Source organism: Adiantum capillus-veneris, chromosome 24, assembly GCF_014529385.1.
Source record: "Adiantum capillus-veneris isolate H3 chromosome 24, ASM1452938v2, whole genome shotgun sequence".
In the NCBI taxonomy this organism is placed as follows: Eukaryota; Viridiplantae; Streptophyta; class Polypodiopsida; order Polypodiales; family Pteridaceae; genus Adiantum; species Adiantum capillus-veneris.
The window spans coordinates 86668693-86812871 of NC_140954.1; the positions used below are offsets into that span (position 1 = coordinate 86668693).

The following is a 144179-nucleotide window of genomic DNA, read 5'->3' on the forward strand; positions in this document are numbered from 1 at the left end:
CATACCTAAAGTCTAGACAACATGGAATACATCCTAGAAGCACTTTGAATTGTCAGTATCCAATCAACATCGATGTTGCCATGCTGTTTTGCAAGCTGGGGTGAAAGACCAGTATTTGAATGCATTATAGAGTTTTGGTTGTCTTATTATTATGGCAAAATGTCACAGTAGGTATACATACCCAAGTACAGGGATTTGATACTTGCCTCTTAAACCATGCAAGGTAAGTTGGGTAGCTTGAGGCCATGTGGCCACAGATAGAGAGGAAATCAATTGAGAGACTAACTCTGTTGCATAAGGGAGGCCAAAAAAGTCCAATCTTGTAGTTTTTTTGTAAAACATGTTTTCTGTAAAAACAACCCATGTAGGACAAGGAAAAGGTTGTTTTGAATATTTTTTGCATCTCACATAGATTTCGCACCAATTTGGAGATTTGTAAGATTTTGTGCTTCGCTGTTTTTCGGAGGCTGCGGGTAAAATAGGGAGAGAGGAGAAGCTTAGGAGGCAGAAAAGCTTCAGTGGAGCTCGATGAGTAAAAGACAAGCACGAAGGAAGATTCAAAATGGTTTGTCCTAGATAGGGCATGTAATCCAAGCTGACCTCTCTTACAAAAAGTATCTCCCTCACATAATGAAAATGCACCTCAATGTGCTTTATGCAAACATGTAACATTGTGTTCCTCACAAGTGCCAAAGCATTCTCATTCAATGTAGATTGTGGTGGCAAACCACACCTAAGTCAAAAGGAGTCTAAGGCAAACGTGCTTAATGTAGTTGTGAAAGTTGCCCTATACTTAGCTTCACAACTATAAGTGGCCATTGTAGGCTGCTTCTTGTTCAACCATGAGCTGCTATCGAGCATGAAACAAAAACCACTTTGTGAGACCGGAGGGACTATCGCATGCTCATCTCTACCCTACCATATTCCTATATCGATCGGAGTCATGGAGAACATCTGGAAGCCAAGGTGGCCTCAGTATATGAAGGTATTTCTGTGGAAAGTGATGTGGGGTGCTCTATTGACGGGCTTAAAGATACAAGAAAGAGGAATCGGGTCCGATCGCTGCTCGGGGTGCTGAAGACCTAGCCCACCTTTTCATGGGATGCCAGGCTATCAATGGCATGGCTGGGAAAATATGCAAGTGGATTCAAAGGACATGGAAAATTAAGTTCTCCAAGACTGATCTGCTCTTTGGTAGTAACAGGATGGGAAGTCGTGCTCTTCTTGTTTGCACTCAAATAATCAGATACTACTTCTTTCACCGTATTTGGCAAAGCAAGGAACCAATGCGTGTTTGAGGGGGCTCTGGCTGTGGCAAGATTTTGTGAAATCATACAAGAGAGCAGAGTGACGATCCACATGATCGGAGGCAAACAAGCCTCAAAGGACTGGTCTAGAATCATACATGTCATGGTAATAAGTAAAGCCTAGGAGTAGCTGTGGTCTCTATGTCAAGCAAAAAACTTGTAATCTTTTGACCCTCAAGGCTCAGTCTGAGCTTGAGGTTGGTGTGTATTTCTGATGTTCTTAATACTATCCACTCACCATTGTGAGTTTTGCAAAAAAAAAAAAAAGACATGTTACTGTTTCTTTGAGTGAAGTTGTTCTCAGATAAGATCACCACCTTAGTACTTGCCAATGTTCGATTCTCTCATTAAGATAATTGCCTTAGTACTTGCAACTCAGAAGATTAGAAATTGCATATGGCCTTTTCAAGAGCAACAACACGGGAAGGCTAAGTAAAAAAACAAAATTTTCCTAGCACTTGGCTGCCTAAGCGTCAAAGAAGTGTAGTTATTATGAGGAGAAGTATTTTTTACTTGTGTGTCATATCATCTAAAGGAAATAAAGAAGATTTGAACTTGATTGAGTAATCTTTAGGAAAGACTAGATAGTTGTGAGGAGGTACGTTGCTACTCTGTGTATGCATTATTCATTGCAAAAGAGGCAATGCCGTAAGACTCATCAAAGAGCATTGCTTGTTAGGTCATTAACAATCGACATACAAGCATATGTGGCCTAGGTAGAAGCCATGTTTCTAGTAGCTTCAACTTTCAAGTATAAAGGTTTGGGGTGTGTTTGATTTAGTTCAAACGCTCTAGACCAAGAGTGTAAGTACGTTTCAAAAAAAGGGCAATCCCTTTGACGATTTAAACTACCCTTTTGTCTACTAAGTATAAAGTTTTGCAACGTGGTCATTGGTTACTTGGTGAGCCAATGGTCCTCTTTCTCAAATAAAATAGTACGCTCGTCCACGTAGAGCAACTGCTTGCCGTTTGATTACTGCCATCATCGCACGAACATCCCAGAGTTTAAAAGCTACATTCATGACCTTGGCTATGGTGGGCATTTCTAGTGAACACTACCTTGGCTATATTGTGTGTGTGCCACTATTGATCGCTCCTGCATTAGAGGAAGTCACATTGTCTATTTTACAGAGATTAATATCGATGAACAAGAGCTACTAGATTTTCTCAGGGAGGCAAGCCCTTGCGCAACCTTCGTTCACAGACATCATCAAGGCTATAACAACTAAGGCACACATCGAAGCTGCATCACCCTCTTTTGTCTACCTTATTGCAGGTTCTAACCAGGCTTGTTGAAAAGCACACACCAGAAGCTTTAACTAAATGTGTATGCCGCCTCCTAGTCTACATGCACACATTAATATTTCATGCGGATTGCATCAATGCTTGGTTTGTTCAGGTCTCGTCTAGTTCCATCTGTCACACTTCCGTCTCCATCCTCAAGCTTGACCTACATGTTATGAAGCTCATGCCAGTTGCAGCAGCGCCCCCCCTGAAGACATAAATTCCTCTGAAGCAGCACGCACCAATGCTGCATCAGTGCTTGGTTTGCCTGTGAATGAGGCCGGTGCCAATGTCATCAAAACTACATATTAATAAAAATCATGGAACTAGTCAGCTCTACTGGCTTGTCATCGTTGGATTTTTTTCATATGCCCCATGTCGCAAACCCGCCATACCACATCAGGGACATCCCAAACACCTTTTCTCCGTGGAAATCCTTGCAAATTGAATGTACAACAGCTGAAACCTCTATAGTCAATTTGCAGTTGGCCATGGTGTGACTCCCATAGAGGTCTACTATGTTGAGCCGTGTTGTTGCGGATGCTGACGAGAAAGCAACCTCCTAAGAACATCGCGACACAAGGCATCTCTTTCAAGAGCATTGGAAGATTCATATTTCAGCACCTGATCACAACACGACGCCATCCTCAAGGAGGCAAATTGTCACTAGACCAAAACACATGAATTGGGCTATGCACTTGGATGAAGTGGATCTGTGTGGTGCAAGCTTGAACCTCTCACTTGGGTCAAGTGATCTGTGCTAGAGGCTGCAGTAGATAGAGACAGAGGCAAAGGCTTGCCTACTATTGTGGGGCGTGGGTTTGCTAAATCTATTTCTGACACAATGTGGGCAAAGCCGTGCACTTATTTGCATCTGCTTTATTCAGGAAACCTCTACTAGGTGAAGGTGGAGATGATATGTTTACTTGGTAAGCCTAATAAGATTTTCACTTTTCTCGAGCCTTGAGGTGGCTGCTTGGCACAATCTATTCCATTGCCCTCGATCCAAATTGCCTTCACTATATGGGTGTCACTAAGCATGATTTTGAGCATAGAAAGGTGGACCATTTGCAATGCTTAATTCTCAAATGTCTGCTCGTCCGGTGGTTGAAGCTAGTTGGAGCACAATGAGGTTTCCATGTGCACTTTATTCTTGAATGCCCGCTCTTCTGGTGACTGAAGTTGTTTACAGCACAATGAGGTTTCCATGTGCACTTCAAGATATTTAGATGAAGTACGGAGCTATCTGAGAGAGAAGTATCGAACATGAACATTCCTTGTAGACTGCTTTGAGATTGAAAGTCCGCTTTTTTGGTGGCTGAAGCTGGTTGCATTACGCAATGAAAATGAATCGTTAGGTCAAGAATTAATGGGCATAGAAACGACATCGAGGGCTCTTGTGGTAGTTGAATAAGGGGTGGCTTGGGCTCACAAAGGAGGGGCTTTAATTTGGTTGGGGCTACGTCCAATGGGAGCAATTGGGACAGGATGGGTGAACAAAAGGCATGTGGAACATGCTGAGCCTAGACCATCCCAAATGGAGAGATATGGTTATGATAAAGCAATGTCAGAGAGCAGTAAAGTGCTTGAAGGCCTTCTAAAGATAAGAAAACAGAGTTCAGTGCCATTGAGGGGCCGAAGAGGCAGCTTATGTTGCAGGTGATCGAGAGCGGGAGGAATCATCTTTGAGGAGGCTTGGGCACAAAGGCACTAGATTGAATATACAGAACAGGGCCTACATGAGAGGTGGCACATACTAATTAGTTCTATCATTATCAGAGTGCTCTTTTGATATGTATGGTATTGGCCATGTTGTGCAGATGGTACGCATGCTTTTTGGGACGTAGAAGCATGTGACGATAGGTTGAAATCTTTCAATCTCAATCTACAGCTGGTGAGAACGAGACAATATTGAGTGTGGTGGAGGTGTTGCCAGAGCGCTCAAAACCACTACACTCACCAGCCTAATTTGGACAAGTCTGACACCCATCACCTCTTCAACAGAAGCTACATTCCTAAAAGAAGACGATAGTGCAAATGATCAAGATATGTAAACTTTGCAATTTTTAAGATGGCTCATGGCATCAACATGCTTCACTAAATTACAATGGCACTTTTGAATTGAGGACTCATCTCTACAAAAAACTCTACACCGTTTATGACATACAACATAAAGTTACCTCTGCTTCTCTTTAAGCTTAATCAATATCTTGTATATTTTGCATTTGTCTTTACTTCTGTTTTGTGTCTGACAGAGAGGACATATATTCACAAGTATGGACATTTCGATTGCACCAGCACGACTCCAACTCGGCAACATTGCAAGGTTCGTTATCTGTATCCAATTTTGAATGCGTATATGTTTGCTTGGTGCAACACATTAATGCTACAGGACAGGGCACGACTTCCATTTCTTATAATTTTTGGAGAGACCAAAGTGCCAACTCTCCACCATACTTTTATATGGCACGTTTGCACTGTATATTTAGCATTTTCACTTTGTGCCTGACTGCAAAATAAAAAGTTTTACTATTCACACTGCTTTTATGTAGCTTGATTCAAACATTGTCCTCCCGCTTGCACAATTGGACGACAATTGTACACGATTACCAGGTGGTCGGTAGTGCATTACAATTTTTAGTATGTTGATGTTTTTTGTATTTTTTGAGTTTGTCAATATTGATTTAATTTTAGTTTAGCCACATGTTTTTCTCACAAGTGCATGCTCAATCTGGATCATTGAATCTATATATCAAATAGACATGCAGTCCTTTTCTCGCAGTTCGGCTATTCAAGCTATGTATTATAGTTCTATGAGAAATATGACTATGCTTGATTTGGAGTAATAAATATACATGCAATTCATCTTAAAGAGTTCGTCAATGTCGTGAAATTGGACGAGTTTATGGATAGCGATAAAGAAAATTACTCATCATATATGCAATTCCTTTTTAAAAATTCGTCAATGTCCTTTGTACTTCATTTACTTCAGTGCTAGATGCTTGATGTCCATCTGCTTATGTCCTGTTAGGTTTTGTACCAACGCCCACCATGCAAGACCAATTTGCCATTTAAGGAGAGAGTTTTTTGTGCACATTGTTTTGCCGGTGCTCAATGCCCACTTTTGAGCCTTTAGCACATGCAAACTTAGAGCCAAGCCCCCCTTGAGACTAGTGGCATTGGTAAGCTTAAGCTACTCTCTAAGTTAAGCAAGAAGAAAAGGCTTGATACACTTTTTTCACAATACTCGTAATGCTCTTAATACTCACAAAAGAGAGAGTATTAAGACGGCTAAAAGAAGTATCTCTCTACCCCTTTCAAGGTGGTAGCAATGCCGCGATGACCCGAAAAAGGCGGACAATGGCATTCGGTTAGAACCTTTTCCCTCAACATCTGTGTAACGCACAACATGGTTTTCTTCATCAAGTAGCCATCCCGAACGGAATAGTCCACTACTATCTCCCCTTTTTGTATTCAACTGGATACATCTGCAAAAATCTATTATGTGGCGTACTGACCGACCATATCCTTGAAGTTCCTATGATGTATCGCAGAAATAGCCAGAACCAACGGCTTTCGAGACAAAGTATTTGCCACCAATTTCTTCTGTCCTTGCACATGGACAGTTCGTGACAAGATGTTTGCCCATCGCATCTGATTTTTTCAATAGCTGCTTCCTTGACAAGAAGTAGTGTAAACTCGCATCATCTGTGAAAACCGTAAAATCGGCTCCGAGTAGGTAATGTCGCCACTGAATAAGAGCATGGATAGCCGCCAAAAGCTCTTTCTCACATATCTCTACTGTCAATTCCGGCCTTGAAAACAATCGGATCTCATAGGCAATGACATTGGCCTTCTTGCATTAAGACCGCATCCAGATTACGTGTCACAAGACGGGCACCACGTGCCCATAGAAAAGAACAAACTGAACGGAAGATTTTCCTACTTTGATTGGATCACCTTGTTTACAGACATTTACTTTTTTAAAATTAGATAATCGAAAAGTCAAAAAGTGCTTTTATATTCTAGCAAGTATACTTTTTACACTCTCTAACGACCCACGGGACTAAGTAACACGGGGTGTTAATGATGGTCGAGCGATGGGATCAACAGACGATGTTGAAGGGGGGGAATCTCGAGGGTGACGGATGGTAGGCAAAAGGTCAACGTTGGGTGCACGGAATGGGTTTCGAACACAAGGGGCCACGTTGAGAGGCTGGTGCCCTAACCACGAGTGCGCTGCATTTGGTTATCCAAGTATGGACTCTTTATTTTCCATGAGATTATGGAGGTGATTAACATTTGGACGAATAGATACATGCCATGTATGCAAGAATGGTGGGTGTGCAAGAGATGTGTAAGAGTGGTCAAAGGATGCACTTTACCCCCAAAAAAGGAGGAGGAGAAATTATGATTTTTGGCCTTTCATAACCCTCACATATGATCTTTGATTTGAGCGAAGATTATAGATCTAGAATCTACACGCCGAGCTCTTTCCATAGATATGTTATATGATATACTTTTGCCTATTAGATTTTAATTTTCATTTTGGGGGGGAAATTTGAATTCTAATAAACTAGCCGTTTTACCTATTTGATTTGGAAAGTTGTCCTTTGATTGCTTTCTTAATACTAAAGGTTTGACTCCCTTAAACTGCCAAATAAAGAGGCCCTCCTAGACTCCATTCTCTTCCTAATGTGCTAATGATGAAGATATGTAAACTTTGCAATTTGTAAGATGGCTCATTGCATCAACATGCCTTACTAGATTACAGTGGGGCTTTTGAATTGAGAACTCATCACTACAACAAACTCTACACCGTTTATGACATACAATATAAAGTTACCTTTGCTTCTCTTTAAGCTTAATCAATATCTTGTATATTCTGCATTTGTCTTTACTTCTGTTTTGTGTCTGACAGGGAGGACATATATTCACTAGTATGGACGTTTCGATTGCACAAGCACGACTCCAACTCGACAACATTGCAATGTTCGTTATCTATATCCAATTCTATATGCCTATATGTTTGCTTAGCGCAACACATTAATGCTACAGGACAGGGCACGACTTCCATTTCTTATAATTTTTGGAGAGACCAGAGTGCCAACTCAAAACCGTACTTTTATATGGCACGTTTGCAATGTATATTTAGCATTTTCACTTTGTGCATGACTAGAAAACGAAATGTTTAACTATTCACACTGCTTTTATGTAGCTTGATTCAAAAATCGTCCTTCGGCATGCACAATTGGAAGACAATCGTACACGATTACTAGGTAGGTAGTGCATTTCAACTTTTAGTATGTTGATGTTTTGTGTATTTTTTGAGTTTGTCAATGCTGATTCATGTCTAGTTTAGCCACATGGTTTTCTTATTAGTGCATGCTCAATCTAGATCATTGAATCCATATATCAAACAGACATGTAGTTCTTTTCTCACAGTTCAGCGATTCAAGCTAGGTATTACAGTATCATGAGAAATATGACTATGCTTGATTTGGAGTAATAAATATACATGCATTTCATTTTTAAAAGTTCGTCAATGCCGTGAAATTGGACGATATTATGGATAGCGATAGAGATAATTAGTCATCATGTATGCAATTCCTTTTTAAAAAATTCGTCAATGTGCTTTGTACTTTGTTTACTTCAGTGCTAGATGCTTGATGTCCTTTTGCGTATGTCCTGGTAGATTTTGTAGCAATGCCTACCAAGCAAGACAAGTTTTCCATTAAAGGAGAGAGTTTTTTGTGTACATTGTTTTGCTGGTGCTCACTGCCCGCTTTTGAGCCTTTAGCACATGCAAACTTAGAGCCGAGTCCCCCTTGAGACTAGCTACTGGCATTAGTGAGATTAAGCTACTCTCTAAGTTAAGCAAGAAGAAAAGGCTTGATGCACTTTTTTCACAATACTCGTAATGCTCTTAATACAAACAAAAGAGAGAGTATTAAGAAAATTTGCCAACTTTGATTGGATCGCCTTGTTTATAGACATTCACTTTTTAAAATCAGATTATTGAAAAGTCAAAAAGTGCTCCTATATTCTACCAAGTTTACTTTTTACACTCTCTAACGACCCACATGACTAAGTAACACGGGGTCTTAATGATGGCCGAGAGATGGGATCAATAGACGACGTTGAAGGGGGAATCTCGAGGGTAATGGACGGTAGGCGAAAGGTCATCGCCCAGTGCACGGAATGGGTTTCGAACCTAAACGGCCACGTTGAGAGGCTAGTGCCCTAACCATGAGCACGCATGCATTTGGTTGTCCAAGTAGGGCCTATTTATTTGCCATAAGATTATGGAGGCGATTAACATTCGGACCAATAGATACATGCCATGTATGCAAGAATGGTGGGTGTGCAAGAGATGTGTAAGAGTGGTCAAAGGATGCACTTTTCTCCACACAAAGGGGGAGGAAAAAATTATGATTTTCGGCCTTTCATAACTCCTACATATGATCTCCAATTTGAGCGGAGAATACAGATCTAGAATCTACACGTCGAGCTCTTTACAGAGTTATGTTACATGAAATACTTTTGCCCGTTAAATTTTAAATTTCATTTTTGGGGGGAAATTTGAATTCGAATAAACTAGCCATTTTACCTATTTGAATTCGAATGTTGTCCTTTGATTGCTTTCTTAGTACTAAAGGTTTGACTCCCTTAAATTTCCAAATAAAGAGGCCCTCCTAGACTCCATTCTCTTCCTAATGTGCTAATGATCAAGATATGTAAACTTCGCAATTTTTAAGATGGCTAATGGCATCAACATGCTTCACTATATTACAGTGGGGCTTTTGTATTGAGAACTCATTGCTACAACAAACTCTATACCATTTATGACATACAATATAAAGTTACCTCTGCTTCTCTTTAAGATTAATCAATATCTTGTATATTTTGCATTTGTCTTTACTTCTGTTTTGTGTCTGACAGAGACGACATATATTCACAAGTATGGACGTTTTCAATGCACAAGCACAACTTGAACTCGACAACATTGCAAGGTTCATTATCTGTATCCAATTCTGAATGCCTATATGTTTCCTTGGCACAACACATTAATGCTACAGGATAGGGCACACTTCCATTTCTTATAAATTTTGGAGAGACCAGAGTGCTAATGTGCTAATGATCAAGATATGTAAACTTCGCAATTTTTAAGATGGCTAATGGCATCAACATGCTTCACTATATTACAGTGGGGCTTTTGTATTGAGAACTCATTGCTACAACAAACTCTATACCATTTATGACATACAATATAAAGTTACCTCTGCTTCTCTTTAAGATTAATCAATATCTTGTATATTTTGCATTTGTCTTTACTTCTGTTTTGTGTCTGACAGAGACGACATATATTCACAAGTATGGACGTTTTGAATGCACAAGCACAACTTGAACTCGACAACATTGCAAGGTTCATTATCTGTATCCAATTCTGAATGCCTATATGTTTCCTTGGCACAACACATTAATGCTACAGGATAGGGCACACTTCCATTTCTTATAAATTTTGGAGAGACCAGAGTGCAAGCTCTCCACCATACTTTTATATGGCACGTTTGCACTGTATATTTAGCATTTTCACTTTGTGTCTGACTGCAAAATGAAATGCTTAACTATTCACACTGCTTTATGTAGCTTGATTCAAACATTGTGCAGCGGCTTGCACAATTGGACGACAATCATACACGCTTACTAGGTCTATAGTGCATTTGCATTTTTAATATGTTGATGTTTTTTGTATTTTTTGAGTTTGTCAATGCTGATTTAAGTCTAGTTTAGCCACATGTTTTCCTCACCAGTGCATGCTCAATCTGGATCATTGAAGCCATATATCAAATAGACACGCAGTTCTTTTCTCACAGTTCGGTGATTCAAGCTATGTATTACAGTTCTATGAGAAATATGGCTATGCTTGATTTAGAGTAATAAATATACATGCATTTCATTTTTAGAAGTTCGTCAATGACGTGAAATAGGACCATTTTATAGATAGCGATAGAGATAATTAGTCATCATATATGCAATTCCTTTTTAAAAATTCGTCAATGCGCTTTGTACTTCGTTTACTTCAGTGCTAGATGTTGGGGTATAAAGCCCAATGTGGTTGCCCAGGTAAGTGGGCGGGCCGCCAGGTATGTACACATATTCTTTTGTAAAAACCTAATAAGAACTCACTATGCTCTACACATTACAACAGAGCTAGTTCACCATATCGTCGTGCTCTTCTTCTCGCACTCTCTCTCGCGTCACACTTCCGCTCGTACTCCTTCAACTGGTATCAGAGCTCAGATCGAGGCTCGGGGCCGCATTGCACGAAGCTAGAGTCACTTGCTCAAATTGGAGTGAGATTCGACAGGCGAAGACACGGATCCAAATCCTGTGGGTAAGCCCGAAGGGCTTGGTGTTCTCAAAATTTCATTCTGAGGTCATCCCGACCACCGTTCGGCTTCGAGAAAGTTCGGCGCATGCCATTTTTGACTACGTGGTCTCGGCGGGTGTAGATCCGACTCTGCAAATTTGGGGTTTTGGCCTACGACTACAGGTGCTGAGGATATCGGCACTCCCAGAGTGTTGATTTGTGGATATCTACACATCGAAGGACGGCTCACAGTTCTTGGAGGCGTGTCACATACGATACGGGCGCATCTACACACAGACTGTAGGCGACATCCACTAGTTCATCAGGTAGCTTGTGTTTGCTGCTTGATATTCCAGATTTCATCCTCACATTGCAGGTACTTCCACATGGGATGTATTGTCAGAGATGATGTATGTCTGTTGAGGGTTTGCTGGCTGTGAGTCACGCAGCAAACAACCGCCGCAGCGGTTATAGCATACAGTGGGAAATTTGTGGATGTACGACTTTGTGGCAAGTTTATGTATTGTCAGATTTACTGCAGCCTTTGTTGAGGGTCGAGTGAGGTTTTATTGAGCTGGGGGATTCTCGAATGTTGACATCCTTTCGGTGATACAGGTCTTGGAGCGATCCCTCGAGCACCCTTAGATAGGAAGCTAGGATGTATTGACTATGAGTTAGACAGTTGGGATTGCATCTTTGCTTTACTGCCGTTGAGGCATTGTCGCAGTCTATGCTTACAAGACAGTGAAAGGACAGTGAGAGACAGTACAGGTGCAGGACAGGTTTACCCACAGCTTACAGTGTTAGAAAGATAGTGGTTTTTTGAGCTGTTTTTGGTCTGTTTTTGAGTACACCAGAGCCATTTTACAAAGGAGACTCTGCCAAAATTTCTGCAAAATCTGAAGCTTTCTTGGTTCATTTGACAGGTTGATATTGGTTCAGAGGTCAGTTTACAGGGGAAACTCTATTGAATTTTTCCCAGGAAAGTAAACTACTGTGAAGCGTAGCTATGGCTGGATCACAGGACACTGCTCTTTACAATATCAAGAAGCTGGATGGAACCAATTTCCCATTGTGGAAGAAGCAGATTTGGCACGTGTTGGTACAAAAGAAGCAGATAAAACCTATAAAGCTCAAGGGGATAAAACCACAAGATATGGACGAAGATGAATGGAGCGAAACGGATGAATTGGCACTTTCTACCATTATGCTGACTTTGGAAGAAAGCGTTTACTTCAATGTAGCAGACAAGATGTCAGCTTATGAAGCATGGACAAAGCTGAGTGATCTTTATGAGAAGCAGAGTGCAGCTTCACAGGTATACTGGCTTAAGAAGTTTGTTGACTCGAAGATGAAAGAAGGGACACCTATGTCCAATCATCTGAATGAATTCAACACCATCTACAATCAGTTGTCAGCTCAAGGTGTCAAGTTTGATGAACCTGTTAGAGCTATGTTCCTGTTGATCACATTGCCGGAAAGTTGGGACACTTTTCGCACAGCTTTGCGTAATTCTGCACCTCCAGATGGTTTGATCATAGCAGCTGTAGAAGGCAGTCTGCTTACTGAAGAAACCAACAGAAAGACAATGGACAAAGGCAAAGGAACAGCCTTAGTTGTCAGGGGAAGGACCAAAGAAAAGTACAAAGGTGGAAAGAGGAATCAGTCTCGTAGCAAGTCCCGCAGTGCTAAAGGCAAGAGTGACATAGAATGCTACCATTGTGGCAAGAAGGGTCACATGAAAAGAGATTGCAGAGAATGGAAAGCAGAAAAAGGCAAAGAGAAAGCTGAAGACCATGGTGAGAAGAACAAGTCCTCAGTGAAGATTCAAGAAATAAATGTGACAAACACTGTTGCAGAGGATGACAGTCTAGTGTCAGGAGACATCTACTTCTTGAAGAATACAATGGACTCAGCTCTTCTTACAGCATCTGATGGAAATGCACTGAGTGACTGGATTATAGACTCAGGGGCATCACTTCATGTGTCTCCAAACAAGGAGTGGTTTACCTCTTATATGACCACTAACGATCATGTTCGGCTAGGCAATGGGCAGACATGTGAGACCTTAGGTGTTGGAGATGTTCAATTGAAGTTTTAGAATGGCTCTTCTTTCACGTTGAAGAATGTGAGACACGTTCCCGCAATTACAAAGAGCTTGATCAACACAGGTTTACTTGATGATGTTGGCTACGTCACCACTTTTGGATAGAACATGTGGAAGATATCGAAGGGTTCTATAACAGTAGCACATGGAGTAAAGTCTCGAGGACTTTACATGATTTATGTATCAAATGTCTCTAAAAATGTAATCAATGTAACCGAGCAGCCGAACGTTTCTTTGTGGCATAGCCGGTTAGGACATATGTCCAAGAAGGGAATGGAAATCTTGTCTCGTTCTGGTTATTTGCCTCGATTTTCATTTAATGATTTTGAACTCTGTGAACATTGTCTGTATGGTAAGCAAACATAGCAGCCACATAAGCATAGAAGTAGTAGAAGAGATACACAGTTGGCACTTGTTCATAGTGATTTGTGTGGACCTATGCCTAGCCTATCTCTAGGGGGAGCTTCTTACTGTATGACATTTATAAATGATTACTTGAGGAAAGTATGGGTTTACTTTCTCAAGCACAAGGATGAAGCATTAAGTGTTTTCAAAACGTTTCTGAAACTTGTGGAGAATCAGAGTGGCAAGAAGCTTAAATGCTTACGCACTGACAATGGTGGAGAGTATGTTTCAAAGGCCTCTCAGGACTTTTGTGAGTCAAAAGGTATAAAACGTGAACTTACTACTCCTTACAATCCTCCTCAAAATGGTGTTGCTGAGAGGATGAATAGGACCATACAAGAGAAGGTCAGAAGTATGTTGTCTAATGCATAGCTGCCAATGGGTTTTGGGCTGCAGCTGTATCAACAGCTGTTCATCTTATAAATAGATCTCATAGTAAGGTTTTGCAGAAGGATTCAGTGGCAGAGATGGTATGGTCAGGCAAGGTGTCCTCATACAAGCATCTCAGAGTCTTTAGTTGTGAGGCATATACTCACGTTCCAAAGGAATTTAGGAACAAACTTGAGCCAAAGAGTAGAAAGTGCATCATTCTAGGCTATGGTAATTCTGGTGAGATGGGGTACAAACTTTGGGATCCCGAATCCAGAAAGGTTATCCGCAGTAATGATGTTCACTTTAATGAAGCGAAATATCATTCTAAACTAGAGAGGGTTGAGGAGATTAGAAGAGTTGTCTTCCTAGAAGATGGACCTGCACGTGCAAGACAAAATGTCAGGGCTCAAGAGGAGCAAGGACTGGATAGAGTGGAACCACAGGTTGTGGCTGAGCCTGAGCCACCTATTTTGCGTAAATCGAGACGTATCACGCGACCTCCTGATCGGTTTGTTCCATCTATGAACTATGTCATGTTGACTGATTGCAATGAGCCTTCATGTTACAAGGAAGCAGTGCAAATGAAGGACTCTGGGAATTGGCAATTGGCCATGCAGTCAGAGATGACAGCTCTGCATAAAAACCAGACATGGAAGCTAGTTAAATTACCATAGGGCAAAAAGGCTCTACCTTGTTAATGGGTTTACAGGTATAAGATCACCGCTCATGATAGTCATCCAAAGTACAAAGCAAGGCTTGTTGCCAAGGGCTTTAAGCAAGAACAAGGCATTGACTTTGATGAAGTCTTCTCTCCGGTGGTCAAGATGACTACATTGAGATGCTTTCTTGCATTGGTTGCCATATTAGATTGGGTGTTGCACCAAATGGATGTCAAGACAGCGTTCTTGCATGGTGATTTAGATGTGGAAATTTACATGCAGCAGCCAGAAGGGTTTGTTGAAAAAGGCAAGGAAGATTTGGTATGCCAGTTGTTAAAGAGTCTTTATGGCTTAAAACAATCACCGAGGGCATGGTACCATAAGTTCCACAATTTTATGCTTTCTCAAGGCTACAAACATAGTGAGTTCGATCACTGTCTATATACAAAGAAGGCTAAGGATGGCAATTGGCTGATCCTTATTTTGTATGTGGATGACATGTTGATTGCTGGCAAGCACTTGGAAGAAATTTCAGCTTTGAAGTCAAAGATGGCAAAATCGTTTGACATGAAAGACATGGGTGAGGCAAGTCATATACTTGGTATGCGCATTGAGAGAGACAGATCAAAGAAGTTGATTTGGTTATTCAAACAGAGTATATTGACAAGGTTTTGCAACGTTTCAATATGGAGAAGGGAAAGGCATTGAGTGTTCCATTGCCACCATATGTGAAACTTAGCAAACAAGATTGTCCTGTGTCTGAGGAAGAACAGACTGAAATGGATAAGATTCCATATGCTTCTGCAGTGGGTAGTTTGATGTATGCAATGATTGCTACTCGCCCAAACATTGCATTTGCAGTGGGAGTAGTAAGTCGATACATGTCAAACCCAGGCAAGAAACATTGGGAGGCAGTGAAAGGAATATTGAGATACCTGAAAGCTACAAAGAGTATGCGGATATGCTATGGGAGTCAGGAGCTAAGTGTAAAGGGTTTTACAGACTCAGATTATGCAAGGTGACTTAGACAACCGAAGGTCTACGTCAGGGTATGTCTTTACATTGGCTGGTGGAGCAGTATCATGGCGTTCTAGATTACAAGATTGTGTTACTCAATCTACTACAGAGGCTGAATATGTTGCAGCATCAGAGGCATGCAAAGAATCAATTTGGCTTAATCGACTAGTAACTTTAACAGATTTGGGAATCAAAGAAGAGATGCCGTGTTATATTGTGATAGTCAAAGTGCTATACAACTGGCTCGCAATCCAGTTTATCACTCAAAGACAAAGCATGTGGATGTGAAGTATCATTTCATCAGGGAAATGCTCGAGGATAAGCAAATTCAGCTTGTCAAAGTTCACACCACAGAAAATCCTGCTGATCTACTTACAAAAGGACTTCCCTTGGAGAGCTTTGCGCATTTTCGCAAGCAGTTAGGTGTAGGGTAGTACATCACTTCTCTACATCTCTTGTATATTAGCTTGTATAGTAGCTTCTCTCACACTTACAGTACCACATTGGACTTTAAGTGGGAGGTTGTTGGGGTATAAATCCCAATGTGGTCGCCCAGGTAAGTGGGCGGGCCGCCAGGTATGTACACATATTCTTTTGTAAAAACCTAATAAGAACTCACTATGCTCTACACATTACAGTAGAGCGAGTTCACCATATCATCGTGCTCTTCTTCTTGCACTCTCTCTTGCGTCGCACTTCCGCTCGTACTCCTTCACTAGATGCTTGATGTCCATCCCTGTATTGTCCTATTAGGTTTTGTAGCAACGCCCACCAAGCAAGACCAGTTTGCCATTGAAGGAGAGAGTTTTTTGTGTACATTGTTTTGCCGGTGCTCAATGCCCGCTTTTGAGCCTTTAGCACATGCAAACTTAGAGCCGAGTCCCCCTTGAGGCTAGTGGCATTGGTGAGCTTAAGCTACTTTCTAAGTTAAGCAAGAAGAAAAGGCTTGATACACTTTTTTCACAATACTCGTAATTCTCTTCATATTCACAAAAGAGAGAGTATTAAGAAGATTTGCCTACTTTGATTGGATTGCCTTGTTTATAGACATTTACTTTTTAAAATTACATTATTGAAAAGTCAAAAAGTGCTCCTATATTTTAGCAATTGTACTTTTTACACTCTCTAACGACCCACGGTACTAAGTAACACGGGGTCTTAATGACGCCCGAGCGGTGGGATCAACAGACGACGTTGAAGGGGGGAATCTTGAGGGTGACGGACGGTAGGCGAAAGGTCAACGCCCAATGCACGGAATGGGTTTTGAACCCAAACGGCCACGTTGAGAGGCTAGTGCCCTAACCATGAGCGTGCATGCATTTCGTTGTCGAAGTAGGTCCTATTTATTTGCCATGAGATTATGGAGGTGATTAACTTTTGGACGAATAGATACATGCCATGTATGCAAGAATGGTGGGTGTGCAAGAGATGTGTAAGAGTGGTCAAAGGATTCACTTTTCCCCCAAAAAGGGGGAGAAAAAGTTTATGATTTTCAGCCTTTCATAACTCCTACATATGATCTCCAAGTTGAGCAGAGATTATGTATCTAGAATCTACGCGCCGAGCTCTTTCCAGAGATATGTTACATGATATACTTTTGCCCGTTAGATTTTAAATTTCATTTTGGGGGGGAAATTTGAATTCGAATAAACTAGCCGTTTTACCTGTTTGAATTCGAATGTTGTCCTTTGATTGGTTTCTTAGTACTAAAGGTTTGACTCCCTTAAACTTCCAACTAAAGAGGCCCTCCTAGACTCCATTCTCTTCCTAATGTGCTAATGATCAAGATATGTAGTCTTTGCAATTTTTATGATGGCTAATGGCATCAACATGCTTCACTATATTACAATGGGGCTTTTGTATTGAGAACTCATTGCTACAAAAAACTCTACACCGTTAATGACATACAATATAAAGTTACCTCTGCTTCTCTTTAAGCTTAATCAATATCTTGTATATTTTGCATTTGTCTTTACTTCTGTTTTGTGTCTAATAGAGACGACATATATTCACAAGTATGGACATTTCGACTGTACAAGCACGACTCAAACTCGACAACATTGCAAGGTCCGTTATCTGTATCCAGTTCTATACGCCTTTATGTTTCCTTGGCGCAACACATTAATGCTACAGGACAGGGCATGCTTCCGTTTCTTATAACTTTTGGAGAGACCAGAGTGCCAACTCTCTATCAATATACTTTTATATGGCACATTTGCATTGTATGTTTAGCATTTTCACTTTGTTCACACTGCTTTTATGTAGCTTGATTCAAACATTGTCCACCGGCTTGCACAATTGGACGACAATCGTACACGCTTACCAGGTCGGTAGTGCATTTCAATCTTTAGTATGCTGATGTTTTTCGTATTTTTTGAGTTTGTCAATGCTGATTTAAGTCTAGTTTAGCCACATGTTTTTCTCACCAGTGCATGCTCAATCTAGATCATTGAATCCATATATCAAATAGACATGTAGTTCTTTTCTCACAGTTCGGCGATTCAAGCTATGTATTATAGTTCTATGAGAAATATGACTATGCTTGATTTGGAGTAATAAATATACATGCATTTCATTTTTAAGAGTTCGTCAATGCCGTGAAATTGGACCATTTTATGGATAGCGATAGAGATAATTAGTCATTATATATGCAATTCCTTTTTAAAAATTTGTCAATGCGCTTGTACTTCGTTTAATTTAGTGCTAGATGCTTGATGTCCATCTCCGTATTGTCCTGTTAGGTTTTGTAGCAACGCCCACCAAGCAAGACCAATTTGCCATTGAAGGAGAGAGTTTTTTGTGCACATTGTTTTGCCGGTGCTCAGTGCCCGCTTTTGAGCCTTTAGCACATGCAAACTTATAGCCGAGTCCCCCTTGATACTAGTGGGATTAGTGAGATTAAGCTACTCTCTAAGTTAAGAAAGAAGAAAAGGCTTGCTGCACTTTCTTCACAATACTCGTAATGCTCTTAATACTCACAAAAGAGAGAGTATAAGAAGATTTGCCTACTTTGATTGGATCGCCTTATTTATAGACATTTACTTTTTTAAAATTAGATTATTGAAAAGTCAAAAAGTGCTCCTATATTCTAGAAAGTGTACTTTTTACACTCTCTAACGACCCAAGGGACGAAGTAACAAGGGGTCTTAATGACGGCCGAGGGTGGGATCAAGAGAAGACCTTGAAGGGGGGGGGGGGGGGGGGGGGGGGGGGGAATCTCGAGGGTGACGGACGGTAGGAAAAAGGTCAACGTCGGGTGCACGAAATGGGTTTCGAACCCAAGCGGCCACGTTGAGAGGCTAGTGCCCTAACCATGAGCGTGCGTGCATTTTGTTGTCCAAGTATAGTGCCTCTTCATTTGCATGAGATTATGGAGGTCATTAACATTTGGGCGAATAGATACATGCCATGTATGCAAGAATGGTGGGTGTGCAAGAGATGTGTATGAGTGGTCAAAGGATGCACTTTCCCCCCTAAAAAGGGGGAGGAAAAATTTATGATTTTCGGCATTTCATAACTCCTACATATGACCTCCGATTTGAGCGGAGATTACAAATCTAGAAATTACATGCCGAGCTCTTTCCATAGATATGTTAGATGATATACTTTTGCCCTTTAGATTTTAAATTTCATTTTGGGGGGAAATTTGAATTCAAATAAACTAGCCGTTTTACCTATCTAAATTCAAAAGTTGTCCTTTGATTGCTTTCTTAATACTAAAGGTTTGACTCCCTTAAACTGCCAAATAAAGAGGCCCTCCTAGACTCCATTCTCTTCCTAATGGGCTCATGATGAAGATATGTAAACTTTGCAATTTTTAAGATGGCTCATGGCATCAACATGCTTCACTAGATTACAGTGGGGCTTTTGAATTGAGAACTCCTCTACACCGTTTATAACATATAATATAAAGTTACCTCTGCTTCTCTTTAAGCTTAATCAATTCTGCTTCTCTCTAAGCTTAATCAATTCTTGTATATTTTGCATTTGTCTTTACTTTTTGCTTTGTGTCTGTCAGAGAGGACATATATTGACTAGTATGGACGTTTCGACTCCACAAGCACGACTCCAACTCGACAACATTGCAAGGTCCGTTATCTGTATCTAATTCTGTATGCCTATATGTTTCCTTGGCGCAACACATTAATGCTACAGGACAGGGTACGACTTCAGTTTCTTATAATTTTTGGAGAGACCAGAGTGCCAACTCTCCACCATACTTTTATATGGCACGTTTGCACTGTATATTTAGCATTTTCATTTTGTGCCTGACTGCAAAACAAAATGTTTAACTATTCACACTGCTTTTATGTAGCTTGACTCAAAAACTGTCCTCCGGCTTGCACAATTGGACAACAATCGTACACGATTACCAGGTCGGTAGTGCATTTCAATTTTTAGTATGTTGATGTTTTCTGTATTTTTTGAGTTTGTCAATGTTGATTTAAGTCTAGTTTAGCCACATGTATTTCTCACTATTGCATGCTTAATCTGGATCATTAAATCTATATATCAAATAGACATGCAGTTCTTTTCTCACAATTTAGCGATTCAAGCTATGTATTACAGTTCTATGAGAAATATGACTATGCTTGATTTGGAGTAATAAATATACATGCATTTGATTTTTTAAAGTTCGTCAATGCCGTGAAATTGGACGATTTTATGGATAGCGATAGAGATAATCAGTCATTATATATGCAATTCCTTTTTAAAAATTCGTCAATGTGCTTTGTACTTCGTTTACTTTAGTGCTAGATGCTTGATGTCCATCTCCGTAGTGTCCTGTTAGGTTTTGTAGCAACGCCCACCAAGCAAGACGAGTTTGCCATTGAAGGAGAGAGTTTTTTGTGCACATTGTTTTGCCGGTGCTCAGTGCCCGCTTTTGAGCCTTTAGCACATGCAAACTTATAGCCGAGTCCCCCTTGAGACTAGTGGCATTAGTGAGATTAAGCTACTCTCTAGGTTGAGCAAGAAGAAAAGGCTTGATGCACTTTTTCCACAATACTCGTAATGCTCTTAATACTCACAAAAAAGAGAGTATTAAGAAGATTTTCCTACTTTGATTGGATCGCCTTGTTTATAAACATTTACTTTTTTAAAATTATATTATTGAAAAGTCAAAAAGTGCTCCTATATTCTAGCAAGTGTACTTTTTACAGTCTCTAATGACCCACGGGACTAAGTAACACGGGGTCTTAAATGAAGACCGAGCGTTGGGATCAACTGACGACGTTGAAGGGGTGGATTTCGAGGGTGACGGACGGTAGGCAAAAGGTCGACGTTGAGTGCACAGAATGGGTTTTAAACCTTGTTACCATATACATGTGGTAGTGATGTGTGTGAACACACTAGGACCGCCGGGGTATTTTTTCCCTCTTTAGGAGGTTTTTTCCCCCGTGCATTGTATATACGCCCATCACTCTAGGGCTATCTATCTTTCCATTGCACACTAAGTAACACACTCTCTATTGTGTGCCTTGAGCTTCCTTCGTCTTCTCCAAGCTGTGTGTGTTTCTCTGCAACCCTAATTCCAACAATTGGTATCAGAGCAGGTCACGTCCTCTCGGGCTTAGTCGCCAGCTGCTCCAGCACACGCCTGCTCACTTACTCCGATTTCAGTGAGCTTTGGCGAGGGTTCGTAGGTCGACAAAAATTTTGGGTAAGCTCGAAGAGCTTGGTCTGCTCAGAATTTTGATTTGGGCTCATTTCGGCCTCCGTTTCCACTACAGGCAGTACTGCACAGGCTATTTCGTCATTTTGTGTAGAATTTTTGTCAGTGCTGTTTTCTGCATAACAGGTGCCTTACAGTCTTCTACGGTTTGTGCTATATAGCACAGGTTGTTCCCGCTCGGTTTCTCCTATTTTCAGGCAGTTTTCACATCAGGTGCATCATTTACCATGGCTGACAACAACAACACACATGTGTTCAAGATGTTTGCTGTTGAGGACAGGTTGGATGGGGACAACTACCCTATGTGGGCTTATATGATGCAACATGTTCTTGTGTCAAAGGGTGTCTGGAACATTGTGCAGGGCATTGATGTACGTCCTGGTTCTAAGGATGTAGGCGATGTTGAGGATGTTGCAGGTCTTGCTGCAAGGATTGTAGCTGTTAGAGTTGTTTTGCCTACGACAGAACAAGCTCGTTGGGATGTTAAGGATGCGCAGGCTCATGCATTGATTGCGTTGTCTGTGAAGCGCACCATTGTTCCTCACATCCGTTCAGCAAAATCTGCAAAACAGGCTTGGGATATTCTAGCAGGTCTTTATGCAAGCCGCAATGAGGCTAAAATTGCTTTGCTGCGTAAAGAGCAGGAGTCGAAGATTATGCATGAGGAAGATGATATGGACACTTTCCTTGCTAGTGACAAGGATATCAATGAGCAGCTTATTTCTGCAGGTGAAGTCATTTCAGACAGTTCCCTTGTGCAGACTGTTCTTGATGCCTTACCAGATTCCTACGAGACTTTTGCTAGTACTTGGAGACCGATGACCCAAGGAAATCCTGAAGTTGTCAAGTTTGATGCATTATGCACATTGCTGTTGCAAGAGTCACTTCCTAGAAAAAACAGGACTAGGTAGCGTGCAGTTGAACAGGCTTTTATTGCTTCTCAAAGAAAGGGTGGTAACAGTAATGCAGCCACTTCTTATGGTTTTGCTGCGAGTGGCAAAAATTATGTTCCTAATGCTTCTGCTGGCAGTACTTCGTCTGGTAATTCTGGTGATAAGGGCAAAAAGAAGATGCGTTGCCATTATTGTAAAGCCAATGATCACTTGATCAAGTCGTGTCCTAAGTTGAAGGCCAAAGAGGCTAAGAAGAAAGAGGGTGGTTCCACTGCAAATGCTGGTTCCACTACAAATTCAGCCATTGTTGAGTCTTTTGTGAAAGGAGACTGTAATGCTAATGTTGATGCAGAATGGGCTTTTAGCGCAGAGTGCACTTACAATCCTGTTGTGCATGATGCATGCTTGTCAGTTGCTGCAGATTCACATGTGTGGTATTTTGACAGTGGTGCTACAAAGCACATTACCTCACATCGTGAATTGTTTACCTCTCTCGAGTCTGTCCCTCATGGGAATTCAGTCACTTGTGCCAACAACACCTCTTATCCAGTTCAGGGAGTTGGAAAGATTGTGCTGACTGCTGCTAATGGCAGTTCCTGATGCACTTTATGTACCTGGGATCAAGGAGAATCTCTTGTCTGTATCCGCACTTTCTAGACTTGGACTTGTAGTCAAATTTGTGGATGACAGATGTACAATTCATGATCTCAGTTTTGGTGATGAAATTGTTGCATCTGGCCTTTTGTGCCATGGGCTGTATAAGCTCACTTTTTATGACAAGTGTGGAAAAAATTTTGCAAATGCTGTTGCAGATTCAAGGGCTATTTCAGATGCAAAACTTTGGCATGCACGTTTTGGTCATCTGAATTTTGCCGGTTTGCTGCGGTTGCAGAAATCTGATATGGTTGCTTCTTTGCCACCTCTTGAAGCACCTGTCAAACATGTTTGTGAAGGCTGTATTTTGGGTAAGATGCAGCGTTCTAAGTTTCCAAAGGATGGTTCAGTTCGGGCCACATGCAAGTTGCAGCTTGTGCATAGTGATGTTTGTGGGCCCATGCAAACTCCGTCCTTGGGCAATTACCCGTACTTCGTGACTTTCATTGATGATTACTCCAGGCATGCATGGGTATTTCCGCTTAAAGCGAAGTTCGAAGTTTTTATGTGCTTCAAACAATTTCTGGCTATGGCTGAAAATGTCTCGAAATGTACTATGGGCACCCTCTGTTCCGATCGAGGGGGGGAGTATATGTCTCATGAATTTAATGCATTTCTGGCTAGTCGTGGGATAAAACACCAATGTACAGTGCCTTATACACCTCAGTAAAATGGTGTTGCTAAGAGGAAAAACATGCCACTTACGGAAATGGCACGATGTATGGTCAACAGTCAAGCTTTGCCGCATTCTTTTTGGCTTGAGGCCATCATGTGTGCCACTTATGTACTTAACAGGTGTCCTACGAAAGCTTTGCAGTCTATTACTCCATATGAAGCATGGCATGATAGAAAGCCTTCTATTGAGCACATGCGTGTTTTTGGCTGTTTGGCATATGCTTTGGTGCCACAAGTGCAGCGCAGAAAATTGGATGATAAGGCTGTCAAATGTATTTTTGTTGGTTATAGTGCTGAAAGCAAAGGTTACATGTTGTATCATCCACAAACAAAACGTATTCTGGTTTCTCGGGATGTAGTGTTGATGGAAGATTCTGTTCAGCCCTTGCTGTCATGTACTAGAGACAGTAATGTAAGCTCACAAGACATTTATGACACTTTGTTGCCTCTTTTCAGTGGTGGAAATACGAATGTAAGTTCCAATGAGGCAAATGTACAGCCTATGGGGGTTTCTGAAAATGTTTTAGATCAGCCTATTACTGATGCAGATGTACATGATGTACTTGATGAGGAAAGGGCTGAAAATGAGCAAGCTAGAGGTATGCCAAAATGGCTGGTGCACACTTTGCGTGACAGTAAATTGGATGCACCTTTGTCTAGTCGTGCTCGTTCAGGCTCTCGCCATGCATCTTATGCATCAGATTGTTATGCTTTGGCGGTGTTTAGTTTACATGATGTTGAGGAGCCTCTGACTTTTGATGAAGCACAAAATTCAGAAAATTGGATGGCTGCCATGGAATCAGAATATGATGCACTTATAGAAAATGACACATGGACTTTATGTGATTTGCCTCCTGGCAAAAAGGCCATTGGTACGAAGTGGGTTTACAAGTTGAAACGCAAGCCGGATGGTGAGATCGATCGCCATAAGGCTCGACTTGTTGCAAAAGGTTATGCACAGCAAAAAGGCATAGATTATGAAGAGACTTTTGATCCCACTTTGTCGTATGACTACTGTGCGTTTTCTATGTGCATTGGCAGCTCATTTTGGTTGGGATGTACATCAATTAGACATTGTTACTGCTTTCTTGAATGGTGACATATTTGAGGAAGTTTATGTAACGCAGCCTCGCGGTTTTGTCATAAAAGGACAAGAGGACAAAGTGTGCAAATGTAACAAGGCTTTGTATGGGTTGAAGCAATCTCCTCGTGCTTGGTATGAGAAAGCTGACACTCATTTGGTCAAACAAGGCTTTCGTAACAGTCCAACATAAAGCACATTGTATGTAAAGCGTGAGGGTGATGTATTTCTCATCGTGGTTCTTTATGTTGATGATTTGCTGATCACTGGACCAAATGAGAGACATATTGCTGAATTTAAGGCTGATTTGAATGCTACTTTCAAGATGAAAGATTTGGGGCTGTTGCATCATTACTTGGGTATACAGTTTAAGCAGTGTGATGGTGGTATTGCCTTGTGTCAGAAAAGTTACATAGAGGCATTGCTATGTAAGTTTGGACTTGAGGATTGCAAACCTATTGCCACTCCCATGGAAACAGGTTTGAAGTTGAGTCTACATGATGCTGGCGATCCTGCTGATGTCACTCTTTACCAAACTGCTGTTGGCTGCCTCATTTATGTATGCAACACGAGGCCGGATATTCAGTTTGCAGTCTCACAGGTTAGCAGATTTATGCATAGCCCAGGGTCTAAGCATTGGCAGGCTGTCAAGAGGATTTTCCGCTACCTTAGTGGCACTTTACATCTTGGCTTGTTTTATCCCAAGGGGGGATCATTGCCGCTAGACTTACATGCTTTTTCGAACTCAGATTGGGTTGGTTGTTTTGACACGAGAGTGTCCACAAGTGGTTTTTGTTTCAGGCTTGGCAATTCATGTATATCATGGTTGAGCAAGAAGCAACCTACTGTGGCCACTTCGAGTTGTGAGGCTGAGTACAGGGCAGTCTTCACAGCTACGGTTGAGTGTGTATGGCTCAGACGCCTTATGACTGATTTGGGTGTTGGACAGGACACTGCCAACACTATCTACACTGACAGTCAGAGCGCATTGGCAGTTGCGAGGAACCCAGTTTTTCATGCTCGCACAAAGCACATTGAGGTGCATTACCACTATGTCAGGGAGAGGCTCTCAGCAAGAGAGATCAGCTTGGCTTATGTGCCAACATAGGACAACCTTGCAGATCTTTTCACAAAGGCATTGTCTCGTGAGAAGCTTGAAGCTTTCCGCAAAGCTTTGGGCTTACTCCCCTTTGTGGACTGATCCTGTCCTCAGGGCATGGCACTTCCCTTTACTCATGTGCCAGCTCTCGTTCACCGGATCACTCCAGGGGGGATTTGTTACCATATACATGTGGTAGTGATGTGTGTGAACACACTAGGACCGTCGGGGCATTTTTTCCCTCTTTAGGAGGTTTTTTCCCCCGTGCATTGTATATACGCCCATCACTCTAGGGCTATCTATCTTTCCATTGCACACTAAGTAACACACTCTCTATTGTGTGCCTTGAGCTTCCTTTGTCTTCTCCAAGCTGTGTGTGTTTCTCTACAACCCTAATTCCAACAAACCTAAGCGGCGAGAGGTTGGTGCCCTAACCACGAGCGTGCGTGCATTTGGTTGTCCAAGTATGGCCTCTTTATTTGCCATAAGATTATGGAGGCGATTAACATTTGGACGAATAGATACATGCCATGTCTGCAAGAATGGTGGGTGTGCTAGAGATGTGTTAGAGTGGTCAAAGGATGCACTTTTCCCCCCAAAAAGGGGGAGGAATAAATTATGATTTCTGGCCTTTTATAACTCCTACATATGATCTCCGATTTGAGCGGAGATTATAGATCTAGAATCTACACGCCGAGCTCTTTCCATAGATATGTTACATGATACTTTTGCCTGATAGATTTTAAATTTCATTTTGGGAGGAAAAATTGAATTCAAATAAACTAGCCGTTTTACCTATATAAATCCAAAAGTTGTCCTTTGATTGTTTTCTTAATACTAAAGGTTTGACTCCCTTAAATTGACTCCATTCTCTTCCTGAAGTGCTAATGATCAATATAAAGTTTGCAATTTTTCCTCTCCACCATACTTTTATATGGCACGTTTGCACTATATATTTACTATTTTCACTTTGTGCTTGACTGCAAAACTAAATGTTCAATTATTCATACTGCTTTTATGTAGCTTGATTCAAACATTCTCCTCCGGCTTGCACAATTGGACGACATTTGTTCATGCTTACCAGGTCGGTAGTGCATTTCAATTTTTAATATGTTGATTCTTTGTGTATTTCTTGAGTTTGTCAATGCTGATTTAAGTATAAATTAGCCACATGTTTTTCTCACTAGTACATGCTCAATCTGGATCATTGTATCTATATATCAAATAGACACGCAGTTCTTTTCTCATAGTTCGGCGATTCAAGCTATGTATTACAATTCTATGAGAAATATGACTATGCTTGATTTGGAGTAATAAATATACATGCATTTCATTTTTAAATGTTCGTCAATGCCGTGAAATTGGACGATTTTATGGATAGCGATAGAGATGATTAGTCATCATAAATGCAATTCCTTTTTAAAAATTCGTCAATGTGCTTTGTACTTCGTTTACTTTAGTGCTAGATGCTTGATGTCCTATTAGGTTTTGTAGCAACACCCATCGAGCAAGACAAGTTTGCCATTGAAGGAGAGACTTTTTTGTGCACATTGTTTTGCCGGTGCTCAATGCCCGCTTTTGAGCCTTTAGCACATGCAAACTTAGAGCCGAGTCCCCCTTGAGACTAGTGGCATTAGTGAGATTAAGCTACTCTCTAAGTTAAGCAAGAAGAAAAGGCTTGATGCACTTTTTCCACAGTACTCGTAATGCTCTTAATACTCACAAAAGAGAGAGTATTAAGAAGATTTGCCTACTTTGATTGGATCGCCTTGTTTATAAACATTTCGTTTTCTGAAATTAGATGATTGAGAAGTCATAAAGTGCTCCTATATTCTAGAAAGTTTACATTTTACACTCTCTAACGACCCATGGGACTAAGTAACACGGGGTCTTAATGACGGACGAGCTCAACAGACGATGTTGAAGGGGGGGGGATCTCGAGGGTGACGGACGGTAGGCAAAAGGTCAACGTCGAGCGCTTGGAATGGGTTTCAAACCCAAGTGGCCACGTTGAGAGACTGTTGCTCTAACCACGAGCACGTTGCATTTGGTTGTCCAAGTAGGCAAAACAAAAATATATGAAGTAAACAAAAATGCTGTAAAGTAAACTCGGACACAAAAACTAAACTCGGATACATCGAACAGTTGAGCGCCTTTTTGATGTGCGTGTCTCACTTCTCGCCCGTCGATCCCACGGCTCCCACATCATTCAATACTCTCAGAGAAGTCAAAGGCGGGTGAGATTGGCACGGCTCGGGGCCGACACGGTGGAGATCCAACACGGCTTGGTGGCTCAAGGTTCGGACTATCGGGCAGGATATGGGAGCCATTGAAAGGATGCCCATGTTACTTAGTCCTGAGGTCTAACGAGTCACGACCCTTGAATTGAGACTAATGCACAATGTAAATACCACTAATAAACTGGGGGACTCGGCTCTTATGCACGAACTCCCATGGCATGCACTTGCAATAGTGCGACAGCGACTCCGTCTTTTCGACCTTTCACTTCCTAAAACATACTACCACAGACTACCACAGACTCCTGGTCCACAGTTCGCGCTAGACAGAAAGAAACTCCCGGGCTCCCCCTATCATTGGGATCCTTCTCCACAGTAAACAATCACTGTTATTTTGATCTTCCACAGTCAGAAAATCCGCCATGGAAGCTCACTCCGAGGAGTTTGCTGTGGCCAAGGTTGAACAAGCTCTCGCGGGACATGACTTCCACTAAGCTCCATGCTCTCTCTCTCTCTCTCTCACACACACACACACACAGACACACACACGCACGCACGCACACACACGAAGAGCTGTACCCCGCTCTCTGCATACGATCACTCCAAGCCTCACGAGAATTTAGCTATGGGGAATGGTACTGTTTTGCCTTTGTGCTTGTTATGGCAGCCAGAGTTTTGTTAAAAAGCCTATCGACAACATTGCGTCATCCAAAGGTGTCCTTCAGCTATCATGATAACGGTTCTGCCTGCCAGCGGCCGCAACGTTGTTGCGACAACTGAGTATTGAGAGCTCGCTATGGCTAAGGAAAAGCTTCAATCGACGGGCAATCGACACACCTGAGAGTGAAATGGTAGAAGAAAAGCTCATGCATGCTACAGTGAACACAGCTTTTTTGCCCGTGCGAGCCTTCATCGATCACAGAACTGAGAGAGAGACACAAAGCAATCAACAAGTTTTCCCTTGAAAGTGCTTATCTTTAACAGCATTTATTGCATCTGCGCCGCAGGCTCATAATTGCAGATAATCAAATAAAATCTCTTCTTTTTGCGGCTCAGCTCTAGCCAGGTGATTGAGGTGAACTCTAGTCCCGAAGCTTGGCAGCTTTTCATCATCACACGTTCTCAACGAGCTGGTCTAATTTGTGCATGACTGAAAGCTTAGCGCAACCAGCTTCTCCGCCTGTTTTATCCGAAGCTTCAACCATCGCTTGCTTCGCGTCACTGCTGAGTCTTCTGCCATCCGGATGAATTTACATATAAAGGCTATGCAGATGCTCTACGTTCCACAACAACGAGCTTTTTCAACTGCAAAGGAGAAAGCTCGTCAACAAAGGTATAGCCTACAAACGGACTCAAACTAGGCAGGAGAGTTTTGCAAGGAGACGGTTACAAAAACCTGTTTACAGCCTGAGCCGTAATAGTCATGGCTCCTAAGAGTGCTGCTGTTATCTGTGGAACTAGGACGCTGCCTCAGCTTCGAAGGCAGTCCTTGAAGCAAAATCAGAGCCAACCTCAATCGCAGGACCAAGATGGCCAGAATCACTGTCTTGCATTTAGCAAGCAACACATGGTACAAGATTGTTCTATTCCCGCTCAAAGCTTGAAATATTGGCTAGCAGCTTCATTCTGCCTCAATGCTCTCTGCCTGTCAATTCTTTTGGGCTTCAGTAGACCAGGCAGACCGAGTAATTGGAATAGGCACGGTGCTATTGAGGACAGAGGACATCTATTTGCAAATGGAGCAGGACAAGGACATTTGGGATTGCATAATCCCCATTGTTCTGGTCAAGGCCACTTTGAAGGCGGAGTTGTGAATGGAGGACAGTGTCGATGCTACTCTTGCTTTACTGGTAGCACTTGCTCTGAACTTGCAAGTGACTGCACTGTGAACTTCGATCAGTAAGTTTGTCTGCTGTCTAGTCTGCAAGGTTTTGTCCACATTTTGAGAAAGAACACACCTTTTTATTTGATCTGTGTTAGCTTGATGGATTATGCTAGAGGCTTCATGATTTTTTTTCATAGGGATTTCTATGTTCCTGCAGTGGAGATCCAAAGATGTTTGAGACATATTGGTCATCAAATCAAGATGCAGTGTCTACTGTAATACTCGGAGGTGATAGAATGAGCTATTTCTCTTTCACAGACGGGATTTGCTGGTTTTTAGAGCCATCTTTAGCTTCTGAAGTAAAGCTGATGCACAAAATGGTGGGCAATGCTGTGACTGATGGGTACCATATAGTTGTGGGCACTGGATCCTCACAGCTCATAAGTGCAGCATTATATGCACTTTCTTCATCTGCTCATCAAACACCAGTGGACGTTGTTTCTGCTGCACCATTCTATTCAGTAAGCTCTATTTTGTATGATTGTTTTAAGTGTGGCTCTACCTTCTCCTTCTGACTGTGTTCTTCTACTGGAGTTCTGCCGTTTTTGTAATGCATATTAGCATACATCAAACTTTCCTGCATGCAGTGATGCTAGTAGCAGCACAACTAAAAGTCATAAAGTGTTCTAATGGATATATTGAATGTTTTACATAAGAGTACATAAGCACAAATAGATTGATACTTATTTTTTGTGAGGAAAAATCATCTTTTCAAAAAATTATGCAAGTGTCAGCAGACCAGAGTGGGAAAGACTTTGTCACAGTTCCAAAAGACTACTCAATAAATTAGAACCTTTTGTCTTGTTTAGCAACTTGTCTTGAAATTGAAGTTAAGGACATGAGGTTTACTTTCTATGTGAACATTAAGATTTTAGTGGTTTGAGAACTGTTCAATTTGAAAGGCTTGATTAGGGTCAAACACATAGTTCAGTTTGGTGCAATGCTAAAACAGTCTACTTCACCAAATTGAGAGGTATTGGTTGCGAATGAAATTGCTTATGGTTATGGATCAAGCAAGATTAAAGTGTGCTACCTCAAAATGTATTTTCTACTTAAGTGCAACCTGAACATGCTTTTGAGTGGAGGACCAGCATTTAAACACAAAGTATGTCCACATTGTGGGACATCGTGATGGCTCATGCCTTGACAAATCTGTTTTGACCCTTATCTGTGGCATGGAGATACCCTGGTTCACTCATCAAGAAAGCTTGAGATATTCTAGCTGATTGTATGGAGGTTGTAACAAGGCAAAACTTGCTAGACATTCAAAGTCAAATGTTATGCAAAACTTTTGTTTTCACTTGGAGGAGTTTCAGACCCATAGCTATCAAGTTTAAACTGTTTAATGCATTAGTCTCTGTGCTATTTTGATGCTCAGTCCGAGGCAAAATTTAGGCGGAGCATGCTGTTGATGAAGCCTTTGTAGCTCCTCAATGGAAAAGTTATAATGCTACCCACTTCAAATGTTCCTGTTTTTGGTAGCACACTTGCTATGGATCTTTTGCAATTGTTGTAAGGCAACTATATCATCATGCATTGACCTATGTTAAGGCAGAAGATGCTTTAGTTGATCTCTTAAGAGGTGATGTAATTGTGCAAAATACTTTAAGAGGGTTTATTTGCTATGCGATGAGTGTGCACATGGCAGGTGGGACAAGGGTAAGTCAATGTAAATCAAAGTTGAAAGTACAATTTAAAGATTAGGAGGTGATCAAAGAGAAACAATGCACCATGGGTGTTGCAAACCCCAAACATGTTTCACATTATGAGTCCTTTGGTGGTGTTTACAACAAACGGGACCGTTGGAGATGCTTCTTCCGATTTTGCAAATGTTGCTGAATTACAGAATGGGTCATCATTACAGATGATTATCATGACCCTTTGGTCATGATGCATGTATGTCAATGGGTGCAGGTATATGTGTATGGTACTTGGAGAGTCGTGCTTCACTAGCTCGTTGTGTCTTTGAATTCTTTGGTTTCTAGATCAAAGACCATCATATTTAGCCATGGAAATGATTTGTAGATGATTTTTCATGACTGCAAACGCTTCCGCATGCATTTTCCTGTTGGCCAATCCTTGGTGTCACGTGACACATCCAACCCTATGTGTCCGTGGACAAGCTACAGCATGACAAGGGTTCCGTTAGTCCAGTGACGTCTAGATTAGCAAGTGTTCTGGCACTTTTGTGAGTCTGTTCGCAGACCGTGCATGCCCAAGCACTTAGTGTTGATGCATATCCTCTAGTTGCACACAACGTGATCATAAACATTCCCATCAGAATCCTTCAGGGGAATTTTCTAGTGCATTTAACCTATTTTTCCTATATTTGACATTTTTCACTTATTAATTTAAGTGACTTTTGTTGGGAACTGAGTAGGGCAAATTGGGTAAGATAATATATGTTGCTAAATGGACTATTTTCTTATTTTCTCGAGTAATTTCTTTTTAGGATATTTAAAGATGTGCACTTGAATCGTAAGGTTAGGAACTGTAGATCTACTGGAATTATTAAAAGCCACCAGGAACGGAAAACTTTGATGCGTCATATGATGGGTGACATTAAGCATCGCGAAGGGGCTTTACTGTTAGTTCGGTGGGAGAGACCGGGAAACGAATATTCCGGATGCGTCACGTGATGGGGTGACTGGAGAATCGGAAAGGGAATATCTCGTTGGGTTGGCAGGAACCCGAACTGGAAAGAGGAATACGCGTAAAGACGGAAGCACAAGAATAAAAATGGGTTATGAGAAGCTTTTCTTAAAAAGCGGAATATTTTAACGAGTTTTTTGGAAAGAGCAGACGCTTTTCCGCGAGGAATCTATGTTTGCATTGCATTCGTGCATGTGGTTGCATCCAGGGACGCCGAGAAGTGTTGTGAAAGGCATTGTTTTTAACTTAAAGGTTGCAGGTTCAGACCAATTTTAAAATATGCCGGCCGCCCACTTAATAAGTGGGTAGCCACTTAGAAAATAAAGCAACAAAACCAGCCAGCGAATTCTCTCTCCCTATTTTGGGCAGAACAGGAAAAAAAAAAAAAAACCGGCCGCGATCTCTACGCGAGCAGCTATTCGTGCCGTGGCCAAGGAGCTATAAAAGCACCACATGTCCTCACTGAAGGAAGAGTACCAACGCCAGCAAGAGAAGACTCTGCCGCTAGATAACGCAAGAGATCGCGAGACTACGAAGCACGGAAGTCGCTTTTCCCACGCAAGAGCGACAGGTATCTATTGTGGATTCGCCATACAAATTGTTGTTGTGTGTTTGTGTGTGTGTTTGCAGGTACTTCATCGCGAAGGAGAAGCGAGAAGGCTTCGGCCTACGCATTGGAATTTTGGGAACGGATTCGGCAATTGTCTGCAGAGTCTCGACTCCGAGTACAGACGGAAAAAGGATTGAGAGCTTGTCTCTCGGATTTCCCTTATGGGAAGGAATGACCATTGAGTCAGAGATTTAGAATGGAGGGGTATTCTCCGGTTCTTGTGCTTGTAAAAAGATTCTCCCTAATAAAGGATTCTCTGTAGGGGGGGGGACCAGCCCATCTTCTGATCCCAAATACTGTGTCGAACTTCTCCCTCAACTTTGTTTAGCTGAAAGATTATTTATTTTCATCTTGTTGATTATTCGTGTGCGCTCCCATTTGTGATAGTGGTATCAGAGCTCGGATTCCTCTCTTTCTCTGCAAAGAAGGACGATTCCGGGAAGGAACGGGAAGAACCATGACAAGCCACAGAAGAACCGCTGAAGACGAACTTCAGCAAGTGCGAGCCAAACTCGCGGAATTGCAACAACTCATTTCGTTGCCGGCTGTCCAAAAGGCTTTGGACGGAATCAAGAAGCTGCAAGGAACGGATGCCGATGGGCGTCAGGAAAATCCTGTTAATGGAAGCAACTTGCAGGTGGATGGTGCGGAAAAAGGTGCCGAAATGCACAAGGGATCTGCGGATCAGGACAAACGGCCTTCCAAGAGCAAGGGCCAGGAAAAAGAACTTTCTCTGCTTAATGAAAGCAAGGATGTCTCTATCTCTTCTCCATCATACTCTCCTGATTATACTACTACATCTACTTCTCATACAGTATCTAAATCTTCTCCCAAGAAGAAAACTCCTACTACTTCCCTACATGCTACTAATGAGAAGCCCTAGTTCAAGAGGGATAACCGCACACGTCACCGCAAGATGCGGATTTTCAAATCCGGTGACAAGGATGTGAGTTTGATAACTACACAGGACGGAGAGATATCTCCAAGGCACTGTCTTTCATCAGGCAGTTTGAAGTTGCTTTTGCCAATGGAAACTTCACTGAAAAATCCAAGTTGCGTCATGTTGGGATGCATCTCAAGGAGACTGCAAGCAGTTGGTGGCTAGCCAAAATTCTGGAAGGTACTCAAGCCAGAACTTGGACTCAATTCAAAGTTGAATTCTATGAACATTTTCTTCTACCTGATTTCGAGAAGGACATTTGGAAGCAATGGGACTGGCTCGCCTAGAAGGAACAAGAGAAAGTCACGGCTTATGTTGACAAGTTTTGGTCGGTTCTTCTAAAAGTTACGCCTTTTATGAAGATTTCCGACGAAGAAAAGATGCGAAAGTTTAAAGCAAGTCTTCAACCATGGCTTCTGAAGAGCATGAAGGTGTACCCACATGACACCCTTCAGCGGATGATGGAGTCTGCAATCATTGTGGAGGATTTACATTCCATTGGTACCCCCAAACGGATGGAACATAGCACATACCGTGCAAGGCAAAGAGCGGTCTATGATGACTATGGCAAACAAGGCAAAAAGCGTTCCCCAGAAGATCCGGATAAGCCTAAGAAGCCAGAGGGTACCGGAAAGCGGCTTAAGTATCTCACACCGAACCAAGTACAAACCTTCAAAGAGCAAGGAAGGTGCTTCTACTGTGGTGAAAAAGGACATATGAAGCCCGACTGCTGTGTTCGGCAGCAACAGCAGGAAGAAGCATCTCCGAAGAAGGAACAATCGAAGAAGGAACCTGCTCCACCGAGCTTGAATTCCATTCCTGATGTGAAAGGGAATACAGAAACCGAGAAAGGGAAGCGCCAGCTCCTTAAAGGCTGGGGATCTGTGAATAACCAGCGGGTGTTGATCCTCTACGACCCTGGATTGACGGACAACTTCATCTCACTGGAAACTGCAGAACGTTTGTGTCACGTGACACATCCCAACCCTATGTGTCCGTGGACAACCTACACCACAGCAGGATTCAGTCAGTCCAGTCAGTCTAGTTAGTAGTGATCTGGCACTTTTGTGAGTCTATTCGTAGACCGTGCATGTGTCACCAGCGTGTGACTACTATCTATCCTTTTTGTTGATTTCTTTCTTATTATCTATTTACTTTCACTTTTTGGAAACACCCCTCGGGAAATCTAACTGCCCTGCATTGCATAGCTAGTGTGGAACTGTCCAGAGGGAGTCCAGGCCTGAGGGCAAGAGAGCACTAAGGTTGGACAAAGACTATGGTTAGCCAAAGTGGGATCATTGACTAGCCAAAGTGGAATCCTTTGCTACAGAGGCTACATTTCAGTTTTGGGTGTGGCTGCAGTGTACAAAGGGGGTCGGATGACCTAGAAAAATACAATGGCAGCATCTCCTAAAATTTAGGGAACTGTTATTTTGGGACCTGAAAATGTGTTTGCGTCATTAGCTCTGGAATGACAAGAGGAACATTTTATTGCTCTGCTGTCAAGTCAACTGACGCACCAGTTGAGATATTTTTAGCCCAGTTGGCCAAAATCGGAAACTGGGCGAGGTGTCACTTTGTGAGCCTTCTGCTACTTCTGGCCAGAGGAGGGGGCGCCTAAAATGAGAGAGGAGGCTGATTTTCAGTTTTGGCACAGGTTAAGAGCTATGGAGTGCTTGCTTTCCCTCTTATGCACAGTGCAGTGCCAAGAGTGATGCCCTGCACGCTACGCACTGGCCTCTCGCTCCCCTTTGGCAGTATGTTATGCCCCACTAGTGGGCTCTTCATTTGACCAATGTACAGTTGTGTTGGTTCATGCGCGATTGCCGAGGCAAGAGCCTCTTGCACAGGTACTGGATTAGCTAGCGGCTAATCCCCCGCAGGTACAGGTGATTCGGAGAGGTTTCACGCTCAAAATCTCGTCCGATTCAAAGGGCAAGTAGCCCTACATGTGCGGGAGCTCGAGGACTTGCTACGGATGCGACTGGCACGCGAAACGGAGCCCGAAACAGTAAATCACAGCCTGCTGTGTATTTTTGCAGGTTTAGGGTTTTGGCCCTAAACGGACCCTAATACCCCCAGGAGGTTCGGGGACGTAAGGGGACCGCTGTACACGTAAGGGGACCGCTGTACAGGTGATCTGGCGCATTTTCAGGGCTGAAAACAGAGAATTCAGCGTGCTGCAGATTCTCGCCAGGTTTTGCAAAGTGCCCGTATGCGTCGGGAAGGTCGGCCAATGCGTGGGAATACTGACTGTGAAGGGTTCTAGTACAGTTTTGCTACCGAAATCGGGCTGGAACAGTGGAAATTCAGCCGAGTTTGTGCGGGGCAGCTTGTAGGGATCCACAACGTTTATTCCCTCTTTTGAACAATAAAGAAATACCGAAAGGGGCGCCTAAGTTAGGGGCCAATCTGGTGTCGGTCTTCTCATACAGGTGCATTCTAGCATCTGTATCCCATTCCCCTCTCTTGTGTCACTATAGCGCAGGTAAAATAGACGACTAATAATGGGTGAAAGCTAAATCAAGGTTTGAAGTAAAGTCTACCGCCCTTTTTGGATTGAACAGGCCGGTTTCATGGTTCCATCGACGGGATTAAATCACTTTTTCCCATAGAAGTGAGCCTTGGTCGGTTTTGTTCTTGAAGACACAGGGGATCATAGACCAGACACAGGGAATTGCAATTATGGGTGACAGACCAGATGATGTGACTGAAGAGGTTTCCTCTTCACAGGGTCAACAGACACATGAAGTGGGTGAGTCCTCAAGACCACCACAAACAGATGACGATATATTCAGGACCCAGTTGGCTACTGCTGTGGCGATGTTCACACAAGTAATGCAGAACCCGAGGTTTTTAGCCTTTCTGCAACCTCCTGTTCCGTCTCAGCAAGTTGGGTCACTGGATCATATTCAAAAGCCTGTTAAGGCTCGAGCACAGGTGATTCATACTGCACAGTCAATGGAAACACCTGTACACTTGACGGAGAACATGCAGTCTTCACAACCTGTGCCTAAGGTGCAAGAACAGGTGGCTGAGATGCCAGTCTTTCAAGCTGTACCAGTTCAGCCCGCCACCTTTCAACAGCCTATAGCTGGTTCTAATGGGCAGGGAAGCAACCTACAGGCTATGCAACAGGTCTTTCCACCACCTTCAGTGCACCCTGGCTATTTTGGAGGTGGATCGGTATTCCAGAGCATGGCTGGTCATGCACCTGGAAATCAGTTTTATACGCCAGGAACAGTGTTTGGGGGTGCTCAAACGATGATGCCTAACCCCATGTATGGTGTCACGGGCATGCTACCAGGGTTTCAAAGCACTCAAGGCCAATTTGGGATGCCACATGCAAATTTTGGTATGGCTGGAATTACAAATCAGCAGCCAAATATGGCATTTCCAGGTCAACTTAACTGCGGTCAAGGAACACAAATGAACCCTAACAGTGTTCCCATGTTTCAGTCACTTCCATATGACAACTTAACGCCGTTGGAGAGGCCAACTCCATACAAAGAAGGTGGCAAAGGTGTGACATTCACGACCTTTACAGGGTTTGATGACAAGAAGAAGGCTCTCTCATTCCTCCAGCAGTTTGACAAGGTCTATGCAGGGGGAAACTTTACAGAGGCTTCAAAGGTCCGCAAGGCAGCCACTTTCTTGACAGGGATTGCGGGACAATGGTGGACAACCTTATTGCTTCAAGGGCAAGCTCTGTCCACATGGATTTACTTCAAGCAGATTTTTGCAGCAGCATGGTTGTCTGATGATTTTGAAGCAGATGTCATGACAGAATGGCACCAGCTTAATGCTGCCACTTGCAAGAATCTGGATGATTACAATCGGAAGTTTTGGAAAGCTCTACTTCCAGTAACTTCCTATAGGTTTGTGCCATTGACAGAACAGATTGAAAAATACTATTGTGGCCTACCTAAAGGATTGAGAAAGTACTGTACGAAGACAAAAGTCACTACTTTGACGCAGCTCATCGAGGTAGCAAACACTGGCAATGGTTTGCTCAAGGGAGAAGATTGTGAATTTAACACTGGCGTCAAGGCAGGACTAGGCAAGAAAAATTCAGCCAAGAAGCACGTTCCCAATGAGGCTCCTGACTCAGGAGTCAGCCAACGCAGGGAAAGATAAAGCTACGGCTGAATCAGAAAAGGGACCAACAAAGAAATGGAAAAGACGTTTTCCTCGCAAGTCAGAAGAGCAAAAGAAGGTCCCGAGGACAGAGAACAAATGCTTTATATGTGAGCAGCTTGGCCACATTGCTTACAATTGTCCTACAAAGAAAAGGCCAGCTGATTCTGAAGACAAGGAGGACAAGAAAGGAAAGAAGCCCATGGTTGGTCTAGTGCGAGATATGGTGGGCGACGAGCCAAATTCAGATGCAACTGAGCTTTGCAGAGCATGGGGAAAGGTCAGGGATCAAACAGTGCTTATCTTCTTTGATCCAGGTGCCAAAGCCAACTTCATTTCCCCAGAATTGGCTTCAAAGTTGGGAATCAGACCTGAAGAGATGGGGTATATAGCAGAGGCAGGTTTGGCATGTCCTGGCCATACAGAGGCTGTGACACCCATCATCGGAAAGTTGCGTCTACATATCCAGTCCTATGTAGATGCTGAAGAATTTTACATCATGCCACTGGACGGATGTGATGTGTTGCTAGGTATTCCTTGGTTGTTTCGTGTACAGGGAATCATGGATGCCTACAACAAAAAGATCACTGTACAGAGCAGGGGAAAGACTCACATTCTGGATGTAAAGCTTAAAGGGGAGTCTATTCCCACTGTGTCAGCTTCTGCTATTACTTCTGTAATGAAAAAGCATCTTTTTGCGTACTTGGTTTTTGCACGTGAAGTGTCAGATTGTGATGAATCAAATTTATCTGTGCTAGATAAAGAAAGGTCAATGTTTTTACAACAGTATAGTGACTGTTTTTCTGATTCATTACCGTCTCAATTACCGCCAGAGAGACCAGAGGACCATGCGATAGATTTGGTGCTAGGCAGTAGCTTACCAAATAAGCCTCCGTATAGGGTTAGTGCGGCTCAGCAGAAAGAGATAATGGGCCAAGTACAGGAGCTGTTAGAAAAGGGGCTGATTCAGCCCAGTTCATCTCCATTCTGTTCTCCAGTGTTGTTGGTGCAGAAAAAGGATGGCTCATGGCGTATGTGCATCGACTACCGTGCACTGAACAAGAATACCATCAAGAATAGGTTCCCTATACCTAGAATTGATGATATTATGGACAAATTAGAAGGAGCAGCTATGTTTAGCAGGATAGATCTAAAGAGTGGGTACCATAAGATCCGCATTAGATCAGAGGATGTGCACAAGACTGCTTTTAGAACAACGTTTGGCCTTTACGAATTTTTAGTGATGCCTTTTGGTCTCACAAATGCTCCTGCTACGTTCAATAGGATGATGGACAGAATTTTCCGTCCACACCAGCAGTTTGTTGGTACATTCTTTGATGACATGATAGTCTACTCAAAGAATGAAGAGGAGCATAGGCATCACTTGGCCATTGTGTTCAAAGAGCTACGCAGTCATAGGTTGCTCATCAATGCAAAGAAAAGTGAATTTTTTCTGGAAGAGATCCACTTTCTGGGACACATTGTCTCAAAGGATTGTGTCAGAATGGTTCTTGCAAAAGTTGAAGCGATCAAGTCATGGCCAGATTTGAAGACGGTGCATGATGTCTGAAGCTTTTTGGGACTATGCTCCTATCAGGGTAGTTTTCGTACGTCGAACGGAACCTCTCGTTCCGTCCGGCCGGACCCGTCCCATCCCGTGCGTTCCGTTTGTTCCGTCCGGCCTATTTTTTTCGGCAGTTTATGACCGTTGGCAGCATTTTGACCGTTTTGCAACGTCCAGTTTATAGGCCTTTTGGAGCTGTTTGCGGGCAGTTTTGAAGCCAAATGCCATGCTTATTGCCCATGGGCCATTGGCACATTGCAATGCTTATTGCCCAAGGGCCAATGCCCATTGCTCAAATGTCAAGCCTCACATGCTCTTCCTCTCCTATTTAAGCAACCCTTCCCCTTTGTTATCCAACACAACCTACAACTACAAGCTACAAGCTTTAGCCCTAAGCCTCTCAATGCTCTACCCTCTCATCTCCATGTGCTTCCATTGAAGCTTCAAGCTCTCAAGCTCTCGAGTCTCCATTGGGTCTACCATCTCTCTCCTTCAAGGTCCCTTGGGTGACACCGTGACGGGTCTCTCCTTCAAGCTTCCTTGGGTCTCTCTCTCTCTCTCCCTCCCTCCCTCTCTCTCTCTCTCTCTCTCTCTCTCTCTCTCTAATCTATTGATACATCGTACATCATACTAGTAGCTACTAGCTACATACTACATAATGCCGCCTCCTCTTCATGAAGCCTTTGAGAAGCATTGCCGATATTTTGAGCGTGTGGGGGGCAAGCAAAACTCTTGCAAGTGGTGGTGCAAATATTGCCCAAAAGCTATGACCTCTTCCGTCACCCGTCTCATCATCCACTTGACAAAGATAGGAGGACAAGCGGGGCCATGTCCTAATATCCCCGAAGATATCCTTGCGGAATGCAAGAGAAAGTATCTTCCATTGAAGACACGCAAGGGTAGAGTCACCTCGGATGAGTTCGTGTCGCCGGATGTTGATAGCTCCGATTCGGAGGAAGAGGCCTCTCCAACTATGTCCATGGCTACCGGTGCCACCGCGGCCTCATGTGATGGTAGTGCCTTCTCCAAGAAGTCCAAGAAGTCCAAGGGGTCTTCAAGTGATGGTGGCCGGCCTCCGAAGACGGCAAAGCAAACTTCTCTTGCGAAATCGGTGGGTGGATGCTCCGGCCCCTTGTCTTTCCTCAAGGAGAGACAAAGAATAGCGGAAATAGAGATTGCCCGCACGGTGATTGAATGCAATCTCTCCTTCAACATTCTTCAGTTGGAGCGATGGAAGAGGATGATCATAGCAATTGCGGCGGTTGGTCCATGCGAAGGGTGGACGGGTGTGTCATACCATGACATGAGAACAAAGAAGCTTGATGAAGAGAGGGCAAGGATTGACAAGTCACTTGAGCCCGTATGTGCGGGTTGGGCAAAGTATGGATGCTCTATCCTCTCCGACGGATGGAGCGACCGCAAGAAGAGGGGCATCATCAACATTCTTGTTTCTTGTCCTCTTGGCACGTACTTCTTACGGGTGGTGGATGCGGGTTCGAGAGGGAAGAAAGTGACCGGGGCATTCATTTGGAAGCACATTCGCCAAGCCATTCTTGAGGTAAAACCGTAAATCGAGCCTTTATGTCTTGAGCAATTGCCAATGAGTCCTATGTTTTAATTTTTAAGTTTTAACTCTTCTTGTCACAAATGCCTCTTGCGTAGGTTGGTGCGGAGCATGTCGTGCAAGTGATTACCGACAATGCTTCAAATTGCAAGGCAATGAGTAAGAGGCTAGAGAAGGAATTTCCATCCATAGTATGGACTCCATGTGCCTCTCATTGCCTTGACCTTCTCTTTGAAGACATAGGGGAGCTAGGTTGGGTGAAAGATATCCTCAACCAAGCACTCTCCATCATCAATTTCATCAATGGCAAAGTGAGGGTGCTTGCCATTTACCGCACCTACTCCGACCTTGAGTTGAAGAAGCCATCGGCCACTCGCTTTGCCGCCATGTGGCTACTTTTAGAGCGGCTCTATGATGTGCAAAACAAAATACAAAAGACCATGGTCTCCGATGAGTTTAAGGAGTGGATGAATGGAGAGTCCGCCGCTTCCCAACAAGATGCAAAAGCCATCCAACGGCTTTGCTTGCGGGAGGAGTTTTGGCAAGAAATTAAGGGTCTTGTCGTTGCGATCTTGCCCTTGTACAAGGCTCTCCGCATGACCGACATGGAAGGGGCAACTATTGGGCTTCTATGGCACTTCATGGAGGAAGCTTACAAGGAGATTGAGAAGTCTACAATCCTAGATGGGGCTCCCGATGGAACACGGTATAACTACATATTTATTATTACATATGTCATTCTCTACAATCCTAGATGGGGCTCCCGATGGAACACGGTATAACTACATATTTATTATTACATATGTCATTCTCTATATATTTAAATTCTACATGCTTGTTTCTCTACTTAGGACATTTCCTCTCTCTTCTTGTAGTGATTACCTCGAGGACTCTCCCAAGAGAGACGACATTCTCCTCCTAATCACAAAGCGGTGGGATTGGATGAAGAGACCTATCCATTACTTTGTGGCTCTCTTGCATCCGGCTTACAAGAAGCCCGAACTCTTTGCAAATCAAGAGCTTATTGAGGAGCGCAACAATTACCTCTTTAAGGTGCTAAAAGAAGAGGACATTGGAGCATTTCTCCAAGAGGTAATCAACTATAGCGACCAACGAGGCACCGCATTTACTTCCAACTTGTGTTGGAAGCGGCAATCCTTGGTGAAGCCTTTATTTTGGTGGGAGAGCTTTGGCTATCAATTGCCTACTCTCAAACGACTTGCTTTGAGGGTTCTTGGCCAAGTAAGCGACAAGCCTCAACCTTTTACATTTTATGCTTAATCTCTTCAACTATTGTCTCTTATAGCTTATGCCTCTCTTGATGTGTTTTAGGATTGCTCATCGGGAGCATGTGAGCGTAATTGGTCCGCATACTCCCTCATCCACACCAAAATCCGAAACAAGCTCTCAACGAAGCAATTAGAGCGACTTATCTATTGTCGCTCCAATTTACGCATGTTGCGCTCTATGCATGAGATGCCTATGGCTTGACAGGTATAAATTATAAATTATAATCACTACTCACTCCATTTTCTATACTCTAGAGTCTAGTCTTTAATTAGTTTGAATATACTAATTATGTTTTCATTGTCCAATGTTGTAAATGTCAAATAGGTCAACGTGGATGAGCTCACACTTACCATTGACACTCTAAAGAGTGTCAATAAAGAGCAAGACCCTGAGGAGCAAATGATTTTTCGTGAGCTCTACTTGGAGCTTGAGGAGATTGATCGCCGGGTTTCTCGCACAAGATCACGCAAGAAGGTCGTCAACCATGGAGTTACATCGGCTACAAGAGACAGAGGTGCCAGGGCTACAAGAGGTAGAGGCAAAGCATCAACAACACCCACGGAGGCTCCTAGGACCTATGTGCGGCGAGGCTCCGGAAGCGGCTCTTGTGCGGCGGCCATCACTATGGAGGATAGAGAGCCTCGAGAGCCAGAGTATGATGATGAAGGCAACCTCATTAGTGATGGAGATTATGAGCCGTCATCCTTCGACTCTTGTGAGGAAGAGGATGATGTTGATGAGCAAGGCTCAGAAGAGGAAGATGAGGAAGATGATGAGAGCACTAGTGACTAGTGACTTTACTATTTAGTCTCTCTATTATGGTGTGTCACTTTTTGAGTACTTTGTAGCCCTTGCCACTTGGTCCCCCCACTTTTTTGTATCCCTTGCCACTTTTTGAGTACTTTGTAGCCTTGCCACTTGGTCTCTACTTATCAAATTTCAATGATCATTTTGGTTTATGTAATGCTCATTCTCTTTAGTCTTTGAGTCTTAACTCTTTACATTGTACTATGTACTATGTAGTATTGTAACTACTAACTTGTAATCTATACAAATGTCAAGTTTCTATAAGTAAGTATTAAGGCCTAAGCCTTAGGTCCTTAGACTTGAGAATTATTTGTTTTTTTAAATTTGAACGTACATAACGTCATCGTACATCATAATTTTTTTTAGTTCGTTTAGTACCGCACATCATCGTACGCGTACAAAACGTACGGGACCGTACGAGACTACTATGGCTCCTATTACAGAAGGTTTATCCGAAATTTCGCTGAGATTGCTTCACCTTTACATGCCCTTCAAAAGAAGGCAGTCACCTTTAGATGGACACAGATAGAGATTTCAGCTTTTAATCTCTTAAAGGAAAAGATGACTTCAGATCGAGTCATTGTGTTGCCAAATCTTAGGAAGTCATTTGTGGTCCAGTGTGATGCCTGCGGTAGTAGCATTGGTGCAGTGCTAATGCAAGATGACAGGGTAGTAGCCTATGAGAGCAGAATTTTGCAAGGGCCAGAGATGACCATGCAGGTCTATGAGAAAGAGTTACTGGCTGTGATTCATGCGCTCTTAAGTTGGAAACACTACCTGCTAGGTGCAAACTTTGTTGTCCAAATTGACCATCAGACCTTGCGATACTTCTTGACACAGACAAAGTTATCTGAGAAGCATATGCGATGGGCAAATATCTTGTCAATGTTCCATTTTCAGATTGTGCATGTGGAAGGCAAGAAGAACGTTGTGGCTGATGCCTTGTCAAGGAAGCCACAAATTTCAGCTGTGTCAATTCCTTATCATCATGAACTTGATGATATGAGAGAACAGTATGCAAATGATGAAGATTTTGCAAGGGTCTTCGAGCAGCTAATGGATGGACAATGTCATGAACACTATCTTCTCAAAGATGGGTTCATGATGATGCATGGAAGATTGTGTGTCACAAAGCCATTGCGACGCAAAGTTATGGAAGAGAGTCATGTCCCACCGTATGCAGGGCATCGTGGTATCGATGCTACAATTAAAGCGGTTCAGACATTCTTCTACTGGCCTACATTGAGAAGAGATGTGGATGCCTTTGTGCGAGAATGCCTAATTTGCCAGAAGGTCAAGTTTGACAGGCAAAAGGCACCAGGGTTATTGCAACCACTACCTATTCCAGATAAACCATGGGAAAGTATTGCTATGGATTTTATCTTTGATCTTTCGAGAACGCAGACAGGAAACGATGGTATTTGGACCATCATTTGCAGATTCAGCAAACAGGCTCATTTTATTCCTATCAGGAAGAAGATAAAGCCAGATCAGATGGCACGCTTGTTTATGAGCAATATTTTCAAGTATCATGGCATGCCACAGTCGATTGTTAGCGACCGTGATCCACGCATGACAAGTTTGTTCTGGAGAGGCTTGTTTGAGAATATGGGCACCACGCTCAAATTCTCTTCGTCATTTCATCCTCAAACAGATGGGCAGTCAGAAGAGGCAAATTCTACTGTCCTAGATCTGCTGAAGTGCTATTTGTCAGAGCATAAAGGAAAGTGGGAGCAGTATTTGCCATTGGTGGAGTATGCATACAATAATACAGTGCATTCATCAACTGGCAAGGCACCTTTTGAGATAGTTGAAGGTGGCAAGAAAGTTCCTCCCATACTGCATACAAAGGACAAGATATTTGAAGCAGATAAGTATGTTCAAGACATGGATGAAATGTACAAGAAGGTCAAAGTGGCCTTAGAAAAGACTCAGGCAAAGCAAAAGAAAGCAGCTGATCGTCACCGTCGTGAAGTGGTATATTCACTTGGTGATTGGGTGCTTTTACGCTTTGAAAAGGCAAGGTTAAAGAAGATGAAGGGCAAGGAAAGACTGTTTCCAAAGCTCAGCATGCGTTACTATGGGCCTTTTCAAGTATGCGACATAATCAGTGATGTTGCATATAGGCTAAAATTGCCTGACAGTTGGAAGATTCACAATGCGTTTCATGTGAGTCTTCTCTGACCCTATGTGGGTGATGTGCCAGAAGATATACCAGCTGAAGATCAGTCGGAAGTCGAGGAACTTAACGAGATCTTGGTCCCCGAACAGATTTTGGCACACAAAGAAAGGAAAGTGAAAGGCAAGGTTGCTAGGCGTTACTTGGTAAAGTTCAGAAACTATCCACCAATGGATGCTAAGTGGATGGAAGAAGGTGATTTTGCAGAATCACCAACTGTGTTATCACTTTACCTGGAAGCCTTCGATTTGCAACCTACCTTGACCCCTTGAGTTTCAAAGCTACATGGATTGTCAGTGTGACAATGGCTTCTGAAACAAATGATGTACATGGTATTTAAAGTGAGCTCAAATGAAATACATGTTACATGAATGTTAGAGCTGTACAGATTGTCAGTTTGGCAATTGCTCTTATGGAATGTCCAAAAGTTTGGTTAGTGCTATAGAAGTGAGTATTTCTTGTCAGTTTGTCAAGGATACAGTAATTGCTTCTATTAAAGAGTACATGTGTAACTGCATTCTTAAACTGTCGGTTTGGGTATGCTTGAAAGTGTTACGGGATCCAACGTGTACTATAAGACAGTGGCAAAATGTGTAGCTACCATTTTGTCATTGGAAAGTTATTGACTCAAAGCAATGGCAGAGTGCGAAGCTACCACTATGTCATTAGGACAGGGTTCACACGCAAGCAATACATGTGTCGACAAGGTGTTGAATACACTAGGGTTGACAATGAGCATGTATGTGTCGTACATGTGTCGATAGGTGTTGAATACATCAGTGTTGACTGTAAGCATGTATGACATAGATGCAAACGAGGACGTTTGAGATTTCAAGAGGGGGGTATGTCACCAGCGTGTGACTACTATCTATCCTTTTTGTTGATTTCTTTCTTATTATCTATTTACTTTCACTTTTTGGAAACACCCCTCGGGAAATCTAACTGCCCTGCACTGCATAGCTAGTGTGGAACTGTCCAAAGGGAGTCCAGGCCTGAGGGCAAGAGAGCACTAAGGTTGGACAAAGACTATGGTTAGCCAAAGTGGGGTCATTGACTAGCCAAAGTGGAATCCTTTGCTACAGAGGCTACATTTCAGTTTTGGGTGTGGCTGCAGTGTACAAAGGGGGTCGGATGACCTAGAAAGATACAATAGCAGCATCTCCTAAAATTTAGGGAACTGCTATTTTGGGACCTGAAAATGTGTTTGCGTCATTAGCTCTGGAATGACAAGAGGAACATTTTATTGCTCTGCTGTCAAGTCAACTGACGCACCTGTCGAGATATTTTTAGCCCAGTTGGCCAAAATCGAAAACTGGGCGAGGTGTCACTTTGTGAGCCTTCTGCTACTTCTGGCCAGAGGAGGGGGCGCCTAAAATGAGAGAGGAGGCTGATTTTCAGTTTTGTCACAGGTTAAGAGCTATGGAGTGCTTGCTTTCCCTCTTATGCACAGTGCAGTGCCAGGAGTGATGCCCTGCACGCTACGCACTGCCCTCTCTCTCTCTCTCTCTCTCTCTCTCCCCTTTGACAGTATGTTATGCCCCACTAGTGGGCTCTTCATTTGACCAATGTACAGTTGTGTGGGTTCATGCGCGATTGCCGAGGCAAGAGCCTCTTGCACAGGTACTGGATTAGCTAGCGGCTAATCCCCCGCAGGTACAGGTGATTCGGAGAGGTTTCACGCTCGAAATCTCGTCCGATTCAAAGGGCAAGTAGCCCTACAGGTGCGGGAGCTCGAGGACTTGCTATGGATGCGACTGGCACGCAACGGAGCCCGAAACAGTAAATCACAGCCTGCTGTGTATGTTTGCAGGTTTAGGGTTTTGGCCCTAAATGGACCCTAATACCCCCAGGAGGTTCGGGGACGCAAGGGGACCGCTGTACAGGCGATCTGGCGCATTTTTAGGGCTGAAAACAGAGAATTCAGCGTGCTGCAGATTCTCGCCAGGTTTTGCAAAGTGCCCGTTTGCGTCGGGAAGGTCAGTCAATGCGTGGGAATATTGACTGTGAAGGGTTCTAGTACAGTTATGTTGCCGAAATCAGGCCAGAACAGTCAAAATTCAGCCAAGCTTGTGCGGGGCAGCTTGGAAAGAACCACAGCGTTTATTCCCTCTTTTAAATAATAAAGAAATACCGAAAGGGGCGCCTAAGTTAGGGGCCAATCTGGTGTTGGTCTTCTCATACAGGTGCATTCTAGCATCCGTATCCCATTCCCCTCTCTTGTGTCATTATAGCACAGGTAGAATAGACGACTAATATTGGGTGAAAGCTAAATCAAGGTTTGAAGTAAAGACTACCGCCCTTTTTGGATTGAACATGCCGGTTTTAGCATGCCCAGTCACTGAGTGTAGATGCATATCCTCTTGTTGCACACATCATGATCATTAGTATTCCCTTCAGAATCCATCGATTCAATTAGGGGAATTTTCCAGTGCATTTAGCCTATTTTCCCTATTTTTGGTATTTTCACTTGTTATTTTTAAGTGACTTTCCAACAAAAGTACGTAGGGCAATTTTGCTAAGTTAATATATAAGCAAACCCAAGTTAGCACTTTCTGGCAGAAGAGGCAGCAGGAGCTTCCCGCTCAACACGCAACTTCTCAGTAGTACCCCCTCAACAGCCCCCAACGTTTTCTAGCGCTAGACCAACTCCCCCTTTCCTGGCGTTTTTTCCCAGTCTTGCATGATCGTCAACATCATCAGCATCCCAGTTGTTTGCAGATTCCTCCCATCGCCAGAAGCATTAGCACTAGCGTTTGCTAGCATCAGCCATCATTGGCGTTTTTCCCTAGGACCGGCAACCTGACACCCCTCACAAGCCCTTGCGTTTTTCAGCCAAAAACGCTGCAGCTCATTGGCGTTTTTCAGCCCAGCACATAGCAACAAAAACGCAGATTTTCAGCAGGAACAAAAACGCAGATTTCAGCAGATAGAAACGCAGCAGATTCAGCCTAAGTGGTTGTAGCAGTTCCCCCAATTTCAGCCCATGAAAACGCAGCCAAAACAGTCATTTTCAGCCACCGAAACAGTCCCGAAATTCAGCAGATAGAAGAGCACAGATTTCAGCCCTAAAGTCGTCGTCGTCATCGGCATAGTCCCAAGTTGCATCAGTCCATTGCATACGCATTGTACCACTTTGTGCAATCAAAAGTAGACCACTCTCGCCGACGAGAGTCGTGCCTTCGGAGGAGGGTTTTACAACATCTTTGGTGTGGTATCTCTCTTCTCTCTCTATCTCTCAGTCTCAGCATGCACAGTGTCCATTCACTTGTTTGTGATCATAGCATTCTCTCATTAAGAACGGAAGGCTCTACCTTCCATAAGAACAAAAGGAACCTTGAGCACAGTTCGGAGCACTCATCTTGAGCAAAGCGCAAACAATCATTCCGTTGCACCTAACAGTTTGGGCCTTACACTGGCTCAGCTTGGAACTCCAGTCACTTCTGGATCAGCATTTGAGGGGTTGACCACCAATGCAACTCCCATGCAAGGACAACTCAATCTCCGGATTGGTGAATACAAGGACCGCGAATGCTTTTTGATGGCACCTATCGAGGGATGTGATATCATCTTGGGTATGCCATGGCATTACTATATGCAAGCGGTCCCAGATTATGTAGAAAAGACCCTCGCTTTTGAGCATGAGGGCAAGAACATTAAAATTTTTGCTGATGCAGGGGATTGGCTATTCCCTATTGTAAGCCAATATCTCCATTAAGAAGGAAATAAAGAAGTGCGTTTCTGCTTACTTGATTTTCGCACGTGAAAGAGATAAAACTAATGAGGGTTCGCTCTCTAGTTTGGAAATTAAACGTTTTCAATTTCTTGAAAAGTATAAAGATTGTTTCACGGATACTCTACCATACAAGCTACCTCTGGAACGTCCGGAAGATCATCGCATTGATCTCGTACCAGGTAGCTCTCCCCCAAACCTACCCCCTTATCGGGTTAGTCTTGCTCAGTAAGATGAAATTTTGAAGCAAGTCAACGAGCTTCTGGAAAAAGGTCTAGTACGACCAAGTACTTCGCCTTACTGCTCTCCAGCTCTACTGGTGCAGAAGAAAGACGGCACGTTTTGAACGTGCATAGATTATCAATCTCTAAACAAGATCACTATCAAGAATCGCTTTCCGATACCCCGGATTGATGATATTCTCGATAAGCTGCAGGGAGCAAGCATCTTTAGTCGCATTGACTTAAAAAGCGGGTATCATCAGATACGCATAGCCCCTGAAGATGTCCATAAGATTGCCTTTCGCACAACTTTTGGACTTTATGACTTTTTGGTAATGCCGTTTGGCTTGACCAATGCTCCTGCCACATTCAATCGAATGATGGACCGCATTTTTAGCCCACACCGAGCTTTCACAGGAGTGTTCTTTGATGACATACTCGTCTTTTCAAAGACCAAGGAGGAACATCGGAAGCACTCGGATATAGTGTTTCAGGAATTGCGAAAGCATGAGTTGCATGTGAATGCAAAGAAGAGTGAGTTCTTTCTCACTGAGATACACTATCTCGGCCATATAGTCTCACACAACCAAGTGAAAATGGATCCCGCAAAGATCCAAGTTGTGCAAGATTGGCCAACTCCCACTACGGTACATGATGTACGAAGTTTTCTGGGATTGTGTTCTTACTATCGGAGGTTTATCCGAGGCTTTGCTCAAGTAGTTGGACCACTTCATGACCTAACAAAGAAAAAGATCCCTTTCAGGTGGGGATCGAGACAACAAGGTGCCTTTGGTAGGCTAAAGTACCTATTAAGCCATGGACCTATTTTGATAGTGCCAGACTTAAAGAAACCATTCGAGGTTCACTGCGATGCTTCAGGTGATTGCATCGGTGCAGTGCTTAACCAAGAAGCCCATGCAGTGGCTTATGAAAGTAGACGACTTAAGGATGCAGAATTGCATGCCTCGATCTACGAGAAGGAACTTATGGCTGTGATCCACGCCTTGTCTACCTGGAAGCATTATCTTCTAGGAGCGGATTTTGTGATCAAAACGGATCACCAGAGTTTGCGGTATTTTCTTACGCAACGAAAATGTCACGTGACACATCCAGCCCTATGTGTCCGTGGACAAGCTACAGCATGACAAGGGTTCAATCAGTCCAGTCAATCTAGATTAGAAGTGATCCGGCACTTTTGTGAGTCTATTCGTAGACTGTGCATGCCCAGTCACTTGGTATAGATGCATATCCTCCGGTTGCACACAACATGATCATCAGTATTCCCTTCAGAATCCATCAGATTCAGTCAGGGGAATTTTCTAGTGCATTTAGTCTATTTTCCCTAGTTTTGGTATTTTTCAATTATTATTTTTAAGTGACTTTCCAACAAAAGTAGACAGGGCAATTTTGCTAAGTTTGTATATACGCAAACCCAAGTTAGCACTCAATGGCAAAAGAGGCAACAGGAGCACCGCTCAACAGGCACCTTCTCAGCAGGACCCCAAAGGCTTCTAGCGTTTTTGCTCCACAGCATCTTGGCTAGCGTTTTTGGACAAGACACCGCAGATTAGCTAGCGTTTTGCATTTGTAGAGCCACGGCGACAAGACCACAGCAGATCAGCCTAGCGTTTTTGCATCTGCAGAATCTCGGCGACAGAAACTCCATTTTCAGCCCTAGCGTTTTTGCATCTGCCAGCAACCTCAGCGTTTTGCAGATCTATCGCGACAGATTCAGCCCTAGGACCAGCGTTTTCAGTTTTCAGCGCGTCGTCGTCGCATCGTCGCCATCGACATCGTCATCGACATAGAGTCAGAATTCAGCAGATACAAGATTTGCAGATTTCAGCCTTAGGTCACCGTCGTCATCACCGACATAGCCTAGACTTGCATCAGTCTCATGCATACCATTTGTACCAGATTGTGCAATCAATAAGTAGACCACTCTCGCCGATGAGAGTGGGGCCTTTGGAGGAGGGTTTTACAACGTCTTTGGTGTCGTATCTCTCTTCTCTCTCTATCTCTCAGTCTCATACACTTGCACGCACAGTGTCCATTCACTTTGTTTGTGATCATAGCACTTTCCATTAAGAACGGAAGGCTCTCTCTTCCATAAGAACAAAAGGAACCTTGAGCACAGTTCGGAGCACTCATCTTGAGCAAAGCGCAAACAATCATTCCGCTGCACCTAACATTGGTATCAGAGCTTTGGCAGTGTTCTGTATCACTCAAGGAAAGAACCACAAGAATCACAAGATTTTTTTTTTTTTTTTGCTTGTTGAGGTCGCACAAACCCAAGTTCGCTTGGGCGTGTCAATTCCTAATCGTGTTTTGTTGAAGAGTGACAGGAATCCCAAGAAAGAAGGGCTTGTCCAGCCTCCCCTTGTGTCTCTTTTCACTCATTGAGAGCAGACCGTGCACTTAGCGGCCGGCCAATCGACGTGAGGTGGGAAAAAGCAACCTTGGTGTGAGCGCAAGGCTGCCAAGGGGTGCGCCCGCAGAAAGGAGTAGAACTCGGGTGAAGAGAAGATTTTTCTCAAACACGGTTTGTAAGCGAAAGAAAACCTCAAGAACCCAAGAACCCAAGAACCCAAGACCCCCAAGAACCAAGTTTCTCGTGAACTTAGGAACCAAAGATCCTAGTGCATGGTCATCACCCGAAGCGGAATGGATACTTTGCATAAATACAGGTGATGAGCATGAGAGAGGCGATGAAGGATTCTCCCCACCAGGAGATTTTTCCAACCCTCCCCCTCCGCCATCTACACCACGAGTTGTTCTAACTCCTATGGAGATGATGGTCATGTCAATGATGGACATGATGCTAGCACAACAAGAAGCGACTCGCATTACGATGGAACGAAATGAAAGAAACGAACTACCACAACAAGAAGCGACTCGCCTTACTTTAGAAGCGAATCGAGTTGCGTTGGCACAACAAGAAACCAATCGGCTTGCTTTCGAAGGCGAGCGCGATGAACGAAAAGCAGAAAGGCAGGCCGAGCGTGAAGCTCAAAGGGAGCTACGTACTCAAGAATCGCTTTCCCAAGTACTTGCCTCGAAAACCGAACCACCCAAAGATCGTGGGAGTTCATCAAGTGGTGCAAGCCACGACGCGGATTCCAACCATCCAGTCACAGAGAAGTTGACTTTCAGTAAGTATGACGGTAAGATGGATGCTACGGTTATTCATTCTTGGTTGCATCAATTTAATGCTTATTTTGCGACAACTAAGAAGACAGGAAATAGCAAAGTTTTGACGGCAGCTATGTACCTTGCCGGTGATGCCATCAATTGGTACCACGCATGGCTAGAGGCACAGCTAGCCGCGCACCTAGAGGAAGCCGACGGATTCATGCCCCTTTCCTTCGATTGGGCTGATTTCCAAGACAAGCTCAAGGCGCGGTTTATGCCACCTCAGTACCTCGCACGATTGAAGACGATTGTCGCTCTCTCAAGCAAAATGGTATGCCAGTCATGTCTTTTTCTAATCGTGTTTTGCAGCTAGGCACTCAATTACGAAAATCGGATGATGAGCGCAAAGAGGCTTTTCTCTTTGGATTGGACGAGTATATCAAGTACGATGTCGAGGTACTCGATCCAATCGATCTCAACAAGGCGGTAGCGATTGCTCTCGCACAGGAGATGAAGCACAACAAGGGAAAGCCTAAGGAGAACAAGACTTCCACAAGTACCTCGCAGACTTCTCAGAACCCTCAGAACGGTAAGAATGATAACTCTTCTAACCAATCTTCCAACAGTCTCTCATCAGAGAATTCTTCCAATGAATCTAAGGGTAAGGCTAACACAATTGCTAAACCTAAGCTTACTCCATATGAAAAGGTAGCACAAGGAATTGTAGGAGGATAGATCACATCGGAATAGCAAAGCACTTATTCTAAGGAAGGTCGTTGTTTTCATTGTCACATTAAGGGTCACATAAAAAGAACATGTCCTAAGCTTGAATCGAATGAATCTAAAGAACCCACAGCACCCACTTCCTCTGTCAATGCAATGAATGATAACACGAGTGTGCCCCAAGGTTCTCAGGACCCTCTTATTAATGATTCTCTCATTAAATGTTATGGTCGTACGTCAGGGCATCGTTTTGTCATATTGTTTGACCCAGGTAGTATGCATGATGTGATTAGTTCCTCTCTTGTTGATAGAGACCGCCTCGAAGTTAGTCCGAGATCTCCTATCGAGGTCTCTGGCTTTCATCCCGGTATGGACGCTCTCATCACAGAGGAGTGCCTTGATGTGTTGTTTGCAATTCAACAGAGTGCCTTCACTAGAAGATTTGTTGTTTCTCCTCTCTCAAGATGTGATATGATTTTGGGCATTGGATGGTTTGGTGATACTAACGCTCTTATTGATTTTGAGGCCAACACTTTAACTCTCAATGCCAAAAGTGATTCTCCTGTTGTCATTCATGGAGAGGACATTGCTCATTCTCTATCTCTCATTGCTAATATGCAGAACATGATTGAAAGGGTTCAGGAGAAGGAGACTCTCTGAGTCTCTTTTTCTCCAGAACATGACACACAGGATTTGCATGATTGTGTGAAGCATGATGACGATTTGATTGACAATGATTTGCATGATGATTTGGATGACAAAGACAAGCATGATGTTTTGCATGATCAAGATGTGATTTCTCACAAGCATGATGAGTTGCATGAAGATGATGTGATTGTTCACAAGAATGAGGTGTTAGTGGATGCTTTTTCTAGTGAAGCTAACCTCGTTGTAGATTCGATCAATCACGAAGAAGCGATCTTGGCTCTCGAGCCTTGGTCCAAAGAACCCTCACAGGAAGTATTATGTGTTCGCATGATTGATTTGCACGCATTGTTCGAATGTTTCATTCGTGATCGTTTCTTGTATTTTAGTCAGCGTCTTTATTTTCCTAGGCATGACATATTGTATGTTGAACACGTTTCTCTCATGGATGAGCACAAATGTATGCGGATTTTTCATGAAAAGCTGAAAAGCATGTATGTCAGGAAGTCACATTCTATGTCTCTTCCTTAGCATGACACAGTTTCCGAACGAGCACATGAAAGTATGAGCACCAAGCGTGGGCATTTCCATTGTGTTTTGCCACAGTTGATTGCTCTAGATCATAAGAGAAAGATTCGATCTCATTGTTTGCATGTGTTTGATGAAGGGTTTGGCACTCCGTCTCTATGTTCATCTACATTGCATGCACAGTCTTTAGTGAAGACAATATTTTTTTCCTTCACTTTACATGGAATGGGTATGTTCATGGTTTGTGTTGGAAGTGGTTTCAAGAATTTTCAGCCTTGGAGATTCTTGAAGAAGGAAGCATGACTCTAGACGAAGTTGAAGCATCGAAGGAGCCCTATAAGACTTTGTGTCGCTTTCGGCGCGGCCCAAAGAAGCAAGCGTTGCAGACCTTTATGAAGTTCAAGTACCGCACGACCCACACATTAGAGTGGGCCGGCGAAGAGTCCCTTCCAGGATTCCGGATGCTATTGGCAATCTCCTTTGACGCCATACAGTTCGGTACCAGTACCTCATTTAGAAAAGGAGGGGATGTCACGTGACACATCCAGCCCTATGTGTCCGTGGACAAGCTACATCACGACAAGGGTTCAATCAGTCCAGTCAATCTAGATTAGAAGTGATCTGGCACTTTTGTGAGTCTATTCGTAGACCGTGCATGCCCCGTCACTTAGTATAGCTGCATGCCCAGTCCACTGGCACTTTTGTGAGTCTATTCGTAGACTGTGCATGCCCAGTCACTTGGTATAGGTGAATCTGGGCTATCTTGGATTCATCTAGGTATATTTTTTAGTCGTATAGCGGACATGTAGACTTCACATTGTGAAGTTTTCGTCCGAGTTACGACCAGTTGATATTGTGCTAATTCTTTCTATCTTTTGTGATGCGTATGCCCTATCAACTTCCTCATTTTTGTGCTAGTTTTTTCGATTTAATGCTTCTTTAGTGCTAGGCTTCATTATGGCTAAGTCTGCCCTTGATCTCCGGAGTCATGACAGAAACTCAGTACGTTGAACTTTGTGTTGATGTATTCTCATGTGTGTGTGTGTGTGTGTGTTGTTGTTGTGTTTGGGAGCATATGTTAGTACCTAGTTCAACACCCACTATTGGACACTGACGACGTTAGTGGGGATGTCGTGGTATTTAGTCAATACTATGCATGATGAAGCTGATGGTTATATTGTCTTATGGGTGACTACCATTGGTCTATACCTTGCACTTTCCTTTATGGGTGAATCTGGGCTATCCTGGATTCATCTAGGTATATTTTTTAGTCGTATAGTGGACATGCAGACTTCACATTGTGAAGTTTTCGTCCGAGTTACGACCAGTTGATATTGTGCTAATTCTTTCTATCTTTTGTGGTGCGTATGCCCTATCAACTTCCTCATTTTTGTGCTAATTTTTTCGATTTAATGCTTCTTTAGTGCTAGGCTTCATTATGGCTGAGTCTGCCCTTGATCTCCGGAGTCATGACAGAAACTCAGTACGTTAAACTTTGTGTTGATGTATGCTCATGTGTGTGTGTGTGGTGTTGTGTTTGGGAGCATATGTTAGTACCTAGTTCTACACCCACTATTGGGCACTGGCGACGTTAGTGGGGATGTCGTGGTATTTAATCAATACTATGCATGATGAAGCTCATGGTTATATTGTCTTATGGGTGACTACCATGGGTCTATACCTTGCACTTTCCTTTATGGGTGAATCTGGCTATCCTGGATTTATCTAGGTATATAGATGCATATCCTCTGGTTGCACACAACATGATCATCTGTATTCCCTTCAGAATCCATCAGATTCATTCAGTCAGGGGAATTTTCCAGTGCATTTAACCTATTTTCCCTATTTTTGGTATTTTTCACTTATTATTTTTAAGTGACTTTCCAACAAAAGTAGGTAGGGCAATTTTGCTAAGTTTGTATATAATCAAACCCAAGTTAGCACTCAATGGCAGAAGATGCAGCAGGAGCACCGCTCAACAGGCACCTTCTCAGCAGGACCCCAAAGACCTCTAGCGTTTTTGCTCCACAGCATCTTGGCTAGCGTTTTTGGACAAGACACCGCAGATTAGCCAACGTTTTGCATTTGCAGAGCCACGACGACAAGACCACAGTAGATGAGCCTAGCGTTTTTGCATCTGCAGAATCCAGGCGACAGAAACTCCATTTTCAGCCCTAGCGTTTTTGCATCTGCCAGCAACCTCAGCGTTTTGCAGATCTATCGCGACAGATTCAGCCCTAGGATCAGCGTTTTCAGTTTTCAGCGCGTCGTCGTCGCATCGTCGTCATCGACATAGAGTAAGAATTCAACAGATACAAGATTTGCAGATTTCAGCCTTAGGTCACCGTCGTCATCACCGACATAGTCTAGACTTGCATCAGTCTCATGCATACCATTTGTACCAAATTGTGTAATCAATAAGTAGACCACTCTCGCCGACCAGTGGGGCCTTCGGAGGAGGGTTTTACAACGTCTCTGGTGTCGTATCTCTCTTCTCTCTCTATCTCTCAGTCTCATACACTTGCACGCACAGTGTCCATTCACTTTGTTTGTGATCATAGCACTTTCCATTAAGAACGGAAGGCTCTCTCTTCCATAAGAACAAAAGGAACCTTGAGCACAGTTCGGAGCACTCATCTTGAGCAAAGCACAAACAATCATTCCGTTGCACCTAACAGGAAATTATCTGAGAAGAAAATGAGATGGGCCAACTTTTTGTCCATGTTTCACTTCCAGATCCTCCATACGGCTGGGAGTAAGAATGTGGTTGCAGACGCATTGTCTAGACGGCCTAGGGTGAACACAGTTACTTCTGTGTATCACCAAGAATTGGAATCACTTCTAGAGTTGTATCCGAATGACCCAGACTTCTCCTCCACTTGGAATAAATTACAGAACGGAGAGGATGAATATCCCTATTCTATTCGGGATGGTTACCTCTATCACCACCAAGCAATTTGCGTGGCAGAACCATTGAGAAGGAAAATCATGGAAGAAGCACATGCTTCACCATATGCAGGTCATCGGGGAATTCTCCCTACGACCTTAGCATTCGAAAGATATATTTGTTTGGGCCAAGCCTTAAAGCAGACATTGATCAATATGTCAGGGAATGCTTGGTTTGCCAAAAAGTAAAGTATAATCGGCATAAGACGCTTGGGTTACTCCAACCTTTACTTGTGCTTGATCAACCCTGGGAGAGTATTGCCATGGATTTTATTATGGATCTCCCAAGGACTCAAACTGGAAATGATGCGATCTGGACTATCGTGGACAGATTTAGCAAGCAAGCTCACTTTATTCGAGCAATCAAAGCAGACCATATGGCTAGAATTTTTCTAGCACAGATCTTTAAGCATCATGGGCTGCCCAAGTCTATTGTGAGTGATCGAGATCCTCGCATGACAGGCAACTTTTGGCGTGCCTTGTTTGATAAACCTTGGCACAAAGTTGAATTTTTCTTTTGCATATCATCCTCAAACGGATGGGTAGAGTGAGATCCCTAATTCCATAGTATTGGATATTCTGAAATCTTATGTGTCAGAAAGACAGTCTGACTGGGAGAAGTATTTGCCCCTTGTTGAGTACGCGTATAACAATACCGTGCATTCGTCTATGGGGAAAGCACCTTTTGAGATTCTCTATGGTAAGCCTTTGCTTCCACCGATCCTTGTCACTAGGATAAGATTTTCGCAGCAGATGAGTTTGTCCGGGATTTGGACACGGCCTATGGGCAAGTTAAGAGAGCAATTTTGCGCTCTCATGAAAAACATAAGAAAGTTGCGGACAAGCACAGAAGGAATCTGGACTTAGCAGTCGGTCAATTAGTCTTACTCAAGTTTGAGAAGGCAAGACTAAAGAAACAAGCGACTCCTAAAGGGAAAGTAGTCAAACTTTCCAATCGCTATTATGGGCCGTTTAAGATAATTGACCGAGTGAACGATGTGACGTTCCGATTAGACTTACCATCTAATTGGAAGATCCACAATGCTTTCCATGTTAGTTTACTCCGACCATATGTGGGACCGCCTCCAAATTAGCCTATTGCTGAGGAACCTCCTGAGGTTGAGGAAACGGAAAAATTCTCCAACCGGAACAAATCATTCATCATCAGGAGCGGCCACTTAAGTCCGGGAAGATTACATGGAAGTATTTGGTAAAGTTTAAGAATTATTCTACTCTAGATGATCAATGGATGACCTAGCAAGAATTAGTACCCTATCCCGAGATTCTGGAAGGATATGTACAAGCACTACAGTTGAGGACAACTGTTTAGAAGCTAGAGGGATGTTGCTAAATGAACTATTTTCTTATTTTCTTATTTTCTCGAGTAATTTCTTTTTATTGAAATTAGGATATTTAAAGATGTGCACTTGAAACGTAAGGTTAGGAACTGTAGATCTACTGGAATTATTAAAAGCCATCAGGAACGGAAAACTTTGATGCGTCATATGATGGGTGACATTAAGCATCGTGAAGGGGTTTTACTGTTAGTTCGGTGGGAGAGACTGGGAAACGAATATTCCTGATGCGTCACGTGATGGGGTGACGGGAGCATCGGAAAGGGAATATCTTGTTGGTTTGGCATGAAACCCGAACTGGAAAGAGGAATACGCGTAAAGACGCAAGCACAAGAATAAAGATGGGTTCTGAGAAGCTTTTCTTAAAAAGCGGAATATTTTAACGAGTTTTCCGGGAAGAGCAGACGCTTCCTGCGAGGAATCTATGTTTGCATTGCATTCGTGCATGTGGTTGCATCCAGGGACGCCTGGGAAGTGTTGTGAAAGGCATTGTTTTTAACTTAAAGGTTGTAGGTTCAGACCAATTTTAAAATATGCCGGCCGCTCACTTAATAAGTGGGCAGCCACTTAGAAAATAAAGCAACAAAACTAGCCAGCGAATTCTCTCTTCCTATTTCAGGTAGCACAGGAAAAAAAAAAAAAACGGCCGCGATCTCTACGCGAGCAGCTATTCGTGCCGTGGCCAAGGAGCTATAAAAGCACCACATGCCCTCACTGAAGGAAGAGTACCAACGTCAGCAAGAGAAGACTTTGCCGTTAGATAAGGCAAGAGATCGCGAGACTACGAAGCACGGAAGTCGCTTTTCCCGGGCAAGAGCGACAGGTATCTATTGTGGATTTGCCATACGAATGGTTGTCGCGTGTTTGTGTGTGTTTGCAGGTACTTCATCGTGAAGGAGAAGCGAGAAGGCTTCGGCCTACGCTTGGGAATTCTGGGAACGGAATTCGGCAATTGTCTGCGGAGTCTCGACTCCAAGTACAGACGGAACAAGGATTGAGAGCTTGTCTCTCGGATTTCCCTGACGGGAAGGAACGACCATTGAGTCGGAGATTTAGAACGGAGGGGTTTTCTCCGGTTCTTGTGCTTGTAAAAAGATTCTCCCTAATAAAGGATTCTCTGTAAGGGGGGGGGGACTAGCCCATCTTCTAGTCCCAAATACTGTGTCGAACCTCTCCCTCAGTTTTGTTTAGTTGAAAGATTATTTATTTTCATCTTGTTGATTATTCGTGTGCGTTCGCGTTTGTGACAATATATAAGCAAACCTAGGCTAGCACTATTTGGCAGAAGAGCAAGGAGAACACAGGCAGCAGGTTCCCCCTCTCTCTCTCAAGCAAGATCCCCCCCTTGGTGGCGTTTTTCCTCCAAGCAAGAACCCTCAGCACCTAGCGTTTTTCAACAAGATCCTCATCGCCATAAACTCCTATCCCTTGGCATTTTTCATCCACAACATCATCGCCATATACTCCTATCCCCTCGCGTTTTCCATCCATAGCCTCATCGACCATTATCGCCCACTTTCCTGGCATTTCAGCAGTGCATAGCTTCAACAAATCAGCGACAAAGCCTCAGAAATTCAGCAATTAAGACCAGCCAAAACCAGCGTTTTCAGAGCACTCTAAAGGCCTGCAAATCTGCGTTTTTTAGGGCAGCCGAAGACACGAAGAACGTGCAGCAAAACAGCGTTTTTCCTTGTGTTTTTGGCAGCAGCAGATTTCAGCCATTGGCGTTTTTGGACAGCAGATAAAGTGCATCAGTTTTCAGCCCTATAGTTGGTCTCGTCATCTCCGTCGTCGACATCGACATAGCCTAGACTTGCATCAGTCTCATGCATCCACTTTGTACCAGTATGTGCAATCAATAGTAGACCACTCTTGCCAACGAGAATGGGGCCTTTGGAGGAGGGTTTTACAATGTCTAGTGTCGTATTCTCTTCTCTCTCTATCTCTCAGTCTCATACACTCTCACGCACAGTGTCCATTCACTTTGTTTGTGTCCATTGCACTCTCTCATTAAGAATGGAAGGCTCTCCCTTCCATAAGAATAAAAGGAACCTTGAGCACAAATCGGAGCACTGATCTTGAGCAAAGTTCAAACATTCATTCCGCTGCACCTTACATTGGTATCAGAGCTTTGGCAGTGTTCTGTATCACTCAAGGAAAGAACCACAAGAACCACATAATTTTTTTGCTTGTTGCGGTCGCACGAACCCAAGTTCGCTTGGGTGTGTCGATTCCTAATCGTTATTTTGAAGAGTGACAGGAATCCCAGGAAAGAAGGGCTTGTCGAGCCTCCCCTTGTGCCTTTTTTCACTCATTGAGAGCGGACCGTGCACTAAGCGGCCCGCTAATCGATGTAAATACATCAAGCTCAGCTCATGTACCAGGAAATGCTACACTATTTAGAAGCCCTAGATCTTCTAGCCAACAGACCCTTTCAAGGAAAAAACCATTGAAAGATCATATGGTTGTTGGAAGTTTCCAATTGACCCAGATTCCATCAGAATTTGCAAACAAATGCGTATATGAAGATCATCAAGGACAGAAGTTTCAGTTGATCTCCACAAGTCAGAGTCAAAAGACGACAAATCCAATAGTGTTCAAATAGTTACATGTAATCAATCTCACATATGCATATCAAGATGCACAGGGTAATGAATATCAGCAAGATCATGACCTTGTACAAACCCCTATGGATGGTAAGACTGAAGTCAAAAACTATTTGAAGATGGTGCAAAGTCTCAAGCTGCCAGAACATGTAACAGATAAGGCAAAGTCAATGAAAGCTAAAGTCCAGAAAGCTACACAAAGGTCATCACCAAAATCTCCTCCAAAGAGACAGATTCTGCCAGAAAGTACAATGGATCTTCTAAGATCAAAGGTTACCCAGATGCAAGAGGACAATGCTCAACAATTGCAAAAAAGTGCAATATCATAGGACAAAGTCAGTTACATAGTGGAGACCATCTTGAGAGAGTACCAGCCTGCTCCGGGTTCAAAGGCTGTTCCGAGGAGGTGGATCAAGGGTGTTGCACGGGACACCGTGAAACATCGACGAGATGCAGCTCGGAAGGCTTTCAGGACCGGCTCGCCAAAGCCTTCGGACATCCCACACGAGATGTGGCTGCAGACCAGGGAGGATGATCTCATTGTTTGCGTGTGTGTGGTGAATGGTTTGGCACTCCATCTATTGGTTCATGTGCATTGCATGCACAGTCTTTTAGGAAGACAAGATTTTTTCCAGTCACTTTACATGGAATATGTATGTTCATGGTTTTGTGTTGGAAATGGTTTCAGGAATTTTTAGCCACGGAGATTCTTGAAGAAGAAAGAAGCATGACTCTAGACGAAGTTGAAGCATTGAAGGAGCCACATAAGACTTTGTGTCGCTTTCGGCGCAGCCCAAAGAAGCAAGCGTTGCAGACCTTTATGAAGTTCAAGTACTGCACGACCCACACATCAGAGTGGGCCGGCGAAGAGTCCCTTCCAGGATTCCGGATGCTATTGGCGATCTCCCTCGACGCCATACAGCTCGGTATCAGTACCTCACTTTGAAAAGGAGGGGATGTCACGTGACACATCCAACCCTATGTGTCCGTGGACAAGCTACAGCACGACAAGGGTTCCGTCAATCCAGTCAGTCTAGATTAGCAAGTGTTTTGGCACTTTTGTGAGTCTGTTCGCAGACCGTGCATGCCCAGGCACTTAGTGTAGATGCATATCCTCTGGTTGCACACAGCATGATCATAAGCATTCCTATCAGAGTCCATCAGAATCCTTCGGGGGAATTTTCCAGTGCATTTAACCTATTTTCCCTATTTTTGACATTTTTCACTTATTAATTTAAGTGATTTTTGTTGGGAACTGAGTAGGGCAAATTGGGTAAGATAATATATAAGCAAACCTAGGCTAGCACTATTTGGCAGAAGAGCAAGGAGAACACATGCCACAGGCAGCAGGTTCCCCCTCTCTCTCTCAAGCAAGATCCCCCCTTTGGTGGCATTTTTCCTCCAAGCAAGAACCCTCTGCACCTAGCGTTTTTCAACAAGATCCTCATCGCCATAGACTCCTATCCCCTGGCGTTTTTCATCCACAGCATCATCGCCATATACTCCTATCTCCTGGCGTTTTCCATCCATAGCCTCATCGCCGCAGGTTTCCCCTTCGCTGGCGTTTTTCAGTAGACCATTATCGCCCACTTTCTTGGCATTTTCAGCAGTGCATAGCTTCAGCAAATCAGCGACAAAGCCTCAGAAATTCAGCTATTAAGACCAGCCAAAACCAGCGTCTTCGGAGCACTTCAAAGGCCCGCAAATCTGCGTTTTTTAGGGCAGCCAAAGACACGAAGACCCTGCAGCAAAACAGCGTTTTTCCTTGCGTTTTTTGCAGCAGCTGATTTCAGCCATTGGTGTTTTTGGACAGCAGATAAAGTGCATCAGTTTTCAGCCCAAAAGTCGGTCTCGTCATCCTTGTCGTCGACATTGACATAGCCTAGACTTGCATCAGTCTCATGCATCCACTTTGTACCAGTTTGTGCAATTAATAGTAGACCACTCTTGCCAACGAGAGTGGGGCCTTTAAAGGAGGGTTTTACAACGTCTCTGGTGTCGTATTCTCTTCTCTCTCTATCTCTCAGTCTCATACACTCTCACGCACAGTGTCCATTTACTTTGTTTGTGTCGATTGCACTCTCTCATTAAGAAAAGAGGGCTCTCCCTTCCATAAGAATAAAAAGAACCTTGAGCACAAATCGGAGCACTCATCTTGAGCAAAGTTTAAACATTCATTCCGTTGCACCTTACACTTGGCCATTATGTCGTTAGGGACGGTCAAACCTTTGAGAAAAGTCAAATATTCTTCCTTGCTTCTCTCATCATTTGCTATCATACTATTTAAATATATATATTTTTTAAATCGAAATCTTTTGATTTTTGTGGCCTCTCTTTTACGTCGTCACAAAGAGATTCTTAATCTTCTTCATCCATCTCTCTCTTTATCTTCTTCTTCTTGTTTGCAAGATGATGTGTTTGTTTCATATTGCAAGTGTGCTACAGGGACTATATCCGGTCATATAACAATCAACTTAGCGTTGTCGTGTTGCTCCGCTTTCACAATGGGAAATAGGAGAACAAGAAACAGATCAAGTGAGTCCAAAGAGCAGAAAAAATTAGTGTGAATACAAGTGGTCGCTATGTGGGTCAAAAGTTGAGTTTGACAATGCTCTGGTCCATATTTATACCGATTGCGATGCTTTATTTTGATAACGTGCTTGGCATTGCCGTGCTCTCATGAAATCACAAGAAGTTCTTGGTGGGCTTCCATCCGAAATGTCATCACTTGGAATGCCTTGACAGCGGGATATACTTTGCAATGCTTTGTTTGTTGGGGTAAAGACGTCGTGCCTTTGCCCGAGGTCCGACATCCGGTGTCTGGCTGCCCACTGACTCTACTAACTTACTCACTTATTCTTTATACGTAGAAGAATAAGGAGCACTAGTAAGTGTTGCTTCTTGCCACTCTGCTTCACCCCACACCGCACACTCTCTCTCTCTCTCTCTCTCTCTCTCTCTCTCTCTCTCTCTCTCTCTCTCATTCTTTGCACATGCACTGCATACGCACACTTCAATCGGTATCAGACCGTAGTGATCGCGAGGAGCACGACGGCTTTGAGAGCTTCGAGGCGATAGCTCGCTCGCTCTAGGTGGTGGAGAGATCAAGAAAGCTTGGAAGCTTGGTCAGAACATAATGGGAGCTTGTGAGCTTAGCGGACAGTGACGCATGCTCTTGTGGAAGATCAGAAGACAGTGCGGAAGATAGGATGTAGGTGAAGGTGCTTCCCTAAAACTGGTGCAGCAACACTGTTATCAGATTCATTTTTCTTCTTGTAGAATGCAGATTTGAAAATTTTTCCCCTCCTTTGCTCTCCGTTGCGAGGTGGTCTACAACTTTGCAGTAGACACTTTCTGCAAAGTCTTCAATGATTTGTTGATATTTAGCTTATACTAACTATATGCAAGAAATTTCAGATTTTCTGTTTTCACTTAGTGTGCGAGTGTAATGCACACTTGGAAGCACGGTAGGTGCTCAAAGTTGGGTGCATAAATTCAGAGCTGAAGCCGCAATTGTAGCTTGTGTAGAGCTTGTGGTTTGACGGTCTTTTGGAAGATTTGGGCAAGGAAGCACGGAGGCGTTTATACACCATCGAAGCAGTATCTTGAGAGACGCGATTTCTTGGGTACACAATTGCTTGGAGGCGGAGTCTTCTACATCGACAACATAGGTGGAGAGTGTTGGAGTTCCAATCGAGGATTACTTTCGGTTGAGGTTTTCTGCTCACAGCTTGCACTTTTACAATGTTGATTATGCGGCACGAGTGTCGTGCTCATGTATGGTTGAATGGATAACTTCAGAGAGTTTTCTAGCATGGTTTTGTGTGGTTTTGCTATGTATTTATATGCGGATACAACTTGAGCTAGGTATAGCTCGCAGGTAGCAGGTTCACAGGTTTGCAGGTTCTTTGGACACATGCAGTCGTCTATAAAGCCATTCGTTCAAGAGTGAGCTGTTTGTCAGTGTTTGACAGTTTTATGTATACCATTTATGGATCTGTTTACTGAGACACGGAGTGTCTTTTCGTGCGGTTTTGGTGAGATTTTTTGAGTTTTTGTCACAAAGTGATGACGTGGCGGACAGCAGAAACCCTAATTTCTGCCAGAAACCCTAAAATTCCTGCAAACCCTAATTTTTGCCAAAAACCCTAAATTCCGGAAATCGCGGAGGCGGATTATTAAAAAAAAAATAAAAAAAATAATTTTTTTTTGGAAGATGATGAGCGACGCGAATTTTGCTTTTGCTTTTTTTTATTAAAAAAAAAGAGAAAAGACTCTCTAAGAGAGAGAGAGAACTGATGCTTTTGATTTTAAAAGCTTTTGGGGCTCTGCTTTTGGGCATCCCTTGTAACCTTTAAATTAGTGGTGAGGGCCTCACTTCTCAGAGCATCTGGACGCAGAGTCTGAGAGTGAAACCCTAACCGCTCTCTTGTACTTTGATGATTGATTAATACAAAAAGAAATACCGAAAGGGGCGCCAGTCTTTGGGGCCAATATCTCTAGGCACGGAACTCCGCCGGGCCAGTGCAAATCTATTGTGATCTGTGAATTGTTTTGAAGTGGTTATTTGGTGCTGTCGCGGTTGATTCTTGACTTGGAGTGTCCAAGTTTGTTACAGTGGTATCAGAGCACGGCCGATTTCTCTTCTACGGGAAATCCGATCCCCGAATTTTTTTTTTCCGCGGCACCTATGGCTTCAGGCAATGATCAGTCGACTCCCTCTGCATCTGGAGATGCGGGCTGGGATCACAACGAAGATTCAGACAGAGAGTATGGCCCGCCTCGGCCTACTCAGGCGGAGCAAACAGAGATGGAGCGTCGTCAATTGATTGGCGATGCAACAAAGATGATGCTCAATTTTGCCAAGGACCCGAAGATGGTAAAATATATGAACCAGACCTCTTTGAAAGAGGTACAGATGGAGTGGCACAGAACCACAACACCACTCCCGAAACCCGCTCTCAAGAAACCTTCTACCTCCAAGAAATATACGGAGAAGGAACTGGAGAACGTGGTTGATGCACGGATTGCTCAGCTTTTCGACGTGCAAAAGAAAGGCAAAAAGCACGGCAAAAAGCACGGCAAAAAGCAGAACAAAGGTACTGACTTCCCGGGATATTTGGGTCGTCAGTCGACATTCGACAAAGCAAAGAAACGGAAGAAGCGTGTTCGATTTGAAGGAGTACCCAGTTCTTCTTCTTCTTCTTCTGACAGTTCTTCTAGCTCCTCGGATTAGAGCGAAGAAGACAGAAAAAAAGCAAAAAGCGAAGCAAGACACAAAGCTTCGGAACGGGCAAGAAAAAGGCAAAGAAGGCTACATCTCGCCCAGAGACTGACAGTTCTACTGAGGACTCGTCTACAGACAGCTCAGTTTCGATGACGGAAAGTTTTATGCGAACAAGAAGAATTTTTACAAAGCCAACCAGTATGACTTTCTCGAAGATAACAGCAAGAAAGTCCGAGAGTTTAGGGAAGGTGGCCACTCGATCAAGTTTGATACTTTTCAGGATACTCAGATGCTTCGAAGGCTTTGTCTCTTATACAGCAGTTTGACATCGCTTTCGCGGGAGGACGCTATTCAGAGCACTCCAAGATTCGGAGAGCTGCCTCTTACTCTGAGGGGAATGCTCGTACTTGGTGGTCCACGCTTCTATTAAGCAAGACTGTGCCAGTTACATGGCTGAAATTCAAGAGGCTTTTTATTTCTTCTTGGTTGACTCAAGAGTTTGAGCGAGATATACGAGCTGCTTGGAACCATCTCCGGATGACCAAGAGCGATACAGTGAATTCTTATTGTGAAAGATTCTGGAGCTCTTTTCTACCCGCCTCTTCATTCAAGAAGATCTCGTTCAGAGAACAAATTGAGCGGTTTACCTTGGGTCTACCTACAGAGATCCGAGATCACTGCTTGGAACAGAAGTCAGCTTCTATTCAGGAGTTGATGAGTCATGCGAAGCGGGGCTTTGCCATTCACTCTGGCAGTCTGACCTACCCCATAGATGAGGCCATGACACAACGAGCCAAACAGACTTCTGGGAATGAAAGTAGAATGAAAAAGAGCAACCCAGAGAAAAAAAAAGGATGCACGACCCAAGCTTACTCCTGAGGAGAGAGCTCGCTTCATCAGAGAGGGGAAGTGCTTTGGATGCGGGAAACATGGACATATTTCCGCAAAGTGCCCTGATAAGGCACAGAAAGAACAGAATGATAAAGACGACGACAGGTCTGAGAGTTCGAGAGCAGCTGAGGAATGTGGCAGAAAAGGCAGATAGAAAAGCAGAACTGGTACCACATGGCGTGGGACTTGCACCGAATCAAATGAATGAAAGTACAAACTTTGCCGTTTTTTTTTGGGGCAAAGTAAAGGATCAAGAAGCTCTTTTGAAGGAGCCAAGGCCAACTTCTTTTCACTTGGAATTGGCGGCTCGATTTGGAACTGCGCCCGACAGACTGACGCCACTGGCGGAGGTAGTTCGACTGGCACCCGGATGGGATGTTGCCATTACACCGAGCATTGGCAAACTTCGTTTGCAATGACAGGGGTGTTCAGGGCACGTGAGTGACGTTCTACTCGGGATCCCTTGGTACCACAAGAACTACGCCGTGGTTGACTACCGGGCCGAGAAAGCGACTTTGATAAATGAAGGGCTTAGAGATTGTACTTGATGAACTTCAGTTTTCTTACTCATTCTTTTGGGAGAACTGAACCATGGATAAAAGTTGAATATGTTTTGACCTGAAGAAAAGAACGCCAAGATTTTTTTCTCCACGCTCATGCCGATTGCTTTTGAGAGGGCCTGAAGATCATACCATTGATCTGATATCTGGAAGCACACCACCGAATCGGCCACCTTATTGTGTGAGCCGAGTACAGAATGAAAAGATTATGAACCAAGTGAAAGACCTCTTGGAAAAGGGTCTTGTCCAGCTTAGTACTTCACCGTATTGCTCTCCAGTATTGTTGGTTTTGAAGAAAGACAGATCTTGGAGAATGTGCATCGATTATAGCACTCTCAACGAAATCACCATCAAGAACAGATTTCCGATTCCTAGGATCGATGATATACTCGACAGGTTACAGGGATCCTCGTGCTTTAGCAGGATTGACTTGAAGAGTGGATATCATCAGATCAGGATAGCGCCAGGAGATGTCTACAAGACAGCTTTTCGGACGACTTTTGGGTTATTTGAGTTTTTGGTGATGCCTTTTGGCTTAACCAATGCTCCTGCGACATTTAACCGGATGATGGATAGGATTTTTCGAGAGTACAGGCTATTTGTTGGCACTTTCTTTGACGACATCATTGTTTTCTAGAAGAATGAGGCAGAACACAGAGATCATCTGCTTCAAGTCTTTTAGGCATTACGAGATCACACGCTAGTGATTAATGCAAAGAAAAGTGAATTTTTTCCTACCATGGATACACTTTTTGGGACACATTGTGTCAGCAACACAACAGGAGTGCAAATGGACCTGGCCAAGATAGAGACTATCCGTGATTGGCCCGATTTGAGGAATGTCCAGGAAGTTAGAAGCTTCTTGGGACTATGTTCATACTACAGGCGGTTCATATGAAAGTTTGCAGAGGTTGCTTCCCCTTTGCATATCTTGACACAGAAAGGAGTACCTTTTTCGTGGGGACCCACAGAGGTGACTGCCTTTCAGACATTGAAAGAGAAATTGACTACGGGACCTATTTTGACTTTGCCGGACTTGCAGAAGTCATTCGAAGTATATTGTGATGCTTGTGGTCGTAGTCTGGGTGCGGTCTTGATGCAAGAAGGCCATGTCATAGCTTACGAGAGCCGTTTGTTCTCTAGGCCGGAGATGACAGCACAGATTTATGAGAAAGAGCTTTTGGCGGTTATCCATGCTCTTACTCAGTGGCGGCATTACCTACTCGGAGCGGATTTTATTGTCTTTACAGACCATCAGAGTTTGCGCTACTTCTTGTCACAGAAGCAGCTTTCGGAAAAGTAGATGCGGTGGGCGAACATCTTGTCACAGTTTCACTTCCAGATTGTCCATGTGCAGGGACAGAAGACTGTGGTGGCAGATGCTTTGTCTCGGAAACCGTTGGTGCTGGCTATTTCCGCGATACATCATAGGAGCTTCGAGGATATGGTCGATCAGTGTGCCACAGATACAGATTTTGCAGATATTTTCACACGGATACGGGATGGGGAGACAGTAGCTGGATACTCCCTTCGGGAAGGCTACTTGATGAAAAAGACTATGTTGTGCGTTACACAGCCGTTGAGGGAAAAGGTTATGACTGATTGCCACTGTCCACCTTTTACGGGTCACCGCAACATTGCTACCACCATGAAAGGGGTAGAGAGAGATTTCTTTTGGCGGAGACTGAAGAAGGATGTGGAAGAGTTTGTGCGCAATTGCTTGGTATGCTAGAAGGTCAAGTTTGACAGGCATAAGGCACAGGGATTGTTACAGCCTTTACCCATACCCACCCACCCGCCCCTGGGAAAATATTGAAATGGATTTCATTTTTTTTTATCTCCCGAGAATACAGAATGATCACGATGATTTTCCGATTACATGGCACGCCTGAGACGATTGTCTCCGACAGAGACCCCAGATTTATGAGTTTGTTTTGGAAGGCAATTTGGGAGAACATTGGGACGCGGTTGCAGTTCTCGTCATCGTTCCACTTGCAGACTGACGGGCAATTTGAGATTGCCAATTCAGTGATTTTAGATTTATTGAAGTCTTGTATCTCGCATCAGAAGACTCAATGGGAAAAGAACTTACCTTTGGTGGAATTTGCCTACAATAACACGATACACTCTTCGACGGGGAAGACGCCATGAGAGATTGTTGAAACTGCTGCGAAGGTTCTATCCTTCCTGAGCACGAAAGATTAGAAATTTGAAGCGGATGAATATTCGCGAGATTTGGATACGGCTTTTGCCAAGGTTCACGAGACTTTACAGAAGTCTCAAGAACGACAGAAAAAGGCAGCGGATCGCCATCGTCGCGACTGGAAACTGAAGGAGGATGATTGGGTGCTCTTACTTTTGAGAAGGCACGCCTAAGAAAAAAAAAAGGGAAAGGAGAGGCTTTTTCCAAAGCTTAGTATGTGATACTACGGACCTTTCCAGATTACTGACAAGATAAATGATGTCTCCTTCCGATTGGACCTGCCAGATACTTGGAGGATTCACAATGCATTTCATGTGAATCTCTTGAAACCTTTTAAAGGTGATGTGCCTGATGATGGGGAGCTTGATGAGCAACCCGAAGTGGAAGAAAACGAGGAGATCCTTGTTCCTGAACAGATTTTGGCACATAATGATACGAAGAAAGGTAAAGTCCGAAGGCGGTTCTTGGTTAAGTTCAAGAACTTTCCTGCATTTGATGCGAAGTGGATGGAGGAGGAGGACCTAGCAGATACTCCTCGGATTGTGAAACTTTACCTCGATGTTTTGGTTTAGCATAGTCTACTCCAAACGGAACCCAGAAACTCAGCTTGGCCGAAGATCTGGTGCAGTGGGATGCACAAGAGGGGAGTCGCTCCACTCCTTTGTCAACAGATGCCTCGATTTTGATACTAAAGTCACTGATGTCTCTTTGAGCTTCAGGGATACTGAGAGCTGACAGTATTCTGCTGGATGACTTTATGAAATGGAATTCCTGATTATGATACTGATTTGTTCTTGACTTCTTGTGAGTGCAGGAACTGATAGCCGAAATGACTGCAGCATTTTGGTTTGATTGATCTCGAATAGACATGGTTGCAATAGGGGTTAGTCAATCGGACATCGATGAGGTCCCGATTGGACCTAGATGTGATTGCTAGCTACATTGCCGATAAATCATGGTCTAAGATCCGAATGAATGTTGAATGTCATGTGATGTCCTATGATGTCTGGTGATGTCCTGTGATGTCGTGTGATGTGACTGTCGATTTTGTACATGTGCTAGATGTGTGTTCCTAGTACGTAGGTACTAACAGTCAGTGTCTGCTAAGACGGTTTATGGCTTTTGTCGGTTTTGCAGGCGTAATCGCGGTCGATTACAATGCTTTCAAGAGGGGGGTATGTCACAAAGTGATGACGTGGCGGACAGCAGAAACCCTAATTTCTGCCAGAAACCCTAAAATTCCTGCAAACCCTAATTTTTGCCAAAAACCCTAAATTCCGGAAATCGCGGAGGCGGATTATTAAAAAAAAAAAAATAAAAAAAAAATAAAATAAATTTTTTTTTGGAAAATGATGAGCGACGCGAATTTTGCTTTTGCTTTTTTTTACTAAAAAAAAAGAGAAAAGACTCTCTAAGAGAGAGAGAGAGAACTGATGCTTTTGATTTTAAAAGCTTTTGGGGCTCTACTTTTGGGCATCCCTTGTAACCTTTAAATTAGTGGTGAGGGCCTCACTTCTCAGAGCATCTGGACGCAGAGTCTGAGAGTGAAACCCTAACCGCTCTCTTGTACTTTGATGATTGATTAATACAAAAAGAAATACCGAAAGGGGCGCCAGTCTTTGGGGCCAATATCTCTAGGCACGGAACTCCGCCGGGCCAGTGCAAATCTATTGTGATCTGTGAATTGTTTTGAAGTGGTTATTTGGTGCTGTCGCGGTTGATTCTTGACTTGGAGTGTCCAAGTTTGTTACAGTTTTTACTCAGTTCTCAGGGGAAACTCTCTCGGATTTTCCCTAGATTCTCGCCATGTTTTATGTGTATCTGCAATTTTACTCTCTGATGGTTTAGTGGTCGAGTTTCACTCCCCTTTTGACAGGTTTTGTGAGCTCGGAGTGTTCTTGTACCCACTTTCAGAGGAGTGAGAGTTGCTTATGCTCGTGTGATTGCAGATTACATCAGCAGACATTCATAGGTTCTATAGATTTTTTGCAGATTTTTGCGGGCAGTTATCTTGTGGGATGCGTTTTGAGCTTGTTTTCTCACTACTTGCGTATACAATTATGTACTTTACGCTCGGTTGAGCTATTTATTCCAGATTGTGTGTCTGCAGATAGCAGATTGTGGAGTTGATTTTATGCATATGTGAGTATCGGTTTTGATGCGATTAATCATACTTTTCATGGTTGTGTAGTTGTCGAGTAATCTCCCACTTTGTTGTCAATTTGACATGGTTTATGGTTCCTAGGTTTTCTCACCATAGTTTCTTGGCATCCATATAGCAGATATGTGTGACAGTTCAGAGTCGCTAGTGATGACTCATGAGAGACGGCGGTCTGGTAGTTATCGATACTTGTGTTGTTGGCATTGTGGTCACACAGGTCACACTAGACGTCGCTATTTCAGACGTACGAGGCAACAATAGAGATTTATGCATGTTGCTGATGAGGTTTTGACACATGCTAGAACAGTGGCTTCGTATGCCAGTGATGGTGATGTCACGTTTGCCTTTAGCGTTCCTTTTGCTTTCATGTCTTCGAGAGGCGACACTTCTCCACGTTGGTTGTGTCATATATAACCAACTGATAATAAGTTGTTTCCAACTCATGGGCAATTTTCGAGGGGCCAAAGGGACACAAAGGGATTAAAAATTGCATACGGATGGTTGTACGGAGGCCGCAAATATCATTGGCTACTGACGTGGCAGAATGTACGGATTTTCGTAAATTGCGCTGACAGTGCTGACGCGGTATATTTATACGAATTTCCAAGAATAGCGCTGGCAGCTTTTGGGCTTACTGCTTTTGAGTTACTGCTTTGGGGCTCTGCTTTTGGCATCCCTTGTAAGAAAAAAAGGAACCAAGGGCCTCACTCTGCAGAGCATCTGGACGTAGAGTCTGAGAGCAGAGGATCCTTGGGAGTTGTACTTTGCTCAAAGATTAATACAAAAAGAAATATTGAAAGGGGCGCCAGTCTTTGGGGCCAATCTTTCTTGGCACGAAACTACGCCACACCAAATCGCCTCAACTTAATTGTGATTTGATTCTGTGAAGTGTTTTAAGTGAATCTCTCTCTCTCTCTCTCTCTCTCTCTCTCTCTCTCTCTCTCTCTCTCGTGTCGTGACAAATTCGAGATTTGAGGTGTCCAAGTTTGTTACAGTGGTATCAGGGCTCAATCGATTTCTCCTCTATCGAGAAATCCGATCCCTTTTCTTGCGACACACATGGATTCATGCAAGAATCAGACGACTCCTGTCACCCTGGAAACGGGAGGCGGTACGGAAAATTGAAGTGGATTAGCAGAGCACGAGCATGGGCTTCCTCTGCCTACGCAGTATTAGCTCATGGAGATGCAACGTCAACAGCAGGTTGATAAGTGCGCAAAGCAAATGTCCCAGTTCGCCAAGGATCCACAGTTTGCCAAATTTTTGAGCCGACAATCAATGGATGAAGTGCACCCTCATTGGCAGAAAGCCATTGAGTCACCATAAAACCGGCAATCAAGAAACCTCCTACTCCAAGGATGTTTACTGAAGAAGAACTTAATGATGTCATCGAAAACCGAATCAATAAACTCCTAGACGCGAAGGAGCCATCAAAAAAGCAATTGAAGAAGCGTAACAAGGGGACTGACTACCCCGATTACTTGGGCCGTCAATCTTCTTTTGCAACTGCACGAATAGAGAAGAAGCATGTACATTTCGAAGGACTACCAAGTTCCTCTTCTTTTTCTTTTGACAATTCTTCTAGCTCTTCCTCTTCCGACCTGAGTGAGGAGGACAAAAAGGACAAGAAGCGAAGCAAGAATCAAAGTTTTAGAAAGAACAAGAAAAAGGCAAAGAAGATCGGATTCCGACCCGTTTCTAACAGTTCTACTGAGGAGTCATTCTCTGACAGTTCAGACTCCGATATGTTTTATGCAAAGAAGAAACACTTTAATAGAGCCATCAATACGATTTTCTCAAAGACAAGCAAAAAGAGTAAGGAATTTAAAGAGGGTGGACAGTTAGTGAAATTTGAATCCTTGTTTGGATTCCGAGATGCTCCCAAGGCTTTGGCTTTCATTTAGCAGTTTGATATAGCTTTCTCTGGAGGCCACTACTTAGAGCCCTCCAAGGTCAGGAGAGCAACCGTTCTTGAAGGGAAATGCACAAACATGGTGGTCCACTCTTCTTATGAGGAGAGAAGCTCCGACTAAGTGGATAAAGTTCAAAAGGCTCTTTATTACCTCTTGGTTGACTCAGAAGTACGAATGGATGTTAGAACCACTTGGAACCATCTTCGGATGACCATGGGTGACACTCTGGATGCTTACTGTGAAAGATTTTGGGATTCATTTCTACCGACCTCTTCTTCTAAGAAGGTCACTTTCATGGAGCAGATTGAGCGGTTTTGCTGCGGACTCCCCAAAGAGATCCGAGATTACTGCCGGATTCTCGATACATTCGAGTAACCTCACCTACCCCACTGATGAAGTTTCGACACCAAGGATGGGACAAAACTCGACAAATGACTACAGAGAGAAGAAGTTCCAGAAAAGGAAGGATGCACGACCCCGATTGGCTGAGGAACAGAGAGCATACTATCTCAAAGAGGAGAAGTGTTTTGGTTGCGGGAAATAGGGACATATCTCCGGAAAGTGCCCCAAAAAAGGCATAGTGTCACGTGCACATCTAACCCTATGTGCATGTGGACAAGCTACTTCAGGTCTAGGGTTCAGGTTGGCTTAGGAAGTGTTATGGCACCTCTGTGAGCTTGTGCACAGGCCGTGCATGTCCAGGCACTTAGTAGTTGCATATCCTCTGGTTGCACACAGCATGATCATGAGCATGACAATCAGTTCCCATCATGAGCATTTAATAATGCACAGAACCCATTTTCCCTATCTTATCCATTTTTCACTTATTATTAATAAGTGACTTTGTTGGGAAACTGGGCAGGGCATTTTTGATAAGTTAATATATAAGAAAGCTAGCGCTAGCACTTTCTGGTAGAAGAGGTAGCAGAGACCCAACATCTGGCAGTGCACCTTCTCAGCAAGACCGGGGAAACTCCCTAGCGTTTTCAGCCATCAAGACTTCCAGCGTTTTCTGCAGCAAATCTGCCTTTGCGTTTTTGCTATAGTGCATGTGGCGTTTCCAGTCTAAAGTACCACATCAGCTTGGCGTTTTTGCAGATTGCAGATCAATATCAGCGTTTTGCAGATTCACGGCGACAGAATCAGTCCTAGCATCAGCGTTTTCTATTTTCAGCACTTAGACTCTGTAGTAGCAGCCCCAAACCTCGGAGATCCCACCTTCCTGCACAACAGATCCTCGCTGTACAGTCAGATTAGCCAGCATTTTTAGTTTCAGCCACTGTCCGCAGATTTCAACATCTACGTTTTCAATGCATCGTCATCGCGTCGCCGCCATCGCAGTCCTTGCCGACACAGTGTTAGAATTCAGCAATTAGCAGATTTTCAGATTTCAGCCCCTAGCGTTTTCAAATTTCAGCCCGTCTCGTCGTCGTCATCATTGTCGTCGACATCATCGGCAAGTCCATTGCATCTAGACCATTATACTAGATTTGTGCAATCAATAGCATTTGTTTGTGATCATTTGCACTCTCTCACTAAAGGAATGGAAGGCTCTCCCTTCCGTAAGTAAAAGGAACCACTCAAGGAAAGAACCACTTTTTTTTTTTTTTGGGCTTGTTGCGGTCGCACGTAACCCAAGTCCACTTGGGCGTATCGATTCCTAATCGTGTTTTTGAAGAGTGACAGGTAACCCAAGAAAGAAGGGCTTGTCCGGTCTCCCCTCGTTCCTCTTTTCACTCATTGAGAGTGGACCGTGCACTTTGCGTCCGGCCAATCGACGTGAGGTGAGAAAAAGCAACCTTGGTGTGAGCGCAAGGCCGTCAAGGGGTGCGTCCGCAGGGAAGAGTAGAGCTCACGTAAGAGAAAAGCCTTCTCTAACATAGATTGCAAGCTAAAGAAAGACCTCAAGAACCTCAAGAACCTCAAGAACTCAAGAACCTCAAGGACCCAAGTTCCTCGTGAACTTAATTACCAAGAACTCAGTGTATAGTCATCACCCGAAGCGGAATGTATACTTTGCGTGAAGGTGATGAGTATGGAGGTTGCGAAGAAGAATTTTCCCCACCAGGAGGTTTTTTTGACCCTCCCCCTTCCCCATCTATGCCAAGGGTTGCACCAAATCCAGTGCAACGCGCCACCTTGGAGCGCGAGCGCGAAGAAAGAAACGCAGCCTTGGATCGCGAGCATAAGCAAGTGCGCTTGGCGGCCAAGGAAAGAAAGGCAACCTTGGATTGCAAGCGTTATCAAGCACGATTGGCGGCCGAGGAAAGAAAGGTAGAATTGGATCGCGAGCGCGAATCAAGACAGTTAGCCTTGGAGCGTGAACGCGAGCAAGCGCACTTGGCGATCGAAGACAGAAGGGTAGCCTTGGAGTGTAAGCGTGAGTAAGCGCACTTGGGGGCGGAAGATAGACGAGCGGCCTTGGAGTTAGAGCGTGAGGCGCAAAGAGACCAACGCATGCAAGAGTTAGTCCTACAGGTACTCACCTTTAAGCCCGAGCCGGTCAAAGAGGTTGGTAGTTCATCAAGTAACACTAGCAGAGATTCAAACTTTAACAACCCGGCCAATGAGAAGTTGACATTCAGTAAGTATGACGGTAAGATGGATGCTACTATTATTCATTCTTGGTTGCATCAATTTAATGTTTATTTTGCGACAACTAAGAAGACAGGATATAGCAAGGTTTTGATGGTAGCCATGTACCTTGCCGATGATGCCATTAATTGGTATCACGCATGGCAAGAGACACAATTGACCGCACACCTAGAGAAAGCCAAAGAAGGCGCGCCCCTTTCCTTCAATTGGGACGACTTCCAAGACAAGCTCAAGGCGCGGTTTATGCCACCTCAGTACCTAGCACGGTTGAAAGACAATTGGCGCAGTCTCAATCAAAATGGTATGCCAGTTATGTCTTTCTCTAATCGTGCGTTGCAGCTTGACACCCAATTACGCAAATCGGATGATGCGCGCAAAGAGGCATTCCTTTATGGATTGGACGAGTATATCAAGTATGATGTCGAGATACTAAATCCAATCGATCTCAACAAGGCGGTAGCGATTGCTCTCGCACAGGAGATGAAGCACAATAAGAGAAAGCCCAAGGAGAACAAGTCTTCTTAAAGTACCTCTCAGACTCCTCAAAACCCTCAGAACGGTAAGAACGGTAACTCTTCTAGCCAATCTTCCTCTAATCCTTTGGAAAAGAACTCTCAAAATGAATCTAAGGGTAAAGCTAACACACCTACTAAACCTAAGCTCAAGCCGCACAAGGAATTATAGAAGCATACATAACGTTCGAAGAACAGGTCATTTATTCTAAGGAAGGAAGATGTTATCAATGTCACACTCAGCGTCACATAGATGAGATTGTCCTAAGAACGAACCTAAAGAACCCACAAAGGAACCCAGAGAATCCACATCTTCTATTAATACAATCAGAGAGCACATTAATGTGTCCCAAGTTTCTCCCCATCATGACGATACATCTCTCATGCATTGTTATGGGTATGTGAATGGTCAACGCATTTTGGTCCTCTTTGATTCTGGTAGTATGCATGATGTGATTAGCGACTCTCTCGTGAAGAGTGCATATCTAGAAGCTTGACCCATTGATCCCATTAAGGCCTCTGGGTTTGCCTCTAGCTTGCACTCTTCGTTTACGCATGAATGTCCTGATGTGACCGTGTCCATTCAAAATGTCCGTTGTGATTCCCCTCTTTTAGGATACGATGTGATTTTTGGCATTAAGTGGTTCAAAGGTCATAATCCACAAGTTGATTGGAAAGAAAACACTCTCAGTTTTGCAGTCGAAGGAGCACCTCTCGTGGTTCTTCAATGTGACATTAAGATTCCATCTATGTCACTAATCTCTCACTCTCATGTTTTGGATGAGGATAAAACACGTGGTCTTCTCCTAGAGAAGCATGATTTGTAGCATGACAAAGAACAAGCAAAGACACATGAAACGGAACACGAAAAAGCACAAGAAAAGGAGACTCTCTCAGTCATTTCTTTTCTGAAGCTTGAAAAGAAACAAGAGAAGGAGACTCTCTCAGTCTTTTCTTCTCCAAAGCACAACACACATGTTTTGCATGATAAAGATGTGATTGTTCACAAGGATGATGGTTTAGTTGATGCTTTTTCTAGTGAAACTAACCTCATTGCATATACGATCAATCACGTAGAACCAAGGAACCCACTTTGGAAGTATTGTGTATTCACATGATTAGTCAACACGCATTGCTCGAGTGTTTCATTCGTGACGGTTTCTTGTATTTTTGTCACCGTCTATACGTGTTCCCTTTTCATAGGCATGCCGTATTGTACGATGCACATGACTCACTCATGGATGAGCACGGATGTATGCGGATCACTCTCGAAAAGACAAAAAGTTTGCATTCAAGGAATTCACATTCCATGTCTCTTTCTTGGCACGACATAGTCTCAGAAAGAGCATAAGAAAGATTGACCGTCAAGCATCGGCATTTCCATTGTGATTTGCTAGAGTTGATAGATTAAGATCAGAAAGACAAGGTTCGATTCCATTTTTTGCGTGATTTGGTGAACGGTTTGACACTCCGTCACTTTGTTCATCTGCATTGCATGACAGTCCTTTAGAAAGCATAGTATTTTTCTAGTAACTCTACATGGAATGGGTATGTTCATGATTTTGTGTTGGAAGTGGTTTCATGAATTTTCCTCCTCGGAGATTCCTGAAGAAGGTGGACCTACGTCCATAGCCGAAGTTGGAGCATTGAAGCAGCCACAGATCACTTTGTGTCGCTTTCGGCGCGGCCCAAAGAAGCAAGCATTGCAGACCTTCATGAAGTTCAAGTATCGCATGACCTACGCATCCGAGTGGGCCGTCGAAGAGTCCTTCCCAGGATTCTAGACGTTGTTGGCGATCTCCCTCGACGCTATACAGTTCGGTACCAGTACCTCACTTTGAAAAGGAGGGGATGTCACGTGCACATCTAACCCTATGTGCATGTGGACAAGCTACTTCAGGTCTAGGGTTCAGGTTGGCTTAAGAAGTGTTTTGGCACCTTTGTGAGCCTGTGCGCAAGCCGTGCATGTCTTTGCACTTAGAGTAGTTTCATATCCTCTGGGTTGCACACAACATGATCATCAGCATGAGAGTCAGTACCCATCATGAGCATTTAACAGTGCACAGAACCCATTTTTCCTATTTTATCCATTTTCCACTTATTATTAATAAGTGAGTTTGTTGGGAAACTGGGTAGGGCATTTTTAATAAATTAATATATAAGAAAGCTAGCGCTAGCACTTTCTGGCAGCAGAGACCCAACATCTGGCAGTGCACCTTCTCAGCAAGACCGGCGGAACTCCTTAGCATTTTCAGCCATCAAGACTTCCAATGTTTTTTGTAGCAAACCTGCTTTGGCGTTTTTGCTACAGTGCACGTGGCGTTTCTAGTCAACAGTACCACATCAACCTAGCGTTTTTGCAGATCGCAGATCAATATCAGCGTTTGCAGATTCCTGGCGACACAATCAGTCCTAGCATCAGCGTTTTCTATTTTCAGCACTTAGACGTTGTAGTAGCAGCCCCAGATCTCATCTTCCTGCAGCAGATCCTCGCTGCACGGTCAGATCAGCCAGCATTTTTAGTTTCAGCCGCTGTCCGCAGATTTCAGCATCTGTGTTTTCAGCGCATCGTCATCGCGTCGCCGCCATCGCCGTCCTCGTCGACACAATGTCAGAATTCAGCAGTTAGCAGATTTGCAGATTTCAGCCCCTAGCGTTTTCAGATTTCAGTCCGTCTCGTTGTCTTCATCATTGTCGTCGACATCGTCGGCAAGTCCAATGCATCCAGACCATTGTACCAGATTTGTGCAATCAATAGCATAGACCTCTGTCACCATAGAGAGTGGGGCCCTTGGAGGAGGGTTTGACAACATTCTGGTGTCGTATTCTTTTCTCTCTCAGTCTCAGCACCTTCATTCACAGTGTCATTCACTTTGTTTGTGATCATTTGCACTCTCTCACTAAAGGAACGGAATGCTCTCCCTTACGTAAGTAAAAGGAACCCTTGAGCACAATTCGGAGCACTCAAAATTCAACATTCACTTCCGCTGCACCTTACACATAACGAGGACTATCATAAGATAGGCCAAAGAGCTCCAGAGTAGCAGAAGAACGTGGCAGAAAAGGCAAGATGAAAGCAGGAGTGGTATCGGATTGTATGGGGATTGACCCGAGTCAGATAAACGAAAGTACAAAACTTTGCCGCACATGGGGCAAAGTAAAAGATGAGGAAGCCCTTATCTTCTTTAATGGAGGAGCCAAGGCCAACTTCATTTCACCTGAATTGGCGCCTCAACTTGGAATTACGCCCGACAGGATGGGGCCACTGGCAGAGGCAGTTCTAGCGGCGCCGGGACGGGATGTTGCCATTACACGTGTCATTGGCAAACTTCGTTTGCATTGTCAGGGATATTTAGGGTATGAGGACTTTTACATCATGCCTTTGGAAGGGTGTGACATCCTCCTAGGAATCCCTTTGTACCACAAGAACAACGCCGTGGTTGACTATCGGACCAAGAAAGCGACTTTGACGAATGAGAAGGGAAGGAAAATTGTACTTGATGTAAAATTGAATGCGAGTCCGTCCCTTTTGTATCGGCTTCCGCCATTTCAAAATTAATAAAATCGAGTCTTTTTATTTACTCAATCTACTTGAAAGAATTGAATGATGAACGAAGAACTAACATGTCTGAATTAGATAAAGAACGACAAGAATTTCTGCGCACACATGCTGACCGTTTCTCAGAAGGCCTCCTAGGCGAGTTACCTCCAACTCGTTGCGAGGACCATGCCATTGACTTGATTCTCGGAAGCACACCATCGGCCACCTTATCGAGTTAGCCGAGCCCAAAATGAAGAAATCACGAACCAAGTGAAAGAACGTTTAGAAAAGAGTCTCATTCAACCTAGTACATCACCTTACTGTTCTCCGATATTATTAGTACTAAAGGAAGACGGACCTTGGAAAACATGCATTGATTATAGAGCTCTCAATAAAATCACCATCAAGAACAGATTCCCTATCCCAAGGATTGATGATATTCTCCATAGACTTCAAGGATCTTCTTGTTTCAGCATGATTGACTTAAAAAGCGGATATCATCAGATCAGAATTGCTCTGGGAGATGTCTACAAGATAGCCTTTTGGACAAGCTTTGGTTTATATGAATTTTTGGTGATGCCCTTTGGACTTACAAATGCTCCAACAACTTTTAATCGAATGATGGATAGGATTTTTTGAGAGTATCGGTCTTTTGTTGGCACTTTCTTTGACGACATTATAGTTTTCTCCGAGAATGAAGCAGAGCACCGACACCATCTACTACTGGTCTTCCAGGCATTGCGCGAGCATAAATTGGTTATAAATGCCAAAAAGAGCGAGTTTATCTTGCTCGAGATAGATCGTCTCAACAGCAGGAGTACAGATAGACCCGCCCAAAATTGAGACTATCCGCGATTGGCCTGATTTAAAGAATGTTCATGAAGTTCGAAGCTTTTTGGGCTTGTGCTCTTATTACAGGCGGTTCATTCGGAAGTTTGCAGAGATAGCTTCACCTTTGCACTTATTGACTCATAAAGGAGTTCTTATCTTGTGGGGATGGACAGAGGTGACTGCTTTTCAAACACTTAAAGAAAAATTGACTATTGGACCATTGTTGGCTTTGCCAGATTTGCAAAAGCCGTTCCAAAGTTTATTGTGATGTTTGTGGTTGTAGTTTGGGAGTGGTCTTGATGCAAGAAGGCCATGTGATTGCTTATGAAAGCAAAATGTTTTCACGGCCAGAATTAGTAGCACATGTTTATGAGAAAGAGCTATTGGCAGTGATCCATGCTCTTACAGTGACGACACTATTTACTCGGAGCCGACTTTAGTTTTAACAGATCATCAGAGTCTACGCTACTTCTTGTCACATAAGCGGCTTTCGGAAAAGCAGATGCAATGGGCGAATATCTTGTCACAATTTAATTTCTAAATTGTCCACGTTAGAGACATAAAAATTTAATGGCAGATACATTGTCTCCGAAGCCCCTAGTCTTGGCTATTTCGGTGATTCATCACAGAAGCTTCAAGGATATGGTTGACCAGTACGCCACAGATCTTGACTTTGCGGACATTTTTACTCGGATACAGAATGGGGAGATAGTTCCAGGGTATTCCATACGGGATGGCTACTTGATGAAGAAAACGATGTTGTGTATTACAGAGCCTTTGAGGTGAAAGGTCTTGATTGAGTGCCATAGTCACCTTTTAGGGGTCACTGTGGCATCGATACCAGCTTGAAGGGAGTGGAACGTTACTTCTATTGGCTGAGACTCAAAAAGGATGTGGACGACTTTGTTCGCAGTTGTTTAGGATGTCAAAAGGTCAAGTTTGACAGCCATAAGGCACATGGATCACTACAGCCTTTACCCATTTCCACCCGCCCCTAGAAAAACATTGCTATGGATTTCATCTTTGATCTCTTGAAGACACAAAGTGGGCATGATGGCATTTGGACTGTTATTGACCGATTTAGCAAGCAAGCTCACTTCATTCCAGTAAAGAAAACAGTCAAGCGAGACTATTCATTGCTCAGATATTTCGGTTATATGGCATCTCTGAGACCATAGTCTCCGACACAGATCCCTGATTTATGAGTTTGTTTTGGAAGGCTATTTGGGAGAACATTGCCACGCGGTTGCAGTTCTTGTCATCATTCCACCCGCAGACAGATGGGCAATCTGAGATAGCCAAAGGATTTATTGAAGTCTTACATTTTAGATCAGAAGACTCAATGGGAAAAATATTTTCCTTCGGTGGAATTTGCCTACAATAACACGGTTCACTCTTCGACGGGGAAGGCGCCATTTGAGTAATCGAAGGTGCTAAGAAGGTCGCTCCCTTTCGAAGCACTAAAGACAAGATTTTTGAAGCCGATTAGTATATGAGGGACTTAGACATTGCTTTTGCCAAGGTTCGAGAGGCTCTAGAGAAGTCTCAAGCACGGCACAAGAAGGCGGCGCGGATGACATCGACGCGACTCGAATTTTTTTTTTTTTTCCCGAGAAAAAGATTCTTTTATTAGTTAATGAAACTGCCCATAGGGCTACAACCACCTCTACTAGAGAGGGCTACAACAATCATAAGGGGAGACTCTCCCAATGAAAAAAACAGCATATGTACAACGAGGCTAAATCATGAGATGGGAGGGGGGAAGGGCCACATTGGTGGACGGTAGTGCCATCTGAGCACACCTTGGGCCATGGCGAAGAAAGGCCCAGGGTGCCAGAGTCGTAAGAGAGCCTCTCTACGCTTCCGCATGCGGTTGGAGCTGCCTTGGAGTCTCTCGAACTGTCCTCCGAGAGTATGGATCAGCTCTAGCCAAAGATCTCGAACAGTCTCTGTTGGTGGTACAAGGCGGGCCTCAAAGATGCGGAAGTAGCGGGCCCGCCAAATGAACCAAAGTGTCAGGCCGCATATGAGCTCCCAACACTCCTCTCTCTCACTGCACCACTCATGTGGAGTAAGCTCTGTAGCAGGCTCGAGTGTAGGTCGACCCCCTTGCATCACTATCATTTTGTTGGTGGAGGATAGCTCAAACTGAAGTGCCAGGCCCCTGAGAGTGGACCAAGCAGCTGCCCCCCAAGTGTATTGCCGTGCCGTTGAAAGAGCTGGCATCAGCCGAAGGACACGAAGCCAAACCTGCTGTGCCAAAGGATAATCCAAGAGACAATGGCGTTAACTCTCCACAGGATGGTCACAAGTTGCGCATGCTACCAAGAGACCACTATGTACAAGCCAACTCCCAACTGCTGTAGCTCGATGTGCAACCAACCACTGGAACAAAGTGACTCGCCGCGGCTGTCTGGAGTCCCACAACCTCTCCCAAAAAGCTGCCAAGAACTCAGCTGTGAGACCCTCCTCCTGCCAATGAGGTGCTGCAGCAAGACGGGCCTCTCTTCGTGCTGCCAGTATGTGACGTTCCAGTCGAACAGTGTACTGAAAGAAAGGGACACCTGGATGGTCGACTGAGGAGAAAGGGTCCCTCCAAAACTACTCGCTAGGATCCCACTGCACTCGTGCCAGTGGACAGCACTCCCAAGCCCACAGTCTCCAGTGGCCAGTCTCAAGAGCTGCAGGGTCAGGATCTATGACGCAAGCCCTCCCACAGATGCCCACAACTCGGATCCTCTGAAAACAACACTCTGCTACCTATGGGGCCTCTACTGAAACTCTGTGTAAGCGACCCTCACCCTGTCGCTCGAAGAACAAGGAGGGCACAGTCTTTGAGCAAGCCCGAACTGCGATGAGAACCTCCAGTCCCGTGAAGGCCCCCATCCATCTGGGCGCTGCTGACTCGAGAGGTGTGAGCCACTCAGCTCGTACTGCCGCTGTGATGTCCTGACACATGCTTTGCACCCTTCTCATGCCCTGTAGCTGGATGTTCTAATGCTCCTTTGATAAGCCTGAAAACTGTAGCCAATCACCTAAAGTGCGTGCTGGACCCTCTGCCATGGGACCCCAAGAAACACGAGGCCTAGTATCAACCAGTTGGCCTCTCTGAGTGCTAACCATGGGGTTCTAAACAAGGGGCTGTCTCATGCGCTCCTCCGTGCAAGTAGGATGATGCTGCTCCAGGCCTCTCCGTAGCTCCTCCCAGGAACGGAGCAGACTCACAGCGAAACGGTCCTCCAGTCTCTTGCTCATGCCAACTCTGTGCATCTTTGTGAAAATCCATCTAGTCGAAGGTCGCCAGGGGCCTCCAGCCTGAGCTACTCTAGCACTAAGCCGCTGAAGCAAAAACTCCTTCCAGGGCTCCTCCCCTGGAAGAAGTCCTCTGACGACAAATTTCCCAAGAAGGGCTCTACTCTGCTGTGCTGGGTCTATGATCCCCAACCCTCCCTGAGAACAAGGAAGAATGATGACCTGCCAGGCCACTTTAACCCGGGCTATCTGAGTGTCACGCCCTGACCAAAGGAAGTTCCTGATCAGCCTCTCTACCTGGCTAATGCAGGAACTCGAAAAGATCCAACAAGAAGTGATGTACCACATAGTAGCCAACAACACTTGGAGGCTGGTTGGCCACTACAACTCTGCCTGCCAGAGAAAGTTGTGCGGAACTCCAATGTAGAAACTTTCTCTTGATGGACAGGAGGAGGGGAGCAATCTGCTGCTCAGGAGACAAGTCCAAGCCAACTTGACAGCCCAAGTATCGAACTGCAGTCCTTGGGGTGGATCCATCTGAAGCCCTCACCCGGCAGCCAATCAGGCGTAGGAGCACTACCAACCGAGAAAGCCATTGTCTTTCTCGAGTTGATTAGTGCGTCTGATGCACAACAAAAGGTCTCAAGAGCGTGCTCACACCTATGAAGTTTGGCCTCCTGGCCCTCCAAGTACAATGCTCAGTCGTCTGCAAATTAAGCATCCAGTAGCTCATCTCCTCGAATAGGGAGCGCTAAGCCACGTAGATCAACCTGCTGTGAAAAAAAAAACCTGCTCATCGCCTCAGCATAGAACAGAAAAAGGAAGGGGGCAAGAGGGCAGCCCTGTCTGACCGAGCGTGTGAACATGAAACGATCTCCTGTACCACTTGACAAAAGTACCTGACTGTGTGTCCGTCTGTAAAGAGTTGAAACACCTTTGATCCATGCATCTGAGAAGCCCATCCTGCGTAGAGTGCCCTCCAAAAAGTCTTAGTCAACTCTATCGTAGGCCTTAGCACAATGGAGAAGAAGAATCCTCCTTCGTGGGTACAGCTGCCACAACAAGAAAACTCTTGCGTGTGATGGGGGTCGGCATGTTGAAGGAAGACATTACTCGAGTGGACCTTGATTGTAAAAAACCCTTGAAGCTTGGCTGTGTGCAAACCTGTGGGACACTGTCCTTGCGGCGTTTCAAATCGAAGAAGCTCTCTGTGCAAACTTGTGGGACATTGCTCTGCACAAACACAACATGGGCTCATCAGCAGGTCGCGGGTCCTGTGAAGGGCTTGAGCGAGGAGTGGGGGCGCAAACGCAACATGGGCTCATCAGCAGGTCACGGGTCCTGTGAAGGGTTTGAGCGAGGAGTGGAGGCGGGCTTGAAGACTAACACCTCCCTCACAGGGCCGCCCTTGCTCCTGCGGGGAGATAGAGCGCAGCGCTGTTGTTAGAGAGAGAGAGAGAGAGAGAGAGAGAGAGAGAGAGAGAGAGAGAGAGAGAGAGAGAGAGAGAGAGAGAGAGAGAGAGAGAGAGAGAGAGAGAGAGAGAGAGAGAGAGAGATGATGATGACCTCGGGGGGCCAGAATGACCCATGGGACCCAAAATCTCATATATGAGACTCCCCCCTTCCCATGTGAAAGGAGGGGACGTGTCATGATTCTGTGGTGATTTTGTTTGTGAGTGTGGTGTGATGTTCTAGCACTTTGGCAAGATAGATGCCTGGTGCTACTGGAGAGAGAGAGAGAGAGAGAGAGAGAGAGAGAGAGAGAGAGAGAGAGAGAGAGAGAGAGAGAGAGAGACTAATGGATTGCTTTATGGACAGTCGTATCCTCCTATGACAGACTTTCTCAAATCTCAATTGCATAGGTGGGCTGGTGATGCTTTGAGTTATGAGTGGGAACCGCAAAATATGTACGTTGAACTGGTGACATCTCCAGGAAATCCAGATGGCATGGTTCATTCTGCAGTCGTTAATGGGACAGGACCAGTGGTATATGATTTGGCCTACTATTGGCCACACTATACACCAATAACCTTTGCAGCAGATTATGACATAATGCTATTCACAGTTTCAAAAACCACTGGCCATGCTGGGACACGCATAGGGTAAATTTATATTATCTTAGGAGTGAATGAGTGTCTTATTTGATTACTTTTCTTTTGAGAAGGCATTTTTTGACTGAGGTTTTAATATAGAAAGAATAGTCACATTGATTTGTGTTTCATTGCAATAAGTATTGGGTTTTATTGTTGTTCATCTGTTCGAACCGTTGCTTGCTTAACTAGGCAAGGTCTCTCCTCAGTGCATCCTATCAGTTCATCTGTGCTTATATTTCATACCACTTTCTTAATTTGGCATTGACATTGGCTGCTTCAACCTAGCTGAAAAGTGCTATAACTGAACTCCAGTGACAACGACATCCAACTAGGCCGGTAATAGCACCACTTGCAGAGGGGAAGTACAAAAAACTTATTTCATAAAGAAGGCAGCAAGTATAGGTTATCGGAACCTCATAATGTGTCAAATGTAGTTCTATTTCATAGTAATTCGAAGTTCTACAAATAACATTCAGAACACTTGTATTTTTTTGTAATTCTAGGATGAGGGGTTGGGGGGTGCCTGCTGGCACCTGGGTGTCCCGGGTCACCGTCTGTCAAATTTCCTGATGCCACTTTGACATGGTATCAAAGCTATGGCATACTTGGGAGTCAATTTTTTTGACCGCTGCTCGTTCGAGTTGCTGGATTTTTGTGACAAAGACGAGCGTATTGCTGGTTGCTGCCCTTTTCTTACTTGTTTGGTGCTGATATGTTGCTGTTGTCATTAATGGAGATGCCTCCTCATCTCTCCATGTGTAGCCTCTTCACAGGACCAAATCTCTTAGGATTCAATGGCGAAGGGTGGCAAACAAACAAGCAAGGTCCTAACGCCTCTGCCTTTCTGATGGAGCGACAATTGGATAGTAGCAACTCTGTCATATGGCGTGCGATCATAATAATGATCGTATATTATGATCGCGCGAGCTTGGATACCTTGTTAGGAGGGGCTTCAAGAAGCTGGAGGATGCAAATAGCGTGGCTTTGCGGGAGCTTTCCCCAATGCTTAGGTTCAGTCCTTCATCCTTCTCAACACTGCCAAGATGATGATGGACCACCTTGCTTCCATATATGAGTGAGCCTCTTCCAGGAAGCAGCCAGCTTTGGAGAGCCAGTTGAGGACCTTGGATGCAACGATTGTGCTCATAAGGGATCTTATTAGCAAGTTGCAAGAACTCCAGTTGAAGATACTTCATGCAGGGAAGCAGATTACTCAGTTATTGGCTCAGTGCCATTGCGATGGGGTGTCTCAATATCATAACATGGGAGGGGGTAGTTCCTCTGGTATTACACCAAATGGAGCAGTTTGCTTCTTCTTGGAAGTTAGGCTGCAAAGCCTTGACCAAGTCTCTAGCAAAATGAGAATTGGAAGTCAAATTGAAGGAAGGCAAATTGAGATGCGTTGATAGTGATTGACATTGCAACAATTGTGGTGAGAAGGGTCATTGTTGGCGGAAGTGCCCTAAGCACATGAGAATCTTCGGGTGTAGCAAAGTCACCACCCTTTGTTCCCTTTGAGATGCTATCTCGAGACTCTCCTCCATGGACATCGACATTGAGATAGGGCTCGTAGTTCGAGATTCTCAAGAAATGATATTTAGATTATGGTGCCTTGATCCTCTTGGCATGACACCTTTGAAGGATCTCATGTCCAACATATGGAGGCAGCGTGGTTTCATCTTTATTGGTGCAAATTAGTTGTGCTTGTTCACAAGAAGGCTACATTCTGGAGCTTATCGTGAAGGGTGGATGCTTTTCTTCAAGGCTCTCTATGTTCCTCAGCTCCGACTCCATTCTACCTTTGTGTAAAAGGTGTGCAAGATCTGCATAGAGGTGGTCTTGCCGGGGCTTGCAAGGCAAGGTAGTGGGAGGGAACACAAAAGAGGAGGGTCTCTAGAAGCTATGCGCTCTTTCTTTTGTGAAAGGCATCAAAAGTGCAATGGAGGGAACATGAAAGAGGAGGGTCTCTAGAAGCTATGCGCTCTCTCTCTCTCTTGGGGCTTGTATCCTTTCGACATAAAAGAATATGGCTGTATCCTTTGTGCATAAAAGGAAAATTGCCAGTTAACAAAACATGGCCATGGCCAACATATAGATACAAATAAATGTGAAAGTCCCCTAACAAAACAATTAAAGGGTAAAACTTAAGAAACAATACAAGGAGTAATAATGCATGCAAACAAGGCTAAGAAGTGGGAGCATCCTCTGAGGAATGCAATGCCCATAACCAACATCTTCCGAGGCACTCCCAGATTAACCAACCGATTAGCCATCGGGACAACGTATCCAAAAAGTGGATAGGCCAAAACCTCTATCGACACCAAAGAAGTGCAACCTGAATTGACACAAATCATGTCATCCAAGGACAGGGAATCCCTTGTACCAGGCCTGTAAAATGAATTGCATCCAGCCCCTAAGATCTCTTTGTGATCTCCAAAATAAGTAGTCCTGCATAGCCAAATTGATTGTGTGTCGATTCAAGCATATCATCCGCAAGGACAGACAACAAGGAGAGGTACCATACTGACTAAATCTTTAACCACACTAGCCTCCCCATGGCATCCTCGATTCCACCAACTACCAATTCGTGGGGAGAATCATAGTCATGACACAATCAGCTGCCTCTACAGTCACCATGAAACATTTTTTGACATGGAAGTGCTAGGTTGATCTTGCAAATTCCAATATATGAGATGCCATACAATAGTTTTCCAATGGAAGTAAGGCATCGAGGGCTTTGGTAGATAGATTCAAGTGGAAGTATTTTGCCAAAGCTGATGGCAATTTACAAAGATAAAGTTTAAGTCCGGCACCCAAGAGTTAACAAGACTTACAATCTTCTTACAAGAGAATTTTACTTGTCTAGAATGTACAATGGAATCCTTGATTGTGTAGTCAAATGTAATAAATGCAAGATCATTTAGGCAAAGATAAAAGATGGGAGGTCTTTTCTTTCCATTAGAAATTCCTTCAAGAAAATGGAAGAGCATCTTCATGGATTTCATGGTAGGATTACCCAAAACATGAAAGGGGCATGACTTCATGTGGGTATCATGGAATCGTGGAAAGGTTAACCAAGATGGCTATATGATTATTCCAACCAAGTCTGATGTAAAAACTCCAAAATTGGCTAGGGGAAATCTATACCGACTTTATGGTCTACCTGCACACATTGTTTCATATCAGGATAGAAAATATAATAGCCATTTTTGAGACTTGATACCGAACTTAGCATGAGTACTTCTGGACATCTAGAGACAGATGGTTTGACAAAATGGATTAATCAAATCCTTGAGGATATATTAAGAGCTTATGTGAATCAACGGCAAACTAATGGGGAAGAATATTCACCTATTGTAGAGTTTACATAAACTAATTGCCAAACATCTTTCTAAAGATATGGTCCATTAATGTTAATGAACCTAGGGCTCCTTATGCAAGAGGACTGCAACATCACAAAGTACAAGCAACTAAGGATTTTTTAGAAGATATGAATGAAAACTAAGATTCCTAAAAGTGACATTAAAAAAGCTCAAGATTGATCTCAAGCCTATACTAATCCACGTAAAATACGTCTTGCTTTTAAAGGAGAACAAGTCTACCTTAGAGAGCCTAGAAAATCTCAAACCATGAAGATTGGGGTTGTTCAAAATTATCGCCAAGGTATTGTAGACCTTTCGTAATACTTAAGCGAGTTGGATCAATGGCTTTCAAACTCTAATCACCTAAGAGAAGTGGAATACATCCTGCATTCCATGTTAGTAGACTTAAGAAAATTGGATAAATTTGATAATCAATGTTTAAGACGATCAAATAGTGGAACTCATTAATCACAAAAAGCTTCCTCGTGAGCCAGAAGATTCTCAACATACAACAGAAAAGGACTAGAAGTACTCTCTATAAAGAATGTGAGTCAAATGGAAGAATTGTTTGGAAAAGAGCTCAAAGAGAGCAATATTAGGAAACGGTGTCCTCATTTTAAAATACAATCCTTACCAAATGTTTTAGACGACTAAGTGTAAGGAAAATGATAGTAAGGAAATAGTGATCGAGGTTTTCCATCCATGTGAGAACTAGGGCCAAACCATGTGGAAATTGGAATGACCAAGTAAAATGATACGTGGTGTAAAGGGATGCATGAGCACGGGCGATCGCCTGGCTTCAACTCTCTCTATTCACTCTAGAATGGGCAAGTACTCTTTTCAAGAAGTTTAGTTCTTGCTTACATATGCTTAAAACATATCTTCAGTCTATTGGATAATCAATGATAATTAAAAACTGATAAGATCACGGAGGATGTTGCTAGTGCTTCGCTACTGTCCGCATCCCCCTTGCCATCGCTATCCTTCCTATAATCACTTCTGGCGAGGGATCCGACGGAAATATAGAGATGACTGCAAACTTCACACTTTGACACCTCAATCATTTAGAGAGAGAGAGAGAGAGAGAGAGAGAGAGAGAGAGAGAGAGAGAGAGAGAGAGAGAATGAATGATTGAATGAAATGTTATATTAAACGTCTTCAAAAGGCCAAAATGACCTATGAGAGCAAATTGATACAATCTTGGTGGATCTAATCCAATGTCCTGATATAAAAATAAAAATGAATTAAAGTGAGAGACTAAAATCAACATCATCATCATCAATGCCCGAGGATGCCCGACATCAGGTGTTGTTCGAGAAAGTATCGCATCAATTATTGAAGAGCTTCATCAATGTCCACCTTTGTAAATAGTCGTACTGGGCGTCTTCCATGTCGTGCTAGAACAGTCCTGATCCTTTGATGGAGCCTCCGTCAATGTTGTGGATGGAGAGAGAGAGAGAGAGAGAGAGAGAGAGAGAGAGAGAGAGAGAGAGAGAGAGAAATGAAATGAAATGTTATATTAACGTCTTCAAAAGGCCAGAATGACCTATGAGACCAAACTGATACAAAAGTGGTGAATCTGTTACAATGTCTAGGTACCTTAGTACTGAAGTACTAAGTGTGAAAAGTGTGAAATTTAAATGTGAAACTAAATACAAAGTATTAAATAAACTTCTTAGGATCATTCTGGGTGTCTAGCTAGAATGCTTCTAATCCTTTGTTGTAGTCTCCTCCGGTGAACTGTGCTTCTGCATCTTGGTCGTGGTCGTCTCGATTTCCTAAGCTCAATTGCTCTGTCAATTAGGGTGCCTTTGGTATGAATGTGGGTACTCCTTTGTGTTGGCTGCTGGCCTCTTGCTTCCCCTTCCACTCTTGCTTCTTTGGATCCTAAGAAGTCTGTGATCTGCCTCTGAGGCTGTAGTGCTCTTTGTCTTCTCATTAGATTATCCCTGTGCCGATGTAGTTCCAGTAGGTACAAGAGTAAGCATCTTTGATCTTGGTATTGCATGATTCTATCTAGAGGTCCAAAGCCTTCTTTAAAGAGGCAGTGAAAACGCCCACGTATCTCGTAGTATATTGTGCAGTGGCATATATAGTGTAATTCTGTCTCCGGCTCCATTCCGCATAACTTGCGTACAGTTGGGTCAAAGTGTGACCTACCATAATGGTACGGTAGTTCCCGGGTATCATAGGATCCCCTGACTTGAAAATAGGTACGATAGTAGATAATTTCCAAGATTCAGGGAATCCTTCACACATGACCCGATTAAACAGACGAGCAAGGACTTCTGAAAGTAGATCCCTGGCATGGATCAGATGTTCTGCTACCAGACCATCATGATCATATGCTCTTCTTGTCTTCATCTTATCAATTGCTTTTTCCACCATTTTCGTAGTAAAGAAAGTACTAGTAGCATGGCATGGCTCTAGTGGATCTGGTAATGGAGGCTGTCCAGATACCATATATAATGATGTTACATATTGACCCCATATCTCAGGAGAAGTAATCGTCGGAGGCGGTGAGTGCTCGTGAAATAAGCGCCATGCCTCATGTGAGTCCTGACTCAAGAAGAGCTGATATAAATCCTTCTCCAGTTTGGCTAAAAATGCCCTTTTCTTGCGACGTACTATACGCCGAAGAGCAATCCGAGACTGCTTATATGTGATGATCCCAAGTGTAAGCTCTTTCTGGACCTGGGTTCTCGTCTCTCTGCATTCCTCGTCATACCAGCTGTTTTGAGGCATGTTCCCAGCTCCTCTCTTCTGATCAGGTTGAGTATGTGGGTATGCCTCTTGTGCTGCTCCATGTAGTATCTCTGTTAATTGAGAAGTAATCTCCTCTACGGTATATACTGGCTCGGCTGTCCACATCCTATTATAGATCTTTTCCACAGACTGAATCAATTTCTGGCGTGAAAATATATCTTGTGTGTGTCTTCTTCCTTTGTACTTGAGAGGCATTGTATTGGAAGGAGATTGATAAGGTCAATAGAGCATGATCCACTGCAATCCCAACCGGTCTGGGTCCCACCTTAAATTCCTTGATACTAGAAATAAAGCTTGGGGAAGTCATGACATAATCCACTGTACTGGCCCCATGCCTGTGCGGGAAGCATGTGAATCCCCCCGATAACGGGAAATTCTCTAGACCATTAAGTATGGCCAAACCATGTATAGTTGCCATCTCCATGAGATGTCTCCCATATTCAGTGTGTTCTTTATCCTGTGAGTTTCTAGTAAGCCTCCTCTGTGATAAATCCACTTCTGCAAGCATTTCCTCAGAAGTATCATAGAATACTGCTTGAGAGTTGGCCGTTCTGGCATTAAAGTCTCCTAAGAGATCGATGTCTCCATCTCTAGAGAACTCCCATATGTCATTATTCAATATGGAGAAAGGGGATTGTCCTTTAGGTGAGGAGTAGACTGAGGTATTCGGAGGGAAGTAGCATATAGCGATGTATAGAAATCTACCTGTCTCGGCTCTCATTCTCACCCACATATACCTTGCTTGCTCATCTTTCCTGATAATTTGTAGTAGTGCTTTCAGCTCCTCTTTAAATAAGACTGCTACTCCTTCTGAACCCCGGCTACCCTGTAGAGATCTCTTGTCTGGTCGACCAGCTGTTTCCCATAAATAACCCTTAACATGTGGCATACGCTGTCCCGGTATCTGGTGTGTCTCTGAGTAGAAATTTCATCGATTCCTTTCTTGCCCACTCTCCATGCACTCGTGTGAGTGGGCTCTGTGATGCCCATGCGTTGTAGCAGCTCCTTCACTTCTTCATCTACATTCTCTTTGTCTTTGACTCCTGTTACCCGCACATGCAGAGCCCGAGTCTTCCTTTTCTGCTCTTCCTCAATTGTCATATTAATAATGGTGGAGGTAGGTGTGGTCTCGGGCATTTGGGTCTTCCCTATCTTCGCATCCTCAATCCATTTCTCTGCTTCATCAACCTTTTCTTGTGTCTTAAAGAGACGTTCCGCCCATGAAGATGCCGTTTTCGATTTCTGTTTATCTCCTTCCCGTAGAGCTTTCATTTGATCCTTCATGTCCTCAAGCTCCTTGAGCACCGAAGGTTGGTCTCAAGCTCCTCGATTATTGCATCTTTTTCCCTCATGTGCTTTTCCATATTTGTTCTCCATGCTTCGAAACTTGCTAGTGCCTCATTGAGTTTCTTTTGCATAACGCATTCTGTTACATTTACTTCGGCCTTGATTAGGTTTCGTAATTCTGTTTTCAAGATCTGAATCTCCTCATTTTGTATCCCCCGGGTCTCTCCCCTTAGTTCTCTCATCATGTCTCCATACATGGAGTTCCTGTAGCTCTCCGCGCTCGCGTGCATTTCCTTCTTGATGTCATCTCTCATGTAGTTTAGCTCCGATTTGAGCATCATCTGGACCTTCTCCATCATTAGTTCATCAGGTACCTTGGACGTTTTCCCCACTCGTAATGATCCTGGTGATAGTACAGTATCTCTGTTTCTCCGCTTAAATGTGGCTGTTGTTTTTTTTGGGGTGGTGTAGCTATCTACACCTGGCCCTTCCTGTTCGGTAAGCGGATCCATCGAACCCGCCCCGCAAATGTGGGGTAGGGTACTAAGGTAAGGGACCGAGAATAAGGCAAACTTTAAAAGTTTTAAAGCTTAAAAGCCTTTGAACTTTAAGAGTTTATTTCAAGGCTTAGAAAACCTTTAAACTTTAACGTAGAAAATGTAAGACCTTCTACGCGTAGGTGAAGGAGAGGTGCCGAGGACATTCTACGCGTAGGGAATCATGGAGTACCGCTCCTGCGTGAGCCCGCTGCCTCACTGCCTCACTGAGAGAGAGAGAGAGAGCGAGAGTCCTCGCGATGGGGCCGCAGCAGCTCCTCGCCATGGGGCTGCCTGCGTGGACGTCCTGTTGTACTGCTCCCTCCCCAAACCGCGCGCGCTGCCTGCTGTGACTCTACACCAGTGTGCGCTGCTAGGAGGAGGACGACATCAGCCACCCGCACGCTGGTCCCTGCTGCTGTGCCTGCGCGTTCTCCTGTAGTTGCACCTGTTGCTGCTCCAGGCTCCCCCTCTGCTGCGCCTGCGCGTTCTCTTGCAGTTGCACCTGCGCGAGCCCGTCAGCCTTCAGTGTGTAGCACTTCCAGCGCGTAGCACTCTCTCTCTCTCTCTCTCTCTCTCACAACACACACACACCAGAGAGAGATGACATGACTCGGCAGACTTTCAAGCCAAGACACCCTAAAAGCATGAATTCTAAAAGCATCAGGTTCCAAAAGCATTTACCTCTAAAAGAGTACGCCCAAAACTATCCAAATTTGCTAGCGAAAATCCATGCAGTTTAAGTCGCTAGTGTAGCGCCAACTGGCGGGTTACTTTAAGAGCCCATATGTGTGCTATTTTGTGCTCATCTTATGTGACCTTTTTGATCTAGGCGAACATGTTTATGCTACTGCTGAGCATGAATGCTCTTGTAGACTGGGGGTTTGGCAAACTATGTTGCCCGCATTTTTGGAACCCCGTTTTTTTGTAAATTTGTACATATGGACATGATGCTGTGTGTCAAAAGTGTGTGTGGGCTTTTTTTTTTTTTTTTGCCTTTTTAGAGCAAGCACATGTACATGCAGTGTAAGTCGCTAGTGTAGCACTAGTTGGCGGGTTACTTTAAGAGGCTGTATGTATGCTATTTGAGGTGCTTCTTGTCTATAATCAAAACTCATGTTAAAACTTGAAAAAGTTCAGCAAAATATTAGAAATTTGCATTTTTTTGCTCTTTGTGCCTCCTTCGTGCTTTTTCATGCAGTTTTTTGCCCTCGACTAGCCTTGCTATGTGTAGTCGGGCCATGGCAGCTTGCTGCTTGCTGTTCACGCCAATTTTGCACATAGAGGTGCATAGATTTGAAATTTGTGGACTTCAGAACTTTTGTTGCAGAAAATGGAAAGCATTTTTGAGGCTTGAAAGCATACTTTTGGAGTTGTGGTTTGGGGGAGAGAGTCTATTTGCTGCTGGGTAGAGGATATGGTAGCCCGCAGGCAGTTTGGTGTATGGTAGGTTGTGGAAGCTCTCTTGTTTGGTGTTGTGTCCACACTTCAAAAATGTGGTTTTGAAGAGTTATTTGGTGAAGGTGGAAGCTCTATTCCTCAAGTGCATTGGTTGGCGTGTGTTGTAAATCTATGCTAGGGCAGATGCTTCCTAGTTTCGATGGTGGTCTTTTGGGTCGGCGTGTGCTTATCAATTTCCAAGGGATCACTTGAGTTTGAATTGTGGTGTTGTGAGAGTTCTTTTGATATCGTTTGTGGTGCTGATCTTGTGTCTTGAGCGCTATTGGGAGACATTGCTATAGAGGTACCCCTTGTCTTGTTATCCCAACAACGTCTATGACCTCGATGTAGAAACCTTAACCCTAAAATCCCCCCCCCCCCCCCCCCCCCCCCCCAAAACCCCCCCCCCCCCCCCCCCCCCCCCCCCCCCCCCCCCCCCCCCCCCCCTCCCTCTCTCTCTCTCTCTCTCTCTCTCTCTCTCGTGCACGTTGCCATGCAGCCTGCCTTGGTGCCTAAACCCCTACCCGCTTGCAATGTGTTGCCCTCCGTCCGACCCCTGCATGTTGCCCACCCCTACGCATTGCCCACTGTTCGCTACATTCCCACACTCCTCCCCCCTCTTGCCACGGTCCCACGTGGACTCAACTCCAAGCCGCCTCAAACCACCTACTTCTGCCTCCTCCCCCGTGCTGCTCTCTCTTCTTCTCCATTGGAGGAGTTGGAGGACCTCTATCCGCCTTTCGAACCTCATCCTTTGCTTTCTTCTCGTCCTCATGTCCCGTCACAACAATAGACATAGATGGAGGATTCTGCTCCGCCATAGAGGGACTCAATTGAAGCCTCCTCGTCTGACTCTGCAGAACCCACCATTCCACTTACTCTTTCTCTGACAGAGCAAGCAAGCTTACCAAAGGTGGTGCACCTTCAGGCTTGCAAGATCATCGGCAACTGCCGGCTAGGCTAGAGGACACACATTGATTGGGCCAGATGGGATGATGGGCCAACAAACTCTTTACCCCGTTGGTCAAATCCTTCCTTGGTTGGGGCACATGTGATTGAAGCTATCTACGAGATCTGTAGAGGGGTTGCTGCCCATATGAGAGATTGATGAGGCTTTTCCACCCGATTGGCACACCCTCATTGGGGAACAGACTTTTCAATTTTCTCATCACGGATAGTGGGTGTACTTCGATCCTCACTTGGAAACCCGATTATTACTTGGGAGGAAACTCTCGTCTTTAGCATTGCAGAGACTGGCCATCATGGACATCATATTAGACTGGAGCTTCAGGGTGAGGTTTCACAGTTGACTGCCCATTGACAGCCTATTAGAGTGGTAGGCTCTTTCTAGAGGAGGTCACATGTTGACCTTCTTTTCATCACTGACGAGGCACCACTTTGGCAACTGTTGATTTGGCAGGGAAAGCCACTTGTTCAACTGGGATTGGGATCTTGGTGAGTGGCAATGGCCTTTGTTGAGCGATGATGGAGCCCCTCTATCCCGTTTTGAGTATTCCGTCTCCCTTGGGAGGAGGCTTCTTTTGCAAACTTGGCACCCTCCACGCCGCCCACAACAGTCAGAGGTATGGCAAGATTTGTGCATCCTCCCCGCTTTCTAGAAACTTTTTTGGTCATGCAAATGGACCCTCCGGATCAGCTGCAAGATATGTTTTTTTCATGTGGATAATTTAATTGCACATGCAAGATTGCCTATTGGTACTTGGTCGGCAGTCATTGGTCATGATCCGACTTGGCAGAGATGTACTTCAAAGCGTGAGTCTTTTTTTCCGAGAAAAAGATCCTTCTATTAGTTAATGAAACTGTCCATAGGGCTACAGCCACCTCTACAAGAGAGGGCTACAACAATCATGGTGGGGAGACTCTCCCAATGAAAAAACAGCATATGTACAATGAGGCTAAATCAAGAGATGGGAGGAGGGAAAAGCCACACACGTGGACGGTAGTGCCATGTGAGTACACGATGGACCATGGTGAAAAAAGGCCCAAGACGCCAGAGTCGAAGAAAAGCCTCTCTGCGCTCCCGCATGCGGTCGGATCTGCCTTGGAGTCTCTCGAGCTGTCCTCTGAGGGTATGGATCAGCTCTAGCCAAAGATCCCGAACAGTCTCGGCTGGTGGTACAGGGTGAGCCTCGAAGATGCGGAAGCAGCGGGCCCGCCAGATGAACCAGAGTGTCAGGCCACTGATGAGCTCCGAGCACTGCTCTCTCTCCCTGCACCATTCCTGTGGAGTAAGCTCTGTGGTGGCAAGCTGGAGTGTAGGTCGACCCCGTGCATCACTATCATCCTGCTGGTGGAAGATAGCTCAAACTGAAGTGCAAGGCCCATGAGAGTGGACCAAGCAGCTGCCTCCCAAGTGTACTGCCGAGCTGTGGAAAGGGCTGGCATCAGCCGAAGAACACGAAGCCACATCTGCTGTGCCAAAGGACAGTCCCAAAGACAGTGACGTTGACTCTGCACAAGATGGTCACAAGCTGCACATGCGGCCGAGAACCAACTATGTACAAGCCAGCTCCCAATTGTTGTAGCTCTGTGTGCAACCAGCCACTGGAACAAAGTGACTCGTCTTGGCTGTCTGGAGTCCCACAACCTCTCCCAAAAAACTGCCAAGAACTTAGTTGTGAGACCCTCCTCCTGCCAATGAGGTGCTGCAGCAGGGTGAGCCTCTCTCTGTGCTGCGAGTATGTGACGTCCCAGTCGAACAGTGTACTGGAAGAAAGGGACACTTGGGTGGTCTGTAGAGGAGAAAGGGTCCCTCCAAAGCCACTCTCCAGGATCCCACTGACTCGTGCCAAGGGGCAGCTCTCCCAAGCCCACAGTCTCCAGTGGCCAGTATCAAGAGCTGCTGGGTCGGGATCTATGACACAAGTCCTCCCACAGATGCCCACCACTCAGATCCTATGAAAACAGCACTTTGCCACCTGCGGGGCCTCCACTGCAACTCCGTGTAAGCGTCCCTCACCCTGTCTCGAAAAACAGGGAGGGTACAGTCTCTGAGCAAGCCCGAACTGAGATGAGAACCTCCAGTCGCGTGAAGGCTCCCATCCACCTGGGCGTTGCTGACTCAAGAGGTGTGAGCCACTCAGCTGGTACTGCCTCTGAGATGTCTTGACACATGCTTTGCACCCCTCTCATGCCCTGTAGTAGCTGAAGACTCTGAAGCTCCTCTGACAAGCCTGAAAATTGTAACCAGTCACCTAGAGAGCGTGCTGGACCCTTTGCCATGGGACATCAGGAAACATGAGGCCGACTACCAACCAAGTGGCCTCTCAGAGTGTTAACCATGGAGTTTCAAACAAGGGGCTGTCTCAGGCGCTCCTCCCTGCAAGCTGGCTGACGCTGCTCCAGGCCTCGCCGCAGTTGCTCCCAAGATCGGAGCAAACTCATAGCGAAACGGTCCTCCAGTCTCCTGCTCAAGCCAACTCTGCGCATCTCTGTGAAAATCCATCTAGTCGAGGGTCGCCAGGGGCCTCTAGCCTGAGGCACCCTAGCATTGAGCCGTTGAAGCAAGAACTCCTGCCAGGGCTCCTCACCTGGAAGAAGTCCTCTGACGACGAACTTCCCAAGAAGGGATCTGCTCTCGTGTGCTCTCGTGTGCTGGGTCTATGATCCCTAGCCCTCCCTGAGAACAAGGAAGAGTCATGACCTGCCATGCCACTTTGGCGCGGGCTGTCTGAGTGTCACGCCCTGACCAAAGGAAGTTCCTGATCAGCCTCTCAACCTGGTTGATACAAAAACTCGAGAAGATCCAGCAAGAAGTGATGTACCACATAGTAGCCAACAACACCTGGTTGGCCACTACAACTCTGCCTGCCAGAGAAAGACATGTGGAGCTCCAATTTAACAACTTCCTCCTGATAGACAGGAGGAGGGGAGCAATCTGTTACTCGAGAGACAAGTCCAAACCAACCTCACAACCTAGGTACTGAACTGCAGTCCCTGGGGAAATCGACTTGAAACCCTCAGCTGGCATCCAATCGGGCATAGGAGCACTACCAACCGAGAAAGCCACTGTCTTTCTCCAGCTGATCAATGTGCCAGATGCACAACAGAAAGTCTTAAGAGCCTGCTCACACCTGTGAAGGTTGGCCTCTTGGCCATCCAAGTACAAGGCTGAGTCGTTTGCAAACTCAGCGTCCAATAGCTCATCTCCCCGAATAGGAAGTGCTAAGCCATGCACAAACCAACCTGCTGTGAAACCAAAAACCTGCTCATCGCCTCAACATAGAACAGAAAGAGGAATGGGGCAAGAGGGCAGCACTGTCTGACCAAGCGTGTGAGCATGAAACGATCCCCTCTACCTCCTGACAAAAGTACCTGACTGTGTGCCCGTTTGTACAATGCTGACACCCCTCTGATCCAAGCATCTGAGAAGCCCATCCTGCGTAGAGCGCCCTCCAAAAAGTCCCAGTCAACTCTGTCGTGGCCTTCTCAAAGTCGAGAAGAATCACTAGATCCTCATCACGGAGCCGCTCTAGGGTAGAAGCTTTTCCAAAAAGTAAAGATGTTGTCAAGGATACTACGCTCCTTGACAAAACCTGTCTGAGTCCCATGTATAATGCTCTCTAGAAGTGGCCGAATCCTCAAACTCAGAGCCTTGGTAAGAATTTTGTAGGCTGAGTTGATGATGGTGGTGGGGTGCCATTGTTGAATCTCATCCAAGGAGCCACCCTCCTTGGGAATGAGGTAGATGAGGCCCTCACTCATGCGTTAAGAGCCGTGTGTAGCTCCTCTAGCTGAAGAGGCAGCTCAAGCCTGTGGTGCATCTCCTCAATCACAAGACAAGGCATCTGTGCCCACACCTGCTCTGTGCATGCATCCTAACGCTCAGACTGAGGCTCTGCAGATAGTAGATTACGGTAGAAATTAGTGGCAACTGCACACATGTCCTCTGGCTCCGAAGCAATTGACCCGTCGGGCCTCCTCAATCGGCATGTGAATGCCGAGGTCCCACTGCCTCAAAGAAAGCTCCTGTCGCTCACCTGGGTCCACTGAGATGCCTATCGATGGAAAGCAAACTCATGGCGCCTCTCCTTTGTGCTCACAAGCTCCTGGCAAGCTTGCTGTAACTGCTCCTCCAACCAAGGACTGTTTGGATGCTGCTCCTGCATCCTCTGTAGGGAAGCAAAGCCCCGTCGGAGATGCTGCTACTCCTCTCGTTGCAGCCAGGCGAGCCAAAGACTCCTGGAGAAAGAGTCGACTAAGCTGAGCAAGTCTCGAGGCCACTCTGTTAGCAGGAGAATCCTCCATGTCTAAGCTCTCTGTCCAAAGAGCCTCCACTCGCTCTCTAAGTGCCGAGTCCAGCAAGACCCTCTCTGGGATGCGAAGCATAGTGCTCCCCCTCGTCTGTCTGTCAGTCACTGTAAGGATCACTGGAGCATGGTCCGAAAAGGAGGTCCCTGCCATAATGCCTACTGTCCCACCCAAGTCACAGAAGTGGTCACTAGTGTAAAAGCGATCTATCCGAGATAGATTCACGCCTCCCACTCTGCGGTCCGAACGAGAGAAGGCCAGGCTGTTTGGGGGCCTCAAAAAACTGGAATGCTGTCACATATCTGTAACTTGTAGAGTCATACAAAACCTCTCCCAAGCTGCCAGCTCAACTCCATACACTACTGCACAGTAGTGTGGCTACCACCAATCCTCTTAGAGGGTTCCTCCAACATGTTAAGTCACCCCCTATGCACCATTGGTTTGCTTGCGGTAGAGACTCAACAATCTGTGATCAAAACTCTGCTCGTGCACTCGCCACATTGGGCGCATAGATGTTCAGGATGCCCACAAGACAACCCTGAACCTGCATAGTGATCCACTGAGCCCTGCTTGGCACATTAATCCCTTTGCCCACTATGGCTTGCTGCAAAGAATCCGCAATAGTCATACATACCCCGCCCTGGATGTCTCCAAGTCCAAAAGCAACTGACCAAAAGGTATCATATCGTCCACGCAAAAGTTGACTACAACGTCTAATGCGGCTCTCACTCAGATGATGCTCCTGTGGCATAAGCAGGTCAATCTCTCCTCCCACGAGGCATCGCTGAAGCTCCTGACGCAATCGGTTCCTCTGACGTTGAAACTGGAGCACACCTAGTTCCTGTACATTCCATGAGACAATCCTCGTGGTGAGCGAGAGAGAACTGATGCTGCGGCAACAGCTAACCGTGCTATCTTCGAGGCAGGCTTGGATGGGGAGTAATCCGCATTCGAGCGTCCTCGAGATAGGCGTGACTGCAAAGAGTGTCCAACCCAAGCCCAAGTAGACCGAGCCGTGCGTAAAGCAACCTCCTTTGCCCAAGAGTCCTCATGTATGTGTACATAGCATGGCGGGCTCTGCGTGTCAGCAAAAAAGTGAACCACAATGTGTCTACATCCTGCTGCGTCTGGAGGTGTCACAACAAACTTGGCCAACGGCCAAAGAGTCTGAAGCATGTCTGTAACTCCTACGTCTCCCATGTGGTGAGAGAACTGCAGAACCTGTGTCTGTAGCCACTCCATCACTGAGTCTAGAGTCCACTCAATCTGGTCCCTGCTGCAGAGGGGAAAAGCGAAGCCAACCGTCGAGTCCAAGGCCTCTACCCCCCTAGCTGCAAGGACAATACATGAACTCTGAAGTAGGCTGCCTCAAGGTCTGATGAGGGGTCGTTGAGAAAATGGGTAAAGTCGTAGGTAAAGAAATCCCAACGACGATGAATGTCGAAGCTCGTCAGACCACGAGGAACTGTTGCAAAGGGAGACGTCTGCACCTGAAGAGGAGGTCGCAAGAAAGGCTGTCCCTCTCTCGCCAAACGACTCGTGGCAAAGGCGCTGCCAAGAGATCTCCTACCAGCTGAAGAAGGCCCCGCCCCCTGGGACTGATGAGGGATTGGAGCGGGAGGAGGTGAGGGAGCAGGGGGCGAGGGGGAGCAACAGAGGAGGGAGGGTGAGATGAAGAGGCAGAGAGAGAAGGGGGAGGGAGGGTAGCGGGAGCAAGGGGGAACTCGAGGTGAGGAGAGGGGGCTGTTGAGGGTGAAGCTGAGGTGGAGGCTGGAGCAGGGACCTCATCCTGCTGAAGAGGATGGAATCGGTCCCTGTGAGGACCCACTGCTGGGCAGGAGCCTGAGGACCATTCTGAGTGCCAGGGTGGCGCGGTGGCCCCTGTCGAGGTCGACCACGAACGTGTTGCCAACCCTCCTCTGCTTGAGCCCTAGGCTCGGAGGGTTGCACTGCCTGTGAACTCTGCGGCTTTGCTTGCTGCTGCTGGCCAGCCTTTGAGAGCCGGGGCTGGGCCTGCGGTGCGGGTCGGGATCTCCTCCGTAGACAGGCCTTCACGAGATGGCCCATCTGTCGACAAATGAAACAGTGATTCGGGAGGCCCGAATACTCCACGCTCTGTTGGAACCAACCCCCACTCACCCAAAGAAGTAAGATAACCTTCGGGACAGTGTCGGTGTCCCTAACCAGAACACGTACCGAGGGAATGCTAGCCGCCTTGGCAGCTATTGAGGCTGCCGTGCGAGGTGTCTCAAGGACAGTCCCAATCGCTGAGCCTATCCCGGATAAAAGTGGTAAGTACTCCCTCCTCAAATCGGGAAAGCAGACGGAGGTGGGAAGGTCTGCCTCCTCCACGAGAACATCTGAAGCCGGGTCAAAACCATGTCTCCACTGTCGAAAGTGGGCTCGAACTGCTCGGATGGTCAAGGGACTCATGGCGATGACCTTGGACGCCATCTCGGAGGTCTCAAACTTGATCTGGTAGTAGCCTCATTCGAGGAAACGGCAGCGAGTGGCGGACAGGAATCGGCAGAGGGAAGAGGGCTGAGGGCGGACATGGAGGGGAAGCGCAAGGCAAGGGGGAGGGTAGCGCGTGCGCAGAAGGGAGTGCTAGCAGCGCAAGGGCGGGGGGGAGAGCGGCAACAAGCACAGAGAGAGAGAGAGAGAGAGAGAGAGAGAGAGAGAGAGAGAGAGAGATAGATAGATAGTTCTATTATCGTCCTGGGAGGTCAAATATGACCTATGGGACCAAATGAACATGTCACGTGGTGTGAGTGGAGTTCATAAGTGACTCTCGATGCTCAAAAATGGCTGAAATGAGCGTCGCAATAGAGAGTCCACATCGTGGTTGGGAGAGGAAGGTATGTAGGGAGAGCTCATGGCTGAATATATGGGGAAAAGAGGACCTAATGTGGTCAAAAGCTGAGCACTCAAGTAGTGTGTGGTACTCACTCTCTCGCACTTGACGAGGGCATAAGGTGCAAAGTCGATGACACTCCTCGCCAGTGCCCCAACGTCCTGTCTCGCAGCGTAGAGAATGGGAGCTAAGACGAATGGAGGCAATGGTGCGGATCGCACTCAACGGGATGGGCTCAAGGATGTAGGAATGGGTTCGGTTACCTCGTTCCGAGAAGAAGAGAGATTTGTAGTTTGGGGCAACGTGTGTGGTGTAATGGCTGAAGCGAGAACCTCCGGATTTCTGCCAAGCCATGATACATTGGCGTTGTAAGAAGGCCTCATTAACTTGGGAGTCGATCGATGCATCCTTGACCAAGTGACATGCATCCCATCTTCCAAACCATTTCTTGATATCAAGCATCCACCCCGAGCTTAGTATTTTGCTCTTGCATGTCTTTTGAACCTTTTGACTTGCTTTATGTGTCAAGAAATCCTAGCGTTGGCTGCCCGTCGCACGAGCTGGTCGAAACACCATCCCTCACCGTCTCCCTACTGTGCCACTATTGTGATCGCCTCGCAAGCCCCATGGCGTCCCTTTTGCACACGCTACCTACATATTGGTCTCAACCCAATTCCTGTCTTTAGTTTGCTCGTGCTCGTCGCCTCTACTTCGGTACTCTGTTGCCCTGCTCTGTCTTTAAGCTCCGTAAGCACTCTTGTGCTATCGGAATTGTACCTCTTTTGGCATAATTATCCTCCAAGCATTGTTAAGCACCCCATTAGGCTTGCATATCTAAATAAAGCATTGCCAATCAACCCGTTGTTTAGCATATCGCACAATCATGGTTCAAGTGATGGCATTTTGGAAAATAAACTCCTCAAGCACTCTTTGCTTCGTAGAAGCGATCCATCCTAGATAGATTCACTCCTCCTACTCTGTGATCAGAGCGAGAAAAAGACAAGCTGTCGGGGGGTCTCTCAAAACTTGAGTGCTGCCAAACATCAGATACCCTCATGCTCATACATAGCCACTCCCAAGCTGCCAACTCAGCCCGTGCACCGTAGCATGGCCACCTCCAATCCTGTTAGAGGTGTCCTCCAACATGTTGAAGTCCCCACCAACACACCACTGCTCTGCATGCGGCAAAGACTTAACAACATGAGACCAAAATTCTGCTCGTGCACTTGCCACATTGGATGCATATATGTTCATGAAACCCATGAGGAAACCTTGAACATGCATAGTAATCCACTGAGCTCTGCCTGGCACAATAATACCTTTTCCCACAATGCCTCTATATCTCCCGGCCCGGACCTTTTTAGGTTATGCGGGAGGTGTGATGAGGGAGTCGTTGAATATCTCCCGACTCGGACCTTTTTAGGTTATGCGGGAGGTGTGATGAGGAAGTCGTTGAATATCTCTCGGCCCGGACCTTGTTAGGTTATGCGGGAGGAGTGCTCATCGGCGGCTTTATGTTTCTATGTCTTGTAACATGCATATGTGAGCATTTGTGTTGCATTGTGATGTGCCAACTACTGAATATTCCTAATTGGATAAGATTGCCTAGGTATGTAATTTTAGTGCACCAAGACACTCGTGGAAGATCAGTACGGTCTGGGTGTGATGGCTAATTTTACTACGTCGGAATATCAAGAGTTCCGATCTGGACGAAAGGAGAAGCTAACTCCTTGATCAAAAGAGCCAAAAGGAGAAGCTAACTCCTTAACAAAAAGAGCAAACTGATTGTCCCTCAGAAATTTTTGAGCTAACTTGAGTTGTTTTGTAGATATGCTATAATCGCAGACGATTGCTCTCTTTCAAGAAGGGAAGATGTAACAAACTGCTAACGTGTCAAAGCCCTGAAGAAGGGAGCCAACTTGAGGATGCCGGCCGAGGAGCCTAAACCCTAAGAAGAACAAGTAACAGAAGAAGAAGTCCCACCAACGTATGGGGACCCCGTCCGATGGGGCCCCAAGTGACATAAAGGAAATAAATCAAGACCCACACACACACACACACACACACACACACAAGAAATTGTGTAGCTGTTGATGATGTGGTAAATTTTTGAAAATTACATTGGTTGATGATGTGGCAGGCTGTACGGATTTTCGTAAATTACGTTGGCAGCTTTTCGGCATTTCTTTTGGACCAAAAGCTTTTGAGTTTGAAGGCTTTTCATGTAAAACTGCTTTTGGGGCCTAAGGCCTTTAAATATGAGGCTAGGGCTCATTCTCTGGCATGCTTCCTGGAGAAGGTGCAGAGTCGAGAGTACCGGCTTGTATTGTGTTGATGCAATATAAAGAAATACTGAAAGGGGCGCCAAGGTTTGGGGCCAATACTCTTTGGGGTAAAATTCCGCCACTCCGTGTCGCGTGTCGTCTCTCTCTCTCTTAAGTTGTTATTGAAGTGCTAAAAGTCTGTTCAGTCTGTTCTTTTCTATTGGCACTTGGTGCCCGTCTTGTGACAGACACCCTCACTTCGCATCTGTCGAATATAGCCCAGAGCTTCTTGGCCCTACCCAAGTTTGGCATATCCCGCAATCGGTGCATTCCAAGAGACGACATCCCGGACAGGAAGCTCCTCAAGCACAATCACGTTTGGCATACATGTCGACCAAGGCAGTGCCAAGCACCATGTTTTCTTTCAACAACCCCTGACTAACAATATCATCATGAATTCTTTTACCCTGTGTTGGACATATCTTGTAATCAATGTCGTCGACGATGACCTGTTGCACTCTGTCAAGTCCACTGCACTTGACATACATGCTAACTAACGTCTTGCCTAAGTATGTGTTCTTTTCAAGACACCCATTATGACAAATAGCACCATGTATTTTATTGCCTTGACACAAATCCTTCTCCTTAGCAGTCTTTAAGTGAGCTCACAAAATAAAGACTTATTCTCTTCCCCTCCATGTTTGCTCGTGTAGCGGATATTGCTGCTTTCTTGGCGTTTCTCTATGTTCACAAAATCAACTCTGTGCGTGCGTGCACGTGCTTGTGGTCGCAACTCGATGCGTGCAGTGTCGTTGCTCAACCTACGCATGCAGTAAGGATATAGATGTGTGCGGGGATAAGAAGAGGAAAATGGAGTTGCCCTTCTATCACCAAGTGTAGTAGATTGGTTAACCTAATTTTATCGAGAGTATGAATGAGGTCTTAAGCTCAATACTCATCACATACATCTTTTAGGTCTCTTTGGATTGCTCCCACAACATTCAAAATCTTTCTTCTCTTCTTCTTCTTCTTCTCTCTCTCTCTCTCTCTCTCTCTCTCTCTCTCTCTCTCTCTCTCTCTCTCTCTCTCTCTCTCAGTTTCCTTGAATTATCAATGAATCCTTAGTATTAAAAACTCTCTCTTGCTTTCTTTCCTTGAATTTTCTTTGAATCCTTAGGTTCAAATCTCTCTCTCCCCCCCCCCCCCCCCCCCCCCCAACCCAATCAACCAAGTAGTTGCACGACTCTGTCTCTTCCTTTCATGGCGCCCACACACTTGCAATAAATGCACACACTTGCATCCACCCGTGCGCGCGCACACACACATCATGCACGAAAGCAGGAGTGCATAGTAAGTTACGAACATAGGCGGTGTTGCTAAAGCATGCATCGATGACCGTCAGCATCATGGGCATCACTTATACTGAGAGCATATGGAGGGAATATAGTTGGAACTTGGAGGTTAGAGTGTGTGTACACACACACACACACACACACACACACACACACACACGCACACACACACTTTTTTTTGTAAATCAATTTGATTTATCTGTCTGTGGGAAACCTCAAAGAGAGGAAAACCCACCAAAAAGATGTACAAGGAGAGGAACACAACAGTGTTTGGCCGTACAAAATATCTAAAAGCATTCATAAGAAAGCTGATGTATCTCTGCCGTGATATCACCAACTTCCAAGGCAAACCGCAAAGACTGCCGAAGGGTAATCTTGAAGAAAGGTAGTGGATCTCCATTAATGCGATGGAACATATAGCCATTACGCTGTCGCCACAGGCTCCAGTACGCCCAAAACCTGACCCACATGAAGAAGGCTGCAAAGCACTGCAACGCCGGCGAGAAGATACCAAAAACCGCTTATGGAAGACCGTCGTGGGAAAACGTAGCCGCATACACGTAGATACCGTGCGAAGGAAGTCTCGAGTGACACAGCAATCCCACAAGAGGTGGCATATATCCTCCTCGGCAGATAAGCAACGGACACACGATGAAGGGCGGATACGGCGCATCCTAAGAAAGGTACTGTCACAAAGTGATGACGTGGCGGACAACAGAAACCCTAATTTCTGCCAAAAACCCTAAAATTCTTGCAAACCCTAATTTTTGCCAAAAACCCTAAATTCCGGAAATCGCGGAGGCGGATTATTAATTTTTTTTTTTTTTTTTGGAAAATGATGAGCGACGCGAATTTTGCTTTTGCTTTTAAAAAAAAAAGAAAAGAGAAAAGACTCTAAGAGAGAGAACTGATGCTTTTGATTTTAAAAGCTTTTGGGGCTCTGCTTTTGGGCATCCCTTGTAACCTTTAAATTAGTGGTGAGAGCCTCACTTCTCAGAGCATCGGACGCAGAGTCTGAGAGTGAAACCCTAAGCGCTCTCTTGTACTTTGATGATTGATTAATATAAAAAGAAATACCGAAAGGGGCGCCAGTCTTTGGGGCCAATATCTCTAGGCACGGAACTCCGCCGTGCCAGTGCAAATCTATTGTGATCTGTGAATTGTTTTGAAGTGGTCATTTGGTGCTGTCGCGGTTGATTCTTGACTTGGAGTGTCCAAGTCTGTTACAGGTACCCACTGGGAGCACACCAAGTAAACACCGCCAAAGAAACAAACGCTCTTTCAACGGCGTGCGCGTGCGCACACACACACACACACTTTTTTTTGTAAATCAATTTGATTTATCTATCTATGGGAAACCTCAAAGAGAGGAAAACCCACCAAAAAGATTTACAAGGAAAGGAACACAACAGTGTTCGGCTTGTACAAAATATCTAAAAGCATTCATACGAAAGCTGATGTATCTCTGCCGTGATATCACCAACTTCCAAGGCGAACCGCAAAGACTGCCAAAGGGAAATCTTGAAGAAAGGTAGGGGATCTGTATGAATGCGATGGAACATATAGCCATTATGCAGTCGCCACAGGCTCCAATACGCCCAAAACCTGACCCACATGAAGGTTTATATGAACTTGTGTGTGAGAGAGAGAGAGAGAGAGAGAGAGAGAGAGAGAGAGAGAGAGAGAGAGAGAGTCTTTTTTCTTTTGTTTGGTTTTCGCCTGGGGTTTGTGTGAGAGTCTATGTATGTGTCAGTTTGCTGACATGTGGGTGTCTACGAGTGCGTGCGTGAGGAATGTATGTTTGTGTAGGTTTGGGTGTGTGTGTGTTGTGTGTTCATGAATGGCTTAGCGGTGCGCTTGTGCTTCACACTCAAGATGGAGCCTCCCCAAGTCGCTTGATTGGAGTTGTCGTCGACTGCTTTGCAGACTTTCTTCTCTCCACTGGTTCGGTCGTCTGGCAGTGTGCTTCTCAGATCTCACCTCCCCGACATTGTCTCATGTTCCTTCGACTTGCTATTGGTTGCTTGACAACAAGCCTCACAAGCAACCTACGACTTCTTTGTTGCTCGGCCTGTCTCTGCCTTGTGTAGTTGTAGCTCTCTCCAGTGTACGCATGTGCTACACTTGGAGGACTCTTCGCTCGACATTTTGAGGTGCCTATCTTCCAAAGGCTTCTGTGGATACCTTCTCCTCTCCACTCTCCACCTTTTCCAGGGCACTTTTACCCTCATTAAGAGGGCTTTTTTCCCAGGTTATATAGTTGTTTAGTCATGATCTTGGGTGGATTGCAAGCTCTATGCCTCTGGGCAGCCTTGTATTTTGGCCTATGGCTGTTATGTTTCAGTTTTTTCAGGTTTTGATGGGCCTCAGTTATTCACAAGTTCTATGCCTATGGGCAGCTTTGTACTTTGCCTCTGGGTGGTTGTGTCAAATTTATCATAGGTGGTCAAAGTAATAGAGAAACAAGGATGTGCTTCCTCTCTCACACACACACACACACACACACACACAGATTGAATTATCGTCCACGGAGGTCAGATATGACGTATGGGACCGAAAACAAAATATTGAGAAGGGTTCCTTCTAAGTGAAGGGGTTGTCAGATACATCTCAATTAAGGACCGAGGGTCTAACAAGGGGTGGGAGAAAAAGAGAAGAAAATATGAAAACCTAAAGAGGGGTGGGCAAGGGGGAAGCCGGTTTGAGGGTTCGGAACTCTTGGATAATGGCTTACCTTCTCAATAAATTGCCCATTTTCTTGCCGTGCACGCTTCTCGCATCTTTTGTAATTCTGCCTTCTTCTGTTTGAGTTGGACAGGTGTAAGGTCTTCTGCAAACCAAACTTTAGTGTCCTTGAGAAGCTTCGATTGCTCAAGGAGTTTGATTCGGCCCGCCTTGGTCTTGAAAGTAAGGATTGCATGGTTGGTGCGATGCTCGTGTGTAAGAGAGGTAATTGTTGTTGAATCCGATTGTATCATGTGGGTTGTTGTTTGGATGCGAGCAAGGGACTCTAGGAACTTGAGGTCCCCCTCCCCTTTCCAATCACTTAGAACATTGAGGAAAATATTCTCATGTCTTTGTCGCTCGCGTAGCGTGGACGCCACATGAGCTTCAACCTTGTTAGAGATGACCTCTTGCACTTGATTCTTGATAGCCTTTGTGAGGGTGGTTTCTACTTCTGTCTTTGTTTTGTTGAGCTTGGCTTCCATGTGTTCTATCTCTTCCTTCTTGCCGTTCTCCATTGTGGTGAGCCTCGCCTCGATGGCAACGATTCTCTTGTTTCAGCTCGTTGTTCTCCTTGCGGAGTCTTTCGACTTCATTTTGGAAGCGAGCAGTGCTATTCATCTTTGGATGTGTTGCCACAATCCCGACAAAGGTGAGTTTGCCGCAGGACGAAGCCCGAGTGGGTATGCTTGTGTGCTTGTAGCTTCCTATGGTGGGACTCGTGACAATGCTGTTAGAGCCCAATAATCACTTCGGGGCCAGACAGTCGCGGGTTCAGGTCCGGGTTGGAGAGCAGAGAGTCGCGGGTTCAGGTCGGGGATGGAGAGTAGAAGGCAGAGAGTAGTGCAGAGAGTCACGGGCTCAAGGCAGAGGTCGCGAGCAGGTGCTGTGCTAGTTAGGGGCAGGGCTTATGCATTGGCGCCCCTCCCACAAGAAAGGCGGCCTTCGCCCGGGGGAGGCTAAGGGAAGCTTTGGAGAGGACGACGTAGACAGAGAGAACTAGGGCTAGGGTTATATATATATATATATATATATATATATAGAGAGAGAGAGAGAGAGAGAGAGAGAGAGAGAGAGAGAGAGAGAGAGAGAGAGAGAGAGAGAGAGAGAGAGACTTGGCTGGCGTGAACTCTAATGACTAAAACCCTTGCTTTGTCGAAACCCTATCGTGTCGAATCCCTACTACCTAACGAAGCCCTAGCCATGGCCAACCTGCACACTGCTTGCCCATCCGCCTTTACTGCTCGCATGCAACTTGTGTCCGCCACTACACCTGCTTCACAAACCGCTGTTGCATCGTCCGAGCATTGTCCTTCCCCGCCTTCGTCTCTGCGCCCTACATTGTTGCCACAGCCACAGCTACTCACGCTACCCTTCTGCCCGTCTTTTGCTGGACTATCCGATGCTTGCCCTCCTGCCCATTGCCTGTCCACATCCCGCCTTGTAAGCCCGCTGCCGCTTAGTTAGCTTGCCTAACATACTCACCCACACATACACATGAACACTTCCTTAGCCACATTTATCCACGCATTTCTACGCACTGAAGCGCACAACCGCCCGAGTGAGTACTCACACAAAATAGCGCGAGCATGCACACACACACACTCTCTCTCTCTCTCTCTCACACACACACACACACACACACACACACACACACACACACACACACTCTATCACATGTTTTGTGGGCTCAGAGGGGTGAGGTGGGAGGGGTTTGTGGGGAGTGTCGGGAGAGGGAATCTGTTGCCTCTCGAGGGGTCTTCTCTCTCAAGTATTACAGTGCCGTCATTCGTTATCTCAGATGATTTAGAGCACAGGATTGGTGACCGTATTGAGGTTCTCTCTTGAAGAAGGATTGTCGGTTGCTTGGTCGGATGTTCCTAGGCTCGTGTCAGCGTCCGGGAGTGGCTCAAGTGCATTCTAGTTGGTTCGGATGAAGGGACAATGGAGGACATAATCTTACTCGACAGAGATACTTTCATTGCTATTTTCTCATGAGGATTTTGCATTAGCTGCTTTTGAGGACAGATGCCAGGTTCCAAAGGTTCTTGCAAAAATAGCTTTTATAGAGTTGCTTGCACAGTTTTGGTTGCCAAACATGTTGAGGCAGATGGGTTCTATCTTTGGCATACCATTCACGTGTTCAGTACAGATGCAAACATCTTTGTCATCTATAAAGGTGGCTACTACCCCTTCCAAAGGCTTTCCACATACGATCACTTTTGAGTGGAAAGCGGTGCTACACTTGCAGAGGATTGTGGTTACGGGTAGACCGAACCAATGCCTTGATGTGATGAGATGGGACGTGGTGATAGAAGGCGACAACAGAGGCGCACTGGTTGTAGGAGGAGACAGCCTCACAACCGTAGCAGGCCTGAGACAGACAGGTAGACAAGACACAAACATCCTATCCTTGTTTACAGATGGGTAGTAAGACAGAGGTTGGCAAAGGCAGAGCAGCCCCAGATAGAGCTCGAGGAGAGATTACCAGATCGAGATTGAGAGGAGTAGTTGGACAGAGGGATAGAGCATGAGGACCAGCAGTGGATGGTAACTCAGGAGCAGCTTGAGTTGCCCCAGGATAGGCGAGTGAAGTAGGTTTTAGATCTCTTGGAGATTTAGTCACAAGTGCCCCTTATAGTAGGCACTTTTGAGGGGGAGTAGGAGAGTGAGTCTTCTCAATCTGCAGGGGATTTTAACTATTCCGCAGGTTTTACATCACAAGCAAATGTCCCGTTATCAAAGATTTTGCCTGCAGAGTTCTTTGTGTTGGTCCATGGAGATTTCTAGATGCCTCTTTGAGAAGTGGGCCACTATGTGTCAACATCATTTTAGTGCAGTTTTTAGGTACACACCACATTTTCCTTGGTCCAAAGAGAGCTCCCATGATCAGATTCAAAGTCCAGGCAGGTTTTACATGAGGACTCCTTTTGGACGAGGGAGGCTGTTTAAGCTATTATACAAGAGCAGACAATGGTTAAGATCAACTACTTTATGGATATCAGACGACAGCATTGGACTTTGTGGTTTTCGCTACATTGCCTGAGGTGGACAAAGCTTTGGGCTTATTTGTGTAGACTTTGATGACAATCCAATTTGATTAGAGTATCTTTATCCCTGGATGTATCCTGTGGTTTGTTATGGGCTTTTTCCCCATGATCTCTTTGTACATCTTTCAGGGTTTTCCCCATATTTCTTGTTATGCACCTATGGTCGACTTTATATAATGCAAAGGGTCAAAGCCACCTTTTATTGGAGAGAGAGAGAGAGAGAGAGAGAGAGAGAGAGGGAGAGGGAGAGAGAGGCTTTGGTGTATGTACAGGTGGGCACTTGTTCGCAGTGCTGAAGTTGCTAAAAGAATGACCAAATATATAGAACTAAGTACAATAGGTGTTTCAAAGGACTCTCAGTTCCGAGCATCCCAGATTCTGAAGGCTATTAGGATGTCTTATCCTCATGCAGAGGAAATGAAAATGGGAGGCCCCTATAATGCACGTCAAATGGGTCTGTTTGATTTTGGTTACCAACAAATGGAATTACGGTGGGAACAGATGAGGCATACAATAAGAGACAATGCATGCTTCTCTCTTGAGACTTTTCCATCTGAATTTTGCAAGTTTTTTGGAAAGGCCACAATGCCGCATCCTGGTAAGTTACACAAGCAACATTTCTACCATCAATTTTTATTGATGAAGTGGATGCATGTCTCAATCTAAACGCATGAATTTGTGCAGCATTTGCATGGTTACACTGTGAGAAAGATGAAGATTGTCACTCGGCTTTCAAAGCTAATGGGATTTTGACGAGGAGTGGTACTTATTTCGGATCCAGCCCCAAATATGTGAGGATCAGCATGGTTGATCATGATAAGGTCTTCCAGCTTTTCATAAATCGTCTTCAGAAAATGGCTGATGCTTGTCATAAAAAATATCAACTAGAGGAGTAACTGTGGACAAGTCTTACCTGGTAGCAGAGTATGAGGGCAATTTGCTACATCTTGCGTTCGCTAGTCGCTGTACTTTTAGCTTTTCTAACCAGGAATCTTGTGCTTAACCCATTGCATGCTACCTTCGCTAGATATACGCAACTTATTTGATCTGACCTTATTTTGCAAGACACCAAAGCTGTACCTTGAGTTCTTCTAACTAGGAATTTTTGTTACTGCTAATCAAATGTAGATGACCATAGGTCATTGTAATTAGTTTGATGTTTTGGCACAAGTAAGCCTAAAGATATACTAGCTGCAAAAGCCTATCTCCCCATTGTCATCAGTTAACTGCCATATGTCAGATTTTGATGTACCATGATAACGATGAGGTTCATACCTCTAAATTGTTGTGTAATGAGGCTAACACAGAAAATCAGTGTGGCAGTATGTCGGAGGTTGTACAAATTGAACTTAGTGCTTCATTCATTATGGGGCGAACCATGTAACGAGCTGGATTGAGGGGACGAGCACGTTATCCTTTCTATCAAAGTACTGTGTAGTTTTTGGGCCTCAAACATACACATACTAGGTTACGGAGGATTGCCCTCAACTACTAGTTCCGCTGATATTATATTCATTGGGTACTCAGATTCCAGGACAGAGTTTAGATCTCTCTCATTGTAAAAGGCGGATGAGGAATTCTAACGCGCGACATAGCGACTTCACAATGTTCTCGTAGCCAACCCAGCATGCAGCAAACGTTGCAACCTTGAGCGCAATTCCCTACATATAGAAAACAGCCTGAACCTCCTGCGCCCCCATCGCTGCCAGTTCCCTGCGACAGTTGCCCTTGCCGAATCGCCTCGCATCTCCTCCCTCGCTCAAGACGTTTGCCTGCAAACTTTGACACCTCCCATTCAGCTTCGAAATGGATCTCGCGTGAGTCCGTCTTTTTTCTGATTTTCCCCAGCTGGGTATCCCCTACTAGGTTAAAAGGTGCTCCTAATGGCTTCAAAAAAATTAAAAGGTGCTCTTGACTCAAAGACACCTTTAAAACTCTTTGGTACACATAAGAAATCCTTTTGATAAGAAACTAAATCCAGCTATAAAATACAATGCACAATTTATCACAATTTATGAGAGAGAGAGAGAGAGAGAGAGAGAGAGAGGTAGCATGAATTAAATTGGGCTCCAACAATACGTGCTCATACACTTCCTTCTGCATTTTTTTTGGGTAACCCTTGCCATCATCATCTTCATGCACGTGTTGCAGGTTCCCCGATGAAGGTGCATCCATGGGTTTGGTTTTGTACTCGATTCGCACACGAGTATGTGAGCTTGATTCAGGTTTGCAACAATCTTTCCATTAAGCCTAGTATCCTTGCTTACAAGATGTGATCTAAATGTTATGGGACTGCCATGCATGTTGTCTGGGCCTTTTGTACACATACGTTTAAGGCATGTACTAGAGCTTGCCTTTGCATTTGCACCTCGAGGCCTCGAGAGAGCACTTCACACGCTGTTGGCGGTTCTCAACACCTAGTGCTCCTCCAGACACCTCGAATCTGCCCCTAGTTCTCCAAAGCTTCTTCTCGCCCTTGGAGCACCCTCTCTGTAGCGCTCTTGCAAACCTCAGCCTGCCCCCTAGTACGGGCTCATGGCCCCGTGCTTTGCTACTTGGAACTCGTCATCTGTCATACAACTAGTGGAGATTGCATACCTATGCTCTGTAGCGCCCCAAGTCCCTTAACCTTCTACAACTCGGTGAGAGAGAGAGAGAGAGAGAGAGAGAGAGAGAGAGAGAGAGTGTATTAAGCTGCAGTGGTGTCTATTCATTTTCTGCCTTCGAAACTAATTATTACCCATGAGAGCCATGCATTTCAATGGATCTCCTAATTATTAGTATCTCCTAACTTATGTATCTAATTTTCATTTTCCGGAGATTGGGGAGCCCTACTAGGTTAAGAGACTAAGGCAAGACATGGTTGATGGGCTCTGGTAATCTATGCTAAATTCAAGAAAAGAGGGTGGTTTTTGCACTGCATCTGCATGTACTTCATTTTGCTGGAACTTCACAAAACTGAGTTTGGAGCAAAGTAGTAGTAAGGGCTTTGGCGGTCGGAGGAAATGAGGTTTGATTGATGTTATAGAATGCTTGATATGATGCACTTGAGTGAGCTGAATCAATGCCTTTTTGTGGGCCACACATATTGTGGACATATGGCAATGACCAACCGATGTGCCCTATGTAACACATAACAGAGTCATCTATGCTTTATTTTCCGGCACCAAGGTCTCCAGTTTATCTCTGCATGGTGCTTTCTAATGCATGCATTTTTTTTACATTTATTTATCCAATCTTAAGGATGTACGGAATCTATGTCACCATCTAAATATCCTAGCTTTATCATCTGCTTTAGAGAAAAACTAATCTTGCCGCAAAAATGATGTCTTCAAGGATGTAATTTTCAAGAAAAAATGAAGAGCATTTTTGAGAATCTTGGTACAATTGCCAACTACATCGAGCATCAGGCACTTTTCCCAATTATGCAATCTAGGAAGATGGCGGGGATAAAAGAAAATGTGTTATGGTGTGTTGTGAAGAAAGAGTTTTCTTCTCTAAAGCCCCATCATCTCTCACCTTTAAGCAAATGATTGTATGCTGTCTCAAGATCTCTCCAACTCTTTCTTCGGCATGTGTCTTTTGCCAAATGTGTTTCAACCATTGAATCTAATTCTACAAGCAATGTTCGTTTAATTGATACATTCAACCTTACAATACTGGGTAATAAAAGTTTGGGTCACTACAACTAATTTTGAGAGAGAGAGACAAAATTATGTCCAGTAGTCCCTAGACCAAGAAGAGGTCCATATGTCTTTTGATAAATTAACACTGTAAGGAGTGTAGCTTAATACTAGTTTGGTAACCTAACACGACATAAAAGTGTACTATCAAGATTTTGAAAAAAAACCTCCCAACTCATATGAGATCTATTCTTTTATAAGAATCATTTCTTGTGCTTGAAGTTAAGATACCACTAATGTGAATAATAAGCAACTTTGAAAATTCCTCACCATTTGGCCATGGTAAGCCTCCAAAGTTGATGTACCATAGCATTTTTCTCAAAACAATATTATTTTTGCAATCAATTGCATACTAAGAAGGTTGAGGATTTTTCTAGACCATACCATAATTTTTCTCATATACTTCAATGAGTTAGTGATCATACCAAGTAGTTCTTCTAGCCACACAATTTTTTTGGGACAAAGAATAAGGTTAAAAAAAGGTTACCTTTTTCTCATTTTCTTGACATCACATGAAAGATTATATAGCCATGCTTGTTGGTGCTACTAAGTGCATGTTTTCTTAGGTCGCCATGGGCCTTTACATTCATAAATAGCCATGGAACACTTCAAAAACATAATTTTTTTCCATCATTGACAATTTTGTGCATTATATGAAAGTACTAAAACAACGCATGAAAAAACTTGGCTCCACATTTTTATCTTTTCTCTCTTGGTCTCTCTCTTTTCAACTCGGTCTGAGCATGAAGTACGGCCTCCACCTCTTCAGATACTTCTCTCTTTTCCAACTTCTTGAGGAACCGGACGTGCATGTCTCGCATGATCATGCAACCGTGGTGTGCAAGGAGGCTAAGCAGGCGGCCGGGTCGAGCAGAATTTTGTAGCGGCCGTGTGCAGCCGCTCTGGGAGCCTACGACGTCTCAAAAGGAGCAACAGAGCGCATGGCGCTGTTTCTTTTTCCTCGCGCTACTCTGCAGTTGGCGATCGCCATTGTTTATTTCTTCTTTTTACACTTGGGGGCCGCCCATGGTCACAGGGTGGCCAATTTTTAAGGTTCTAAGGGTGCATACCCACCCCACGCACACACCCAGCATTCGCAGCACTAGCACCTCTTGGCATGTGCACAACTATGGATGCAGATAGGCCATAGGGATACAAGGTGCGAGTTTTTGAGAGATGCAACATGCGAAATGTTCATAAAATAGATAGGGTCTGCTGAAGATAAGCCGGTTCACGAACAATGGGGGCTCGATCAGTATCAATTTTCTAGCTTTATGATAATTTTACACCACAGGTTGATTCTTTGTTGATGCTCGATACGCTTTTTGTCTATGATCTTGGTATAGCATGCAAGGCATGCGACAAGCTGTTGCAAATTTGTTTTTTCGAGCCATGCAAGGCATGGAAGGGGTCATTAAGAACCATCGACATACAAAGGGTTGTTGATCTATTGGCTTCTAGATTAAAGGAAAGCACGGTAAATAGAGCGGTATCCTCAGTGGGTCGACAAGGTCCCCAATACAGATTTATTTAAAGCTTGTTACTAACCTCAGTGGGTCAACATGTAAGACTAGGGGAACTAGTGCCTTGGAGTCCACCTCCCAACCTCCCACTATATAGCAAGCTCCTAGCCCTTTGCCCTAGTTGGACTCCCTTTCCACACTGCCTAGTCCGGCCTTGCCCTTGTCCTGACATTACTCCCTCCTTAAGAAAGAGTTTTCGTCCTCGAAAACAAAAGGGGGAAACTTCTTCTTAAGAACACTAATGTTTTCCCAAGTGGCACCTTCCTGAGGTCGATCTTTCCACTTGATTAAAGATTGTCGACTCACATGATGACGTGTATGTGAATCATGATAGTCAAGAATTCGTTCAGGTTCATGTGGTAAGGTCGGAGGTTCAACGAAATCAACCAGAATCTGTTGGTCGATGACATTGTTGTCTCCATGTAACCGCTTACGTAAACGGCTTACATGAAACACCGGATGAATACGAGTGTGTAGGTAGCGATAATTTGTAGGCACGATCACCCACTCGCTTGAGTATTTTTAAAGACCCACAATATCGTGGAGATAGTTTAGGTGTTGGCCCAGTTTTCAGACTTTCTGAATGCTCTGGCACATGTAAAAATACTTCCTCCCCTTCCTCAAAGGTAACTTGCTGACATTTCTCGTCAGCATACTTCTTATACCGATCCTGCGCTTGTCGGACATTCTGACGAGCGAGTTTCAGCATATCCATGTGGTCTTGGAGAAAATCCTTAACCAGTTGGAGTTTTTCCGTTGCCAACCAAACCGTAACAGGTGACCTAGGGTAAAAACCATACATGAGCATGAAAGGACTAAATCCACTCTTGACATGCTTAGCACTATTGTAGGCAAACTCAAGAATAGGTAAATATTCTTCCCAGTCTGACTGTTTCTTGCTGACGTATGCGCGTAGCATATACTCTAGCACTTGGTTAACTTGTTCAGTCTGACCATCTATTTGTGGATGATCGGCTGTACTGAGGTTTAGTTGTGTTACCCAATCGTTTGAACACAGCTCTCTAAAAATGACTGTTAAACTTGGGATCACGATCATTGACAATGTTACTTGGCAAACCATGCAACTTGTATAGGTTGCCCACAAATAACTTTGGCTAGTTCTGGAGTCTTAATCGTTGATTTGGTTGGAATAAACTTACATAGTTTAGTCAACCGGTCCACGACCATCCATACCGAGTCATGACCTCGTACAGTGGTTGGTAAACCCACAATAAAATCCATAGAGATACTTTTCCATTTACCATTGGGAATCTCTAAAGATGTAAGAGTCCTCTTGCTTTCAGGCGCTGCGCTTTGTTAACTTGACATTTTTGGCAATGCAAGACATAATCTTGAACAAAGCCATGTAAACCTGGCTAGTAAAACTGTTGTCGTACGAGAGCATAAGTCTTTCTAGTGCCCTGCACTTGGACTATCATGACATTCATAAAGAATTTGGCGCCGAATGTCAGTGTCCGTTGGTACACAAACTCTCCCCTTATGGAGTAGGTACCCATTGTCGATGGTAAAATGTTTCCATCGCTGTAGTTCATCACTTGACAGAGGAGAACTATGTGTGGAGGTTAACGTTACACTACCATCATTGGAGTGAGAAGGATCCCTCATTGTACATGGCTCCACACTTTGGAATATGCGTCATCATGCTCATATTTGTCCTTTAGAGAATCCAAAAATTCACTACAAAAAATCCCTGCAAATCCTAAAAAAATATGTAACTCTTCCAGATTTTTAGGAGAAGGCCACTGCCGGATTGTATCCACTTTGGATTGATCCGTACGTAGGCCAGTAGCTGAAATAACATGCCCAAGATAGTGAATTTCCTCTTTTAAAAAATCACACTTAGATTCCTTGGCATATAATTTATTTGTTCGTAACAAATGGAACACCTGCCTTAGATGTTGTAAGTGTTCTTCTTCAGAAGCACTGTATACTAGAATGTCATCGAGAAAAACGATGACAAATTTGCCCAAGTATGGCTTCAAGACATTATCCATAAGTGTCATGAATGTTGCGGGTGCATTGGTTAACCCAAAAGGCACAACCAAAAACTCGTAGTGTCCAAACCTTCTTCGGAATGCAATTTTGGGTATATCATCAAGTCGAATATGTACTTGGTGATAACCTAACCGCAAGTCTATTTTCGTAAAAATACGAGCATGAGTGCATTTGTCGAACAACTCATCCACGTGTGGCAATGGGTACTTGTTCTTAAGAGTAACCGCATTTAAGCCACGTTAGTCTATGCACATGCACATACTACTGTCTCTTTTATTCACTAATAGGATAGGAGAAGCCCATGGTCAAGAACTAGGTTGGATAAACCCTATGCTAAGGTAGTCAGCAAGCTGACGTTCCACCTCAGCAGCTTCAGTGTAATTCATGCGGTAGGGTGGTTTACTAATAGGTTTAGTGTATGCAACCACAACGATACTATGTTGCACCGATCGTGTCGGCGCTAATCCTGGTGGAAAATCATTAGGAAAAACATCGTGAAATTCCTTTAATAAAATTTTTAACTCACTTGCAACTTTTGCTTGTTCGGAAGTAGCCATTGCTGAACGAGATGAGAGAGAAGCATGCGGCGTTGAGAAATGTTCAACAGATTCAATGTCAGAGAGAAAATGAGACAAATAGTAACACAATAAAACTTGATCTATTTCATTATCAGAAACGAGCTGCATCAGCTCCGCTGTACATATCAGTGGTGAAGAAGGTACATCCTTCTCTCCTAACAATAACACATGTGCACCATGGCATTCAAACATCAAGATGTTGTGCTCATAGCTACGCTTGAGTGATGTTCCTAGGCTATGCAACCATTCTCTACCAAGGACCACATCTGCCCTCTCCATGTTTATAACCTGAAAATCCAAGGATGTGGAGTAGCCTTGTATTTCCAACGGTACAACTCAGACTTGAGTATCCCAGACTTCGGTATCATATCCATTCATCATTGCTACCTTGTAGCGGTGGGTACTCGGAGTTTGAGGCAATTTGAGTTTTTTCACCAATCCATAATTTATAAAATTGTGAGTAGCACCGTCATCTACCAAGATGCGCACCTTGTGCCCTTGCAGAGATCCGTGCATACGTACTAACATGTGGTCCGAAGGACTACCGCCACATGGAAGCTGTGAGACAGCATTCATGCACCACCTCGGTGTGTGTTACTTCCACTGTAGAGAATTGCGAGGAAAAGACTCAAGAGGTAGCAGTTGCACCGTGTGCACCGCTTTTTCCTTGCCATGAGCAACATATTTTCCCTTGGGACAATCCTTTTTGCCATGACCACTTCCCAAGCATTGAAAACATAATTTCTCTTTCTTAGCCTTATCAAAGTCCTCGGGAGAGAGAGGACCTCTGGACCCCTTAGGTTTTTTTGATGCTTCAAAATTGGCTACTATAAATTTCCTTTTGATGTGCCTGTACTGTGTTCGTGGATTACCATGTGTATTAGCAGGCACGTGATTATGATGTGATTTCTTTTCATCTGGATCATCGTGAATATGTGCTTTCACTATGGCTTCCTCAAGTATTTTAGGGTCTTGAGTCTTGACGTACTTCTTAAGCTGTGGCGTCAGACCACGGATAAACCCACGTACTTGCTGAAAGGTGTCTAGGCCTTCTAGCTTGAGGATAACATCCCGATAGTGAGATATATATTCAAGTAGTGATGGGTATTGGCATATGGAACATGTGTCCCAAGCCGTCCAATTCCGATCTGCCTCATTTGTAGGCAAGAAATCTTTGTGAAACATAGTTTCAAAAGCTGCCCAACTCTGTGGTATGATATTCTTCTCCTTGAGAGACATCCACCATTCGTAGGCCTTGCCTTCCAGAGTTAAGCTTGTTTGGAGTGCTCTGACTGCGTTCGGAGTACGCCGTAAGGCGTGAATTCCATCCCACTTGCTGAGAAAGATATTCACTGCATCCTTATTGCGATCTCGGTCTTCTCCCTTAAAAGTCGGTAGTTTGGTGTTTTTTCAACAACTCATTCACCTCTTTTGCAGTGAGAGTGTGAAAAGCATCGGTAGATGGACCTTGTCCATGATCAGAAGGGCCTTGCCCCTGTGTAGCAACGTGCTCATGCATGTTGTGTGTTAGCAGGACCCTTGGAATGTTGTTGCATAAATTGTATCACTAACGTGGATAATTTAGTGACGTTTTCATTTAAAGATGCAAAATTACCTTCCATGGCTGATATGCATGTCTAAAGTGCACGAAATTCTTGAATATCAAGCAGTTCATAAGTGTCGTCACCCACCGTAGCGTCACGGGCACTCTTCGTGAGAGTATCCAGCCGCGAGCCATCACGGGCAGGATCAGGCGTTTAATGCTCAAAATCAAAAGTCATATTAATATCTGAATCCATGGCAACATCGTGCAGTGGAAGGAACAGAAGAAAAAATACCTTGAGTCGAGGAAAATTAATCCCGTAGTTGTAATTGGCACCGCCAAGGGTAATTAGCCATGCTAATTACCTCGATTGTAAAGGTTGAAATCAATCTGATTTTCTAGCCGTGCAGGTACTCTATTTGGACGTGTCGTAGCCGAATCAGGTGTGATTGTTATTGCTTTCAAATGCAAGTAACTTGATAGATATGGTCGCCAATGAATCCCTTTGAGGAAATTTATCGAATTGCTGATTTTCTGCAGTAAGCACGCCGATCAAACCCAAATATGTGCTCACGAAGTCCGGGTTCGAAGCTTGTTGCTCGATGCGGTGTGTGTAATCACCCTTAAGGGAATTTAAGTCCTAAGGCCAAAGGCCTTAGGCGTTGGTATGTGAACACAAGGCTTCAAAAAGCCATAGCCGTCGAGCAGACATCGCGAGAGCAGGGGAAGGTTGAGGGGGAGCGATGCGAGGTGAGGCGGGCGCCGCTATTGTGTCGAACTTTGCTTAGCAGCCGGAGGCGCTCCCATTGAGCTAGCGTGCGGCCGTTTTGGTGCACCTTCACCCAGCGGCTCCCCTTGCCAAGCCCGCCTGCACACGGTGTTCGACCTCGTCGTCCCCCGTTAGCAAGAGACATGCTCCACAGCTTCGACCTCTTTGTCCTCCCTTAGCAAGAGAAAGTGTCCGCAGCATGCAATCATGAAAAGGCCTTGTGTGGCTAAAAAACACCACGCCCTCCTTTCCCCCAAAAAAGCAACCTGGCTCTTGATACTAGTGTAAGACTAGGGGAACTAATGCCTTGGAGTCCACCTCCCAACCTCCCACTATATAGCAAGCTCCTAGCCCTTTGCCCTAGTTGGACTCCCTTTCCACACTGCCTAGTCCGGCCTTGCCCTTGTCCTGACAGGACAAGGTCACCGATACACATATTTATTTAAAGATAACTTGCTTCTGAGTTATTTTGCAGAAAATTTTTCATAAAGCAAGCTTCAAGGCCATGACTCATGGTGGAAGGGGAGTTTGTTCCAAAGGATGTTTGTCACGAACAACTGTCACAGTGTTCCGGAAAGGCCGGCAAGGCATGTTGCATAACGGTACAAGCAAGGCCTGTGGCATGTAAGGCAAACATTATTAGGAAAATCGATGCGAGTACTTTACCAGTATGTATGCTGCCATGAAATTTTCTTTTCCATGCTTGTGCAATTTCAATACTTACGGCACAAGCAAGGCTTGTGAGCATTACCAACGGTATGATGTTTTTGTTTTTCTGAATACGCGGTGAGCAACAACCACTCACAATCAAGCACGGCTTGAGTGAGCAATGTTCTCATTTACTAGTAATGCTTCTTCCCATGCCTGCCAACGGTCAGGGCATGGTAGTGTTTGAGCATCTAATGGGGATCGGCATGGCTTATTTCTAGCCTTGATACAGGAGGAACATGTCCCTCGCCAAGACGGACCATTACTTACAACTCGACAAGGTCAATTAGCTGTGAATGCTCGACAAGGTCAACTTTCTTTTGCTTTGTAAATTGGGAAGAATATTTGTTAGCTATGAGCATAGAGGTACTTATGTGAAGCACGGGTTTCATAATTGCTCAATTTTGTATTGAGACTTCGCATGTTTGGCATATGCTATGAGCATACCAACTTGGAAGGGATTTGACACTATGCTTGCATGGTATTTCATTGCTTACTAGATGGGCGTGCATGCCATATGAGAGTGTATATGATACATGTGACAACTCTCTCTTGCTCGTTTGAATTGGCTATGAGTCGGATTTGACCTTCACAAGTTCAAGACATCTTAACCCTAAACTATGTTAATATTTCCTTGATTTTTCATGCTTATGCATTCCTGTTGTAAAGGATTTTCAGTTATGCAATGCAAAGAGCTTTGCCAATTACATGTGAAGCAAGGCTTCTACCTCGTGCTAAGATACTGCCTCTTGACTAGACGTCAAGGGAATTGGCACACACGCTTGGGGCACTGGCAACCATTGGGATATCCCCTCACAGCATCCCTACCAGTACTGACGGTGCAAGGCACTTATGATTTTGGCTTTTATGTTTGAGCCGTCACTGTAGCCAAGGGCTTACAATTTGGCATGCAAGGCATGCTACCCTATGGATTATGCTTCCGCTATAACACCGAAAACTCTATCAAGGACAAGATACTTTCTGGATTGTTTCCCATTATGTTTGGATGCTGTCACATGCAAAGTGCCATATTCAAGTCATCCTCGTACAATCACGACCCTTGCAAGGTAGGTGGCTCAAGATGTGGTTTTTGTTTTTCTGTTACCTCTCTCGATGAGAGCGTCGTACTAGAAAACTATGGTATGCTTATAGAATAAGCTGCAAGCCAGACATAAGATGCGTAAGAGCACCCAGATTGGGTACACACCCTAGAAACTTAAGAAAAGCTTCTCAGCCCAGCATGCTCTCCTTCTCTCTTTTTCTTATTCCTCTCGAAGAATATGAAAACTTTCTAAGAAGATTTTGATACATGTTTTTCTCGTGAGTCAACCTGAGCCAAGGTGCTCTAACTCTCCGCTAGAAAGTGGCCAAGACACCACCCAAATTAGTCTTCATCGATTCGTCGATGGCACACTAATTTGTTATTCGCACAAGGGCTATGCGCCACAAAGGCTAAGAGCCAATGTTAGACCAAGGCTAATGTTAAGTATGGAGCCTGATTTACCCTTGTAATTTTCTGTGGTAAAAGCGCACATTTGTAAGGCCCCCATTATGAGGAGAATCTATCGTGCGTGAAGGAAAATCACTCGCCAAAAACCAAAATTTTAACGGCCAAGAATCAGGGGCAACTTTAGGGGCCTCGGGGGCGGAAGCCTTCCACCCCCGAGACTTTTTTTCCTCCCCGGAATATTCCTTTTCGTCGGAATATTATAGCCGGACGGCGGCCAGAAAGTGGTCGGAAAACAAACGTGGGTTGGCCGGTGGCCGGTAGTCGGAAGTCAATGGCCGGTGGCCGAATTCAAAAGCGGACTTGTCTTCTCAAGGGCGGCCACACATGGGCGGATTGGAGGGTCCGATTTGGACTTATTCACACAAGGGCGACTACACATGGCTGCCTCTCATGAGAGAGGGCAGCCCTTTTGGCCTATAAAAAGAGGCCATTTCTACACACATTTCATAGAGTGTGAAGTTGATGCAACAAGGTGAGTGTGAGGTGGAGAGAGTGAAGCAAGGCGGGAGCTCCATTAAGGGTATAATCCCTTTGTAAACTACTTCTTGTTTTGAAGTACTAAAGCCATTGAGTGGCTGCTTTCCCGTGGACGTAGACCACATTGGGTGAACCACGTATATCGTGTGTACTCTTTCTCTCTCTCTCTCTACTCTATAATCTCGTGTATGTAAATCTGTCTCTCTCCATTAAGTAATCTACTCAATTATCTATTTAGCTACGTCTTATTTCCTAACACCTAAGCCCCAACTGTTGGCATTCCTTGGGTGATTGTTCTCAAGATCGAACAAATCTATCCAGTGGAGTACCCATCGCTGTGAATGGCCACGCGAGCACCTTGCCATTACGGATGTTTTGGGTGTCATTTTTGTACTACATGTTTTTATTGTGATGCTCAAGTTGAGTTTCTGATAATTTCAAACTCACATCAGCTGATCTATATGATCGGGTTTAGATGCAACAAATAGTTAGGATAGCATGGCTATCCATAGGAGCTAGACATTTCACTTGTCTGTATCTCCAGCTCTCACTATAGCACAAGTGTCTATGGAAGCACAATTTTAGGGTAAGCCCAGCAATGGGTGATTACTACATCACTCCATCGGCATTCAGGATCACATTTTGATCTATCACAGTTGTACTTTCAAGGAAAGACGTCCGCAATCTACCACGAGGTAGTGGACAAATCCAATCATTTTTGTACATGGTCGACCATGTTCGTTACCGTTAACTGCTACTTGTGTAGTTTCTCTCACGGGTGGCCAAGGGGTTTGACTACAGAGATTCTAACAAACGGGTTTGGATTGCGAATTTAACACCCCGGGTTTCCATTGCAATGTTTCTTATTTTTCATTTTTCCATTAGTGCTCCTGTGCATTTGAACACGAGTAAGTGAACTTTAAGTTTAACCTTCAGGTACGCCTCTAATTTGGTTTTGTTTCTTTCTTGTTTGTTTTTTCCACGTGAGATGCACACACTATGTTATCATCCCATTTTACTCTTAAGAGAAATGACAAGGTCATGTAAGAGCCAAGCCATTTGGGTTGTACTGTCCAAAATCAATTTTTGCATTATGCAGTTATAGACCCAATTGTAGGGTTTATTTGGCACACATTGTCACATGGGATACAACATGGTCTAAGGACTCAAGGAGTTTGGTTTAGCCATTGTGGAGCAAGTCTAATGAGGGTCCCTCTCACTCTCGTCGTAGAGTGTTTGCAGTTACCTCCACACACAAGTACATCTTGTACTTGTAGGATTTTCTTTTTTCAAACATCATTAGTTAAGACATATTCTACATGTGGCGAACATGACTCTCTGGGACTGACACTGGCGCCCACTATTTCAAGTATGTGTCACGACAAAGTCCCTAGGTGCTGGTCAAATCTGTTTCCTAGACCATTTTTAGCACGATGTATCAGGAGCAATTTCGGTGGCCAAAAATTATCGGATACTTAGAATGACTTGTTCAGGTACAAGTACTGCTAAACAACATTACAGATGGTTGTTTATACATATAGCAAGGCTATGAGTTGTTAATAAAAACGTTTCATTGTTTGTCCCTAGAAGTGATTAATATTTCACCTTCTATTATGGTTCAAACATTTCAGCAAGGTTTGAAAATGATTACAACTAAAAGTATTTTAGTTTGTTATCAGAACTATTTACATTCCTCTTTACTGTGTGCTACACACATCACATTCGCTATAAGTATTGGCAAGAATGATCATGGATATCCAGGTTTGGATCTATTTTTTGCTTAATGCATGCACACTAGGTGTTATGGGCCCTAGTATCTAGCAAAAGCTGATTTAGAATGGCATGCGCATTGATCAAGCTTATGAATCATTTTTCACTTTATGTGCAGTATCTCTATGAGATTACTTTTGGGGTCTACCAATCACCCATAGAGGTCATGGCTCGGTTTGGGTGCTTGTGGATCTTTCAAGGTGACAATGATGGTTATTTACAACATTGTTGATTCGTCACCACTATTGTGTGATATTGTGATCTTCGTTTACCAGTCATCTAAGAAGATTGTCTGTAAACTGTGGGGGAAACACACCTCAGTATTGTCAATTATCCAAGGGGATAGACAAATTACACAGTGTAATCTTATGCTAATAAGCAATTAATAAGAATTTATTGCTCTACTTGGAGTTTGCTTACCATAAGTTAAAGCATGTTTGCGACTAGGTTTAGTCTCTTCATGTATAAGTCAGGTTCTCAACCTGGAATACTAGCTATGGTGGGGTTGTTTACTGATGGACTTTGAGAACAAGTCAAGGACTTAAACTTGACCGATGAGTTATGTCATCAAGTTACTTTCATGGACAGTGAAAGGAGGTACTCTTTCGAGTACATCTTTGTTGTGATAGCTCATTTAGCATGCTCATGTGTATTCTAAACGGAGTGTACACACTATGATTGGATAGGAACTGGTAACACAAGATGGTTACAAAGGGACAACAATGTGGAAAATCAAGATGTTACTCTTGGTTTCATTGAACCTCCTATTGAACCGTGTTCCACTCAAGCGAACAACTGGATCCATGAAGGATGCCACTGTGGAAAACATTAGTGTATCATCACTCTTGTTTTTGAGGATGAAAGCGCTTCTCCAAGGGGGGAGTAATGTCATGCCAAGGGCATACCCAAGGGAGGTCTCGAACCTGGGCCAGTAAGTGGGCGACTGCTGCTAGTGTGGAACGAGCGATTCAGTAGCTAGGGGCTATATAAGGGAGGTTGGGCGGTGAATCCAAGCCAGGAAGTTCCCTGGGCATTACATTTAGAGGTCATGACTAGATGTAAATATAAGCTATAAAGTTTGCATAGTTGGCAGTTGAAATTAGCAATACTATGAAGATTAAAGTTGTTAGTGTAGAATGGCTCTTGAATCAAAAAACTCAACCATGCTTGTATAGTTCATTATATGGGACATTGGGTACCTCAAAGCTCAAGGAAGAATAGTTTTATGTTATGAATCAACATGCATAATCAAAATCGTCTTTGGATTTTATTAAAGTCACTAAAAAAATCATGAAAGTGTAAAATTTGGCAACAAATCAAGATTAGGAAATTCTTGTATTTAGGCCATAACACGAAACTATAGATCTCACAAAGATGAGTTTTCATGTGTTATAGATGCTATTCTTTGAAAAAAGGTAAAAGCCAATACACATTTTTTACACAGTTTATGTCGAGAAATGATTTACAAGAATAAGGTTAAAGGTGGAATTAGTATCCAAAACAAACGTCAAGTTCTTTTGGGCTCATCCAACTTTGTAGATATATAACACTAGCAGTTTCTTTTTGAAACTCCTCAAATATTACAAGGAAAATGGTCACTTAGTAGGACATAAAAGTGTCGCAGGACATATAAGTGTCCCGTTACCAACCTAGTGTTAATTAAAAGGCCCCAGAATGTGAACAATATTTTATGAAAGAAAACAATAAAGGTAAAGGTAGTGAGAGCTGCACGCGATAGAGATTCATTACCATGTTTTTCATAGAAATATACTAGTTGTGCTTGGGAGAGTGTATCTCACTGACATCGAGCTAATGAGTAACTCATATTTGGTCAAGCTCACCCAAATCTATTGCATGCTACTATGTGTGTGTGTGTGAGAGAGAGAGAGAGAGAGAGAGAGAGAGAGAGAGAGAGATATCACGTCCTCCTAGACCTCAATACTACACCTCTTGTGAAATTTCTCAATAGAAAACATTGTGGAGTTACAAAGTTACAAGTTAAACCTAACTATGCTTGTACTAAGATAAAATCAAATCCAATGGTATAAATGGTATAATGGTATAAATGGTTTGAGTAGGAGGGTATAAATGGTACAAGCTCAAAACAATTGATGACAATGAGGAGAATTCTTAGAAGGCAACAATGGAGGTAAAGTGAGTTTGGGGAAATAGGTGGGCAATGATATACGTCTTGCATTCGCTCTCACGATTTTGGCATGTTTGAAAGAGTGTGATTAATGTTGATGATACAAATTTTTGGAGAAAAGTGTTTTTCTTTCGGTCAAGGTTTACTAATTTGCCAATGGTTTCTCTAGGAGAAATCATAAAAGGGAAATATGTAGGTTGAGATAAATGATTTCCTGCTGTAGTACCCTTGCCCTTCAAATTTTTTGAGGTTTAATGATTTTTTTTGACATTTTATGCTATTTTAGAAGGTTAGCTCATATTTTCATATGTAGAAAATGGGCTAGTTCAAACCCCGTCAAAAGCAACCTTGGTAAAGAGAGGTGATTTGGGGCACCATTTGTGGGTACAAGTGACATGCTCTGCTACTACTATAGCCTCGAATCAATCACCATGTCATGTCCTCAGATATATTATTTTGTAATTGCTCTTCCTCTATCCATTCAATGCAGTTTTATAGAGCAACAATATCTCATCACCATAATTGTTGGAAATACTATTAATTATCAAATAAAATAAATTGAGATCTATCTGAAAACTGTGCGCTTTGCCGCACGTGTTGGAGGCTGGGAACTTACCAAAACACCGTGTGAGCCACGAATGGTTGTAAGCACACAACTAGACAGTCCTAAGAAGCTCAAAGGGGCAATGGTGTGTCACTCATTGCTCAATGCTTTTCGTCACCGCGCTCAACCGCCTCATCGTCGTCGATGCTGCCGCAATGCTCGATCTCTCTCTTTCTCTCTCTCTCTCTCTCTCTCTCTCTCTCTCTCTCTCTCTCTCAAGCATACACACACACACACACACACACATACACACGTGAGCACACGAAGGAGGAGAAGATGGAGGTAGAGCAAGAGCACTTCTTAACTTGCACCTCCAAGAATGAGGATTTTAGGTCAAAATAGACCTTTTATAACAATCTGATCCATTCAAAGCTATTGAGATGAAGCCCGTTAGTCGAGGTGGAAGAGCATCTGAGATTGAATGTCCTTAGCTTTATTCAAACACTACAAAATCAACCAAATTTGACACACTAATTGTCTTCTCATATTCAATTAAAAGGTATATGCAGTGAGTAGGCACACAAATTGATTGGTAACAGAATCTTAAACAATTTGTTAGCATATAACATTAAATTGTAATATAATCAAACGCATAAGCAGTTGTAAAGGTAAAAAAATAAACAAGTATGGGTTGCGTATCTAACGGTCGAGAGGCACTAGAGGTCAACTATTAATACCATGAGCAAGCTTCTCAATTCTCTCTGGTCAATAAGCTGTTTAATCGCAAGAGCAAAGTATTTCATATTCGAGGACTGACTAGAGGCTATACTTATAAGACCTTTTAGTTAAGCGACGATAAAAGGAATTGCTTATTAAATCATCGCCTAAATTATTCCCCTTTTTTTGACCCCTCAAAGTTTTTCACATCGATTCAATTTTTGATTTGTGTGCTTATTTTGTATGCTTTGGGCTTTTTGCTTTTCAAGAAAAAGCGCCCACACTGGGAACCTCTAGGGCTCTACTATCATAGGCAATACATGTGAGTGAAGTACCAAATTAAGATTTTACATTGTTGGCACTTTTGTTTTTTGTTTGTTTGTTTTTCATTGCCTTTTAATTTTGTATCTTTGGGGGGTCATATTGACACTATCACCCTCCCAGGCTCATTGCAATAGTAGACTCCCTTTATTATAGTTAAAATTAAAGGTCAATAGGGATTAATCCACTAGAAATCACTAGTATATTGCACACAATGAAGCTTAAATCGGATGAAGAACCTAAAGTAACGATTGACAATTAGGAAGGCATTTCCCATGGTATTAAGGGAGGATCTCTAACGTTTATCCTGGTCAAACTAGCTTAGTCAGCAGACTGCTTGATTCTTAAACCTAGACAAAGGGTTATGACAGAAAACTATATTGAATCTAATGTTTAATACTAAGAAAATGTGCTGAATATCATGCTACCAGTCACACTTAAAGCAGACAAACATGGATGCTAAAAAAAAAAAGAGAGGCAATGATTTGAAGCGTAACTAAACAAAGATTCAAAATCTCAACAATTACAATGCATTCCTGTACACAATAGAAAACACAAAGAATACCTCTAGGAGGCACCTCAGTGGGAAGAGGCACCAACCTTTATTGAACACAATCAAAACAACCTAAGGAACCCTAACCTAATTATTTGCACCCCCCTAGAGAGTCAAGGGAACATGATAGTGAATAGATAGGTGGGTAGCCCTAGGTCTAAACCTCTATCCTCTTCATCGTTCGAGAAAAAAAAAGTCATTATCCGTGAGACCATATGTGCGACCCGTGTAATCATGTAAACCTTCGTCATCATTAGAAACACAAATATTCACTAAGAATGTCACTAGACGTTGATAGACCGCTTTTGGCGTGTACAAAGTGGCGTTTATATGCGTGGTCATATGTAAATACATGCATTTGAGAGCTTTGCGAAGTGGTTTCAAGTTCTCAAAAAGATGCAACGTGTACACATTGTGAATAGTCAGGTTCGCGTGCTAGCAGTCAGACACATGTACATGCCCGGATAGGGTATCGGGGCTTTGGATATGGTTCTAGGTAGCTTATTTTGGCTCTACAGAATGTGTTTGAGATTTCTAGAATTTAAATAATGCAAGCAAAAAGTGTGGGTACTCTCATCCTGCTCGAGAAGTTTGGGACATGCAGTAACTGTCTATTTACAGTGCCTGATCTGCGGTGATGCGTGCACCGCCCTAGAAGTGGTCAAAAATAGAATGTGGAGATGTGGAAAAGTGCTTCGGGTATCAAGGATAAAGCGTAAAAAATTTGGTGAATTTTGGAGTCCGTTTGGGGTTTTTCAGTGAAAAATGCCCGCCGAGGGTCAAAACTGACCAAACCTGGGTCAAAAAAGGGTGTGAAAAGGCTTCAATTTGCCACATCAGTCACGGTGCCGTGAGTGTTCTAGCTGAGGGAGTATTTTGCACTTGGGAGAGTTTCTATGGAAGTTCTGAGGTTTCCATGGATGTGTGAGTGCGAGGAATTGAGGGAAGAAGGTGCGGCTTGCTGCAAGACTATGTGACCCTGTATCGGTGCCATTAGGGTTGGCGCTACTCCAAAGAGTCCAACAGAGTGGAGTTTGGTGAAGCTTTTGCAATGATTTGAGAGAGGCCTTTGGTGGCTGGAGTTTTTGAGTTTTTGATGGTTTTTCTTGTATATTTTGGTCACCATCAAGTGTGATTTCAAGTGTTGATCAACTCGACTCACCTTGTAGTGTCTGCGGGCAGGCAAGGGCTTGTAGGTCGAGGCGTTTGGAGTTTGAATTGAGCTTGTGGGTAGTATTTTTATTGAGCTCTTGAGTGGTGGTGGGTGTGGGTTGGAATTCAAGTAAATTTCTTGTGTGGTGTTAAGTTGTCTAGGTGTGTGAGTGTGCGCACGCTGTCTTTTGCTCCATCATCTTTTGGCGATCCGGCTCAGGAGCGGAAATTTGCCGGTTGTGCACCCAGGTGAAGCGGTTTTGCTGTAAAGTTCGAGCTTCATTGAAGAAAAGTGGTGGTTTGGTTGAGGTGCAACTTTTGTGGAGTTACTCACACAAGGGAGAAGCGACTCCGAAAAGATGGCTTATAGTCGGCCATTTTTCACAGGGAAGGAGGATGTGAAGGACTGGATTGCGGACTTTGAGTGGAATCACTTGGTATGCACATTGTGAATGACAAAGAAAAGATTCATGTATTTTCTCTTGCGCTCAAAGGAGAAGCTCCGGAGTGGTTTGAAGGTTTAGAGGAAGACAAAAAGAAAACATGGGAGCAGGTAAAGCTGGGAAATTTTGAGAGGTTTGGAAAGAAACTAACCGCAACAGAAGCGACAAATTGAGAGGTTTGCAGCAAGATGTCCATGCTAACTTTAAAGAGTTTTTGCAACACTTCAAAGGAATTTGGGCTCAATTAGAGGGGGCATCCCAAGTAACTCCAGAGGATTTCTTTAATGTGCGTCAGTTTATGGATTGTCTCCATCCAAGTGTAAGGGAGAAGGTCGATCAAGATGAGCCTGCTACATTTGAAAGAGTTGTGGAAATTGCCGAGGCCAAGAGCAAGAAGATCAAGAGAAGGTGGGAGCAAGGCATGACACATGCTGAGCCAGTTGTGGTGCAACCAATGGTCCCTGTGGCGATGGATGATAGAGTGGAGTGAGTGGTCAAGGTCCAGATCCCGTTACGGCCCGGGTTTTGCATGATCTTGCTGGTTAGTTGCAAGAATTAAGAATTAACATAATGCGTAGGAACCAAAGAGAAGAGCGGCCAACTGGGAGAGGTAGGGGAGGAAGGCTACAAGGAAGATGCTACAATTGTGATGAAGAGGGTCACTACACCACTGATTGTCTTGAACCACCAAGAGAGAGAGGAGGGATATACCCCTTATATGGACATGGTTGAGGGAGAATAGAAGAAAATAATCAAGAGCGGGCACTAGAAGCACCACCGCCGCAACAACAACCACAAACGTTGCCTGCAAATGGAGAAGGTAGGGCTATTAACATCATTACCCGTGAGCATCAAGATGTGGATGTTTTGGCCAATAATAGAGCTAGGGATGATAGGGAGAAAGAGATAGAAGACGAGAGGGAAACAAGAGCAAGGAAAGGAAAGGCTTAGGTAGAAGACAAACCAGAGAGTAGCAAGAGGCGGCCAAGAAGGAAAATTGGTCCAAAGGACTACCTCCTTGGGCAAGATGTTGAAGACTATGATATTGTCGACGAGATACAAAATCAAAAGGCAAATATATCTTTTGGTCAGTTGGTGGCTTTGAACGCTAAATTGAGGAGGCAATGGACCAAGTGTGTGAGTACGCGGCTTCCTTCCAAGAAGGAAAAGCATCAAAGCATGGTGTCATCTTTGAGGGTTGGTCACCCAGTGGATATGGTGCCAATAGTTGAAGCTATGCTGGGAAAGAAGACAAAAGTGCAAGCATATATGGATGGTGGTGCCCAGGTGTGTGTCATGACCGAGGCTATCATGAAGAAACATGCCATCAAGACAAGGATAAGGTTGTCTTTCGTGTTCTGAGAGCATGTTACTGTTGGCCCTCTATGATGAGAGATGCTTATTTTTGGTGCAAGTCATGCCATGAATGCCAAGTGTTTGCAAATCGGAAGCTTTTGGCTAAGCCTCAAAAAGCCATAATGTCTTTTGATGCATTTGCAAAATGGGGAGTAGATGCTGTAGGTCCAATGGCGAGGACCAACAATGGCAAAAGGTATATCCTTGTGGCTGTGGACTATTTGACAAAAGGGGTGGAGGCAAAAGGAGTAAAAGATGTAACAACAGGAAGAGTGGTCTCTTTTTTATATGAATAGGTGTGTTGCAAATTTTGGAGCTCCTATGGTTATCATTTCTGATGGTGGACCAGGGTTTAGGGGAAAACTTGTTGCTGCTCTCATGGAAAAATTGAAAATTCAGCATAGGCATTCTTCTCCTTACAACCCACAATGCAAAGGGTTGGTTGAGAACTACAATGGTCAAATTGTGAAGATTCTATCAAAGTATGCTAGAGAGCATCCTAAAGAGTGGGATTTGGACTTGGAAAAGTGTTTGTGGGCTTATAGAACTGCATATAGAGTGTAAACATAGTTTACACCATATGAACTTGTTTATGGAAAGGAAGCTCTTATGCCATACAGGTGCAGTTGGATGCCTTGAAGTTGTTGTGCAGAATGCAAGGTGAGCATAATGACAGTTGCAGGAAAGAATTCTTTCTCTAGACTTGTTGCAAATGAATAGAGAGAAAGCCAGTGATTATTATCTTCAACAAGCAGAGACAAGGATGGAGAAAATGAATAAGAGGCTGCCAGAGAAAGAGATCAAAGAGGGAGACTTGGTGATGAAGTATGATTCTTACTTGGATTTTACTTTTCAAAAGAAGTTGAGGGACAAATGGTTGGGTCCATATAGAGTAAAGCATGTATTTTCTAATGGCACATATGAGTTGGAAAAATTGTATGGTGAACGTTTGTACTACAGAATAAATGGTAATAGATTGAAGAAAGATGTGGTTCCAGATGCAAATAGTCTCTTGGTTGAGCATAAATGCTCTACCTAGAGGGTGGGCAATGATGATAGACCGCTTTTGGCGTGTACAAAGTAGTGTTTATATGCATGGTCATATGTACAAAAAGATGTAAATACATACATTTGGGAGCTTTGCAAAGTGGTTTCAAGTTCTAAAAAAGATGCAATGTGTACACATTGTGGATAGTCAGGTTCGCGCGCTAGCAGTCGGACACATGTACATGCCCGGATACGGTATTGAGGCCTTGGATATGGTTCTAGGTGGCTTACTTTGGCTCTAGAGAACGTGTTTGAGCTTTCTAGAATGTAAATAATGCAAGCAACAAGTGTGGGTATTCTCATCCCGCTCGAGAAGTTTGGGACATGCAGTAACTGTCTATTTACGGTGCCTGATCTACGGTGACGCGTGGAGCACCCTAGAAATGGTCAAAAATAGAATGTAGGAATGTGGAAAAGTGTTTTGGGTATCAAGGATAAAGTATACAAAATGTGGTGAATTTTGAAGTCCGTTTGGGGTTTTTCTTGCGAAAAATGCCAGCTGGGGGTCGAAACTGGCCAAAACTGGGTAAAAGAAGGTTAGAAAATGACCTAAAATGGTGTGAAAAGGCTTCAATTTTCCTCATCAATCACGGTTCCGCGAGTGTTATAGCTGAGGGAGTATTTTTGAAGCCAAATCTTGGCCGTTTCACCTCTCTATGTGGGGAAGGAAGCGGGGTTCCTACAGGTGGTCTAGTGTAGTCTCGTCGCATTCGTGTCCCGTTTTTGAGTGTGTGGAGGAGTGAATGAGAGCTTTCTCTCTTCAATTTTGCACTTGGGAGAGTCTATGGAAGTTTTGAGGTTTCCATGTATGTGTGAGTGCAAGGAATTGAGGGAAGAAGGTGCGACTTGATGCAAGACTATGTGACCCTGTATCGGTGCCATTAGGGTTGGCGCTACTCCAAAGAGTCCAATAGAGTGGAGTTTGGTGAAGATTTTGCAATGGTTTGAGAGAGGCCTTTGGTGGCTTGATTTTTTGAGTTTTTGATGGTTTTTCTTGTATATTTTGGTCACCATCAAGTGTGATTTCAAGTGTTGATCAACTTGACTCACCTTGTAGTGTATGCGGGCATGCAAGGGCTTGTAGGTCGAGGCGTTTTGAGTTTGAATTGAGCTTGTGGGTAGTATTTTGATTGAGCTCTTGAGTGGTGGTGTACGTGGATTGGAATTCAAGTAAATTTCTTGTGTGGTGTTGAGTTGTCTGGGTGTGTGAGTGTGCGCACGGTGTCTTTTGCTCCATCAACGTCTTTAGTCATGTTGGTCAAAAGGGTAAGCGTGTGCAATGAGAGAGAGGTTTTGTAGTAAGTAGGGATCAATCCTAGTCAAGAGACATATCAACCATTCTAATTCCTCGAAATTGTTCTCACAGTCTAACGTATCTACCAAATCCCATTCACAGGCAAGCACCGGGTAGACTATGTGAAAGATTGGGTACCTCTCACCCAAGGTAGGAGTGGATGACTCTAGTGTACTAGTCATATCAGTATACACAATTAGATTTTTGGTTAGAGTGTACTTGTGAATAATGTGTTATTATGAATTTTTAGGTTTTCAAATTTTGGTTCGGTGGCTCTTTCTCTTTTATTTTTTAATTTTTGTTTTCTTGATTATAGGGCTATATATACATTCCTTAAGATTGGGAGATTGAGAGGTCAAGGAGGAAGGTTAAGTGGGGAGCAAGTGAATGATAGATGTCAGCACTTCCCCCTTCATAGGTAGATCATACCTTTTGGAACGATGTCGTCACGTTTTGAAACCAATTGTTCCAAGTTGTTATAGGTGAAGATTTTGACCAATAGTTTTTGACCACCCTAGGTGTTTTATCTAGTTGCAAGGGTGGTAAGGTATCCTCCCATGATTTTACTTGCAACGTTATTGTAGGTGGTGAACTTACAACGGGAGGTGCAAATTCTTTCTTGTTTGTATGGATATTTACAATGGTAGGTGGAGGTTGTGAAGAAGCTCGTGTTTTTGTAGAAGAACTACATGAAGAGCAAGAAGCTTCATTTTTTTTTTCTATGATTGAGCCAGGCGAAACAAGTTGTTCTTGCTTGGGTACCCAAACTAGCTCCGAATCAGGTGTATAGTATTATGTGGTATTTCCCTTCCCACGGTCTTTGACCCATTTGTATGTTATCTTTGTTATATTATGATGAGTTTTGTGTGTCTCAAGATTTGTTTTAGCTACAAAAGTTGAAGCTCTAGAGGGTTGGGCTATAGTTACAGATGGTTCAACTCTTGGATATGGATATGCACTATTTTGGGTTGTATTTTCTTGGGAGGCGATATCTCAGGAACTATCGCTTAAGTGACAAGGCTAAGAGTTGGTTTTTGTGTTGTGACACTTCCAGTCCCCCAATCAATATTACATTTGGTCTCTATCATCCACATGCGTCCTAAGTGTCCATAGTTCCAGCAGGCATGACCAAAAAGTCTTGAGCTACAACACCATTGTCATAACTAACAGAAGTGTGCCAGATTCCAAAAATTGTAGTTTTTTTCTTGTTGACACCCTTGGCTTGGATAGTACTATTAGATAATGATGTCTTTCCTAACTGACACCACACCCCATATGATAGTAGATTATATTTAGCACTCGTGTCCACTAAGGCGTTATATAACACTTTTCCATAGGCACTATTTAGCTCAATAGGGTATCGTAGAGGTGTGTCAGAGTCCAACCAATCATCCTCTGTTTCAACTTGAAATGCATGTGTAGCTCCAAGGTTGGCCTCTCGTTGGCATCTTATACGTTGTTGTCTCTCCTTAGCGTCAGCCTTGGTTGCCTTTTTTTGATGGATGGCACATAGCTCTTCTTGGCTTAAAGGATCATAGTATCTTTTAAATTTACTCCCATTGAGGAATCAAATGGTTCAACTCCATCAAGAGTTTTCACACGAATGGTACTTTGTGGGGTGATTTCACATACTCTATATGGTCCTTTTCCCGTATATTTCAACTTTTTCTTCTCGTTACACACTCCATACATAAGGAATTTATCCCCAACCTTGATATCCTTGTTCTTTAAATGACGGTCAAACCATTTCTTTCTCTTATCTTTCTCCACAAGTGCATTTTGCACACCCAATTGTCTTTCTTCATCTAACCTCTCAAGGATATACAAACACTCAACTAAATGGTTACCATTCCAACCTTCTTGTGAAGCTTCCGCAGGCTAGAAATTACAAACTCCCATGGCATAACTGCTTCTTGGTCATACAATATTTTGAATGGTGTACAATTAATAGATCTATCATGAAGTTTGTTGTGAGTTACTTTATCACTCCATTTATAAAATGAGTACCATTGTCACTCAAAATTTCAAAGGGACAACTAAATCGCATAATAATGTTCTCAAAGAGAAACTTGGCGGTTGACCTTGCATCAACCTTGCATGTCGCCCTGGCTTCTTCCCACTTTGTCACATAGTTAGTGGCAACAATAATATATTGAGATTGAGTGTTACGAGTTGCCGGACTAATAGGGCCTACAAAGATTAAAGCCCACTTTTCAAATGGTTGAGACACTTTAATAGGATGTAAAGGTTTCTTATCCTTTCGTTGTGTGATCTTGTAACACTCGCATTCATCACACCCTTTTGCAAAAAGTGATGCATCTTTGAATAAGGTAGGCCACCAATAGCCTGATTGCAACACCTTTCTAGTAGTTAGTTCCCCAAAGAAATGTCCTCTGGCTTTACCCATGCGGGCTTCTTGCAGCATGTATAACTACTCATCCTCACAAGAAGAATGTCTAAGAATGTTGTCCTTCCCTATCTTGTAGATAATTCCTACAATTAGAGAATAAGGTTTACATTTTTTGAACAATTTTTGAGCTATATTCTTATGAAGCGTTTTGGGTGGAGAACCATTAACTAAAAAGTTCACAATCTTCTCACTCCATTCAGGCATGGTCTTGACTAGGAATAGGGAAGTATCGGGCAATTTGTCACTCATCAATTCTAGTAGGGGCTTCACCCTTGGGTATGCAAGACAGATGATCCACCATAACATGTCTTTTACTGGATCTCACCACAATGGTAAAATCAAACTCAAGAAGAATTAACAACCATCGTGTAATTCTTTACGTGGAATAAGGTTTATTTACTAGATACAATAATGCTTGATGAACATAGAAAACAAACTTGTTGGCAAGAAGGTAGTAGCAAAATTTCTTCACTCTATAAATCATAGCTAAACCTTCCCACTTTGTAGTGGTGTAGTTCTTTTTAGCATCATTTAATTGACGACTTGCACAGGTAATGGGGCAGTCCAATTTATGTTCTCCTAATTGAGCTAAAACACACCCAATAGCAAAGTTCAATGCATCAATATGCACATGAAAAATTACATTCCAATCGGGCACTTGTATAATGGGAGCACTTGTTAAGGCCTTTTTTAATAACTCATAAGCATGGTCACACTCCGCAGTCTAGTGGAACTCAATAAGAAGCTTGTACAATGGGCGATCTATCTCGACAAAGTTTAAAATAAACTGCCGGTAATAACCACCATGGCCATGAACCTTTGAACTCATATAAAGTTTGTAGGTGGTGGAAATTTGTAAATGGATTTAATTTTTCTTTCATCTGTGAAAATCGCATTTTTGGACACTATATGCCCTAAAATGACTCCATGTTTAACCCAAAATTGGCATTTGAAAGGATTTAAGGAGATGCGATACAATCTGGACTTCTCAAAAACTTTTCATAAACATGATAGATGTTATTTCCAAGAAGAATAAACACAAAGTTCATCTAAGAAAGCTTCACAAAACTCCCTAAAATATTCCCTAAAAGCAATGTTTATTAATCTTTGGAAGGTAGCAGGGGCATTGGTTAAGCCAAAAATCATAACACGAAATGAGAACACTCCAAATTTGGTTATAAAAGCAATTTTAGCTTGGTCTTCTAGTACAATTGTTATTTAATTGTATCCAGAGTACCCATCTAAAAAGCTATAAGCTTCCTTCCCTGCAACTCTTTCAGGCACATGTTCTGAATATGTCAAGGGGTAATGGTCCCTCCTAGTGGTGGCATTGACCCTCTCGAGATCCACACACACTCTGAGTGCTCAATAGGGTATATGAATCTGTATTTGTGACAAGATTTTCAATCTCTTCTTGAACAATTTTTGCATACTTAGGGTTCATTGGGTAGGGTCATTGCTGGACTTGTTTAGCCATGCTATTCATGGGGATTGTGTGTTGCACCACGGAAGGTGGAACACCTTTCATATCATGATATGTCCAAGAAAATATATCCTTGAATTCCTTGAGAAGCTCCTTAAGTACATATTCCTCAGTCGCTGTCAGATCTTGGGCAATGAAAAAAGGTTTGAACTCCTCACCTGGGTCTGCTAACTCTATTTCCTTACCTATTGCGGAACCATCATAGACTCCATTGCTTTCATCTCGATAGGTTTTCTTTGGGCCTTTGTATACACAACCTTACGCTCCTCCATGGTGTAGAATTTGAAATAATCAGGTGCAGGATGTAAGTCTGTGGGGTCTTGTTGTTTTGTAGACTTTGATTTCTCTTCCGCTTTCTTTTGTTGTTGAGCTAACTCTTGATTTTGTCGTCTCCTTACAATACGGCTCAACTTTGGCTTCCTTGTAGCATCTAAGTGTGAGATGTCAATGGGCTATGGACTACACCACATGAATCTTTGAAGGTATTCACCCCAATTATCTACCAACTTCCGATGAGCATCACATGCTCCTATATAATTAAGCCATTCTGCGGTAGATTTCTTTTCATATATTCTAGCACGCACATTTTCTTGATATCGTCGCCTCTTATATCTCTTACTTTTCTTGTCTAATTTTTTATTACGGTAGATTTCTCGTGAAGAATCACTAGATGAATTGCTACTCGTGTCTTCTCCTCTCCCGGATAGATTGTCATCTTGGGTACCACTAGGCCCTGAATGGTTTGTCTCCACATTTGCACCAAGATTTAACTCAGGTTCTGCTTCCTTAGAATCAATTTCAATTGACGATTTTGACTCGGAATTGTGTGGGCTATAGTCTTTTGAGACGCTACTGGTTCCAACGTCAATCAAAGCCTCCATCTTGTAGGTCACCAGAAGCTATATTCAATGCTTCTATCATATTTAAAGGTACTACTGGTGGCATTTCATCCCCCTCAAGTGTTATCCAGGTTGTTCCCCTATTTCCCCAAGTGTCTATGGTTGCAGCTAGGTGGACCCAATCCACATTGTCTATGGTTGCAGCTAGGTGGAGCCAATCCACATTGTTAGACTCAATCATCCCAGGTAGAACATACATACAAGGGGAATCTTCCCCAACATCAATGTCATTTTTACATGTGTAACAATACTGCAATGGGGCCGAGTAAATGGTGGTGTCAGATCTATGATCAATTATGGATGTTTCCAAGAGGATGTGCTCAACCAATTACAAGATCAACTCGAATGACAGAGTTTTGGAACTGCAAGTAGACATGGTTTCTAGACTAGTCATGCACCATTTTTGCTTCCCTCATGAAAGGACGTTCTAGTATCATCTCAGATGACATATTGTGCTTGGAAAAATCCATAAAAATGAAGGTATGTCTTATTTTGTGTCCAAAGACCTTGATCTCGAGATCTTCTAGCATCCCAATAGGTTTAACAATAGTCCCATTGGCCATCTTTACCACTATGTTTGTAGTCCCAAGGTGAGGTCTTCAAATATTTTCTTAGCAATTTTTAGTTACAATGCTAATCCTACCCGCCACCATCAAGGATTCCCTTCACAGTTAACCCCTTGGTAGTGATTGGTATGGTCGCATTGGATTCATCACCTTCAAAGTATTGTCCCAACTTGTTAAAGGTCTTTCAACAATAGAGCTCTCTGTGGATCTAAGTGTTCCTCCTCTATTGGAACCTCCCTAGCTCCATCCATCTTTGCAAATTGTGGTAGCTCGACTTTCATTTCTCCATTGAGGAAAGATCGAAGAGCTAAGAATAGCTCATGGTCTCCATATAGTGTAGACATCATGGTGGCTCTAACTTTTGAAGCCATGAAATCCATCAATTTGGAAATATTTAACGAAACTTTTTGGGCTTCAGTCCCTTGACGTTGGAAGATGGGGTTTCCATTACTTTGATAGGGTCAGGTGACCCCTCTGCAAATATTCTCTCCAACAAGAAGGGAGTACGCCCACTTTCCCATGACTTAAAGTCACTTTCTTCTTGGATGACACTTGGTATGGCTAGTGGTCTATGGACTTTGTGAGGTTGCTTTTGTGTAGGGAACACTATGTTTGTAACCTGGAGGTGCTGGCT

The 144179-nt window shown here is 44.0% G+C and overlaps 1 protein-coding gene and 1 pseudogene across 2 annotated transcripts; both read left to right on the plus strand.

Annotated features, from left to right (window-relative positions):
• Positions 1-28140: 28140 nt before the first annotated feature.
• On the plus strand, positions 28141-115362 carry LOC147426708 (tryptophan aminotransferase-related protein 1-like). The gene is made up of 5 exons (XM_086498451.1): positions 28141-29737; positions 29881-30184; positions 86857-87140; positions 114310-114635; positions 114722-115362. The coding sequence occupies exons 1-5, from the start codon at positions 29262-29264 to the stop codon at positions 114931-114933; spliced, it is 1602 nt and encodes a 533-aa protein (XP_086354577.1). The 5' UTR covers positions 28141-29261; the 3' UTR covers positions 114934-115362.
• LOC147426709 (uncharacterized) lies at positions 40285-43392 on the plus strand (annotated as a pseudogene). Its single transcript, XR_015186309.1, has 5 exons — positions 40285-41184; positions 41289-41896; positions 42066-42432; positions 42523-42684; positions 42805-43392. The product of XR_015186309.1 is annotated as an uncharacterized LOC147426709 (transcript).
• Positions 115363-144179: the final 28817 nt, after the last annotated feature.

Coding starts and splice junctions, on each gene's coding strand:
- LOC147426708 (XM_086498451.1), top strand. CDS start 29,262: ATGGCTCCTAAGAGTGCTGCTGTTATCTGTGGAACTAGGACGCTGCCT. Junction 29,738..29,880: donor TGCACTGTGAACTTCGATCA/GTAAGTTTGTCT, acceptor ATGTTCCTGCAG/TGGAGATCCAAAGATGTTTG. Junction 114,636..114,721: donor GGCCACAATGCCGCATCCTG/GTAAGTTACACA, acceptor GAATTTGTGCAG/CATTTGCATGGTTACACTGT.